The sequence below is a fragment of the Crinia signifera genome, chromosome 6, assembly GCF_055691185.1.
Source record: "Crinia signifera chromosome 6, ASM5569118v1, whole genome shotgun sequence".
NCBI lineage: Eukaryota > Metazoa > Chordata > Amphibia > Anura > Myobatrachidae > Crinia > Crinia signifera.
Genome location: NC_139222.1, coordinates 229,674,874 through 229,819,052, shown reverse-complemented (window position 1 = coordinate 229,819,052; position 144,179 = coordinate 229,674,874). Strand labels below are relative to the sequence as shown.

The 144,179-nt window shown below is 42.7% G+C and overlaps 2 protein-coding genes across 3 annotated transcripts in view; one reads left to right on the top strand and one right to left on the bottom strand.

Annotated features, from left to right (window-relative positions):
* The first annotated feature begins 50,719 nt into the window (after positions 1–50,719).
* A1CF (APOBEC1 complementation factor) lies at positions 50,720–114,842 on the top strand. Of its 2 annotated transcripts, none has more exons than XM_083149083.1 (12): positions 50,720–50,791; positions 78,734–78,877; positions 89,152–89,286; positions 90,112–90,242; positions 91,346–91,584; positions 92,048–92,212; positions 97,132–97,229; positions 100,876–101,152; positions 105,403–105,596; positions 113,300–113,436; positions 113,874–113,998; positions 114,121–114,842. In XM_083149083.1, exons 2-12 carry the CDS (start codon positions 78,779–78,781, stop codon positions 114,270–114,272), a joined length of 1,752 nt encoding a protein of 583 aa, XP_083005209.1. In that variant the 5' UTR covers positions 50,720–50,791; positions 78,734–78,778; the 3' UTR covers positions 114,273–114,842. The 2 variants fall into 2 exon arrangements, with proteins under 2 accessions (XP_083005209.1, XP_083005208.1); XM_083149082.1 differs by having other exon boundaries at positions 105,379–105,596.
* A 22,619-nt stretch (positions 114,843–137,461) lies between these two features.
* ASAH2 (N-acylsphingosine amidohydrolase 2) overlaps positions 137,462–144,179 on the bottom strand; it is a 112,285-nt gene continuing 105,567 nt past the window's right edge. The window contains exon 19 of the mRNA XM_083150177.1: positions 137,462–138,040. Within this exon, the coding sequence (XP_083006303.1) occupies positions 137,462–138,040 (579 nt within the window). The remainder of the gene's footprint in view (positions 138,041–144,179) is intronic.

Here is a 144,179-nt window from a genome sequence, read left to right as displayed (position 1 = left end):
AAAACAGTCTACGTGCCATTTATTATATGCTACATGGATTCCTAATTTTAACCCTTCAGAGCCGCGGACAGGTCCCGGGTGCGCAGAAGCGCATGACTCAGACGCTGCACCATATACCAGAGCCCCGGCGGTGAGTGACAGGAGCCACTCGGGAGGAAGGGAGAGAGGACCGGAACAGCAGCGTGACCATGACGTGAGAACGCCACACCAAGCGAGAGAAGCACCAGTGACCCCAGAACTAAGGCCTGCATCAGTGATCAGTGACTGGCAGGAGCCAGCAACAGAACCAGAGGCTCAGGTACCCTGTCACTGCCCCACTCCCGCTTGCTACAGGCCTATTAACCCCATTGACACCACCGCACTCAGGCGCCATCTTAGACCATATTACCAGCCGTTTGTGCCAGGCTGCCGTCACCTCCGCCATATTGACAGTTCTCCCCCGTGACAGCAGCCCTAGGGAGAGGGCTCTCTAGCTAAACTGCCAGCTGCCACTACCCCCCTGTCGGCCCCAGTGACTTGGAGCAGAAAACACACCAGCACAGTGTCAGAGAGAGCAGGACACCAGTACCCTGGATTACAAATCTCGCATTAGATTTATTGCAAGTACGGTGCACCTAGGCCAAAAGGTACCTAGGACTAACAATTGAACTGCAGTTCAGGGACTCATGCTTTAGTGCCTGGATACTTAATGTTATTAATATGAGGTATGACCTATTGCATATTTCTGTCATTCATTCAAATGTAATTGCAAGTCTGTTGATTTAAGGTTGGAATTATTTGCAGGGTAGCCTAACTGCATAGTGATACTGTTGATATAGTGTATCGTGCGAATTGCGGCCTGTCAGTGTCACGGGCGGCCCCATCGCGCACGATATTCCCCTTATAAGATCTATGATTACCTTTACATCTGCACGTGAATTTATTTGTTGAAACAGTGTATTGCCCTATGGCAGGGTATTGTGCGAGGTGCGGCCTATGGTGCCACAGTGACCCCATTGCGCACAATATCACACAGGTGAAACTTTCTTTAGAATCTTTGTTCATAGACTACCAACTGTACCTGTCTCTTTTGATTACAATTACGTTTCTTTGTCATTGAATTACTGCATTGTTTTTCATAGCGGTGATCCATGAACCTCTTTGTGGATAAATAAAACCTTTGATCACCGTCCTAACGTGTGGTGACCATTCTGTGGGGTTGTTTGGGGTATTGTTTCCCTGGGGTGCCTTTGTCCCTCCGCCCTCTGAATTGCAGGCGAGTGAAGCAGGCAGGGAACAGCCGAGCAGTGCCGAAAGGAGAAGAGGAACACCAGGTAACGGGCACACACCTGCACGCAGTCTGACAACATCACACTTTTATATATATATATATATATATATATGTACACATATATATATATATATATATATATATATATACACACACACACACATGCATACATATATTTATATAAGTTTGTTGTGTATCTCAGGCTTGGAGTTCCTATTTGAGAGCATCTTTAGCACAATGGAACAGACACCACACAGATTCAGTAATATTTATCCAGACTGCAAAGTCATACCCCCATACACAATAGCCGATGCCCCCAACGCCGATACTGGCAGCGTCGAGGACCCAGTAGCCATCTGCAAGTGCATACACACTTGCTGATGCCTGCTCCAAGGTGAGCGATGGCAGGGGCACGGCGGGGGAGCACTGACCGTGCTGCAGCATGGCCAATATTAACGATGACCTCCCTCATCCGGACATGCTTGGATGTGGAAGGGAGTTGTTAATGATGCACGGGAATACACATCATTAATGACAGGGAACGTACACACTCTGCGATATTGTCCAAAATATCGTTCCGAAAGCCCTTTCTGAGCAACATTGGTGGAAATTTACTAAAGGAAATTTGTAAAAAAATAGGTGTATTTGTATCCAGAAATACACTTATTTTTTACATTTACTATCCCGAAAATACGGCAATTCGTATTCGTAATGATGTGCTATCAATACGAATATGAATTGCTGTATTTTCGGGAGAGTAAATGTCAAAAATAAGTGTATTTCTGGATACAAATACACCTATTTTTTACAAATTTCCTTTAGTAAATTTTCCCCATTGTGTACAATATCGCCTAGTGTGTATGGGACTTAAGAATGATGTAATGAAGAACGAAATGATCTCTTGCCCTGCTGGCCCACCCCTTCCTTTACCTGTACACCTCTGTGATACTCGCCGAAGGCTTTCGCACACTGGGTCTGCACATGCACAGACCCCCCATCATCGAAAACGGTGCCGAATCAGCCCAATATTCAGAACACTGCCAAATGTATACAGTTTGAGTATCCCTTTATCCAAAATGCTCAGGACCAGAAGCATTTTCTGATTTCCAGTCCAGACACCTCCGACTGGCTCAAAAGCAGGTGCAGCATTTTAATTGGTTGCCGGCATCTTGCATTGAAGAAGCAGTTACATATCATGTCCCCAGTAGTGCCAGTTACATATGTCCCCAGTAGTGCCAGTTACACATCATGTCCCAGTAGTGCCAGTTACATATGTCCCCAGTAGTGCAAGTTACATATCATGTCCCCAGTAGTTCCAGTTACATATGTCCCCAGTAGTGCAAGTTACATATCATGTCCCCAGTAGTTCCAGTTACATATGTCCCCAGTAGTGCAAGTTACATATCATGTCCCCAGTAGTTCCAGTTACATATCATGTCCCCAGTAGTGCCAGTTACATATCATGTCCCCAGTAGTGCCAGTTACATATCATGTCCCCAGTAGTGCCAGTTACATATCATGTCCCCAGTAGTGCCAGTTACATATCATTTCCCCAGTAGTGACAGTTACATATCATGTCCCCAGTAGTGCCAGTTACATATCATGTCCCCAGTAGTGACAGTTACATATCAGGTCCCCAGTAGTGCCAGTTACCTATCATGTCCCCAGTAGTGACAGTTACATATCATGTCCCCAGTAGTGTCAGTTACATATCATGGCCCCAGTAGTGTCAGTTACATATCATGTCCCCAGTAGTGTCAGTTACATATCATGTCCCCAGTAGTGCCAGTTACATTCATGTCCCCACTAATGCCACATACATATCATGTCCTCCAGTAGTGCCAATTACATATGTCCCCAGTATTGCCAGTTACATACAGTATCATGTCCCCAGTAGTGCCAGTTACCGTTGTGCTTTTAGCATCAAAACAAATTTTTGAAAACTCATGTTGAAAAGTTGACTTTACGGCATTTTAAATGTCAGTATTATGAATGTCAGTATATTGACCGTGTCTGTATTTTGACTGTCGGTCAATGGGTGTAGATATAATGACCTGCGGTCAAAGGTCAGTCTGTAAATTCACTGAATCCCCTGCCTACATATAGTAAAAAAAAAATTAAATTTGACTTTTCCACCTCGTCCACGCTTTAGTATAAGGATTTTGTTATGCATGCATACAGGCATATCATGTACTGACATCACTTCTACAAGCTCAGCTTCTGCTGAGATGCAGTGACATGATGTTGTCAAACAAAAATGCAGACTCACCCATTCTGAGTAAGTGTGATAAATGAACAGATGAAGGATTAAAAAAAAAAAGTCTGCTAAAGTATATATAGCTGATTACATGGTAAATTATTTATTGATTAAGTAAATTAGGATGTGGGACAGACATTCATAAAAAATATATTGCAGCTGGCAGCAAGATATTCTGACATTTAAATAAAGGTAAGTGTATTACCAGCCATCAGTTACTGCACCAACAGATACAAGAATGCAGGTACACATTCATCAGAAAGTGAAGACACAGGGCAATAAATATTTGTACAGGCTGAGTATCCTGTATCCGAGTATCCGTTATCCGAATTATTCCGAAAACCATACATTCCAGAAAGTGACATTTTTTTATTTTTTTTGCTAAAAACTCACTGGGCACATTTGTAACAGCACTACTGGTGACATGATATGTAACTGGCACTATATATGTGCAAGAAAATGATTGCTTGGCATTCAAATTCAATATCTGAGATAGTACACAAATTTTGTTTCATGTTTTAAAACCTTGTTTTTTGAACAAATAAAATATATTTGTGTGTATTTTATGTGGTAATAAAATATATTTGTGTGTATTTTATATGTTTATACAGCATACATGCAAGATACTTCAAAATACATAATTGAAATATTAAAATATTCCGAAATACGGAATAATCCATTATCCAAAATTCTCCTGGTCCCGAGCATTTTGGATACGGGATACTCAACCTGTAACAGTTCACCATTCTTTACAAATGATAAAAATACAATTTGGAGGGGATTTTAGTTCCTCTTTTAATAGTAATCCAGAGATAAAGATTTAAGGTAAAGTTGTCCTGGATTTATTTATACCATCTCGCCCATTGAGATGTCCACACCAGTTTACAGCCACCAATCCCAGTTCAACTGTTATTCACTGGTCTCTTGTTTCATGTGAGGGGAAATATATTTTATTTTTGTTACCTGTGTGATGGACCAATTTTATGGGTTTTTTTTTATATGGGGTCAATAGGTTTGTTAGTTTTTCTTGTGGGGGTCAATGTGCTTTTCCTGTGGGGCGCATGGTGTGCCTTGACAATTTTAAAATCTTGTTTGGTACTAAGCTCCATCACATCTTTCAGATGGATTGGTTGGAGACAACCTTAGATAAGGAAAAACGAACCCCAAAATTTTTTGAAACCTGGGAGAGTTACATTGTGACTCTACCAGCAGACTTTCAAAAGAGAATTCAAAACACCTTACAATACACAGAGTGGTATGAGACGAGGAGGCTGCTGGGAGATCCCCCAATAGTAGTGGTATAGGCGAGTGGAAATCTTTGTATAAACCTTGAGCAAAGGGAAAGGGGTCATCATATTGTTACTCTCGAATGGGGGGATCAAGAGGATGGGGCCTTCAGACATACAAACATACAAAGAAATAATTAACAATAACTCACAGGAGACTTTTTTTTTGGGGTTATTTATATACTGCCTTTTAATGGAGAGGTGTGCAGAGGACATTTTGAATATTGTTAAGCAACAAAATAATAAAAATGTTTGCAGTTCATTTAAAGAATTGTATGATCACTTTGTAAATGTTGCAATGTTTTGTGATGTTTATGTTGCAATGCATTACACAATAAAAAGAATAAAAAAAATAAATAAATCTTGTTTGGTGTGCCGCAAGTTGAAAAAGTTTAAAAATCACTGCTGTAGAGGGTAAAGAAAAGCTAACAAAAAAACAGGAAGAGGGTGAACTGCGCTAAATGAAACACAGATGTGTGGCAAATATTACATTTAATAAAAATAATACATATAAAAACACATTTTATGTTAATCAATTAATAAAAAAAATCTTAAAAATGAAACTGTGGTAGTGCACTTATTCAAACTGATATAGGTAATTTGAATGATAGTCACCAATTCCGTCCGCCAGTACTGGGGAGATTAATGATGGTATTTATCCCTTTTTCTAGTGATAATTGGTGAGATGTTGTTTATCACCTTGAGGGAGGATTGTACTTTAGGAGCGATATAGTTTCTCCAACATTACCTGATGCCTCCGTATTTTTACTGTGATCCGGTCTTTCTAAAGGAGGGTCCATTACGGCTTTTAAGGGGTTGGCGTTCCTCCTAGATGTAGTTGTTGCCGCGGGCTATGGTTCAGAGTCCCAGAGGTGGTAGGTCAGTTGTAACCAAATAGGTTCCTTCTCCTATATATGGATTTGAAATGTGGCAAGTGGTGGTGGCTATCCAGTTCAAAAAATCAATGGTCAAATGGCACTCCAGCAGTGGCACCTACGCGTTTTATACTAGTATTATAGTATTATACTGGTTTTGGTAATGATACTAATGATATAGACGGGAACACTTGTACTTTACCTTTAATAGGTCTAGCAAGGGTTTTTCCGGTTGTATAAAGTAGGTTTTATGAGCTGACCCTCTGGTAGAATGAATGAATCTTTCTGTATTAGGTGAGCCACCTATTTAGGTGCAATCCTATGCTCATAGAAGATATTCAAATATACCATTTTATTGGATGTATCAATCTAAAACATATAGCTACTATCTTTTACCTGTAATCAGTCTAGGGTCAGGATAATGTTTTCCTTTACAAGTCCTTCTTAATAATGATTCCTAATAGGGAACCTGGTAGATTTATACTGTGCATTAGACATTTTATTTATACATACGTTTCCTTCAGTTATCACCTATGGCATGTAAAGTGTACGTACCCTTTTAAATGGGGTTGAGGTTGCCCCTATTCGGCTAGATAAGGTCCCTCATAAAGTTTAAAATGGGGTCCAATTATGGTTAGATATAATATAGGACAATAACTTCTGTAGATCCTACAATTGATGGATTTTCATTTGATTAAAAAGACCATAGGGGTTAAAACTAAAATCAGGGATGAGATTTAATAGGATGAGAGTTTCAGAAAGTGAGAGATGTGGTAAGAAATCTCCAGTTTTTTTAAAGCGGCAATCATTTACACTGCTAAGCCAGTTTGATTTTGCAATGTAAATGATTGCCGCTTTAAAAAAACTGTCGATTTCTCACCAAATCTCTCACTTTCTGAATCTCTCATCCTATTAAATCTCACCCCAGATGTCAATTTTAAATGACTGGGTTAACATACCTCTAATTGACAATGGGGTATAGTATTACAACATAAATGAACAAGAACCATTCTTAGAACACTTGACACATAGATAAGACCAAAAAATCCTTCTATTTTCTTTACCTGTAGAGTGAGTGCATGTGTTCTCCTCAGGGTTCAACCAGCAAGTGACTGTGTGTGTCTCTGTGCAGATATTTATAGGGAGTGGCTCATGACCTCACTTCCTGTTTTTATATATACTGTACTGTATATAAAAAATATAAAGATAGATACTATACAATTGGAATCCTCATAGCTTCTAGGTTGTATAAATGCTTTTAATACACATTACATTGTTAAAAAAAAGAAAGTACAGAAGTTCCTTTCTAAAAAAAAAAAGTAAAAAAATGAAGGTTTAAGATCTATATTTGGGTCTCCTCTTGCTTTTGATGCTTTTTACAGTAGATCAATGCAGATGTTAAGAGGTAACTAGAGCAAGACGTATTGTCAGAGCACATAGTAAGGGGAGATACCGAGTCAGAGATTGATAAGACAATATGTGCAGTAACTGCACCACTAGTACACTAGAAATGGTACCTAGAAAGGGAATTTATTTATTCTGTGTACTACAGAATGTATCAAATGGAAACGGGATAAATTACACTCACATCTTCCATATTTCTGTTAAGACTCCCACTAAGAAGCAATCACAAGTGGGAGGCAGTGAGACAATATTCATATCACATTGGTAATAATTTCGTTAGAACCTCTGCCAGTAATACCCTTAGCAGGATACTTACATAGTATGTAAATCAATACAGTGCTTTATAACAATCAATGATATTAGATCAGTTATAATCTTAAATACAATACTTTATTTTATAGACTCAAAGATACAGTAGGTCGATAGGATCCACCTACCTGCCTCACTGATGGATGAGACTTCAAAGCTGCATTGTCTGCCTGCCCAGAAACAGGAATACATTATTATTATTATTATCTTTTATTTTTTGGATTGCAACACTATGCATAGGGGATGAACTAATAACACATACAGTGGACTTAAACAATACACATGCAGCCCCCAACACAAGAAGGCTGCTATGCTGTCATGTGACCCACCTCCGGATATGCGGATCACCCACCTACCTGTCTTCTGTTGTTTGCACTGGGTGCAGTATTGGCTACAAACAGCCCTGCAAACGACCCATGAATAGGTCCTGGGCATGTTCGGATGATCCCCCATCAGAGATGTACACAGAGAAGAATTAGAGGAACACAGCTGCTTTCTTATTATGTTTCGTCCAATTAAAATACACGAGGAAGTGTTAGTCAATTTTAATTCTATTTCATTCATTTATATTCAATTGTATAGGTTATTTATGTTTGTTTATGAAATGGACATTCAAAACCAAACAGGAATTCACTAGTCAAAATCATCACATATAAAATTCAATTTTGAGATCAATTTCAAAATCGAATGTTATTAGATGAATGTTTTGGACAGCGAAAAAAAAAAGTTGATTTGATTTCAGTCGATTTAAATCAACTTTACATCTGAATATATAAATCTAACATTAGAAAAATTAACCCTTAAATTTGTAGTCCAAATTGTTAATTTGAATCAAATCATATTTTCAATTTCACTCATTTAAAAAGAAAAAGACATATTAAGAAAATATGGTGAAAGTGAGAACTACAGTAGTGATAACTTTAGTTGTGTTTTTGTTTTAATCCTACTCCTTCACTATTGCAATATGTATAGTATTATTATTATTATTATTATTTTTTGCTTTGCTTTGAACTGTTAAATTAATCCGATTAAACCAAGTTGACTCTGGACATGCCAAGCAGCCATTAAAAGCTCCATATATAAATACAGGAACCCAGATGTTTTATTATTTAACATTTATGCAGAAATGTATCGAGCTTACTTCAGAGTCTTCAAATCAATGAGACTCTTCTACAGTCTGAGCTCTCCTCTGCTGGGAAGGAGGAAAAATCTTGAATGAAGGCAGATGAGAAATAAAGGTTCATTAATTTTAATTTGTGTTTTAATTGATTTGCTAGAAATGAGCATCACTTAAGCATGCTAGTCAAGAATATTATTTTTATCTAGTCAAGTGCAATATTTTTAAAGCTACAATTCCACATTTCAAATGTAATGCATGTTGTCTGTCTAGTCCCTTACTAAGTATATAAGGCCAGATATATCAAGCTTCAAAAAGTGGAGAGTGATAAACAACCAGCCAATCAGCTCCTACCTGTCATTTTTCAAACCCAGCCTGTAACATGGCAGGAAGGAGCTGATTGGCTGGTTGTTTATCACTCTCCATCTGGCCCATAGTCTGGAATCACTATAAATTATTATCCAGATAATTATAGTATGTGAGAAAATCTGTATTAGTTATTAGTATCTATTATGTATATTGAGGAGTGGTCCACATTTCAGTAATACTTTGTTTTTACTGTATAAAAATAGCTAAACAGGGAAAAGGTATGGGTACTGATGTACTGGAGACAGCTATGACCAATAGGGACGAGGTATGAGAGATTTGCATGACTGGTAATCAGGGGCGGATTGGGATCTAAAGTTGGCCCTGGAAATATTCTTAGAAGCTCCCACTCCTGTCACTTTACCAGATATCACAATGGATATTGATGGGTGCCCGCCTTAGATGAGTATTTGCAGCATTAGGTACTCTGCTCTGTGAACTGGCAAATGTTGTGTGTGTGTGGGAGATGGGAGGGGGTGAGGCTACTACTTTGGGCAGGACCAGCTCATAAAAATAAATGACCGACTTATAAGTGGCATTGCAGGTGCGTTAGCCTACCAGGAATCTTCCCTGCAAGGTCTATGGACAATCTGCCCCTGCTGGTAGCAATGAGGCATGTGGCACTGGTGTAGTAGAGTTCTATGACTGGTAATAGAACACGAGACCAGAGAAAAGAAGTTCTGGAAGCCAAGCAGCAATGCGGTCTCAGATGAAGATTCGGGTACCAGTTTGTAGCAAACACTATGCCTGGTGCTTTACTATTACAGCGCTGCGGCCTAGGACTGAACATTCCTGGTGCTGCAGGGTGAAACATAAAATACAGTCAACTTCGTTATTGAGACTGGGAGAGATTGGATACCCGAAGTATGGTGTGCAGTATGTGAAGATGAAGAGCTGCACCCCCTATGGGAATAGAGTAGATACATGCTGCCTCTGGCACTGGCTTGTGGCTTTGCACTGGGGTTGGTGCACTTTGTTGGTGGCCATCTTTGCAATACTCTGCCTGTGGGAACCAGGTTGGCCATAACGGTGGTCAATCACTAGAATTGTGGAATATAAATCATGGTGCACTAGACAAACCTGTAGGATTAATGAGGCATGTCACAGGTGGCACTTATGTGAAGTGTTAAAGGAGAATCTGTGCTCGTGTGAACTGTTAAAGGATGGGTGTGTGTATGCACGCATCTGTGCTTGCAATATGCAATGATTAAACTTATGCTATATTTAACCCAATAGCTTTGGGATGAGGTTAATCCTTTATTTAGAAGTGCCGCAATCACTGGCTCATCTATAATGGGTGCAGGGTATGCCCACACTACACTCCTTGTACCCATATATTTATACTCACCCCTAATGAATTCCATAAAGGCCAATGTAAAAAAAAACACTGGGAAAATGTTGTGGTTGTATTTTGCGGTTATTTGTGCATGTGCAGTAGATATGTCCCTGGGAATAAGGTACAGGCACCATTTTCCTGGAGACCTGTGCATGCGCAGTAGACTTTGGCACAAAGTCAGTCTTCAGCACTGTGGCCATATACAGAGACGACGGGCCTGTGAGGAGTACATGGGCCCTGATCTCTCTAAATCCACCCCCATCTGCAATCCTCAATATATAGTTAGAGAGGAAATGTTGAGGTCATATTGTTGTTTGTGACTATTTACCTATCCCCATTTTGGGCTATGTGAGCCAAGGAACCACTTAATGTATTAATTGTGATGCTAGGTATGTTTTATATTTATATATTATATTTTCCAATACACTATACTGGATGGTAATACATTTTTTTGAAATGAGTGAATAGCTATTGTGTATGTATATAATGTTTTTCTCCAAAAGGAGTCAAAGCACTTCCCATACGCAGTCAAGTAGCACATTACATACTGTAAGCATCACTACAATAGTTACAGTTGCTGAACACAGAACATGAAAATCATATACAGGATGCAGACAAAATCAACAGTTATATGGATTGTTCATCCTACACATAAAAGTGCCAGTTGAGGCAGATACAGTATCATACTGTAGGTTGCACTACTTAGCTGCAGAGTTGGATCCCAAATAAATGACTGGGGGAAGGGGAAGTGCCTTGGTGCCCCCCAGGGCCGTCTTAACATTAGGAAGGGCCCCTGGGCAACCTAGTTCACTGGACCCCCCCCCCAAATTAGTTTGCCCAGGAGCCCACAGTCACCTCCCCAACCCTCACCTCTCTGGCTCCGTGCGGCAGCCAGTCAGCTTCCGGCGGCCGGGGATCTGATCATCTTCGCTGGGGGATCCGAGCAGCGGGATCAGGGCAGCGGCGGTAGCTAGGAGCCTGCCCTGAAGTGGCAAAGCGCTATTAACTGGCGGGGCGGGAAGCGCTGTTTCATTTGAAAAGACTGGCCAGACGCTGATTGGCTGAATTCAGCCAATCAGCGTTCGGCCAGTCTTTTCAAATGCAGCAGCGCTTCCCGCCCCACCGGCAAATAGCGCTAATGGGAAAGATGGTGGCCGGGTGGCGGGGATCCGACCATCCTCGCTGGGGAAGGGGATCAGGGCGGTGGTGGCGGTAGCTAGGAGCCCGAAGCGGCGAAGCACTATTTGTCGGCGGGGGCGGGAAGCGCTGTTGAATTTGAAAAGACTGGCCGGATGCTGATTGGCTGAATTCAGCCAATCAGCATTCAGCCAGTCATTTTAAATGCAGCAGCGCTTCTCGCCCCCCCTGCCGGCAAATAGCGCTTCGCCGCTTCGGGCTCCTAGCTACCGCCACCGATGCCCTGATCCCCCTGCCGGATCACCCAGTGAGGGTGATCAGAACCCCGGCACACGGACCCCCGAAATTAAATTCACTGCTAGCTAGGAGGTGAAGCGCTATTTGCCGGCGGGGTGGGAAGCGCTGTTGCCTTTTCAAAGACTGGCCGGATGCTGATTTTCTGAATTCAGCCAATCAGCGTCCGGCCAGTCTATTCAAATGCAACAGCGCTTCCCGCCCCGCCGGCAAATAGAGCTTTGCCGAATCAGGCTTCTAGCTACCGCCACCGCCCTGATCCCCCTGCCCGGATCCCCCAGCGAGGGTGAGCGGATTCCCGGACCCCGGCCACCATCTTTCCCAATGGGAAAGACGGCCCTGGTGCCCCCTCCTGCTCCTGCACTGTAGGGTGTGAACCCTAGTGGGCTCAGGCTCTAATGCACATGCACAGATCTTTTACTACTGCGCATGCCTTAAACATTGGGAAAATGTCAGCTGTGTATTTGTTTGTGGTTTCTAAAATGCTGCTGCCATCAGTGCAGAACTCCGGAGTTTTGAAGTAATGGGTGCAGCGATGCAGTGTGAGCCCGCCTGGACACAGGGGTATGGGTGGACCACACACACTGCACAAGGGTGGATCCAGGATAAAATGACAGGGGGGGCACCATGATAAAAGACGGTTTGGGTGGGGGAGGGGCGGTGTTAGTGGTGCCAGTGTACATGCTAAGAGAGCGGCAGAGAGAAGGTGAGAATGGGATTAAAAAATAGGCTCTGGCATTTAAAGTACGCAGGCCCACCATGGCGACAAAAGTGAAGCATGTAGTTGTGCGCGTGCCGAAGGCGCGCTCTGGAAAAGGGTGTGTGGCCACTCAACAGTGGGCGTGTCCTTGAGTGTAGTGTACCTCACCATATACAACTTCTACACATTATGCAACAAAATACTAGACACCTGATGAATGCAGATAGAGCTGTCATACCCTGCCATTGGAGGGCCCCCACACCCCCTCCTCTTTCTCATTGGTTTCGCAGAAAAGACCTTTATATGTCCATGGAGGATCTTACATCCTTTCTAAAACACTCCACCCAGACCTTTACTGCTACTTGGCTAAACTGGCTTACTTTTAAAGAATCACCTGATTACTCTATACATGTCTCATCCGATAGGGCCCTTTCCAACACGCAGTGACTCCTAAATAAATTCTCTCCCACTCCCTCCCCACCCCACCCCCTCCCACCACCCCCTCTCTTTTCTTTATCTTCTTCCCTCTCCCCCTTTTCTTCTATTAACCTTATGCAGTGCCACTCTTATGGTTTTTTTCTATGCTCCATAATTTACTAGTATGTGTGGTATGAGTATTATGTCTTAGATTTCAGGGTTACGCATAACTACAACCTGATGTTACATTCAAAGATTTGTTGCACTTTAGGTAACCATCCTAATACTGTATGTTCTTTTCTTATTGTAAGTGCATTATTTGGTTTTACATTGATGATCTTCTGTAACCCTGTTTACACTCAATAAAAATTGATTGCATAAAAAAATATATATATATTATACTTGCCCCTTGCACATGATGCCAAATGGAATGAGCCAAAATTCACATAATGCCACATGGATTGTGTCAAAATTCACATAATGCCACACGGATTGAGCCAAAATCCACATAATGCCAAACAGATTGAGCCAAAATTCACATAATGCCACACGAATTGAGCCAAAATTCACATAATGCCACACGGATTGAGCCAAAATTCACATAATGCCAAACAGATTGAGCCAAAATTCACATAATGCCACACGGATTGAGCCAAAATTCACATAATGCCACACGGATTGAGCCAAAATTCACATAATGCCAAACAGATTGAGCCAAAATTCACATAATACCACACGGATTGAGCTAAAATTCACATAATGCCACATGGATTGAGCCAAAATTCACATAATGCCACACGGATTGAGCCAGAATTCACATAATGCCACACAGATTAAGCCAAAATTCACAATACACTTCATAAACAGGGACATTGTCCGCCAAAGGTGCGCATTAAACATTTACACCATAATGTCCATTACACTTTAAGTTACACGCCATTATGTCCATTATTTATTATGCCAAACACCATAATGCCTATTAAAAATTATGCTACATAAGTGCTGCTAATCTACATGCTCATTGCCAAGGGTTCCATGCTCATTGCCATGTGGGATTACATGCTCATTGTCAAATACATGATCACGGTAAATGGGGGACAGCCGCCGCCAGGCAGAAGTGATAGCCACTGACAGTGTATTCAGAGCACTGCAGGTCCTGGCTATTTGAAATAATACCCCTTTCACACCAGAAAATGCATTCCCAGGTTGGCTTCTTTTACACCAGCCTAGTCCCTGCATTTTCTGGTGTTAGGGGGAGAGAAACCCCCCCCCCTTTAACCAGTTGTCTCATTTAACCTTCTATATCTTCGGAACAATTGACCCATTTACATGAAACAAGTATCATATTGAAGAACTTTTGAGTGGGATTTAAATGATTTTGGTCCAGTGACACTGGAACGTTTGGTTCCAGAGAAATCTGCCCTCAAAAAACATGCCATGAAATTATATTTAAAAAATAAAAAAAATTGGTTTACCCGCAATATCTCTGGAACCAATTGACCGATATGGACCAACCTTGTATCATATTGAAGGCCCAGCGATTTGGAATTGAATGAGATCAACCTCAAGCTTCTGTAATGCCAGGGGGGGAACAGGGGGTCGGAATTAATGGGTCCCATATAATCCTATGGGGAAAAACGTTACAGATTTACCAGGCGATATCTCTGGTTCCCGGGGGGCTAGAGACATGGGGCTGGGCTCATTGGAAAGCCCTGGTCCTCAGCTATAAAATGACAGGGTGCCCCCTCTGAATCCGCCCATGCAATCGAGTGCCGGGCGGCTGACTGCAGGGACGAGTTGCTGATTCTGGGGCCCCTCCGATCGCCGGGGCCCGGGTCAGCTGTCCCCTTTGACCCCCCTGTCACCGGGGCTGATCACTCCCTCCCCCCTCAGCAGCACGGTACATGCCCTCATGTGCTGTCACAGTGCTGACAAGATCAGCATGAGATCAAATATGCTGTAACACACTGACAGCGGGAGAGCTAATTCTGCTGATGCTGCCCAGGAGGCAGGGGGGTCGAACCAGGGCCCCCTTTGTCCGAGTCCGGGTGATTAGTACCCGCTCCCCCCTGCCCCCTTCCCCCTCAGCGGCCCTGGCCATACTCATAAATACTTAGAACGTACAGTATATAAAACTAAGCTACACAGTATGATGAATTGTTTATAATAAGTTTGCCTTCTCACTAGTATTACATTTATGAATGTTCTCACACCCTTTTCACATTATTTTAGTGTCACAAATGTATTAAATGCGTTTTGGAGCAGTTTTCTTGAAGAAACTGCTCCAAACCCTTTTGATTAACTTTTTTTTTAGTAAGCAGATCACATGTCCCATACTTACAAAAAACAAAAATCTCATCATGCCCTGTGATACTAACGCCCGCTTCAGCTGGCAAGTCACAGGACCCAAATGCAAATTGGGGCTTCTGCACAGAGTTCTGTGCCCCTAGGCGGAGAAATCTGTGCGGTAACCAGGCCAGGATGATCAGCTGTGTGTGTCCGATGCTTCCGTGAGGGATGCCGGTCTCCAGGTCTTCCCAGAGCAGTAAAGTGACACTGCAGAGCGGCAGATCACTTTACATCATCAGGGGTCACAGGAGAAAGAAGCCCCCGAAGACCGGCAGAGCTATAGGATCCAATCCCCAGGGGTAAGTATAAATTAGTGGAGAGAGGGTCACGGCACACTTGGGGTCATCGTGATGGAGAGGGGGTACACAACGGTGCTGTGGAGACCCATCACAGGGACATAGCTTTATCGCAAGCTCTGTTCTTGCATGCAATAATTGATGCATCAATGTGGTGTATGCAATTATCAAATTGCGAATTTGGCCGATATTATGACATCACATCTGCATCCTCAGATGCCGATTATGATAAATGGGACTCTATGTGTTTATACTTTCTGAAGCTTCTAAAAGGCAATGTTTGATTAACATTTTGTAAACCACACCAGAGGCGTCACCAGGGTTGGTGTCACCCGGTGTAATAACTCATGGTGACACCCCCCTCATTACCACTTCCATGGAGCTCCTCCCATATCCCATCACTCGGAATACTTAGTAATGTTTTTTTTCTAGTCTTATGCCACACCAAAATGTCCATTACAGATTATGACACACAACAAAATGCCACACACAGTAATGCTTATTTCACTTTATAATACCTATTACTATTACATATTATGCCACACATCATAATGCTGATCACATATTATACCACACACCATAATGCCAGTTACATGTTATACCACACGCCATAATGCTTATTACATATTATACTACACACCATAATGCCTATTACATATTATACCACACACAGTTATGTCACTGACACCATTTTATGTCCCACACACAAAAATGCTATTTACAATTAATGACCCACAGTAAGGCTTCTTATTACCTGCACATTGCCCCTGTGGTGCTGCTTATACATACAGGGGGTTATTCTAGTTCACTCTGACAAAATCCTTCTTAGATGGACAAAACCATGTGCACTGCAGGTGGGGCAGAGAGAATTAGATTTGGGTGGGGTTTTACTTCAAAGTGAGATCTATATTGCAGAGTAAAAATAAAGCAGCCAGTATTTACCCTGCACAGAAACAAAATAACTCACCCAAATCTAATTCTCTCTGCACATGGTTTTGTGCATCTAAGAAGGATTTTGTCAGAAAGAATTAACTAGAATAAGGCCCATAATGACAATGTGGTGCTGCTTATATCCATAATGCCCCGCTGTGCTGCTTATACGCATAATACTCCCAAGGTGCTGCTTATATACATAATGCCCCCATCGTGCTGCTTATACACATGAAGCTCCCTGTGGTGCTGCTTATACATATAATGCCCCTTGTGGTGCCGCTTATACATATAATGACCCCATGGTGCCGCTTATACACATAATGCCCTCTGTGGTGCTGCATATACACATAATGCACCCTGTGGTGCCGCTTGTACACATACTGCCCCCAGGGTGCTGCTTAAACACATCATGCCCCTGTGGTGCCGCATATATCCCTCGTGGTGCCACTTATACATATAATGCCGCCATGGTGCTGCTTATAACCATAATGCCCTCTGTCTTATCGCTGATACATATTGCTCCTTGATTTGCTGCTGATGCATATACTGCCCCCATGGTGCCACTTATATATACAATGCCCACGTGGTGTCGCTGATTCATATATTGCCCTCTGTGATGCAGCTGATAAATAATGGCACCAGTATGACTCACCACTCGCCCGCCTCAGCTTCAGCTTGCAGTCTCCGAAGGTTGTGAGTGTCTGATTCCTGGTGCGGGTACCACTGTGGGGGTGGGGGTGTGCATGTGCAAGAGTGGCTGGTGGCGTCTGTGGCAACCTGTGGTGAGCAGATGCTGCCAGCAGGGGTGCGGTGCTGTGGGGGGAAGGGAGGATAAAGAAAATGTGCAAGTGCGAGAGTGGCCAACAGCGTGTGCAGCCGGCTGGGGTGAGTAGACGCTGCTAGTGGGGGGGTGTAGTGCGGCGGGGATGTGCAGGTGCGGCCACAGACGTTTGGGATGAGCTGACGTCTCAGTGTAGTTTGGGCAGCCTTTTTTGAAGGGTGACACCCGGGTGTGGACCGCACCCCCCCCCCCTAGTGATGCCACTGCACCACACTTGTACCATATTGTAGCCAGGAAGCTTAAGGTGGCAATACACTACTGCAATGTATTGCAGCAGTGTATGGCCATCTGATCCCCCTTAAGCTGCAAAGGACCTTACCGGGCGGCAAGATCGCATGTGACACATCGCATTTAGTCCCTTCACATACAATGTATCGCATGTTACCCCGTTCCCTGCTGCCGGGAAGGGGTCCGAGAAGGAGGTCGAATCTACAGGCAGGTCTGACCTCCAACTCCGGTCCGATGTGCACAGGACCGTGCATCGGACCCAATGGGATGTCAAACACATTCAATTTGAGCCGATTTTGCTTCGGAATCGGCTGAAATCTGCACAAATTGGACTAGTGTATGGGTGCCTTATATAATTCTCACTGCTATCCCTGCATACATGTTTTTGTAAATGCAAAAATACAGAAAAGTCCTTGGGTGCCTGTCAAGGGCTTGATAAGTGGTTGAGCTGCTATCAAAAAAGACTTGTGCTGGAACTATATTTAGCACAGTTCCGGTTATATAAATTGACTATTGAGACAGCAGCCAAGTTCTGGATGTTTTGCATTTGTAAACACTTTTAGAGTATTCTTTAATAGGGAGAGATGTGCAAAGCCTTAGAGAAAGATAAACTGGAGAGAAATAAAGTTGCAGCCAATTAGCTCCTAACTGGAATTTTACAGGCTGTGGTTGAAAAATGACAGGGGCTAATTTGTTGGCAGTTTATTTCTCTCCACTTTATCACTCTTCAAGGCTAAGTACATCTCATTATTATTATTATTATTATTATTACTATCTGTTTTTATAAGGCATCACAAATGGTTCACAGGGCTGTATGTACAACGATACAGGGTACACAGAAGCTAATATTACAGTAACTGATAACCTAAAGGCCCCAATACACTGCGGTGCAATACACAGTGCTCTGTTGTGCTGCTGGCTCATGCCCCCAGCACCTCTGTCTCCAGGAATATACACTGTGAGCATGTGCACAATGCCTATTCACCGCTGCTCTGATCAGCAGAGCAGAGCAGGGGGGACTCCCAACTGCCCCTCACCCCCGGGACAGTTGGTAGATACAGTATGGCACATGACCACAGGGATTCAGAAGACTTCACTGCACTGGCCAGGAAAAGGTGACTTAATGCTGGACCACCATAACAAAATGTGAGCCTTCTAACATGTCAACATTTCATCATTGTCTACTGGAAGAATCTCAACATGATCATGTCATCATTTTTCTAACTAACCCAGTACCACAAATTATGTAATATGACCAGCACCAAAATCCATCTTCTATTTGAAAAATATGTTAGCAGCAGCTGCTACACATTGTAGAATTACAGATTTAACTCAGCTTGTTTCAGTTCAGAATCTAATATTATGTATTATCCTTTTTAAATCTTACAGTAGTAATTCCCCTCAATTCTGCATTTGTGCAACTCAGATTAAGATGAAATCAAACATTGGCAAGCATTTTTCTAATAGTGAAGCTACAAATCCCAGCATGTCCCGAAATAGGAAAGTCTCAGGCTGCCTAAACATATTGCAGAGGATTCCAGTGCTTTGTTGTTTCTGAAACAATGCTGCCCCCTGCTGGTTTTGGATATTCATAGAAACAGTTTTTTTGTAGCAACTATTTAAATACATTAGTTATCATTAACGGAAAATATTGTATGTTCTCAAAAGACCTGCTAAACCATCATTTAAATTAAATGGATTAGAATAAACTTGTATATTGTTTTTTTGCCATAATTTTTGACTGTTATAAGTATTCTAAAAACACTTTTAAATGCCGTCAACATGCATAATGACCCCTGTGGTGCTGCTTACATTCATAATGCCCTTTCCAGTGCCACATACACATATAATGCCCCTAGTAATACTGCTTACATGCATAATGCTCCCTGCAGTGCTGATTATATATTAGGGTGCCGGACGTAGTCCCAACATTCGGGATCCCGACAGTCATTTACCCGACGTCGGGATCCAGACTGTCAAAACGCAGACAGACAGGTGCCCGACGGCCACCCGCTATTTTCCCTCATGGTGGTCCACGACCTCCATTGAGGGAGAATAGAATAGGTGGCGAGCGTAGCGAGCCACCGTGCCCACAACGTGGCAAGCACAACGAGCCCGCAAGGGGCTTTGTTGCGCTCACCATGCTGTCTGAGTCCGGGCAGTCAGGATCCCGATGTCGGGCTAATGATTGTCGGGATCCCGACTGTCGGAACCCTATACCACACCCATATATGTCGGAACCCTATACCACACCCATATATTATGCCCCCTGTAGTGCAGACTACCTGCCCGGCCTCTTCATGCACTGCCACTGCAGCTGCTGCTGCTGAGAGGGGAGCGGTGCACAGGCATCTCCAACCTGTCTTGCGGACCTCAGCCATTTGAAATATGGCGCCAGCTCATGAGCCAATCAAAGCTCGCGGCCCAGCAGCCAATTACTGCGGCTGCTGGTAAGCATTTTTTGGGGGTAGAAATCAGTGAATATCACCAACTTCTGTTTATAGGAGGCGCAGCTACACCCAGGACAATAATCACAATTTCTGTATGTTCAAAACATAATATATTTATTTTCCATAAATATCATAAAAAAAAACAGTTTATGGAAGTGCACTTCTAACACAATAAAATAGACATACAAGACAAACTACATAAAAGTTTTTTATCTGAGGAAGCCGCTGACGTACTAGAGGCGGAGAAACACGTATGTAAGCCTCAAAAAGGTTGCCAAATACCGCTGATAACTACAATCCATCTTGCATTGGGCTAACAGAGACTGTATCTATACTGTGGACCTGAGTAACATCTGAGCCTGGGAGTGTGGAGTCCAGTTGGAAACAAGCAAAGGGGGCACTTATACCCCATACAGAAAGACTGCCTAAAGCACACCAGGAAGGAACATCCTCAAAATTACATCTACATGGCCACAGGAGATATTTACTCTCTAAATGCGGGACTGGTAACTATTATCCATTGCCTCATATAAATTGAAAAAGCCTTAATTACCAAAGCCTCATTATACCAAATATAGCCTCATAATGGTTCTACATTGATTTTATGTTATATGTAGTCTGTCTTGTATGTCTATTTTATTGTGTTAGAAGTGCACTTCGATAAACTGTTTTTTTTTATGATATTTATGGAAAATAAATATATCATGTTTTGAACATACAGAAATTGTGGTTATTGTCCTGGGTGTAGCTGCGCCTCCTATAAACAGAAGTTGGTGATATTCACTGATTTCTACCCCAAAAAAGTTTCCACCAGAGGATCACAAAAACCCCTGAATATAGGGGGCAGCAACTGGAACCCAGGTTAGAAAAGGTTCCCCCTGTTTAAAATAAAAATATCAGCGCTCCTGTGTGACACATTGTCACACCCCCCCAGTGCTGGTTAGCAAGCTCTGATTGGCTCACGAGCCGGCGCCGCATTTCAATTTGCATAGGGTCAGAGGAAGACTGCGTCTCTGCCGAAGGTTCTCACAGATGCGGTAGTTGTTCACATGAAACATCCACTCGTGGTGCGTTCGGCATCTTACCGCATTTGGACGGTGTGAGCGATCCGTACGGTAGGCGGGGCTAAGAACACTCAGCAGCCGTCCGAAATACGCAACCGTCCGAATAAAACTAGAATAAGGGCCTATGTGTGAAACCTAATAAGGTGGTGGATATATCAGCGCTCCCTATTCTTTTCCATAAATATATATATATATATATATATATATATATAGCTGGCGAAGGTGCGGCACTCGGAGCTTATTCAAAGAATTCAAACAGAGACGTATCTTTTATCAACGTTTCAATTTCTTTATCGAAATTTTCATCAGGATAAGCTCCGAGTGCCGCACCTTCGCCAGCTATCAATTCATTCCTGTGAAGGCACCAGCTGCAGTATTCTACAACGTTGGGAGTGCCGGATCCTTTGGACAATATATATATATATATATATATATATATATATACACTTGCAGCTTGGAGGTGCATGTATAAACTTGGATACTAGGAAGCGATTTTTTTCAATCCAAAAGGACTTATGGTTAAGTCCCCTCATTCTGAACTTGTTTGCTTTGGATCCCGCACTGCAGTTGAGACCAGTGACTAATACCAAGTCCATTCGTGATCAAAAAAGGACTGGACCCAATTTATGTTTCGATCTTATGATTAAGACGCATTGTAACATCGAGTCTATTTATGCCCCTGAGGAAGTCTGAGTGACGAAACGCGTCGGTTTATCTATGATGAAAATTTTATGACTCGCTATACTATTGAAAAACACTTCATGCTGCTAAATACTTGCTTTTAATAAAATGTCTGTATAATTTTTTTACCATTATTAATGATGACTACTGTGTCTGACTGAAAAATCTGAGGTTGTGGTTATATACTGGAAGGCGCACTCTATACTCTTTCTGTGTACATTTGTGTCTCTTCCCCCACTAATAGGGGGGCTTTATAGAGTTGCAGCCACACTTTTACCAGCGCAGTGAAAGGGTTTTTCTTCATATATATATATATACACACTAATTATATAGACAGTTAGATGAGTGTCAGACACATTGCTAGGTGGATGACTCAATGACTGGGACTGCCTCTTGGGAAAACCTAGGAGAATCCTCTACAAAGTTTTAGATTACTGATATTCCCTTAGTGTGCAGTCCATTGCAGAAAACAGCTTGGAGATGAGCACATTTCAGCAAAGCGCCAGATGACCTTGCAGTATCTCAATATACAGTAGCTATAAAATACCATAGTAGGCATTTTGGCAGAATAATTGATTGGATCTGTAGTGCTACATTACAGTCGTGATTCTTTTTATAAATGGAACTATTTTGCTGTCCACAGTATAAATAAAAAAGTGCCTTTATATCCAATATAAATCTGAGAAACCATTTGAACATCAATAAAAGAAGTGCACAATTTTGCCTACATAAAGAAGTCGGCATCAAATACCGCGTAGATGTGAATTTTACACAGAAAGGTTTTGACCACAATCGAGGTCATGATAAAAAGAAAAGTAGTCATAAATGTGATTTAATGGTGATGGTACTTTCACAGAATATAAATTATCAGCTTTTGGAATATCTTTCCATAATGTAGCCAGGGCAGGATTATAATGGGGGCACAAGGGGTCAGTACCCCTGGACCCACCTCTAGCTAGGGGCCCCCTGTGGTTGGCATTTATTTTATTTTTTTGTGCATGGGAGAGGGTTAGTGCTACAGCTTCACCTATCTACCAATGTGACAATGATTAATGGTGCTGAGCAACGGGAGCCAAGGCACACTGATTGCACAAGTGTGCAGTGCATTACTGGGAGTCGACTAAGTCCCATGACACTTTGCACCAGAGGGCAGAGGCTGAGATGTTTGTGCTGAGCTCTGATTGGTGGAACTCATTACATGCTTCTCAGGCCCATGGAGAACAGCAGCCGCAGCCTATTCATGAGAGGGTTTTTAATCAGAGGCAGCAATGGGACTGTGAGGTCTCCTACAGAGTAAGGTGCAGAGGGACAAACACAGGCTTTTCATGTGGTATGTATGTATGTGTATATATATATATATATATATATATATATATATATATATATATATACATACATATATATACATATATATACATATACACATACACATACACGTGGTTACTGGCAATCCAAGATACACATGACAACTGCCCGGGTGCTGCACTCAAAGAAATGGTTCTATCCTTGAAAATGGAGTAAAATCCAAATGTTGGAGCTGATTGTGTCTGCGTAGTCATTTTTGTGAAGTCCAAAGGACTGCCACTTTCCACACATCCGTCAATGCCTGTTTATATATATATAGTGTATATTCCCTGCCAAGGAATCCAGACTTTTAAACTAAAATTACTTTTTATAGATGCAAGAACAAAAGAAATGTTATAGTTGGGTAAAATAACTTAGTTCCCATAGTGAGTGCTGACTCATTTGTTTTGCATTCTTATGTAAGCTGGGCCCAAGTAGAAGTCTCTCTGTGCTAATCCTTTATTTAAATGGCTTTGTGAAAGCTCAGCACCACTTTCAGACAGAAATGTCTGAAAATCCCATCTCCAGCCTGACCCGCCTTCACACAGAAAACCAAATTACTGGGTTTAAAATATTTAACTCAGTTATCACATATATGTATACTCAAAGGGCAGCCTACCCTCCCGGAATGGTCAGGAGGCTCCTGAAAATTGGGTCCCCCTCCTGGTCTCCCGGAAAGGTGGGCAACCCTCCCGGATACCCGCAGCCCCCTCGCATGTACCCCATGACAGCGATTTCCCACGATTTGCTGCTTTTGGGGGGGGTTAGGGCTAAAGATGCAAATTGTGCCATTTAGCACCGCCCCTCCTCAAATTGCGGGATTCAGGGGCGGGGCTTGATTATGTCTAAATCAGGCCCCACACCCCAAAGTGCTGCTTACAGTCTCCTCTACGGGCTTCTCGAGGAGACATTAAAAGTAGGCAACTCTGTTATTACAGGGGAAAAGTCGGCTGATATTTGGGGTGAGATTTAATAGGATGAGAGATTCAGAAAGTGAGAGATTTTGTGAGAAATCTCCAGCTTTTTAAAGCGGCAATCATTTACACAGCAAAATCAAACTGATTAAATCTCACCAACTATTAAATCTCACCAACTGTATGGTTTACAGTTTTTTTTGGCAAACTATATAGTGCACTGTGTAAGAGTCTGGTACTGTTTTGCAGATGGGGCCAGATGCACTAAGCTTCAAAAGTGATCAAATGGAGAGTGATAAACAGCCAGCCAATCGGGATGCAGTTGATTTCCCGGCGGTCGGGATCCCGGCGGTCGGAATCCCGACACTGGAATCCCGACCGCCGAAATCCCGAAACTTTCTCCCTCCGTGGGTGTCCACGACACCCATAGAGGGAGAATAAAATAGCGTGCCGAGCGTAGCGAGGCACCGGGCCCGCTGCGTGTCGAGCGCAGCGAGCCCGCAAGGGGGGGCGATCCATGTCCCCCCCTTGTCGGGATTTCGGCGGTCGGGATTCCAGTGTCGGGATTCCGACCGCCGGGATCCCGACCGCCGGGAAATCGTATCGGATCCAGCCAATCAGCTCCTACCTGCCATGTCACAGGCTGTGTTTGAAAAATGTCAGGCAGGAGCTGATTGGCTGGCTGCTTATCACTCTCCATCTGATCACTTTTGAAGCTTAGTGTATCTGGCCCAATGCAGATACAAAATACAAAGTAGAAAATTAGAATCTGATTGAAATTGATGATATGGCTGCTAATTTGCAGAGCCCTGCTAACAGGCATATGCCGTCCAACCAGAGTGAAATACCGACCCAGGCAATCCTGTTAATTGCTTATAGCGGCTGGGCATGAAAATAGCTGGAAATCCATTTACAAGTTCTTCACCATCTAATGATTTTCCAGTGTGTGCACTTACGCAGGGGCTGCAATAGAAACAGGCTGATTAGGACCTGAGCTGTCGTCACACACCTTCCCCTCAAACGCCTGGGCACTCCTGCGTTTTCCCTGACACTCCTAGAAAAATGCCAGTTACTACCCACAAATGCCAGTTACCTGTCAAATACCTTGCGAACGGGCAGTAATGAGAAAAAGTAGCAGGCTTTTATCACAATAAAGCAGCCAATATTTACTCTGCACAGAAACAAAATAACTCCCCCAAATCTAACTCTCTCTGCACATGTTACATCAGCCCCACCTGCAGTGCACATGGTTTTGTCCATTAGAGAAGGAGTTTGCTTTTGCAAACTAACCTGCATCACCCCCACGTGTCTGGTATATTGGTGTGTATAATGCAGAGCACATGTATACACATTGGCCCTTATTCAGATCTGATCGCAGTACAAATTTGTTCTCAAAATGGGCAAAACCATGCAGGTGGGGCAGATGTAAAATGTGCAGAGAGAGAGTTAGATTTGTGTGAGTTGTTTTGTTTCTGTGCAGGGTAAGTACTGGCTGCATTATTTTTACACTGCAATTTAGATTTCAGTTTCAACACACCCCACCCAAATTTAATTCTCTCTGCACATGTTAAATCTGCCCCACATGCAGTGCACATGCTTTTGCCCATTTTGAGAACAAATTTGGGTACTTATGTATTATCTGGACTCCCATGTTAAATGCACCCTATTTGTTCATACCCCTACTATCCAACTACGCATGGAGTTGATTTTATATAGTGTGGCGAGCGCAGCGAGCCTCCGTGCCCGAAGCGTGGCGAGCCCCGCTAGGGGACACGGTCTCGTAAGAAAAACGGGAGTCCAGATATTACATAAGTACCCAAATTTGTACTGCATTCAGATCTGAATTAGGGTCTTTAGGTAATTGAGCTAGATTTGACAACAGTTTGTCAAGGATTTTAGGGCAGAACACCCCTTTACTGCTGTACATGCGGAGTGCACTACAACAGGGTTAGAGCATGGGTGGTCCCACTCCCCACTCCGCAGACAATTCAATCATATTGTTGCAAATCAAAAAGCAAAGCTAAACATTCAAAGTAAGGTATGGGATTTCATATGAGTTGCATGATCCAGGATGTTGTAGTGTATGCAACAGAGATCCCCAAGGCAGTTTCTATTGGCTGTAGAAAAGACCTACATTTACCAATCTGCTGTCTTCTCCCGTATTAAGATGCCCTTATAAGGGGCACAGAATTACGTGAATAACTTCATCACAAAAATGCAACAATTATGTATACTACGTAGTTTGCATATCTTATTAAAGAGCTTTATTGCAAAATCCAGCGGTTTGTTTGAGATACGTACTATTTACACTGTTATAGTCCAAGTACTGTTGCAATAACAGAAATGATTACCAAAACAAAAACATAAATACTTAAATTCACTAGAAATCTTGGCCAAATGGTCTGACATAATGAATACTGAAGTCTAAGTTAAATTATCTCACAAGTGCACCCAGGTCACGTATCTTGAGTGTTAGAAAATGATATTTGCACTTTCAGTTTAATATCAGTTCTGCACAGGAAGTTGAAGTTCACAAGATGCTATTTCTTGGCTGAAAAACGATCTTTCTGATTCCAGTTTTTCTGGCCATGGAAAATCAATTAAACCCAAGTTATGTCTGCCGCATATTAGTAGTTGTGTCTCCTTATAAAGTGTCCGACTTTTATAACACATTATCCTGTTTTGTCTCCTAACTTGAGTCAATTAAGTTGTAGCGATTCCCAAAAGATTATCTTGGAAACAACAATGGAAACATGATAAATCATTACAAATGTTACGAAGCATGAATAAAATACTAGATACTTCTTCAGTAGCCAGTATTACCGAACATGAATTTCACACTGGTTAGTAATATACTACTGCATGTAACAGAACTGCTGTTTTAATTGGGAAGGTCGCTGTGTAATCTGTGCGCTGGGCTGTTTATGGAGTTCTGGCCAGTCCAAGATCTCTGTAGTGTTACTAAGTAATTGTTGACATCATAAAGGCTGTATAAAGAAAAACACTGTCCAAATCTCGCAGATTGATAATGGCATCCTCCCATCCCAATGGGAGAGTGTTGTTCTTCCTGCTAAACTGTTACTGACTTACAGCTCTAAGCTTCGATGGCCAACACCATCTATAGCCAAAATCAATTCAAAACAAGTATATCTTGTTTAAACATGACATGTTATTGTTCATTTAACTATGATCCCCATCATCAACCTGGTGAAAAGATATTTCCACCAGGTTGATATAAGTCAACGGAGACTGTATTTTGGCCATAGGGCTTTGTAATTTGTTTGCAGTTAAAGATTTTCTCATCTTGCTCATATGTTATTGGGCATCCAATCCTTGGACCGAAAGTGTCTTGGTAGACAGCCACTAGCCAATATTGGTCGACAGTGATTAAGGCAACACGTATGAATGGTTGACATACATTAGGTCGATAATGACAGAAGGTTGACAAAAGTTTAAGGTCGACATTCTAAATCTGCATGTTTTTCATGTTTTTTTTTTTGTTTAGCCCGAATTGGTTCATACTTTACTATCCAAGGTGACATAGAGTGAGAATATAATAATGTGCCAACCACAGCGAGGCACCATGCATGAAGAATGGCAAACGCAGCGAGCCATGCGAGGAGACCCGGTACAGGAGACGGTGTCCATGTTGACATATGTTGACACAGACACAAAAAACTGTGGAACCTCATGTCAACCTTTTGAGTGTTAACTATGGTAATGTCGACCTTAAGCTTGTGTTGACACGGTACACTTATACGGTGTCCATGTTGACATACGTCGACACAGACACAAAAACCCGTGGAAACTCATGTCAACCTTTTGAGTGTCAACTATGGTAATGTCGACATTAAGCTTGTGTTGACACGGTACACTTATACGGTGTCAATGTTGACATATGTCGACACAGACACAAAAACCCGTGGAAACTCATGTCAACCTTTTGAGTGTCAACTATGGTAATGTCGACCTTAGGCTTGACCCTCTGTCAATGACGACCTATGGTATGTCAACCATTTTTACAGTAGGTGTTGACCTTTAGCAGTCGACCTAGTGACTGTCAATCCCCTATACCATAACCATATTATTGCAGATGGGTGGCTAATTCTTTGAATAAGTGCATTGCTCTGTCTCATTGCGGCTCAGAGATTACGGCTTTTAGGTTGTTGCCACGATAACATAACTCACGGCATTCCTATAGGAGCTGGCAGCTCCTGTGAACAAGCGCAGAATGCTGCGTTGCATTTGCATCACGGTCCCATTACAGAATGCTACTATACACAGCGAAACACCTCTGTAGCAACCTATTAACTTCTAGACAATATATCAAACACAGTATATTCGGTACTTGTGAGTTATCCGGGCGCCCGATTTTTGGTCGTATACGCATCGCGTCGCATCGCATGGCATCGTATGTTAACCAAATGGCATGCGATGCGACGCGACGAGATCACCACCCAAACCCGATTTCGCATCGCGTCGCATCGTATGTTAACCAAATGGCATGCGATGCGACGCGACGAGATCACCACCCAAACCCGATTTTACATCGGGTACCATGTAAAGTGATCACGTCGCATCGCATGTTAACCACATGGCATGCGATGCGATGCGATGCGATGCGACAGCACCTGATTTTAGCAGGGCAAAACCCCCAGAAAGTGTCACAAAAAGTGACACAATGTCAGTCCCATCCCCATTGTCAACGCCACTCCACTATCAACGTGAACCCGAAGCGTGGCGAGCGCAGCGAGCCCGCGAGGGGCGGCGGTACGCGTCCTCCGACCTTTTCATGCCCTACTATCCACTAGGGCGTGGAGTGAGAATAGAATAGTGTGGCGAGCGCAGCGAGCCACCGAGCCCGAAGCGTGGCGAGCGCAGCGAGCCCCGCGAGGGGACACGGATACCTTCACAGGGAAGCGCGTCCCTTCGCGGGCTTCCCAGGTGTCCGCGTCGCCATGGACACCTGGGAAGCCCGCGAAGGGACGCGCTTCCCTGTGAAGGTATCCGTGTCCCCTCGCGGGGCTCGCTGCGCTCGCCACGCTTCGGGCTCGGTGGCTCGCTGCGCTCGCCACACTATTCTATTCTCACTCCACGCCCTAGTGGATAGTAGGGCATGAAAAGGTCGGAGGACGCGTACCGCCGCCCCTCGCCGGCTCGCTGCGCTCGCCACGCTTCGGGTTCACGTTGATAGTGGAGTGGCTGTGAGCATCCAATATCATTCATCAATATCATTCATATCTGACACATTAAGGACAACTGAATTTAAGGGAATAACTGTGTAATTAACATATTACAGAAATAAATTATAATAACAATCAATCACAAAGCACACAATAATCAATCACCATCATTATTTATCGAGCAAAGTGAGCGCATGTAGAATGCGGGCAAATGCGTTGTCTCCCGCCAGGCACTTTCGCCACACAAACTCCTGCATGTAGGAATCAAGGTGATGGCGGGCTGTGCCCCGCTGGCGTTTGTTGCGCCATTTTGCACAACCCCACAGTCTCTCAATGTTCTGGGTGTGTGCACCAGTCTCTGGGTCTACAAAATTGTACCGATGGTTGACCCTCAAGTGGCTGTAACCAGCCCGCTCCAGTTCAGGAGTTTTGTAGGCGCGCCAGCAATCGCTGACAATCGTGCTGCCAGGTGCCACGTGCTCCACAATTGCACTGAGGAGAGTTGGTGCATCTCGCTTGGCAACTGCTAGCATGAAACAGTCCCCTGTCTCCCGGCACACTCCTCCGAACACCCACTGCTGTGGGAGAACTCTGCCAACATTGGCTTGGCGTTTCACAAAGAGTGTCTCGTCCACCTCCACTATTCGCCCTGGTCCTCCAATCTGGCGTTGAGGCTGTGACATCAAGTCGCATTGGCATGCCTCCCGCATCAATGCGTTATAAAATATGGTGCTTTTGTTACATATTTTCAAGTTCTTAGTACAGAACTCTATTGAAGTGAGTTCATCACACCAGCAGTAGATAAAGCGCAGGATTGTCATGAACGGCAGCCTGCACCCAGGGTAGAATAGCGAGGCCCGCAGACTCTGCTTTTTCCTGCAACTTTTAATGTGGCAGCGCCATTTGCGCTCCTTTATAGACAGGCGCATAGGGTGGCCATTTGGACAAGTGGCTGTAGATGGGAGCAGCCCTTTGTCCTGCAGGAATACTACTGTCTCTTCTTCAGTTTTAGGGAGGCTGAAGATACCATCTACCAAAGCCATTTTGGGAAATACGGTGTAAGGGCCAAAATGGGGCAGGTGTAAGGGGCCAAATGGGGAAATATTGGGGCAAATGTCCAAAAATTCACCTCACAAATACAGTAACATTGTAAATCACTTGCTCTCTCTGTAAATCACTTGCTCTCTCCTCTGGAAACTACCTCACACTGATTTTCTTCCAGATGTGGCAGAGGGCGGGTTTAAAGATGGGCGGGAAGTGTTAACATCGCGTCGCGTCGCATCGCATCCCATTGTATACCATACAATAAGCATACGATGCGACGAGATACGGCGCAATGGCAAATCGCGTCGCATCGCGTCGCATCGTATGCTTATTATAATGGCATGCGATGACCACATCGGGCGCCCGGATAACTCACAAGTACCGTATATTCTATAACATACACTATATATGTAGTACACTGAAATGTGGAAACCCTCTTACTTGGACTAGCACCCCGCCTCTCTGCCATTAGCAGGTCAAATTATTATGGGACAGAAGCCTCTGGCATTGTGCTCTGAGAATATGCTGGTGCGTTCAAAGGGACAGCTCTGTTGTGCATGAACAACTCATCGAAAAACGGCAGCGGTGGCCATTTTCCCAGTGATATTTGCAGATGTACTGTCAGTGCTGGGCTGAGGGAAAGGTGATTATAGTTAACTAGGTGCAGGGTGTGTGGTGTGTGGGCCCCACTAGATCCAGGAGCCCATGTGCACCATACACCTTGCACCCATTATAGATACACCAGTGGCATAAGAGGCCCAGACGAAATATGAGCAGGACCCCACACTGGCAGCTAAGCAGGCCAGCTTGCCACACGGCATTGTCCTTGCACCTTAGATGCATACATGCCGACTTTTTAATACTCCTCTCCTTGAGAAGCCTGGAGAGGAGTGAAAGAGGGGCTGGATGTGGCTTTCTTTTGGGGGTAGAGCAAGACTGTCCTCACCAAGCCCCACCCCGATGACAGACAGCCACATTCATTCGCGGGTCCACGGATGGGGGAGGGGCTTAAATGATGAAAATTTACATGATTCACGTCATTTTAGCCACGCCCCCTCCCCGCAGACCTGCGGAAATCTGAGTTTTATACCGCGGGGAAGGGGGGACCATGGGGCTGTGGCGTAATGCGGGAGACTTTCCCACCTTCCCGGGGGGCCAGGAGGGGGACCCGCCATTCCGGGAGGGTAGGCAAGTATGCTTTGATGACAGTATCACTTGCAGACCCCTAATTTTGGCATAGGGTATACGTTATTGTTGGTTACAGGGAGATATATACAAAGCAGAAAGTCCTGCGCCGCAAATAAATCGACTGATTGCAAACCAATGAACAAATATGACCAAACTGATTGGGCATATACCCCTTCCCGTCTATTGCAGCTGTCCTAATGGGGATGACTCGGAATCCCCAAAGAAGACCAGGAAAGAAAAAATATAAAAAAATAGAACTGCGCAATATCAGGGAGATAATTATTCAGTAATAAGGCATTTATTAATATTTGCCTCCAATAGGTGACATAATATCATAAAATCACATCAAACACATACATAAAATAGTAAAAAAGAAAACAATTATTATAAAAAGAGAAATAAGCACAACCGGTTGTGACTATATATGCAACACATAAAATAATATATTAATTAGAAATTAATTATGTTAATTACGCATGCATTTTCCTTTGGACTGGTGATTAGTCAATGGATTAGAATGACTTTGTTTAGCTGGAGCAACTTGTTTGTAAGCAGTCTCTACAACTTGTTTGTAAGCAGTCTCTACAACTTGTTAGTAAGCAGTCTATTGGCAGTTTAGTATTGAGACTTGGTTAAAACCATTGAGATTTTCGAGTATTGATTGATGTGAAGTTTATTGAGAACTGTCCAGTTTTATATGTCTGGCCAGACACTTATAATAAGGGTACCTTACAGATGCCACCTGTCATTGCTCAGGCCTCCCAGTCGCTGGTGCTGGATAACCTTTGTGCTACAACTTTATCCGGAGTAGCCTTGAGATGTGTGGCATAATTGCGTTATGTATGGTATCCCTCTAGTGCAGTGGTTTCCAACCTTTTTTGTCTCCCGTACCCCTTGATTAGGCTTTTCATTTATGAGTACCCCCTCGTGAAATTTTAGGGGGCGTGGCCTAAAAGGGGTGTGGCTTAACAGGGGCAAGTCATACTGGCAATGACGAGAAAAAAAAAAGTGCAGCCACTTGACCACAATATAAGCTCAGCCCATTCTGCGGACAGCATATAAAATAACAGAACCTTGTGAAATCTCTATTACTGAAGCAACAGACCTTCCAACGGATCACGTTAGCCTTCCAATAGTGCCAGATACACATATGCCCCCAAAAGTGCCAGATACACATATGCTCCAATGGTGCCAGGTATGCCCCCACAGTGCCAGAAACGGGAATGCCACCACGGTGCCAGGTATGACCCCATGGTACTGGGTATGCGCCCACAGTGCCAACAATGCCCCTACAGTGCCAGCAACAAGTATGCCTCCATAGTGCCAGCAACAAGTATGCCCCACAGTGCCAGCAATGCCCCACAGTACCAGCAATGCCTCACAGTGCCAGCAACAAGTATGCCCCACAGTGCCAGAAACAAGTATGCCCCACAGTGCCAGCAACAAGTATGCCACCACAGTGCCAGCAACAAGTATGCTTCACAGTACCAGCAACAAGTATGCCCCACAGTGCCAGCAATGCCCTACAGAGCCAGCAATGCCCCACAGTGCCAGAAACAAGTATGCACCACAGTGCCAGCAATGCCCCACAGTGCCAGCATAACCCCACAGTGCCAGTAACAAGTATGCCCCACAGTGCCAGCAATGCCCCTATAGTATTTCCCAGCAGCAGCACACTCACCATTGACGCTGCTGCTGGGGAGAGGACAGTCCAGTGTCCCCCTGCCGTGTAGCTGCCATCGCTGCTTCTCTCAGGGAAGGAGAGTACAGCACACTGCATATCTCTCCTTCCCTTCACTGTGACTGGGCCGGCTCCTGATTGGCTGCCGGCCCGCAAGCTCTGATATATTGGTGGACAGGCGGCCTGATTGGCTGCTGGCCCGCAAGCTGATTGATTGGTGGACGGGCGGCCAGTCACAGGGAAGCACACTGAGGGGTAGGAGTGATGTGCAATGCACTCTCCTCCCCTCCAGCAACCTATCTGACTGCCGCGGCCTTCATTACAGGCCGGGCCGCCGCGTACCCCCAAGCGGGTGGACACGTACCCCCAGGGGTACGCGTACCACAGGTTGGGAACCACTGCTCTACTGCATTCATAGAGTAGAGCCGCCGACGCGTTTCCCCGCCTCCCGTCACGGTATCAGCGGCTTTATCAAGGCAAGAGATTGTGGCAAAAATAAGATTTAGTATATCGTTGAGTGCATGTGTGGCGTAATTGCGTTATGTATGGTATCCCTCTAGTGCATTCATAGAGTAGAGCCGCCGACGCGTTTACCCCGCCTCCCGTCACGGTATCAGCGGCTTTATCAAGGCAAGAGATTGTGGCAAAAAGAAGATTTAGTATATCGTTGAGTGCATGTTGGTGTAATATGTGTAAACAAGTAGGGTATACTATGCAAGACATTTGGGATATAGACAAACTATAATATAACTGCCTGTTTTGTTAGCACCACAAGTTTTCCAAAATTCATGTTGCTTAACACTTGGCTTTAATCAGACTTTATCCAGATCTATTGTCCTCGTTAAAATTTTTGTTGAGTTTTTTGTATATGTGGTATGGCAATAAAATCTGTCCATGTCTAGAAAAGGTTGTAGAGGCCAGTGCCATCTAGTGCTCAAAAGGGTTCACAACTCTGCCCAATTCATCTGCTCATGTATCAGAATCTTCTCGTTTTATATTCTGACAAAATAGTGCTTAAATGGGGTGCGTGCCTTGATGGGGCTGCAAACTTAAATGTTTTGCTCAGAATATGAACTCAAACCCCATGCTTTATTATGGTGAATCCATCAATCCTAATGTATAAAACGTATGTATCCTACTATCTTTATTCTATATACCCCCTTACTAATCTTACAGAACAACAGGAGGGTTATATTTATTACCTCAGTCAGTTTGATTTACCCACCTGTGTTTTGAACTGGGCCATGATGACCGGTTTTGTGAAACACTGTATTTCTGGAGACCAACGGCCAAATGTAATAACCTCTGAGTTCAGCGGCCGTGTGGGATGCCGGTGGAACTCTGTTTTTTTTTTAAGGTGGCAATCATTTACAAGGCAAAGCCATGCATCCCGGCCAGCATCCCACACAGCCAAATTTGGAGGATACTACATTTGGCCACATGTATTTAAGTTACCTGAATCCATTCTTTAGCGACCAGTATATTATCCGAATCCTATTCCACAATTCATAATAAACCATGTTATTCATTTAAGCAAAGAACTGTCTTGCATGTTGTTTATGATTTACAACCCTGATCATTGGAATGCAGCTGTAGGTAAGGCTGGTCTTTAATGCAAGTGACAGAACAGGGGAAGGAACAATAGCATTTGTCCCATTTTACCTTATTACTGCTCTAACAGCTGTGTGAATATAGCAGAAGGCAGTAATAGGGAACCTGATACACTTTGGAGCCGTCTTAGGCAGCCTACTAACCTTTCACAGGGCCACACGTTACTCTTATTCTCTGCAGTATGTTGCCTAGAAACAAGCATGTATTAAATGAAAGAGAACATTATCAGCTGCCCATTAAAATATGGACTATTGACTATAAGCCCTGCAGTATGTAATATGAACCAAGTTTTCAATGTTGGTATTGAGCTTATGGGTTTGTGCAATTTGCATGAATATATACACAAAGCATAATAGTAAGATTAAACACTTGTTTGTAGTTTATGATTTGGAAACCTGCATGCAGCAGGAGATTCCAACATAATTTAGTGTGGGAATTTGGGAATAGGTTGCTGCACTTTTAATTTGAACGGCTCAGTTGGAAAGAGTTTACATGTAAAGACAAAGTTTATCTGAGTGCTGCAAGTGTGAGAGAAGTGTTGATAGGGGAACAGGGGGAGATGGGTGAAATGAATTATAAGAAAAATCTAAGTTTGAAAAAAAAAATTTCAAATGCACAAAACTAAGAACAATGTTTATCTCTTTTTGGGCGGGATGTACTAAAGGGAAAATGCGGTAAAATGGGGGTTTTACCGCATTTTCCTATGTACTATTACCCGTCCGCCTCGTTTTCGCCAGCCAGGGTATCGCCAGGTGGCGATACCCTATAGAATCCTATGGGCTTCTTTTTGCCGCCCACCATGTCACCACAACCCCGCCGCCTCGCCGACCTACCCTTTCCCCCTCCCTTGGGCTTACCTTCTTGCAAATCCCCCAGGACCCTGGAAGGTAAGCCCTTCCTCCCCCTATCAACGCAGCCGGACATCCTTCCAGCTGCAGGGGGAGGAGGAGGCGCCGGGGACAGCCTGCTTAGCTGTCCCCGGCATGTAGGCATCAGGAGCCGGCAGGGAGGAGACAGAGACCCCCCGCAGACCCCAGTACAGGTATCGCGGGGGGTCTCCGTTACCGCACCGCGATGGCAGCCGCATATGTTAGTACATTTGCAGCAGCATCATGGCGGACACCCAGCGAAGGGCGGCGATGTATATTAATACATCCCGCCCTAAGTCACTGTGGTGGTGCAGAAAGTCCAGGAGGACGAAAACCAACCCTGATCTTACCCTAAAGAGCTTTGAATCTGCTCCAGCAGCAGATCATCTTGAGCTACCCTCCTATCCAATGTGTTTCATCCCAAAGGGATTTATTTTCAAGGATGGGGGTGAGCTTGTTGAATGCTCTTTAAATACTGTGTTCTTTATTGATAAAACACGAACATTAAGTCCATTTTTGGGCTTCCTTGCCAATCGGTCTTTGTATCGGTGCAAATATAAAAAATTGGTGAAAGCAAATAAAGAGATAGACTGGACATGATAATACTGTACAAGTATATTTAAAGTGTATTAATAACCTTATGGTACCAGTATAGCATACTGTAGTTATACATGTGATACATTTGAACAGTAGGCGGTGCAGGAAGATACCTGTAAAGAAGACAGTAAATTAGCCTGCGGAACGTGGACAAAGCAGTCCTTGTATAATTGGGTGGTAACAAAGATCTAGTTTTGGGGGTTAAATGCAAGGTACCACATTTTTAACAGTGTTAATAACATGTTATGGCTGCTAACATTTTCTGACTAATGTGGTTTTAGTTAAAGTATTGCAGGAGGGTTCCTGAGAAATAAAACAATGTTTTTCTTTACTTTGTGCCTGATACTTATACTACTGTAATTGCAGGTACACAATATCTGCTTGATCATTTGGAGTAGTGTATTAACTGTTCTCACGGGGTTATCCCTAGTCGACCCCTGAGAAAGATAACCTTTAAGGCTTGGTGGAGGCGCTAGAGAGGCCTACACACAGGGAGATTTGCTGAGCGTTCTGAGCGATGCTAGATCACTTAGGATCGCTCAGCACATAGCGCTGAACAGTGATGTGTGCTGAGCGATTTGTCAGGGACAGTGTTCTCCAGTGAGAACACTGGCCCTGCCTTGCAATATTACTAGATTCTGGTATTGTGCATTCTGGGTATTAATCATCAGACGACAGGGCCATAGCTATTGCTATGGCCCCTGTAGGGGCATTGTCTTAGCGATCTAGTTAGATCACTTAGAAAATGTCCTGAAATCGCCCCGTGTGTAGGCTCCATAATACAACTGTACTATACTAAAGGTGCCCATACACTAGTAAGATTTATCTTTAGATCTGCTGGTTGGAACAAAAACATGGCTATGGATGAGTGACAGTTTGTCAGTTTTCCAGCATTTCCAAGCAAATGGTCAACTGTCATTTGCTCTCATCCATTACCATGTTTTTGTTCCAACCAGCCAAATCTGAAGATAAATTGCATGTGTATGGCCACCTTTAGGGTTGCTTACTCCAGGAGAGGGCAGCCAGTTCAGTCCGGTTCAGTTCAGCAAAAGCTGACAATACCCCATAGAAGCCTCTGGGCTTCTTAACGCGACCCACGCCCACCCCCCCCCCCCCCCCCACCGAACGGACCCCCGCCGCCTCGCGCCGACACCTCCCCCCCCTCACCTGCTGTGTCAAGGCAGCACAGTGTGTGCTGCCTGGACCTGTGACCTCGTCCCTGCACTGTATCCTCTTCCGTGTGCAGGGAGGAGGAGAGGCCACCTGGCAGCAGCAGCCCCGGGTAATGGAGGGAGGGGGGAGCTGTCGGGACCCGCAGCACATCGCCGGCAAGATCGCAAAGGACAGTTCTTAACGCAAGAGCTGTTCTTTGCCATAATTATCGCAAATGTTACAGCATATGCGATCATTATGGTCTGCGGTAGCCGGCGATGTGCGGCAGACAGGAGGCGCATATGTTACAGCATCCCGCCCTAGGTAACTAGAATACATTTGTAAAGCAACCCAATAATCCGTCCTCATATAATTTCACCAGTACTATGCTTTAAAATGGGGTTAAAAAAAAAACAACATAATGATAATGGTTTTGATTGTCCAAGAAATCATCAGCAAATAATGACGGGGTTTTCTGGCTGGCGATTTGAATAACCAGGAAATTACATTTCTACACAAAATTGCAGCTGTAGTAAAATATATCCGATATCTTTTGGATGCTGAGTAATACGTTTCATTTCTTTCTGTCAAAAGATCAAATAGATCCATTATCGAATAAAAATCTTTACACAAATATTAACAGAAGAAATACAGGTGGAAAATATAATCGAAATATATTTATACAGCTAAAATAATTTAAAAAAAGAACAACTAAGGTAATGTATTAACAAACTGACCGTGTCACACAATCTTTTTGAATGAACAGAAACATGTTATAAGGCAGAAACAGAGCATTGTGTTCTAGAGCTGTGCTTCTCTTTGAACTTGGAAAAGTGTCAGTGTGACATTATTCCGAGCCACCAGTAGGTGGTCCACAACAGAACATATTGCATACCTCACAAAAGTCACACAAAATATATGCTGGGGACGGATCCCACCTCTGTAAATGGAGAGTGATAAACCACCAATCAGCTCCTACCTTTAATTTTTCAAACACAGCCTCTGACATGCAGTTACCTGATTGGCTGGTAATTTATCACTCTCCAATGTATCCTTTTTAAGTTTAGTACATCTGGCCCTATCAGAGGTGGAACTACCACTGGTTCAGTAGGTGCACTGCTCTGAGGCTCCTGAGAACTAAGGGGCCCAGTGCTACCCAAATCAGCAATGAGGTATCTCCTGGCCCTCCCGCAGACTATTTTGAGCAATGTTGAATGAATGCCCCAGTGCAAGAAGCAGGGTGGTCCCCACTGCCTGAGGGACCTGGTCCTTACCTTAGAGAGGCAGGGATGACCTTGTGTTTCTGCCTTTATCAAGGTACATGTCGCGTGTTATCCGCAGTGGGCAAGACATTGTAATTGTACCCATCACCCTCTGCCTTCCCCGCATAATACTGTCACCCTCTTCCTCTCCCTGTCAACCACAACGGTAATGCATCATGTGAACTTTGGTTGGGGTAGAAGAGGGGGCATAAATTGATAGGAACTTACCATTGCATATTGGCATCACCTCACCTGCCATTTTGTAGATACTCAACCATCACTATTTGGCCATTGTTCAGGTAATTTGCATCCACAGTATACAGATTAATGCAAAACCACTGCAGGCACTAGAAAGCAGCTAGAATCTGTTAAATCACTGCAAGTAATAGTGGAGGTTATTCTGGTTGGTGCGGAACTTTCCGAATTCTTTCGGAGCGGACCGCACGCCACGCTGTGCGGACATTGTAAGAAGAAACGCCCACAGGTCCTCCGCATTCGGACATACTCACTCTTTAAGAAGAGGGTGTGTTTTCGGACTACATCCAAACCGTGCGTGTGCGGTGGCCACACACATATTCTGCACGGTCTTACAGCAGCAGAACGGACGGGAAGCTGGCCGTACGCACCGATGCGGGGTATGTCCGCAAAACATACTGCTATCATCGGAACTCATACATCACACACATGACACACTTATGCAATTAGGCTACCTCATAAAAAAGGGATTGTTTTTATTGGTCATCAATTATTTTAGAATTGATAATTAAACACATTAATACCACTTTAGATTAACCCTTACATCATGCAAAGTGCAAATCATTCTTTCTTGCCCCTTTACGCCCATGTGTTATGTATGCATATTAGATCATAAATTATTATTCAAATGCAAATACACACATACACACCAACACACTATCTACATCTTTACATTACCCTTCACTTTCTAGCACTTGTATGCAATAAACCCATCTATATACTGTATATACCTTTTGCAACTTACATAAATATACAACACTATTTATACCTATACTGTAAAATAATACAAAAACACACAGACCACTTCTAACTTTCAACAAAACATTTATTAAAGTACAAAATTATGTAAAAAAAATTATAAGAGCAGGTCACATAGGTCCTGCACATCCGCTGCCAGGATGAGCAGGTGCTGGCGCAGCCTTAGGAGGGCCCCTCGCACACCCTCGCCTTCTACCCTCTGGTCATCTGTGGGCATGTTAAAGGGGGTTCAACATTAAAGTATGCTATTCAGGTTGACATTGTACATTGTGATACCTACATTCAATCCTAACTACCTACAGCATGATAAATCATACATACACACAATTACATAGCCAATACTGTTTCAAATGCAAATAAATACTATGATGGTGACACACACACAGTGGCTTACACTATACAATATGTTACTTATAACATTGCCAATGTATGTTTCAAAAGCACAACAACACTTGAGCCTCACTCACACTTGTCCTGCCTTATCACTCACCAATGTACTAGAAAGCAACATCCACTAGAACTTGTCACATTTTGCCATACATATAAACCTGCATGTCACTGCTCAATGCTAAACTGCAGGATATATAGATAGATAGATAGATAGATAGATAGATAGATAGATAGATAGATAGATAGATAGATTACATACATACCACATGAAAAGGCTGGGTTAGTCCCTCTACCCCTTGCTCCATGAATCATTGTCACATTGCCAGATAGGTGAAGGTGCAGCACTAATCCACTCCCATGCACAAAACATTTTCTAAGTAAAATCCATCCTACATATTTGGTTTCAAAAATACATGGCAACAACACGGGGCCACTGGCTAGAGGGGGGCCCAGGGGCACTGACCACTTGTGACTCCATTATAATTCAGGCCTGGCCATGCTCCATTTATGTATTATTTTTTCTTGTATAGAAACACCCATTATAAATAATCAATAATCACCTACATGAGCCTCCAGATTCTACGTTTGCAACAGGGCCCTCTAACCCCAAAGTGTGTCTGTTGCTAACCACTTGGTTTTACTACTCTTTACTATTGTAAAGCACAATATAATCAGCTGTGCCACAGATCAAACTGTACCAAAATAAGTAAGTAATGAGCCATTATGTCTACGTACCACTGGCTGGCATCTCCACGCCCATGTCATCATCCAGGCTGATGGGTGGTGGGTAGTTGGGTGGGGGTAGAGGTGGCTCCTGATGAGCAGGGTACATGGGTGGCGAAGGAAGGGAGAATGATGAGGTTGGGGAGTGGCTAGGGGGAGGGGTGTGGGTAGGGGGAGTGGAGTGGGAGTGTTCCGCCTCCTGACGGCCCTCCTCCTCCACATCCACCTCCGCACGGCCCGCCTCCTCCACCTCCACCTGGCCCTCCACCTCCTCCTGGGCCTCCACCACCACCTCCTCCGCCACCTCCTCCTGGGCCTCCACCACCACCTCCTCCTCCGCCACCACCTCCTCCTGGGACTCCGCCACCACCTCCTCCTGGGCCTCCACCACCACCTCCTCCTCCGCCACCTCCTCCTGGGCCTCCACCACCACCTCCTCCTCCTCCACCTCCTCCTGGGCCTCCACCACCACCTCCTCCTCCGCCACCACCTCCTCCTGGGCCTCCACCACCACCTCCTCATGGGCCGCCTCCTGGTCCGCTGCATCCTCACAGGCCTGTCTGGCTCTCTCCCGTGCTGTTGGGAAAATGAACAAAATGGATGAGTGTCACTTAAAAGACATTAAAGTACGAATCACAATCCAATTTCTATTACAGTTACATATTATATCCACATTAATGCATGTGAAAGAGGAAGTATCACACATATAGTATATGCCATTTGAAAATCATCACCACCCTCATGTAATCTAATTAGTTAATAATGTGAAAAGGAAACCAATCACTGTTAATTATGTGTGATTTGCGTCAATACTTACAGCGTTCAAGACGCCGCCTCAAACGCTGGAGTAATTCCGGCTGCCGCCTACGCAGGTCGGACCATCGCCTCTCCAGCTGGGCGACGGTCCTCCGCACGTTTGTGCGGGCGAAGATTCGGCGCCGGGCAGCAACGTAGGCCCGGCGCTTGTCCCTGTTCGAAATATAGGGCCCTGCATGTCCCAGCCTCCGCTCCATAACGGAGACTAGGGCCAGCAGCTCCGCAGTGCTGAAGGGTGCTGCACGCTGGTATGAAGCCATTTTACCAATGGCACATGAAAAATATTCATGTCCTGTGATTGGTTCTTAAGTGTAGTATTTGGTATTAACTTTATTATTCATATTGACATGAACATTGTGTATGTGCCCAACAATCGCCGAAAACATTGCATCGCCAAGCAACCCTTGCCATAGGTTTGCATCGCTGACCTGGCCTTCGCCACACATACAAAGCAGACAGGGTGAAAGAAGTAGGAGATCCAAAATACTCACCAACCATGGGTGAAAACAACAGTTACACATACCTGTACAAGGTACTAAATTAGACAGCCTTATTGGTCTGAAACCAATACACCACTAACATACAAAATAGTGCTATACCTTTTCCCATTATTAGGCCATGGTGCCATTTTAACACTTACCTTATACCGGCCCACACTATAGATGTGGATTAAAATGTACCTAGCATCAAGGCAGTATTTATAGGCCTATCACATGTGATTTGGATGCAAGCAGTGATTACTATTGTATGAGTTGTGGACTGGATTAACATATGGAATGGGTTATTGTCACTTGTTGTACATACCAAACAAGTGCACAGTACAAATGAACATTCACATATATCATTTATGTCTGGCCAAAGTTGTAGGTGTTTATTGGTGTCAAAATCTGGCAATGAGTACAAAATCAGACTTGGAATGAACGCCTGGTTTTGTACATTTGATTTTCCGCTGGTATGGGCGTGGCCTAAGCGCGGCACAAACGCCACGGTGTATGTCGCCGTACAGTACGCTGCCGCACAGAACGCAGGGTGGGGCTGATGTACGCCAATTAAATTATTGTGTATATATAGGTGTGCAAGAAAAACAACATTGTGCTGCAAACATGTCTGGTTCACAATCAGAGGGAGAACAGGAGCATCAGCGCCTCCTAGCTCAGCTGGACTCCATCACCTCCAATGTGAACCTCACCAGAGACCAGCCATTGGGAGGTGAGCAGGCAGCTGGGCCATCTACAGCTGGGCCATCTACAGCAGGGCCATCTTCTGCCTCAGCAGAATCATTGGGAACACAGCAGGTGGCTTCACAAGAGAGTAGCCTGGCCAGCACTTCAAGTACAGCGACTGGTAGCCGTGGCCGTGGGCGTGGTCGGAAGAGGCCAACAGAGGAACCAAGCAGCAGGAACATGGCATTCGAAGCGCAGGAGCTTGCCATACTGGTACCCCGTGCATGGGATTGGATAGAGTTGACACAGGAGAGGTTGACACACACAAGGAGATGGAAGATTTGGGAGGACATAACTGTGGGGATTAATGCGGTAGCTCCACAAGTTCGTGAGGCCGAGCACGTCAAAAAGAGGCAAGTTCAAGTGAGTTAAATTTGAGCAGAACAAGACCAGTAATGTTTTTATTAGATGTTAGATGGATTTGGTAAATGGCCGGCCACGTTGCTAGAAGCAACATACATGATTGCCATGTCACTTATTCGATATTTATTATAGGGTGAGTGTGAATGTTTCTTCAAAGTGTTAGTTTTATAGTTTAAAATAATGTAAGTTATGTTGAATGAAGCACACGTTGAAATCTGTAGCAGATTAAAATGCATGCTAAATCAAACGTCAGGAGTAACATGTAATAATATTTAACCTTTGTTTGCAGGTGGCACGACTTCAAAACCACCCTCAAGAGGAAAATGACTGCACGTTGGAACCACAGCAACACCTCCGGGGCTGGCCCCATGCCAGGCCGACTGCAGCTCACCCCCCTGGAGGAGTTGGCTGTGCCCTGCATTGCTATTGAGGAGGTCCGGGGGGTGAGCAACATGGACAGTGAGGCCCCAGTGAAAGTTTTTGCTGCTGATTTAGAAGGTAATTTGATTGCATGGCATAAGTAGTTTGTACTAATTTTCAAGGAATGTGTTGTAATTGTACGTTTCTCTTTCAGCATCATCTCCAACGTGCGGGAGTGATACTCTTGAGGAAGCGGAGGAGACAGTGACACCTGCCACCAGTGGCAGCCATGTGCAGCAGCAGCAGCCAACGGCCACACAGGATTTGGACAGGTGGGTGCAGATGCTTGGGCAGATTTGCCAGCAGGGAGAGTTAGCATCAGAGCGGCTGCTTAGGACCGAGGAGGTCATGCAGGGTATTGTCAGTACCCAGCAGACAATCGCTGGCACCCAGCAGGCCATGGCTGCCACCCAGCAGTCCATAGGTGGCAGCCTGCAGGTGTTGGCAGAGCAAGCCCTGAGCCAAAATGACCTCCTCCGCCGCCATAATGAGCTTGTGGCAGAGCTACTTAACACCAATAGGGCCCTATTGTCAGTCGTTTCTGGTGCATTCCCAACACCAGCACTCCCTGTTGGCAGAAGGGGAAGACCATCCCCCCCTTCCACATCATCTGCTCCACCTGCCCCACCATCCTAACGTGGCCGTGGGCGAGGAGCTGCTGCACGTGGCAAGGGCCCTACCAGGGCCAAACGGTCCCGATAGTGAACTTGGCTCCACATTAATCTCCACCTTTATGTCTTCCCAAATCTTTAATTTTGCTTCATGTGTGCAACCCAATCCCGTGCACAGGGTACCCACATTTGCCCTCATTTCGAATGTTTTGTTTGGTTCCCCTGTTGCCCTCTTTCTGCTACCATTACTGTCTGCTGTACTTGAAGTGTTGGTGCTATACTTTTATTGTGAAGCCACCTAATGTTCCTAATGATTCTGCTGTGGCTATGTATGAAAAGTAAAAAATTTTGTACATTTTTTTATTATTTGTACATTCGTGTTATGGTCCCTTTATTTTTTGGCATGTGCCAAATAACATGCCAAATAACATGCTATTAAAATGTTATGCTTTCCCTAAAGGTAATACATTTTTCATTTTATCGCCAAATGTGTGTATATTTATATTAGTGATACCAATTTCTGCCCATTGCTTGCAGTGTAAATGTGTGTAAAAAATGCAGCCGTGCTTTCAGCATTTGTGTGTTTAGTAATGGTCCATTTAGGCTGCAATGGTTCCAATTGAAGCAATGAAAAGAGTGTAATTAATTAGTAATGAGTAGAGGAGTGGATTGTATTGTGTTCAGCTGACAGTGGTTCAGGTGCGGCCGTACTAATTGGGCGATCCGAATGCCTAGCGCATGACCGAGTGGTGTCCGCAAAGTGAAACTTGCTTATGAAGACCGCATATTTCCTGGCTGTTGGTTCGTTTGCAGTAGGTGTTCTGTCCGAATGCACGCCTACCAGAGTTAGTGCACTCCCTCGTGTACGCCCATATTTACGCCCAGTTTAGCCCACTTTGAAACTAAGCCCTTGTGTAGGTCCGAATGACGCCCATATTACGCCCATATTTCCCGAGTGAATGCGGTGCACATTTCTGAACGGTATTAGTGAGAACGAGTACGGCGACCGTGCGTGTCACATGCGCATTGCGTTGCCTACACATGCGCAGACGGCTAAAAAACGCCATCCGAAAGAATTCGGAAAATTACGCATCGACCAGAATAATGCCCAGTGTTCCAAAAAAATAAAAATCACTAACATAAAATGTAGAGATGAGCGGCGGGCACTTTTTCGGGTTTTGGTTTTGGATCTGGATCTCCCTTCATGTTTTGGATCTGGATTGGTTTTGGCAAAACCACCCTTGAAAAATGCTAACAATTGCTAAAATAACAGATTTTGGGCCTGTTTTTGCCCCTAAACACTGGACACTAGATATATGCCGTCACACTGGACACTAGATATATGCCGTCACACTGGACACTAGATATCTGCCATCACACTGGACACTGGATATAGGCCGTCACACTGGACACTGGACACAGCCCATTACACTGGACACTGGATATAGTACGTCACACTGGCACTAGATATATGCCGTCACACTGGACACAGCCCTTTACACTGGACACTGGATACAGCCCGTCACCCTGGACACAGTCCCTGGACAATGGACACAGCCCCTGGACAATGGACACAGCCCCTGGACAATTCACACAGCCCCTGGACACAGCCCCTGGACAGTGGACACAGCCCCTGAACAGTGGACACAGCCCCTGGACAGTGGACACAGCCCCTGGACAGTGGGCACAGCCCCTGGACAGTGGACACAGCCCCTGTACACAGCCCCTGTACACTGGACACAGCCCCTGACACACTGGACAAAGCCTCTTGTATTATGGACACTGCAGCCCCTGTACACTGAGTGTACAGTCAGCAGCACTGCAGCCCCTGCGTGTGAGCACTGCAGCACCTAGTTTACAACAAAATAAAAAATCAGTCACTAAATAAATCACAGCACAGGGCACAGGGCACGGAGCACGCAGCACGGAGCACTGAGCACGGAGCACAGAGCACAGAGCACGGAGTACAGATCCCAACCACCCTCTTCCCTCTCCTATAATGGAGTAAAGATGGCGGGGCGCGCGTGCGTCTTATATAGAATCCAGAACCCGCGATGATGACGTTTTGCCTCATTTTTGGTCCGGAATTCAGGCGGGAACTCCCGAGCCGGCTCGGATCCTGGCTCGGATCCTGACTCGGATCACCATATTCGGATCTGCCGGATCCCGGAGATCTGGACCCGCTCTTCTTTAATAAAATGGTAACTTCCTGGTTACTGGACAATTCACAGAAGGCAGATACACAGGTGACTCTTCTGAGTGGGTCCGCAAACATCGTACAGGAAAAACAATAAAATAATTTGCAAATGTGTAGTTGGTTCTACAATTCCTATAATGAAAATAGACAGTCCTCAGGTGTTCTTCTTATGGTTAAGGAGTTGTTGATTGATGGGCCTTCACCATTAGGTTTGGGAGTGGTGGGCAGAGCCGCTATTAGGGGAGTACTGTAGGTACAGCTGTCCCGGGCCCGGCCTGTTTGAGAGAAATGGAAGGGCCCGGGCATGCCTGAGTTGAAGAAGCCTGTGCTCCGGGACCTGCTTTGTTCAGCGCACTGAGCGCAGCGCAGGCAGCACAGCGGAAGAAGGTATGGGGGAACAGGAGCTGGGAGCAGTAAGTGAAGTAAGAAGGGGAGGGGAGGGGGAGTGGAGGAGGGGCCAGACTGGAAATCACTCCTGGACCCCAAAATCCCTAATGGCAGTCCTGGTAGTGGGTCAGATGTTATGAGGATATAGAGGTGATTTTTTCTTTGTAGTGTTCAATCTCTTGCGCACCCAGACTCACAATCTATCGTGTATGGACAGGAACATCAAGGTATCTTTATAATCTTTAATAAGCGTACAGTCACTCACGGGTAGAAAGGTAGTAAAAGGTGTGTAAAGGTTTCTTTGTTTTCCATCACCATAAGGAGTAGAGAAGTATATTATTTAATGCAGTGAAGGGCATACCCCTATTCATGGACAGCAGTTCTTGTTGAAAGCTTATAAAGGTATCTTTTTTCCTCTTAGGTAAAAAAAAGATGTGCAGCTTCACAGAATTGTAGTATCAAAATAGTTTTGTTCCCAAAAAACTTTAAAATATATAAAAACCAAACTCAGAACATCTGAGAAAGGTAATGACAATAATAAATAACTTGAAGGGAGCACAATAACCAAAGGTGGATGAGAGAAAAAGGGAAAAATTAAGGGGAAAAGGTATAACCTGGAGCATGCAGTGTATCACAAAGGCTCTGTTGCAATTGACAGAGAGAGAGAGAAATGTTGAGGAAATCTGACAGGGGTTCCTGGGTAGTGACTGGGAGATGGCTAGAAAATAATGCAAAATTGTGCGTTCAGCCGGTCAATGCAATTGTCGTAGGCGCGCAGCTGTATGCATAGGAGGCGATGGACAGATGGGGAAACCTCCCATGCTAAGGCTGCGGAAAATGTCAATGTTGCAATGATCTAGGATGCTATATAAGGATGTGCCAATCTGTTTTTCAGTGTGTGCAAAATAGGGCATCTCAGTTCTTGCACATTCATACGTGGTATTTGCATACATTTGAAGACAGATAAATACCAATGCATGTTACCACATGTGCAACTCAGAGTCAAGCCCTATGGGTAAAGAGTTTTTAAGGGGTCACCCTTTTTTATCCAGTGGTGCACACCCTGCGCCCATTATAGATATGCACAAACCGAAGGGGGGGGGGGAAACAAAAAAAACAGTTGATAGTGACAGGCAGTGATGCTGAGGGGGGTATTTACTATTTACCCACTCAGTACCAGGGAAAAATATAACATTTCATATTTATATTGCCACCATTAATTATGTATTATTAATTTGGCCTTCACATTGTTATAGCACCTATTACTACCTCACGTGTTTCTATTATTGTTGTAGTTGGACCAGTGGTATTTTACCTTTTTTTCCAGATGCTTTTTAATCCATTGTTTAAAAAGAAAATCCTATGAGGCTTCAAGGACCACTCACTGTGAGCACCCTCTGAGTTCATGTCCAGGTGCGCCGGCCAACTTAATAGACAGCCACTCAATCAATCAATCTGTCTATCTATCTATCTATCTATCTAGCTAGCTAGCTATTAGTATCAGCTTCTCAAGTCATCACTGTGTGTTGGATTCACGGCACTCCAGCTATAGAATGGTTAAACTCTTTATACTGCCCATGTTTTCTTTAAACCTACAGTAGCCACCCATGTGAGAGAAGATATGATTGGACGGGGAGAAGCCTGACAGCATGTCAGCAGATTTTCTGAGCATGTGAAGAAGTCTGATGAAGGCATGTGGGGAGAGCAGGTCTTATTGGATCATGACGTATTGTACAGGGCATGTGTGAAGGTCTAATAGCATATGGGGAGGTCTGATGGAATATGGTGAGGTCTTATAGAATGTGCAGAGGCTTAGGATCAAGTATGTGGGGATCAGCATGTGAAAAAGTCTGGAGACATGGCTTTATTTGGATCCTGTACACATGTTGTAGCTCTTAACTGGTTAGCTGCCCCTGGTCTCGACCATCTTACTTGGCATTCAATTATTAGTGGTTTTTCACTTACCAATAGGCCACCTTCTCTAAACTATCAGTGGGTTGGAGCGGAATTGCGGTTCATGCTTATGAGCAGGTGGATGGATCTTCTAGGTGGAAAAATGTTCTCATAGGTTGGTGTCTTCATAAGGGCTGGTAGGGTAACTGACTCCCCATGGGATAGGAGAAAGGAAGTTGGGTGGATAAGGCAGTTTGGAAACTCCCCATTGTGGTGATATATATATATATGTGTGTGTGTGTGTGTGTGTGTGTGTGTGTGTGTGTGTGTGTGTGTGTGTGTGTGTGTGTGTGTGTGTGTGTGTCTAGTCTGTCATTTATATTCAATTGGTTCACATGTGGCTGATTATTTTGATTCTGTCACTCATAATAACTATTATAATATTAAGAATAGTGGCAATGGGCAGATACTGATTCTTTAAGATTTCTTCTTATGTAACATTCTACACCACATTTTAGTTTCCTTTATACATATTGGAGACAAATAACGAGCTATAAATATATGCCCAAATAGCTCATAAATAGAAAAAAGTAATAATTGACATCAATGTAAACTAAAAATATTTTTCCATTAAGCTAAAAGCATCCCGGGTGCCACAAATTATATGATGTGCAAACAAATTTAAAAGGAGCATTATATTAAAAGAAAATAAATAAATAAAGTGTTTCATCTAATGATTGTGGTAGGCCAAAGGTGATCTTCGGCTGTGTGACTCCTGATCGCCTCCTTCAGGTGAAGAGAACCTGCTCCACTCGTACCAGCGTCTGTGCACATGTGTTTAAACAGACTCTGATAGACTTTCATTATTTCTGTTTGTTTTTTTGTAATCTTATCAGCTTATAACAAGCATAAACCCACACAGCACAAAGTGGCATCATGTACTACATATGTAAAGGCAAGAATGGACACAAAGCTCAATCCAAAACAACCTTGCTATAGGTAATTAACCTGCAAAGACTATTGTACTATGCCGCATTACTATACCCGATAGTTATTTGAAAAGCTACTGATACTACATATCTCGGCATAATCTGCTCTAGTTCCATGAAGTTCAACTGCAGGTGAAGGCTGGTGTGCTTTTTTTTATTGGGTGATGGGGGAAGGGAACTTGGCACCCCTCAAAGTAAGGAAAAACATTCTATAGTCAGGCAATATATAGGTTTGAATGTGTCAAACATAATAATATTCTATATACCTAATTAATGTTTAAAAGTCTGCTTGGAAAGTCTAGCTGTTGTTTTTCTTTATAGGGAAAAAAGAGGTGCCGGACGCGGTCTTGATAGTCGGGATGCCGACAGTCATTTACCCGACGTCGGGATCCCAACTGTCAAAATGCCGACAGACAGGTGCCTGACGGTCCATGACCCCCATAGAGGGAGAATAGAATAGGTGGCGAGGGGCTTTGCTGAGCTCACCATGCTGTCTGAGTCCGGGCAGTCAGGATACCGACGTCGGGCTAATACTGTCGGGATCCCGACTGTCGGAACTCTATACCACACCAGAAAAAAACGGGTATGGGTCATTGGGTCCAACCAATTTAGGTTTACATGTATTGGGTTGACCAAGGTCGACAGGCCTTAGGTTGACACATGAAAAAGGTTGACATGGCTACGGTCGACATGGTCAGAAGGTCAACACCTGCGTTAGGTCAACAATGGTAAGGTCGACAATGAAAAGGTCAACATGAATTTTTCATGTTCGTTTTTTTTACCCAAATGTCAACATAGTGTGTTGGCACACGCCGGCTCTAAAAAACTGTGAAAGACTCATGTCGACCTTACGAATATTGACCTATTTCAGGTGTCGACTTAAGACTTGACAACCTTCAGTGGTAGACCCAATGCATGTCAACCTAACTAGTGTAGATTTGATGACCGTACCCCGAAAAATCATGACTTGTCGGATTTTTTCCCTCTGAATACAGTATAAATACAAAAATGTTGTGTTTGTTTTTCTACTTTTTTGTTTACTTGTTAACTTATTTTAGTCTTGTCAGTAATGTAGTTGTGTGATGATGATGCTGCTGCTGCTGCCTGTGCGGCAACCTAATTATCTGGTCAAAGGGCTATACAGCTAAGAGATAGAGCAAGTTAAAATTTAACCTGCAAGGATTGTAAACCAAACCTAGGGCCAATGAACCTTTGGAGTTTGATATGGTTAAGGGATAACCAGAGGTACACGTCTCAAATTCGTCATAATCAAGCAGAACCTGCTGGTGGTGATCTCTGAAATTGCTCAGGTAAGGGCGGCACTTTCCTTAACCTGTAAAACAGATTATATCATAGTGCTAACATCATAACAAGTTAAACAGAGCAGTGAAATCATGAGAGGCGATCACGCTGTAAATTCCAGCCTCGCATTTACGAGTTAGTCTTCACTGTATAAACGGTACTGAACGTTGGTAAATATCACATATGTTTGATTGCATTCCAGTTTTGTATAAATGAAAACAAATAAGTGCGAACGGCCATTACTGGGGTGATGCAGCCAGGAAGCAGGTGTCAGACTAGGCACATATCAGAGGGAAGCAGCATGCATCATAAATGCATCATTATATTAATGTGCTTATTATGAGAAAATATACAACCTTACCTTATCAGTGCTTCACATTTTGTTTGTTTTAAATGAACAGCTGCTAGTTATTGCGCCCACTAATAAATCCAGGGACATTTAGGAGACTGTTTAGAACATTCTGTCTCCATTGTACTGTATTGCTTTCAAATGCATGCATATACTGTATGTATATATATATATATATATATATATATATATATATATATATATATATATATATATGTATATATATATGTACAATCCAGCAGACCGGCACCCTCCTTCACTTGTAAAATGCCTGTTGGTCTGAGTCTTTTTTCTTGAAGCAAGTCCGTGGGTGCAGGTTGTTGGATTCTATATATATATATGTATATATATATTATTATTATTAGTTATGTCTTCAGGAATGAGAGATCTTCCCCAAAATATCACAGTAAATGCACTCATACTTTTACCTTCATGAAACCTGAGTGCCGCCTATCTCTCTGCTGTGTGTATATATGTATTTGTATGTATATATATATATATATATATATACATATATATATCTGAAAATAAGTCAGTGGCACTCACGGCTTTTAGTGAAAAAATCTTGTGTATTCAATCACAAATACATATATAAATTACATTTAGTACTTACAGTTGCATTGTTGTAATCTACTATATGGGAGAACTTTCATTAATATCATTATTATTATTATTGTTATTATTATGTTACTAAAATGATCTCTTTTGATTGATTTGATGTCTGGGAGATTTATGCTAGCATGCAGTGCATGAATACAGCAGCCAGATACATTTACTGCAATAGACTTGCAGATGTGTCGTACTGGAACATGACAAAAATTGGCTCTGTTATTATTACTTCTTTTTGTTTACTTTTGCTACGTCCATGGCAGCTAGTCGTATGCAAGTTGTATGTGTGTGTGTCTTCCAGAAAAGTAACACATGTTATTATCTATTTAATACAGTAGATGTTGCATAGACCAGCTGTATATTTACAAACCTACACTCAGGCAGGGCCTGAAATATACTGTAATTGGCCGAGAGGGAACAAGGCCAAGGCGGAGAATTAGAACTATAAGTAGACCATGATATATTAACCACACAACCTTAAATTGCTGGACTGAATTTATGTATTTGTGGAGTCATTCTAAAGCGTGATCATTAAACAAGGAATATATGAACATCTTTTAACCTGGTGTCAGGGTTGCACTATGTAAGACCAAAGTGTTCATATCATTTCACTTAATTTTCACCATTGTGACGCAAAGAGGATATTGCATGTGACAACGGCTGATGTGTGACTTGGGGGATAGCTTATCCATTTTTTTGCGTGTAGAAATCCATGTGTCAGCGTGTAGAAATTTGGGGGATTTGACACTACCCAAAAAAATAGTTTCTAAAAAATGAATAGATTTTGTGTGTTTATATATACTGTATAATTATATTATTATTATATTTTTTGGTACTTATGTAGTATCTGGGCGTCCGATTTTGTGATTGTATGCCTTACCTTAAGGCATACAATCAGATGCGATTCAACGCGATTTTCGGCAAAATCGCATCGAATCGCATCCGATATCGCATGCGATGCGATTCGATGCGATTTTGCATAGGATTCAATGTTAACAAGGTCCTGTTCATTTCCCCACTATCCAAGTGGGCATAGAGTTGATTTTATATAGCGTGGCGAGCGCAGCGAGCCACCGTGCCCGAAGTGTGGCGAGCGCAGCGAGCCCCGCGAGGGGACGCGTAAAACATTTTAAGTAATCCGCGGCCGCTCGCCAGGCTTCGGGCTCGGTGGCTCGCTGCGCTCACCACGCTTTATAAAATCAACTCTATGCCTACTTGGATAGTGGGGAAATGAACAGGACTATGTTAACATTGAATCCTATGGAAAATCGGATCGCATGCGATATCGGATGCGATTCAATGCGATTTTTCCGACCCGATTTTAAAATCGGGCGCCCAGATACTACATAAGTACCTATTTTTTTTTTTTAAGGAACGGCAGTGCGCAGATTAGCTTTATATTGTATATACATTGCCATTTGTTCAAATATAAGACATTTATATCAAGTGTGGAAAATAATTGTATATAAAGGGAAATAACGTGTTTAGAAAAGATATTCTGAGTAGCATCTGTAGTCCAGTTAAATTACTTATTTATAGATTATAAGCTTGCAGCAGGGCCCTCTCACCTCCAAGTCTGTCTGTTGTTACCCAGTTTGTTTTATCACTGTCTACAATTGTAAAGCGCAACGGAATCTGCTGCGCTATATAAGAAACTGTAAATAAATAACTATAGATGGAAAAGTAAGAACTTCCTAAGGTACTTATTTGCTACAGTATGTTATTAAATTAACAAAGTTTTATAAGATAATTAAGGTCACAATTCCTAGTAGTAGTAGTAGTAGTAGTAGCTGTAGTAGTTGTAGTAGTAGTAGCAATAGTAGTAATAATAATAATAAAACGTAGTAATGAAAATAATAATAATATACAAACAATGATATTAATTACTAATACAGGTTGAGTATCCCGTATTCGAATATCCGTTATCCGAATTATTCCGAAAACCAGACATTCCAGAAAGTGAAAATTTTTAATTTTTTTGCTAAAAACTCACTGGGGAAATTTGTAACAGCATCACTGGGGACATGATATGTAACTGGCACTATATATGTGCAAGACAATGATTGCTTGGCATTCAAATTCAGTGCTGAGATAGTACACACATTTTGTTTCACGATTTGAAACCTTGTTTTTTGAACAAATAAAATATATTTGTGTGTATTTTATGTGGTAATAAAATATATTTGTGTGTATATTATGTGTTTATACAGCATAAATGCAAGATACTTCAAAATACATCATTGAAATATTAAAATATTCCGAAATACGGAACAATCCGTTATTCAAAATTCTCCTGGTCCCGAGCATTTTGGATAAGGGATACTCAACCTGTATGAATTATTTTTGCTACTGCTACTAACACCACTGCTATATCCTGTAAGCAGCACATAGAGAATATGCCAAGTGGTTTATGGAAGTAAAGTAGTGGTGGGCGCTGAGGTACCCTGTACATAACCTTATAATAGAGACATGAGAACTGAACAGCTATAAGGTTATTTTGCAATACTGTATATTTGACAAATGTCTCATATAATGACTTTATAAATGAGGATTGTTGAAGGATTACAACACCAATATTTATGAATCACTGTGGAGTCAGACCGAATGTCATTCTATGCATTGTATGTTGGCAGTAGGTGGGGGGTGTGTGTGTGTGGGGGGGGGGGATGCAGAACTGGAGAAACACATAGAACTTTTGAGAACTACAATAAAATGTAGGTATACACATAGAAGGATACAGTTAAAGAGCTGATACAGGGATATAGATGAGCATAGGATGAGCATAGAAGGCATATAATATGTGTGAAGCAACACATAATAGGACCTCATTCTGAGCCGTGCACAACTGTTACCAATAGCTTCTTCAGCCGTGGCAGCCCATTGGGTGCAAGAGATCTCCCAAAAATACACCCCATTTCTATTTCCTAAAATAAGAACTCAAGTTGTCCGAAACTCCCACAGCACTCCCGATATGTTCCTAAAAGATGAGTCACACCTGTCTATTGCAAACTCACTGCCCAATTGACACCCTTTCATTGAAAGATTGATACATTATCTGATGGATGGGACCATTCGCTGTTTCATTCTCACCTATGTGTGTCTGCTAATATTATCTATAGCGCATGTGCAATTGGAAGATAGCCACACAATCCATCTGTATGAAGACTTGTTACCAACTAATGGTGTGTACACACGGCAGATATGCCGTGCTATGCGAGTCCCGATACGATCAGGTGGTATCGGGACTCGCATCGCACGGCATGCTACAGAGGGACAATTTTGACTATATAGTGCAGATCTGCACTATATAGTCTTGGCTGCCCTCTCTATTTGACTGCCGATGTTCACTCACAGGGGAGCGCGAAGTACACAATCAGCATGTGATATGGCTTCCGATGTTCTCTATATCGGCAACATCGGAAGCCATATCGCACCGTGTGTACACACTATAAGACACGAAAATTTAAAAGCAGATTTTGGCAAATAGCCAGGTTGGGTGGAGGGTAGAGACAATAAGTGCAAACAATAGGCATTGCATGAGCCGGCGAGCATAGCAGGAGGCACTCAGAATAGAAGGTGAGAAATTAATATGTGAATGGAATCTCTTGGAAGTTTACACCTTATAGTGAGTGGTAAATGAAGCAAAGAGTTAACACTATTGTATCTTAGAACTTGATACAAACCAAAACGACAGCGTCGTGCAAGTACTAAAATGAAATAACACCAATGAGTCTGGAAACTCAATATCAGATATGTAATAGCAATTATAATGAATATTAAATAACAAAAATACTTAATATAACTTCTAAATATCATAATATGTATTATGGGGCTAATGTTTCCCTCCAAGAATCTTGTGAAAGTTTTATTCTAAAAACAAAACATTCCAAAAGTATCTATCTATCTATCTATCAATCAACAGTTTCTTATATAGCGCACACATATTCCGCAGCGCTTTACAGAGAATATTTGAACATTCACATCAGTCCCTGCCCCAGTGGAGCTTACAATCTATATTCCCTACCACATGTACATGCACACACAGACATTCTAGGCCTAATTTTGTTGGGAGCTAATTAACCTACCAGTATATTTTTGGATTGTGGGAGGAAACCGGAGTACCCAGAGAAAACCCACGCAAGCTATCTATCTATCTCTTTATCTGTCTATAATGTTCTTGTTATGATAAATTTCTATTGGTGTTCTATAAATGCTAAATACTGAGCTTCGTATAAATTAGATATTGTAATTGAAATGGGAATTAAATTAGATAATACCTCAATTATTATATCAGTATTTATTATATTGCTCTTGTGTTTATTTATGAACCAAATTAATAAATCCCAGCAAAAGTACCCCATAAAAATCCTAGGTGTATAGGAAGATCTGACTACTTGGAACTGTGGGCATTGACCGGGATACCAATCTACCAGAAGGTCATGCGCTGTGACAACCTTCAATTATTTACCAAAAGAATTGACCTTCAGAACATTCACTATCAATATTAGCAGGTCCAGGATGCTATTATTTTTTAAACTCACCCTTGATACTGCTTTTACAGATACCATAACATAGCACATCATTGAAATTGTAGGCTTTATCATTCCAATATATAGCAATTTGATCTAATTAGAGTTCATCAGTTTCATCTCTGGGATCTAAGGACTGTAGGTTAAGGCTGATGGACCATACACATGGGACCCTTACAGCCCCATTTCTAAAGGGTCCCACATACGCAGAGATTTGTGCCAGAGATTCATAACGGGAGATTCAGCATGGGAGATTTCACTCTCTCAGATAATGGCAAGTATTCAATGCCGGTACGAGCGGCCGGCGAGGGGGTTAAACTGCGAGGATCACAGAAAACCAGTGATCCTCGCAGTTTAACCCCCGTGCCGGCCGCTCGCACTTTGCAACGTTCCGGGGGAATCCTCGCAGTCACAGAACGGCGAGGATTCCCCTAAACTGCGAGAGCCGAGGCTAGTGCAGCAAACTCGCTGTAATTAGCCTCGATTCTCGCAGCTTTTGGAGGCACATTCGCAAATTCCCCCTCGCTCAAAAAACGGAGCGAGGGGAAATTTGCGAATGAGGGGGGTCAGTTGAATACTGACAGGGTGAGCGGTGACTGTGAGCAAAAAGTCCTGCTTGCAGTCACCGCTCGCCCACAGCATTGAATATATGCCAATGAGCCAGATACAGAGAGATTTGTGTCAGAGATTCATAACGGGAGATCAGCATGGGAGATTTCACTCTCTCAGATAATGAGCCACATACAGAGAGATTTGTGCCAGAGATTCATAATGGGAGATTCAGCATGGGAGATTTCACTCTCTCAGATAATGAGCCACATACAGAGAGATTTGTGCCAGAGATTCATAATGGGAGATTCAGCATGGGAGATTTCACTCTCTCAGATAATGAGCCACATACAGAGAGATTTCTGTCAGATTCATAACGGGAGATTCAGCATGGGAGATTTCACTCTCTCAGATAATGAGCCACATACAGAGAGATTTGTGTCAGAGATTCATAACGGGAGATTCAGCATGGGAGATTTCACTCTCTCAGATAATGAGCCACATACAGAGAGATTTCTGTCAGATTCATAACGGGAGATTCAGCATGGGAGATTACACTCTCTCAGATAATGAGCCACATAGAGAGAGATTTGTGTCAGAGATTCATAACGGGAGATTCAGCATGGGAGATTTCACTCTCTCAGATAATGAGCCACATAGAGAGAGATTTGTGTCAGAGATTCATAACGGGAGATTCAGCATGGGAGATTTCAAATCTGTCACAACTGTCACACAGAAACACCTTTAACATAAACTCTATAATATACCTTTAATTGGTGAATACATTTTATATCTGACTGCATGCCTTGACATGAGATGATGAGAGTTGAACCCAACATATTTCCTCCTGATAGCAAACTTTATAATAAATAAATACATTTCCCTTCAAGGCCTAGTACTAAATGTACTATCCCCTACATGCCATGTGTGCCAGCACTTTATCAGAGATGAGGAGAAGCGATTGATCCAACGTTGTACATATACCATAAGGAAAGCGCAGTTTGATAACTGATATGACCATGATAATGAACGTTGGTGGCACAGTGGGAGCAAAAAAATATATATACTTACCCAGTCCAGTAGACAGACAGGAGTAGACAGACAGTGCAAACTGTCACTGCAGGCACATGGGAGGAGGAGCAGGGACAGCGGCCAGAGGGAGCACAGCTACACCTCCAGCATCATCCCGGCGCCTCTATCCACAGACTCCGCTGGCGCTGGATGGTAAGCTGATGGAGCAGCGGGCCATTCCTCCACTGGCGCAGGGCAGTGCCGGGGCTTCCTAGAGGCAGGAGGCAGCCGGGACCCTGGCATGGGAGAAGCAGAGGCCGGCCATGGATGGAGCCTGCAGCTTCTCCTGCAGGCGGGATTCAGAGGACTCGCTCAGAATGCGCTGCTCACCACCTGCTATGCAGGCGATGTTTTGTGCAAGTGCTCTGAATGAGCTAGCGGGTTTGTTATTAGTCAACCAGTGTTACCCCCTACTACTAGCAGACCGTGAGAACCCCTCTTACCAAAGGCCCGCTCTCTATTCTATGGTCGGTAAGGAAACACAAACACTATAAGGGCCAACAGGCCACCTTACCAATATTAGACAATTGACCGGTACCTAGTGAACTGGCCTCTGTGAGTACATGATAACCCCCATTGGAGCATCGGATAGACTACAACTGAGGACCCGTCCTACTATTCTATCCACGGCCTAGACATAAGGATAGCACCACCGTGAGGCGACTTGCACATGCTGATTATAGTACAGTGTTCTAATAGTAAAGTAATTAGTGTCCGGGTACCTAGCCCTAGGCCATATTGTTATTGTAAGGTTGTTGTGCAACCGTGTGCGTAATTTGTCATTAAATGCCCTATCGTCTAGCAGTCCAATAAGAGAGTCGTCCGACTTCCCCTCAATTAACTTGCCTCCGAGTTGATTAAGGTTTCAGTGTTACCGGTAACATTTAGGTCTGTACTATACCCATTGTGGGAATATCTGTTGCTGTGTTAGTGTTAATATTATAGAGTATAAGTTACATTGTACATTTACTGTGTGGTTAGGGGTGGTGTGCCGGAGTTTGGTAACGGTACTGTGATGCCTCTAACGCTGACTTGAGATATTTCATTAAGGCCCAGTTGGGCCGGGAGTCGAGCTGCACCGTTATGAACCTACGGGCCTGACTGTAAAAGCATAACCTGTTACACCCTTGCATTTCATTTGTGGAGTATTTACCCTGTTTGTGGTGAAATATCACCAGTGCTATATCCTTACTGAAATTGAAACCTACATGCTACCTACCCTTGCTAAAAAAATAAAAGAAAGTATTCTACTATTTCTGTGGTCCGTCTTCCGTCCGAGTCACCTCTCTTCCCCGAGACCAAGAATCCGAATGGCCTCATTCGGAATGCTACATATATGGCCCCTGGTGACAGCAATGGGCGGTCCCGCATGTCGCTGTCATCAGACTAAATTTATACTGCATGTAGTATAAATCTAGTCATCGCCATTGTTCTCTCAATTCAGAACACATATACAGTATATATAGCGGCAAGGACAGCATCTTTACACATGAAAGTAATGTGATAGATCAAGTCCAGGTTTTAGAGCAGCAGCAAGAAAACTGATGTGATCAAGGTTGGGCTTATTAGCAGCACCTGTGGCTTCATAATAAAAGTGTTTCCAGGGCAGGAGGTCATTGGTCTTGATGGTGGAATAGCTGCCCAAGTGATAGGCCGTGGTGTGGGCTATGGTATGGTCCACTGGATTCTGAAGAGTTCAAACTACAGTATGCTGTGATTATCTGTTTGCTGCTTCCTGTACCTATACTTGCCTATGCTGTATACCTGGTATGCTGTGACATGCTCCAAAAATAAAGAGTTTATCTTGATCCAATGTATGTGATTCCTTGTCAAAATAAATATATATATATATAGAGAGAGAGATAGAGAGAGAGAAAGAGAGAGAGAGAGAGAGAGAGAGAGAGAGAGAGAGAGAGAATGGAGACCGGCACTCCACTTGGAAAAAACAGGTACTTAGCTTTTGCAGGGGACAGAGACATGTAGGCAGAACAGCGCGGCACTCCAAGCAATAATTCAATAGCCAGATGGTAAACGATTTATCAACGTTTCAATACAATAAATGCAGTATTTTCCTCAGGATTCCTGATGAAAATACCGTATTTATGGTGGCAGGATCACATGCGATACGTTGCATGTGGCCCTTCTGCACGCAATGCATCGCATGTGATCACCGCACCCTGCCGCCAGGAGGGGGTCCGACCCGGAGATCTTACGTGCAGCACGTTTAATCTCCAGGTCGAATCTGATGCACACGGGACCGAGCATCAGATTGGATGTCAGACACACATGCTATGCACATGTCCCGTGCGATTTCACCTGATTTCTCAGCCTGGTCTGCCGGAATCAGATGAAATCGGGCCCAAAACACACAGGCCCTTATTCAGATCTGATCGCAGTACAAATTTGTTCTCAAAATGGGCAAAACCATGTGCACTGCAGGTGGGGCAGATGTAACATGTGCATTTTGAAAAAAAAAGTTCTTTATTTTTTTTTTTTAAACTGCAGCCTGCACAGATCTAACTAATCCGTGCTAACTAATCTGATCTAACTAATCCGTGCTAACTAATCCGATCTAACTAATCCGTGCTAATCCCTCAGGCTGCTGACTTGTATTGGTATTTAGCGGCCGTACATACGGCCGCTATTTACCAATACGCCAGAATACGACTGCCTATGCCATCGGCAGATATGAATCTGTAAATACGTCAGATTAGTAAATCTGCCCTATTTACGATTTGTATTTCAGGCAAAATATGACTGATGCCAGTCGTATTCCTATTTTTAATAAATTTACCCCACTGTCTAATAAATGAGTGTCTTGCCTTTGTTTTTTAGAGGGGAGGTCATTGTTACAGAATATAAATACTTTCAGTTACACATCAATAATTTCACCATGCAAAGTTTGAATGACACATGCGTAAGAACAATCTAATGTAGCTTAATGTTACTTAGCTTTACACTGTTTACAATGAACATTAAAAACCATTTATGCTCTTTATGGTACATACTGTACCATAACTCATAATAAGGCTGGTCCTCCAAGAATTTATTTTGAGGCCCACTCCTTTCCTAACAAACTTCAGGGAATTTATTGCATAACATCCTTTTTTATTTGGCATGATTTTTTTTGTATGATTTTTATCAATACTGATTTAAATTGCTGTACTGTGTTAATATTCCATCCAAAAAATATCCTAGTATAATAGACCAAACTCCAGCAAACTCTCATTTAAAATGAGCTTTAAACTCATGTGAGAAATTCAATTAATGCCAATCATTAATTATTTTTGTCTAATATCCTCTAAGAAGTTATTTATTTTCTAAATGAAAACACATAAAGGGGAAATGTACTAATACCGTGTTCACACTGCGAGTGTGAACTACACGCCATTTACCCAACATTTAAATGCCGGGAGCTGCGGCGAGGGAACCCTGTACTCACTGCTAGGCAAATTCCCGGGTGAAGCAGTTCTACCCGGTAATTTGCCTTTTAACACAGGTTTTTTGGCAGTCTGAATGGGTCAACCCGTGTCTGCATACCCGGATCTCAAACACGGGTACAAAGAAGGGATTTACCCGTGTATGAGATCCGGGAATGCAGACACTATTGACCCATTCACACTGACCGCTAAAAAACCCATGCTAAAAGGCAAATTACCGGGTTGATATGCTAGACCCGGGAATTTGACTGCAGTCAGAACGGGGTATTAGATGTGAATTAGACTTCGGGGGCCAAATGTAATAGGGTGAGAGTTTCAGAAAGTGAGAGATTTTGGGAGAGTTCTCCCCTTTTTTTTAAAGCAGCAATCAATTACATGGCAAAATCAACCTGGTTTTGCAGTGTAATTGATCGCTGCTTTAAAAAAAGGGGAGAACTCTCCCAAAATCTCTCACTTTCTGAAACTCTCACCCTATTACATTTGACCCCACATGTGATTTTGCTATGGGCAACCGATCAGATCTTGTCTACTACTTCTAGAGGGTGCTAAATAAATAAGAAGTAGATTTATTTATTTATTAACAGTTTCTTATATAGCGCATACATATTCCGCTGCGCTTTACAGAGAATATTTGAACATTCACATCAGTCCCTGCCCCAGTGGAGCTTACAATCTATATTCCCTACCACATGTACACACACACACAGACATTCTAGGGTTAATTTTGTTAGGATCCAAATAACATACCAGTATATTTTTGGATTGTGGGAGGAAACCGGAGTACCCGGAGGAAACCCATGCAAGTATCGGGAGAATATACAAACTCTGCACTGTTATGGTGGGAATTGAACACATGACCTCAGCGCGGTGAGGCAGTAATGCTAATCATTACACCATCCGTACTGCCCACAATTCTGATTGGTTGCCCATAACAACATCCCATGTGACGTCTAATTCACATCTTAGTAAATCTCCCCCATAGAATCTGTGGTAAATTTGTGGACCCATTTGTGTTTGTATCCATGCTTGCAAAAAATGGGCTGATTATCAGGGTTTTTTTTCCATCTGCTTTCAACAATGAATTCCGCCATCATCATCATATCATATCATAGTCTAATATTAAAATATTTTCTAATATGGAAAAAAAAGCAGTGCACCTTAGCATTGCCTGCCAATGAATCCCCTTTTTCCACTAGCAAAAATAACCCAGGTCGATGTGCGGGGACGTGCACCGACCTGGGTTTTTTGGTAGTGGAAACGACACCAATCCAAGTAGTTAACTGGGTTGGATTGGGATGCTCCCAGGTCCAGCGGCACCTTTTCACTGCAATGTAAAGGCACCACTGGGAGATGCTCTCCCAACCCGGCATAAAGCCGGGAGGGCGCCACCCTGGCCCACCTCCTGCTGGTGCCACCCGCCTGGCTTTATGCCGTTGGTATCCGGGTACAAAATCCCGGATGACACCCAGGTTATTTATTGTAAAAGGGGTATAAGTATTCAAAGCAGGATCTCCCTGGGACTCCTCATAGCCATCATCCAATCACAAGAGCACCCCCCCTCTGGCCACTTGTCTGACAGTGCAGGAAGCCCAGGCACTAAAAAGCTTTTAGAAAAGATTAATTCTGTTCATGTTAATCAGAAAAAAAGATTAAAACAACTATGTGATGATCCTTCTATGTCAGCAGGGTTTAAACAAGTAATTTTAATTAAATATCCTTTTCTTACGTATAGGACCTCATTCTGGTCCATTCGCAGCCAGCGTTCGTTCGCACGGGAACTGATGTTTGGCGCATGTGCAGCCGCATTTCTGCGCATATGCATACATCGGGTGTGCGCGGCCACTGCGATCAGAATGTTCGCAGTGGCCCTCGGGGCATGGGGCGGCAGCGGATAGTCACACCCATGGGAACGCCCAGCGTGTCATGGGCATTCCCATGTAAACGCTGGGTGCTCCCATGATAATCGGGGCGTGACGTCGGTGCTGGAGGTGGACAGCTGACGTCACTGGATGCCCGCCCACTTCCTCCCGAGGGTGCTCGCAGAGATACACTTAGAAACGCGTGCACGTTCCACATCATTCGATGGTCGGTAACCATCGAATGATGTGGATGTTCTCCCACAGGCTGCAAATGGATGTTTATGTTAAACATCCATTTGCAGGCCCTGCATGCGAACACGCGCTGCGAGGGGCGGGGGCGTACCACCATTCGCAGGGCGGGTTGTGGTTGACTCACAAGGGTTAAAGATTGCATCCAAGCAAATCAACCAGAATAACGCCCATACTATATACATATATATTTTTTTTAAGTATTTTTTATCAGAATTATGCTAATTTATTAAAGAAAATATATTGTGTGTTATTTTCGAGCCTTACAAATATAATCATCCTATAGTTCTTCTACATTAGTCATAAATGATCACCTCATATCCATGTTTTATTTACTTCTATCTTATCTCCCATCAGAGAGCTATTGTCTCACTGCACCCTGCATTCCATATGGAGATGTCTCCAGGCTGTCCCATCTGATTACCTCATCATCTCCCTGTGGAAATTGTTTGCCCTGCTAATATCCATGACTCGTGCACCATCTGAGTCTATCCAGATAAGCTGTAAATAGTTGAATTGCCCCTTAAATGCATCAATGTTGATGTTTCCCAAACAAACTACAATCATCCCTCTGCTGAGAAATTAGGTCACATTCAGACAATCGGAAACTTTTTGTGTAGTTTAAAAGTTTTTTTTTTTTTTTCCCAAACTCAAATGCAACTTGAGACTGGGGCTAGTGGTACGAGAACAGGGCTGGATTGGGCGTGCACTGCTAGGAAGTTGAAGATTCGCTGAATTGCAGTGGGCGTGTACTGTAGTTCCAGCCAAAGTACAGTAAGGAGCATATAATGCAACTAAAATTGAGGGGTCCATGTTACATGTTCTCTGACCCTGTGTAACGTACATAATGCTGACAGTGCGCGATTGGTCACAAGTGGCATAAATGCCCATTTATGCAGAAGTTTAGAAAAAGTGTTTTTACAACGCAAGCCGCACTTCTTTTACAAATATAAATAATACTTCATACTGGGGATGGCTGCATATACTCTCAAAAGTACTGTTGATAAAAAGAAAAACTTCATATTAGCGTATGCTACTATTTGCATGATGTATTTTATTTGGCCATAAACTCTAATGCAATGACCAGGGCTGCCATCAGGAATTTTGGGGCCCGGTACTCATTTCCAGTCTGGGCCCCCCTTCCTCACTTGACTTACCGTAACCCGGCTCCTGCCCGGATCTTCTCTTCCGCTAAACTGCAGCCCGGAGATCCCAGAGCGCAGGCTTCTTCAACTCAGTATGCCGTCGGACAATTAAAATGTGTGAGCCAATCAGAGCTTGGGTACTGGCAGTCGAACTGGTTTTGCAGTGTAAATGATTGCCACTTTAAAAAAACTGGAGATTTCTTACCAAATCTCTCACTTTCTGAATCTCTCATCCTATTAAATCTCACCCTGTATTTTGACTATATAGTCAAAATCGCATGCAGATCACCTGCGGATGGCATGCAGATCGCACAGGTTTTTTACCTTGCGCTCCTGATGCGCGTTCCCGGGACAGCGCAAATCGAAACCCAGATAGTCAGGGCAGCAATGACTATATAGTGCAAATCTAATGTAGATTGCATGGATTAAATGTAACTAGTACAGAGTTAGCAAAGATTGCATAGCACTCGAATCTGAAGTCGAATAGCAAGGGAATCTCACCGTGTGTACACAGCATAAGCCTGATGTTTAGTGATGACTTCAGCTACAATTCTGTTCTGCTATATTGAATCAGTAGTTTATGTACCATTAAATAAGCAACAATTGTTGCAACATATAGGAGCTCTGCTGATGGAGTTATATCTGCAATCCCACTGAATATGAAGGGGAAAAAAGGGTCTTATCTTTATTGCTAAATCCTACTAAAGAGTGAAATATACACCAATAATATATAAATTAATTATCTCACACCAATTAAGCTTAATAAGTGAGCTATGGATAATAATAAAACTGTCAGAAACAATAAGTGCTGACAGTTATATATATATATATATATATATATATATATATATATATATATATATGATATATATGTATATTTTTCAGCCTCCGAGTGTGTATATAGCAGTACAGGTTTCTATTAATAATCTGACAGGAAACAGTGTATCCAATCTGTGGCAGGTGTGTCCCGGGAAGGAGACAGGACGCTGAACTGTCAGTGTGGGACCGTATATAGCAGTGTTGGTAAGGCTGTCTGCATGGATCACAAGGGTTAATGGATGCTTCACCAACTAATCATGCTGCAGTACCCACATGGATTGCTTGACAGGGATAGTTGTACAAGTCTGTGACAGCGCATGGCTCGGTGGGGAGAGAGGGTGTGTAAGCTGTCAGTGTAAATCCATATATGGCAGCATTTAATAATGCTGTCTGCACGGATGATATAAATGAATTCAGAGCTGTTAGTGCAGCAGTACAGAAGATTATTGATCTTATTGATCAGACAGGAGTCATTCATATATATATCTATAGTAGAACGTATCCCTATAAGGGGATAATGCGCCGTGCTGTCCGTATGGATCCACATGCAGCAGCGTTAGGCAATGCTGTCTGCCCGGATCGTGACTAATTCACAGGCTGATAGTCTTGGAAGTGACAATCTTGCTCTTACTAGAGCAGTTATTAGAGAGACGCTAACATATCAGTCATACATAATTATCCCTCACATGGAGGGCGTGCATAGGAAGCAACCGCACATAGGCCGGTGCACGCTTCGTATATAAAGCGCTTAGTCAGGGCCTTTCATTGGTGCGCCACACAGTGAAGACATTCCTGAGAGTCTTTGCACATTGATATAGGCCTCGTTTTACACAGTGTGTTTATTATTTATTTTTATTAAAGGTTATTTATATGGCTCCACAAGGGTTCCACAGCTTCTAGCAATACATAAGTAAGCAAAACAAGAAAATAGCACAAGACAATTTAGGAGAAGTATGTGGTAAATAAAGACAGGGTATCAGGGGATAGGGCACTGAAGTAATTATTAGAGTGGCAGAGGTGGATATATTCCAAGAAAAGCACATGAGGAGAGAGGGCCCTGCTTGTTAGAACTTACATTGCAGGGGTAGAAGTGAGTATAAATGGGTGTGGATCAGTTGGTCACCAGCAAGATGTTAGACAGTCATTAGGTCGACATGCATTTATTTATTTATTTATTTATTTACAGTTTCTTATGTAGTGCAGCAGATTCCGTTGCGCTTTACAATTGTAGACAGTGATAAAACAAACTGGGTAGCAACAGACAGACTTGGAGGTAGGAGGGCCCTGCTGCAAGCTTACAATCTATATGTATTTAGGTCGACATGTGTCTAGGTCGACATGAGTCTAGGTTGACATGGGTTAGGTCGACAGGGTCATAAGGTCATCAGGGTCATTATGTCGACAGGAGTGAGGTCGACATGGTCATTAGGTCGACATGAGTAAGGTCGACAGTGAAAAAGTCGCCATTTTTTTCGTATTATTTTTTTTCTTACCCTTATGTCCTAGTGGATGATAGGGCATGAAATACCGCCTGTCGGCACATGTTGTGTCGACATGGACACCGAAACGTACCACCACGTCCCCTCGCATGGCTCGCTACGCTCGGCACACTATTTTATTCTCCCACCACGCCCTAGTGGACAGTAGGGCATGAAATACCGTCTGTCGGCACATGTCGGCTCAAAAAAAACAGTGAAATAAACCCATGTCGACTTAATGACCCATGTCGACCTAATGACCCTGTCGACCTAACCCATGTCAACCTAATGACCCTGTTGACCTAACACATGTCGACCTAAAGTCTTGTTGACCGTACTGCATGTCGACCTAAACTCATGTCGACCTATCTGCATGTTGACCTAGTGGTGTCGACCTAATGCTTGTCGACCTACTTGGTGGTGACCCAATGACCGTATCCAGTATAAACAGAAGGTTAGTATGAGAGATGGCTGGGTATAATGAAGTAGTGGGCCTTGAGAGCCCATTTAAAGATTTGTAGGAAGGCGGAGAGTCTGATAGGGAGAAGTAGAGTTTTAATGACAATGAGCACACTGATCAAATGGGCCCATTTAAGTAGGATCACATATACAATGCAATCTGGTTGAATTTTACTGCCCAGAATCACAATTTATTATGCAATCCTAATGTCCTGATGTATGTCTCCAAAAGGAGCCTGTCCCTGGGATTTGCTTCGCAGTGTGCTAAGGGTTGAGTCTGTGGCAGTTGTCCCGGAATTGATAGATCAAGCAGCATCGCATCACCCATAGAAACATGGAAGCGGTACATCTGTCAGAATGAACTTAGGTCTACAGTCATTAGGTCGACCCCACTAGGTCGACTGGCAGGAAGGTCGACCTGACTTAAGGTCGACATGGGCCAAGGTCGACATGACTTAAGGTCGAATTTGCATAAAGGTCGACATGAGGAAGGTCGACTGGTCATAAGGTCGACATGGGTTTTTCACCTTTTTTATCCGAATGTCGACACAGTCGACATGGACACAGTTGGCAATGAGAATCGGACCCTCGCAACGCTCGCTTCGCTCGCAATGCTTCGGGCACGGTGCCTCGCTGCGCTCGGCACACTATTTTATTCTCCCACCACGCCCTAGTGGATGGAAGGGCATGAAATACCGCCTGTCGGCACATGTCGGCTCATAAAAAAGTGAAAAACCCATGTCGACCTTATGACCAGTCGACCTTCCTCATGTCGACCTTTATGCAAATTCGACCTTAAATCATGTCGACCTTGGCCCATGTCGACCTTAAGTCAGGTCGACCTTCCTGCCAGTCGACCTAGTGGGGTCGACCTAATGACTGTAGACCTAAGTTCATTCTAATAGATGACCGCTTCCCTAGAAACCTATAGGGGAAGCTGCTGTGAACAGGGCAGGAGGGATCGTAGCAGGGATTAAAGATTCTCCTACATACATTTAGGGAATAGTTACTATTTGACGCTTACCCCCCAAAATTGGTGTTTTCAGAGAATTAGCCACAAATATTATATGACTAGGTGATTCATCGCGCCCCCTCTTCACACCGTCGCAAGGGGCTGCGCCCCCTTAATTTGTGAACATTTGTATATGAGAAAGATGGTTAGAATTGTATGAAATATGGCCTGTATTGCAACTTGAGTTATAGGTGAAATGTGTTAAATAGGGAGCACGACACAGGAAAACAGGAGGCTGGGTAGTGATAGAGGTGTGTGGACATAAGGGGGACTAAAGAGGAGGGTGGGAGATACTGTGCAGCTTCTGCCAGTGGGTGAGGGTCCAGTGTGGCAGTACAGGAGTACAGGATGGTGGCCCTGAGTCAGTGTCTCCTCCTACTGGGTGGGAGTTAGGGTACATGAGAGCAGGAGGCTGGGCTATGAGGCATGATAGGGGCATGTGGGCAAAACAGCGTCAGCGACTCCCCAGTGGTGGAAGTTACGGTTCAAGAGAGCAGGAAGCTGGGTAGTGATAGGGGTGTGTGAGTATACGGGGAACTAAAGAGGGGCTTAGGGGTGCCGTGAATTGTGGGAGGGTTGTGGGGGGTGCCGTGAATCAAGGGAGGGAGGGGGCGCAGGTGTCCGTGGATCGCGGGAGAGGGCGGGGGTCCGCAAAGCGTGGGAGGGGGCGTGAATTGCGGGAGGGGGGGTTTGCGAATTGCGGGAGGGGGGTATGTGCGGGGGGTGACGTGAATCGTGGGAGGGGGCGTGAATCATGGGGGGGGTGCGCGGGGGGTCCGTGAATTGCGGGAGGGGGGGCACGGGGCGCGATAAATCACCTAGTTGGTTATATATTCTTGTAGAAGGATGGTAGGATGTTGCTGTCATTCAGAATGCATTTACATAAACAGTAATAGTAGCAGTAATGCATTTACATAAACAGTAATAGTATCAGTAAAAGATCTGACTTAAAACACCTATAGTAAAACAGAACAGGTGTTATATATTATACAAAGAATTGGTTGATGATGTGTAGGTTGATGTGCACATAGTTGTCACTGTAAAAAAATTGCTACAAGAAAAAATCAACACAGAAAGGTCAACACATGTAAATGTTGACATAAGTGTGGCACTTCATTGGTGTCCATGTCGACACATGAGAATGAATATGAAAACATTCAAAAAAGAAAAATAAATCTTCAAAAACTCATGTCAACCTTTTTCATTGTCGACTATAGCCGTGTCAGTGTTTTGCATGTGCCATTTAATCCTGGGGTTGCCGGGTGGGGGGGGAGGTGAGGTGAGGTGTGTCCGCGAATCACGGGAGGAGGGGTCGTGGGTGGATGCCGTGAATTGCGGGAGGGGGGGGTCGCGGGGGGGGTGTGGGTGCCGCGAATCGTGGGAGGGGGGACGCGGGGGGTTGCAGTGAATCGTGGGAGGGTGGGTCGCAGGGGTGGGGGGTTGCCGCAATGACAGGGGGGGAATCGCGGTAGGGGGGGTTGCGGGGGGTGGGGGGTACCGCGAGGAAGGGGGGCCTGGGGGGTTGGCACAAATCGTGGGAGGGGGGGTCACGGGGTGCCACAAATCGCAGGAGGGGGTGTGTCACAGGGTGGGGCCGCAAATCGCGGGAGTCGCCGCAAATTGGGGGGGTGTGCTGTGAATCGCAGGAGGGGGGTCGCCGGGGGGTGCCGCGAATCGCCACAAGAAAAAATCAACACAGAAAGGTCAACACATGTAAATGTTGACATAAGTGTGGCACTTCATTGGTGTCCATGTCGACACATGAGAATGAATATGAAAACATTGAAAAAGTGAAAAATAAATCTTCAAAAACTCATGTCAACCTTTTTCATTGTCGACCATAGCCATGTCAGTGTTTTGCATGTGCCATTTAATCGTGGGGTTGCCGTGAATGGGGGGGGGGGGGGGGAGGGACACATTGCTCTGTTTCTGGACTTTCTTCTTAATTTATGGATTACCATCACCTGTGCTTAAACACCTTTCTTATCAATTACCCTGTTTAAAACAGGTGATGACAATCATAAATTAAGATGGAAGCCAACAAACAGAGCATTCTGTCCCTCCTGGAGAGGGTCATGTTGGGAGGTATGGAGTTGTGGGGCGCTCACCTGGTGTGTCTGGTGAGTAGCTGTGTCTTTGCTGTGTTACATGGAGAGGCAGAGGGTGTCTGGCACTGTGGGCTCACTGGGCTGGTTCTCTGTCGTGTGAGTCAGTCATGTGAGTCAGAGGCTCCACCCTGCGTTACAGCTTCAGGCACACTTTGAGTGACAGATGTAGCCAAATATATAAGAGATAAATGGGCCCCATGAAAGTGAATTTTGTTACATGAAAATGAATTGTATAACATGAAGTAAGTACTAGAGCTAATCCGGCAGGGTAAACTAATTGTACAGATGTGTCCTTTTTTCCTGTTGCTCATATTCCAAATAACGCTTCTTGGCTCAGCGGGTAATTTTCACTGAAAATGTGTTTTATTTGCAAAATTAGAATACATAGAAGCGATAAAACGACAATGCTAGCACATACTGGGGCAGATGTATTAAACTTGGTGAAGAGATAAACTGGAGATAAAGTGGAAGGAGATAATGCACCAGCCAATCAGATCCCAACTGTCATATTTCAAACACAGCTGATTGGCTGGTGCGTTATCTCTTCCATGTTATCTCCACTTTATCTCCATTTTATCTCTTCTCCAGGCTTAATACATCTGCCCCTCTGATCATTATAATGTGCATCATTTGTACATCTGTGTGTCACTGAGTCTGAATCTGTAAAAGAAAGGCCCCAATGCAGGAGATTTTCATAATGCCATAATTTATTGTGCTCCATGTTTCATTGTGCTTCATCTGAAACTTTGTACATGTACAATTAAGGTACAGTTAATATCGCAGCCTAGCATGTCTAGTACACTGGGAATGGAGCATTACAGTTGTGCCTTGTATCTCAAGCCATATGGCGTAAAAAAGTCCAGTCAGGACACATCTGTACTGGTTAATAAAGTTGTTGTCGTTGGTGGCCACACCCTTTCTTCCCGGAAACTAACTGGTGGCCATTTTGATAGGAATGTGTAAGTTTACTGAAGATACAGATGTGAACTTTGAACCTATCTATTCCTATACTTACTGAGCAAGTTTATAATGATGCGGGACTAATAAAAAATAAGGTTTGTAAGTATTTCAGTAAAAGATGAGTGGAGTTGAGGGCAACTAATGCTTCAAATATTATCCATAAAACATGTGAATGTAAAAATATTAAAAAGATCAGTTATTCCTACAGAATAAATATTAATTGCACAAATTAATTACTAGCTTTCATTTTTAAAATGGTCTATTAATTTAACAGCGTATTGCAATTTGCTGGCAAACTGTCAAAAATTTTTTTTCTAAGAATGTGATATATAAATATATAGAAAATTGATCAGTTGTATGTGCACAATATATATTTTTTTATTAATACAGGCCATTGTTTTCAAATATCTGCGTGAGAAATTAGATTATGTTGTAATTAATATTTAGTGCTCTTTGTACTGTATGTGGGCTAGACAAAAAGTCTAATCACCATATGGACTTGTGCTTGAGTCAATACACTCAAACAACACTTTATTGATATGTGCAGGATAAACATAACTTGGTTATCTTTGAAACCGTAGCTAGGCTTCTTGAAAGGATAATGTTACCAAATACACAGTCCAAATCTATATGATGTAGTTGACAAAATTCACATGGAAATATATGAATACTATGTATTTTAAAGTAATTACAAAATTGGTACAGATTTAATAAAATGTTATTATAAAAATATATCAGTAATAGAATCCTTGCTGTTGTTGTATCAGCAATATTATTATTATTATTATTATTATTATTATTATCATTGTTTATTTATATGGTACCACAATGGGTCCAAGGCACCTTACAAAGTGCATACGAATGTTATAGAATTTGTAACGTTTACAGTTTTAGTTTATTGATTTTCTATATAAGTTATCCCTTCATGACCCCCTCATGATTGCACAGTATTGATCAGTTATTACAATTTTATAGTGGTATCCAATTGAGGGACTGATTTTGATTACATTATACTGGTTGAGTATCACTCATCCAAAATGCTCAGGACCAGAAGAATTTTGGATAACGGATTATTCCATAGTTATATTTTTTTTGTGCATAAAACAAGGTTTCAAAACATGAAACAAAGTTTGTATATTATCTCAGGCACTGACCTTGAATGCCAAACAATCATTTTCTTGCAAATATTTAGTGGCAGTTACATATCATGTCCTCAGTAGGGCTGTTATAGATGTCCCCAGTAGTGCCAGTTACATGTAATGCCCCAAGTAGTGCAAGTCACAGATGTCACCAGTAGTGCCAGTTACAGATGTCCCCAGTAATGCCAGTTACAGATGTCACCAGTAGTGCCAGTTACAGATGTCACCAGTAGTGCTTTTAGCAAGAATTTTTTTTTTTTTTTCACTTTTTAGAATTTATGGTTTTCGGAATAATTTGGATAACGGAGATACTCAACCTGTATAATAATTATCAGTTATCTACATAATTACAATCTGTATCAATGACCACATACATTACAGTTCTAGTTTTATGGACTGAAGACCTTTAGATGAATACTAAAGATTAAATAACTTTCAGCTCCAGCTGGAAATAGAACCACAAATTGTCGGTTGCAGATTAAGTCCATTTCTGAGAATTTTCAGTTGTGATTTGGATAAAAACCATAGAAATTGAATGTATTTTTCCCAATCTCTTTTAATTAAGCATCAACATTTAATACTTAAAGAGATACATAATAGTTATCACTAAAACCAACCAATAAAACAAGATATATTTAAGTTAAAAATATAATTCATAATCCGTTCTTGTTGGATTAATGACCAGATCATTTTCAGTTACATGTGGGTGAATGATCAGAACTTGTTCAGCTCTAGCTATACTAATGACGAGAGTATTTTCAGTTCCAAGTGAATAAAAGATGAGATACTGTATTTTGAAATTCCAGCTTGATAAAGCTGGAATTTAAAGTTCTAGTTAACGATGATAGAATCGTCAGTTTTAGCTGGATAAAATAAACATAGAATTTTAATTTCTAGTTATATAAATGAATGAACGTATAATTCTCAGTTCTAGCTTAATAAATCAACAAATAATTTTCAGTTCTAGGTGAATAAATGACTAGAGACATTTAAGTTCAAACTGGATAAAAGATGAAGGAAATGAATATTCCAGCTGTGTAAAAAAAAATTGAACAATTTTCAATTATAACTGTACAAATTACCAGAAAACATTACGTTTTAGTTGATAATGATCTTAGAATTTTCAGCTCCAACTGGGTACTGTAAATAAACAGCACATTTTCAGTTTTATCTGGATAAAAGAGTTCAATCCTAAAATTAAAAATAAGTGAGAATTTTTAATTTGTATTCAATAAATGACCAGAAAGTTTTCAGTACTAGCTGTATAATTCAGTAATATTAAGTATTCTTAACTCTATAAACTACTCTCCACTGCTATAATTGTATTGTTGGAAATTAATTTCACTACATTAATACAGAACAGTATACTATCCCTATATATTACTTGGTCAAAAACAAATGATTTTACATTCCTAATTTTTATCCATGCCCCATAAGAAACAACGTAAGAGATAATATTTGCATCCTGACATTCATAAACCCCACAGATTCTACCAGTTTGTATTAGGATTTGGGTTATGCTGCTGGGGGTTAGCATTAGGCTGCGGAAGATGAGGGTTAGGCTGTGAAAGAGGTGAGTTGGGGGGGGGGGTTAAGGGTAAGGGTTACAATACTTACCAAAATGTGTCAGGTGTCCAGTATTTTGACTACTGGCTTCATGACCATCAGGATCTTCTACCCAACCCCAAGGTGAAACCCATATAGTCTATAGGCAATTTGATATTGTTATCAGCATTGTACTAATATAGCTATTATTTTGTTACTAAATGTGTAAAACCATTTTAAATATATTTTATAAATTACATTTAAGTATAATTAGAATTGTCTTTCCAGCTTTCAAAACAAAATATGTATCAAATATGTAGCAATGGCTTTCATATTTTACAAACTTATTCACTCTATTACTATTGTTATTATTATTATTATTATTAGTAGTAGTAGTATAATTATTTAGTGTAGTACATTTTAATAATGTGGGAATAGCAGTCTTGTAATTGCTTTCTATAGTGAGAATATTTTCTGATATGGTGGTCAAATATGGTGCCAGGCTTTGACATCATAGAGTACAGGCCAGCAACTGTCTATGCCCTTGGTGGCTGCCTATGTCCTAGGGATAATAACAGGGCTGGCACTACTATGGTGAACAAAGGCAGCCATCTTGGGTATGTGAAGCTTTCAGATGCTTTATGATGTCCCAGACTTGCACCACATACTGTTTTGCGTATTCTCAGCAAAACAAAATAAGTGGGGTGGCATCCAGCTGAAAGTGGCGAGTTGACATAAAATATGAAGTGTCTATCTTAGTTCTGCCTTGGTAACTAAGAGAACACTCCAGCCCTGGATAGTGTAAATTCCAAAAACAGCTAGATAGATGCAGTGCTCAATTGGGAAAAATGTCTACATTGAATGTATGTTGCTGCTAAAGGTAATTTTGTAAATGCAAATAAATGTCTGCTACACAATAAAAAGCCATCTTTAGATCAGGCATGACCTTTGAGTCATTAGTGGGATAACTAAGCAAGGTGGCCCATTTTGCAGAAGGATGGAGGATTTGGACGGAGCATAGGGTTCCGTGCAAACTATGGATTGGGTGGAGCTGTATGGATTAGCTAATTTTATCTATCAGTGAAGGAGCAACATTTATATTTTCATCAACAAGATCATTACAATGGGGGTGAATTGCTTTCTATGTGGTTATTTGTATACTGCAAAGGGACTTGATTTGTTTTCTTTTCTCAGAGCTGAATGTGTTAACATGACTAACTATATACCGTTAGACTGTGTGTATTGTACAGGATAAGCAATGTGCACAAATAGCAGCCAGAATAGTCCGTAACCTCAGAAAGAAGGCTCTCCTTATAAACCTCCACCAAAGTCACGAAACAGACACAAATTGAGTCACAGACTTATCCGGCGCTCAGTAGCGTAATTCTTCTGCTGAAATTCTTTCAGCACATACTCCACATGTAGGGAATACAAACAGAATCTCTCATGGTGTAGTACCACATGTAACAAATTTATTACACAAGAGACATCACGTTTAAAACAGTTGAAACAATTAAAACAAATAGACATAAAATGTATCCTCCGCTGTCAGCATATAAAGGGGGTAATTACCAGATCCAAGGGAACTGTAGACGTACAGTTCAAATGAGTATGTTATTCAAATTCTCTGGAGTCAGGATACCGGTTTTCCTTTCCTCCTATGTAACGCTGTCCTGTTCCCCAAGTATCTGGATGCCTCCTTCTGTTTAGCTGCACAAAACGGGGGTTAGGTGCGGGCTTACACCACCGACACCTTTCCTCCCCGCCTGGGGACTTTATCAAGGTGTATATTTCGCCCGCTGCACCTGACTTTTAAATGCCTGTTAGCCAATCCTAATGAAGCACCGGCAGCGCTCGGATTCCTAGACATATGAATCCTACAAGTCCCACAATCCTCTCCGCGGCTGCCAGCTTCCTGTCACTGGCGTTGTTACGTATTCTCCAGCGTCCAGGGTTACCATGGCACCACAGACGTCTGAATACAATCTAGACGCTGCGTGCTTCTATTACCGGCAATGTCCGTCATTTAGTCCAATTTGTGTGTTGAATACTTTTAATGAAAAAAAATAAATAAATAAAGACAGCATGTCAGTTTTTTGATTGTGAACCAATATAAAAACAATATAAAAACAATATAAAAACCATCGGGCAACTGCAGTGCTTCTACTGAAAAAAGTGCTGGGAGAGATAAAGTGCTAGAGTGACAGAGTGACAATAGTATATATCCCAAAGATTTCTTTTCAAAAAGGAATATTCTCACTTTTTAGCCACAATATATATTTAGCAGCAGCAACTGGAGTTTTTTGGCAATAAATAAATAAATAAATAAATATTTTATAACAGCCAAGAAGGTTATTTGTAAAGTAGTTCTTATTTTTCCTTATAAAACTGCTTTTACTATAGGAACCACTTTATTTCGAAATCTGAGTTGAGACCCCCAGGCATGAGGGTCCCCAACTCATAGATTGTTTTCATTTCGGCCCTTGCCAATGCTGATTTTAGGTCCCTTTGTCTAATATTTTTCTTTACATGTTTTATTCCACAGAAAGATTTAATTCCAGAAGTACAGCTATTATGATAAACCCTGAAATGCTCAGAAAGAGCGTGTGTTTTTACGCCTTTCTTTATATTTCGCAGGTGTTAAACCAGTCTTGTTTTAAATGGCCTGGATGTTCTTCCAATGTACCATAAATTACAGGTACATTTGATAGCGTACACAATACTGCTGCTATTACAGGTCATAAAATCATGGATTTTTAATTGGGTGGTATTTATTTTTACTTCATTTATTTTGTTGATACTACCTTTTACATGTCTGCAGGCTATACATAGCCCACAGCGAAAAAAACCTTTTGATTTAACTGTTGTCATTTGTTTTTTAGTTGTAGTCAAAGTACTCTTTACCAATGTATTTTTAATTGTAGGTGCTCTGCGGTAAATGCATTTTGGAACCTCTGGTAGTAAACCACCAATTATTGGGTCTTTCCTCAGGATTCCCCAATGTTTTTTTAGGCTTTGCTCAAGGTTTTTATACTGGCTATTAAAGGTGGTCACAAAAGCCCATTTAAATGCATCTGAGTCCTCCTTTTGGTTTTTGTCTTTTCTCCTGGGTTTTAATAGTACTTCTCTGTTTAACTCTGCAACTTTATTGTTGGTAGAGGATAGTACATCTTTTTTATATCCTGAGGCTTCAAATTTGTGTTCCATCTCCTTTGATTGAGAATCATACGTTTCCTTTTTTGTACAATTCCTTGGGTTTTGGTTTACATTTACATGGGTCCACAACAACACAAGCATTTCATCACACCCTCTGACTCACCCACTTTCCTACTACACCCTCTATGCCGGCGAGACAACTTTGTTGCCCTATACTGGAGGGGGAAGCCAGGAAGTCAGCAAGTATGTGGAACGCAATGGCACCGAGTACTGGCACCCCTTTTATTTCTGGAAACAGGAAGTATGTCTACCATCATTGCTTGTGTGTTCTTCTAACACTCCATCTTGGAATTTGTATCATTAGACATTGCAGCTACTTATTACACTAGGGAGACATTTGGTAATAAAACCTTAAACAGTTATGCTACTAGCAGAACTTTTTGTTTATATTACCAGAAACCTTTTATAGGGGTCACAAATAACACTGGGTGTACACCTTGATGTATACTTGGTGATCCATCCAGATGCACTTACAGTATATGCAATGAGGTAGATCTATTCTGAGCTGTGAGTGCTCTTCATTAATGACCTCCGCTGTGTGTAAGCCATAAATACAATTTATAGATTAAGAGTAACATATAGAGCTACTGTAAGAACAAGCCAACCTATGGAAGCAAATGTGCTTCTGGACAAATCATGTTATAGTACCTAGACAAACAAATGCTGTATATTCAATTAGAATTTTGCCTGCAGGGATAATATCACCTGCTTTTCCATACATCACTTAAATACTATGCAGTTTTGTTTTACAAACTGAATTGTAAACTTGGACAGGTGCACATCTAAACCTGACTGCACATTTTGAAATTGGTGCCCTTGCAGAATAACATGGTTTTTAAGAAGTTTAACTCTAAATAAGACCCTAACGGCCAGATGTATCAAGCTTCAAAAAGTGATAAAATGGAGAGTGATAAACAACCAGCCAATCAGCTCCTACCGCTCATGTTACAGGCTGGGTTTGAAAAATGATAGGTAGGAGCTGATTGGCTGGTTGTTTATCACTCTCCATTTTATCACTTTTGAAGGTTGACACATCTGGCCCTAAATCAATAAACTGTGAAACATCTACAACATTCCTCTGCTCCATGTACAAATTTGTTTAGCCATTTCATGCATTGTAATAGTCTACTGTACAATCTGTTTGTTCAATGATTCACAATAAAATCATCTATCATCAGCTAAATCTTCCTAAGTCATACCATTGCTATATCAGGAGTATAGCAACTGATGTGTTATACAACATATAATGTATAGCTGTAGCTGTAATATAACTAATACGGGGCTATTATTTTATGCGCCGAAAAATTAATTTCTGTACTCTTTGTAACAAAAAATAATTGAAATTCAAATGATATATATACTTTTTACTTCTAGCAATATTAATTCATTTAATTTATCTTAAATTTGATTGCAGTGAGCACACCTAATTAACCTGATTTTTTGCTGATAATCATTCACAATGGAATCAAATCAAAAATCCGGGGATGGAATGGCCTCCACTCAGAAAGAAGCCGCAATGCGTGCACTGATTCAGCGCACAGGATATAGTTTGACACAGGTAGGCAACCAAGTTGTAGCTACGGACGATTTGTTCTGTCATTTTATAATATCATGTAGCATATTGCAAAGCATTAATATAGTGATTTACAGTTCCTGTTATGCATAGCCACAAATACACTCTTTAAAGAAAATAATATACTTAGATTTTTTTTAAATTAAGTTAGGATGACCCTACCATATCTAAACCTCTCTGTACATTTTGAATCTGTCCCACCTGCAGTGCAGCATGGTTTTGACAAATTGCAAGTTACTATTTTTATTTATTTATTTGCTCTGAATCAGGCCAGGTCAAATGGAAAGATGCCGCTGATTGGAGGTGGGCGCGGTGCTCAGCACTGTGCATCATTAGGCCCTACCTCCTCATGGGGAATGCAGCCATAGCTGGGTCCCTCAGGGTCCTTCATGATGGGGTGGGACCAATATAATGCAATTTACATAGAAATGTATCTTATGGGCCCAGTAACGAGTGAACCACAAATTGCAACATTATCCTCCAATTAGTGCCCGCTTTGTTGGTAAGTGAGCAGGTTGCGGGAGGACTGGCAGCAAATTCTGGTGTCTGCACCTTTCTAAAGAGTAAGGGCCTTATTCTAGTTCACTCTTAGAGGCAAATTCCTTCTTAAATGGACAAAACCATGTGCATTGTAGATGGGGCAGATGTTACTTGTGCAGAGAGAATTACATTTGGGTGGGGTTTTCTTCAAAGTGAGATCTATATTGCAGTGTAAAAATAAATCAGTCAGTATTTTCCCTGCACAGAAACAAAATAACTCACCCAAATCTAATTCTATCTGCACCTGTTACATCTGCCCCCCTGCAGTGCTCATGGTTTTGTCCATCTGAGAAGGCATTTGCCTCTAAGAGTGAACTAGAATAAGGCCCTAAGTTAGTAAGCCTATTGTCAGCAGAAGATAGAAGAGGTAGATATTAAGTGGGAGGTGCTATTGCAAAATGATTATAGTTATAATTGAAATAAGTGGCGTTATTTGCAGGATAATATAAATACACATATACAGTACATGTTCTAATGTAAAAGTATCTGGTGTTGCTGTCATTATAAATGTGCTCAAAAGAGAAATTGAATCAAACCATTTGAGAGGGTTAAATAGGAAAAGTTGTCCATAGAAACCAAGAAACTTTGTCTAAACCATATGCCTTTTGGCATACTTAAGGCCCATACACACTTGACGATTTTCAGCTGAAAATCGGTCAAAACAGCCGTTTTGAGCGATTTTCGGCCGAAAATCGCCCAGTGTGTATGCCCCGGAGATTGCCGACTAGCGATGATGCGCGCTCCCGCATCATCGCTAGGAAAGTGGTTCATCTGCTGGTTTTACCAGCAGATGTGGCGATGATGGATGGTTTTTCATCCATCATCGCCATGTGTGTACGCCTGCCGGGCTGAAAGATTAACCACTTTCAGCCCGGCGGACCGCCCCCTCGCCCGTCATACTCACCCCTGTGCTCCGTCTGTAGGCCGGCTGGATGCTGCTGCTGCTGCTGCTGCTGCAGAGACCTGCTCCCCGGCCAGGCTAGCCCCGCCCCCAGCCTAAACACACGGAGCAGACAGCACTGCTCCCTGCTAACACCTGCTGGGCACCAATAGTTATATTATTCTGCCCACTGCCACCAATGTATTCATTAAATGCACCAATATATATATAATATATATATTATATATATATAATATATAATATATATAATATATATATTATATATATATATATATGTGTTATATAATATATATATATAATATATATATAATATATATATATATATAATATATATATATTTTATATATATATATATATATGTTATATAATATATATATATAATATATATTTATATTATATATATATATATATATATATATATATATATATATATATAGACAGAATAGCAGGCAGGCGGCGGCACTCCAAGGGTTTTTATTTGTGCAAAAGAATCTCCAACGTTTCGGGGACTAGCCCCTTTGTCAAGGTGATATACAAACGTGCGATAAAACAGAACAGTATATATAGGAAGGTGATAAAACATTAATTAACTTGTGTCGCCCATCAGCACGCCGGGGACCGCTGCCGGAAGTGATAAACCCGGAAGTCAGACGTCAGAAGTGCGTCACTGTGTAGGTGCGTGTAACGCGCCTGGAACGCAAGCGTCCAGGCGTAGTTATGGGAACCACACGCCGGGAGCGGTAATCCAGCCGCTGGGGGACGACCTGGTTGAAACAAACAAAATACACTGTGAAACAATACAGTAAAATGTGTAAGAAAAGCCATTTGTTTAAGATCGCGGGACTGACATGCCGCGAATGTACGTGTAAAATCGTTTTAATAAAACGTATTGCTAAATGAAGTGTATGGGAAAATGGAAAACACTGTATGTGAGAAGAAACAAAATATGAAAAATAAATAAAAGGAACTGGCTGCAGACTTGTGCTGGATGGGCTTATCTATAAGGACTCAAATGTCCCCTATAGGGGTTTTGGATTATTATACTGATGTAATTATTGTAATGTGGGCAGCGCCGGTGCAGAGACACTCCCCATAACTGGTCTGTATCAGACCAAGTTAAGGAATTCACGATTAGGGGCTATGGGCTTTACACATATTTAATCACGCTGTTTAGAACAAAAGGGCATTCCTTATCGGCTTTACCCAATATGTGCTGTGGTGTTAAGTCACTAAGGTACCAAATCAAATGTCGGACCTGGGCATAAAGTAAACAGCGGGGTATTTGTACTTACTGATGTTTAAGGTATTTATACTTAGATATGAGGCATGTCGGGGATGGAGACAAAGTTACCTGTATTTAACATCGAAGGGAGGTATTAAACCTCTAAACATGTGTAAAAGACACTCAAGTCAAGAAAAAGTTAGGATAGCGAGAAAGTACACTGCAATCGGCCTCAGAGGGCCGCTAATGAAGAACGTCTACCCGGTACATGCACATAATAATAACACTCAAATATGGAAAAGATAGAATAGGAAGCAAGACGGAGATGAAAAATAATTTTATTTCATCTCCGTCTTGCTTCCTATTCTATCTTTTCCATATTTGAGTGTTATTATTATGTGCATGTACCGGGTAGACGTTCTTCATTAGCGGCCCTCTGAGGCCGATTGCAGTGTACTTTCTCGCTATCCTAACTTTTTCTTGACTTGAGTGTCTTTTACACATGTTTAGAGGTTTAATACCTCCCTTCGATGTTAAATACAGGTAACTTTGTCTCCATCCCCGACATGCCTCATATCTAAGTATAAATACCTTAAACATCAGTAAGTACAAATACCCCGCTGTTTACTTTATGCCCAGGTCCGACATTTGATTTGGTACCTTAGTGACTTAACACCACAGCACATATTGGGTAAAGCCGATAAGGAATGCCCTTTTGTTCTAAACAGCTTGATCAAATATGTGTAAAGCCCATAGCCCCTAATCGTGAATTCCTTAACTTGGTCTGATACAGACCAGTTATGGGGAGTGTCTCTGCACCGGCGCTGCCCACATTACAATAATTACATCAGTATAATAATCCAAAACCCCTATAGGGGACATTTGAGTCCTTATAGATAAGCCCATCCAGCACAAGTCTGCAGCCAGTTCCTTTTATTTATTTTTCATATTTTGTTTCTTCTCACATACAGTGTTTTCCATTTTCTCATACACTTCATTTAGCAATACGTTTTATTAAAACGATTTTACACGTACATTCGCGGCATGTCAGTCCCGCGATCTTAAACAAATGGCTTTTCTTACACATTTTACTGTATTGTTTCACAGTGTATTTTGTTTGTTTCAACCAGGTCGTCCCGCAGCGGCTGGATTACCGCTCCCGGCGTGTGGTTCCCATAACTACGCCTGGACGCTTGCGTTCCAGGCGCGTTACACGCACCTACACAGTGACGCACTTCTGACGTCTGACTTCCGGGTTTATCACTTCCGGCAGCGGTCCCCGGCGTGCTGATGGGCGACACAAGGTAATTAATGTTTTATCACCTTCCTATATATACTGTTCTGTTTTATCGCACGTTTGTATATCACCTTGACAAAGGGGCTAGTCCCCGAAATGTTGGAGATTCTTTTGCACAAATAAAAACCCTTGGAGTGCCGCCGCCTGCCTGCTATTCTGTCTACAACACTGATCCGGAGGGCACCCAGGTATTTCCCCATTTGAGTTGGAGTGCCGATCCGCCCCACCTCTCTATATATATATATATATATATATATATATATATATATATTAATTTATATTATAATATATTATAATATATTGTTGGTGCATTTAAATGAATACATTGGTGGCAGTGGGCATATAAAATATAAACATTGGTGGGCAGCTGTGTGCGTCGCTATCTGCTGGGGACGGCTATGGATAGTGTAGGGCACGGGGCGCCCCAGGCGGGGAGGGAGGGCGCTTTGGCGCTTACCAGCTTTGCTCCACAGGGGAACTATGCGGCCACATCTCACCGAGGGAGGGAAGGGGCTGGAGGGGGATGTGGTGACGGCCGCCGAGTCGCTCCAGGGGCACATGGGGGGGGGGTTGCATTTAAATAAATATACATTTGTGGCAGTGGGCATATAAATATATAAACATTGATGGGCAGTGTTGGCAGTAACGTATACATTGCTGGTCTGTGCCAGCAATGCATAAATCATAAATTAGCATCAACACTGCCCACCAATGTTTATATATTTATATGCCCACTGCCACCAATGTACTGTGTATATATGGAACCCTTGGAATTCAAACCCAGCCCATTTATAATGAAAGATTTTCAGCAAAGTCTTTCGCCTCCTGAAAATCTCTTGCTCTTTGGGGAAAATAGCTCAGTGTGTACGCACTACTTTGGTGAAAGATATAGCTATCAAAGATTTTGGCAAAGTCTTTTGAAATGAAAATCTTCAAGTGTGTATGGGCCTTTAAAAAAAAAAGAAAATTTAAAAGAATAAAGCAAAAAAGGTTTTAGTCTCTCGGCCAAGTTAGGATGTATAACCTAATATGTATAACCTAATAATGATTTTTTTTTTTTTTAAAGTAATGGTTGGAATTTGGCTTACCAATTCACACAGACCTAGTCACAACACCCAGGAGAAGGCAGATAACCAATCATAAACATGCTATCAGTAAGGCTGGGTACACAAAATGAATTGCTTCATGAACGGTATTGTTAAAGATTTCCCTTGAACTCCCCGAAGCTCCAGGACAAACAATATCTTTTGTGAAAACTGAAAGAGTTCACAAAAGATATCTTCAAAGATATCATTCAGTGGCCACATCAAGAAGTATAGCTGTCATTGCCGATATAGGAGTTTATTCAATGTGTGCCGTGTTTCCGCCAGCCGGAAATATCGCCACTTTTCAACAAGAGTAGGTAGAATTTACATTCTGCCGATTCAATCTTTCCAGCTGTCTGAAAGTTTCCAAAGGTTGAAAAACCATTGGATCAGCAAATAACGCCACAGATTCGACGATTTAGTAGCCGATTTTTGACAATGCAGATTTGAATCTGCATGGACGACAAAGCGGCCAAAAATGGCCCCATTGTATGTATGTGCTGATATTTCCGACTGTAAATATAGGCACACATTGAATAACCCCCATAGTCAGGATCGAGCTGCATTTACAAAAAACAGAGGGGTCGCTAAAGACCCATGGAAATGTTCATTGATAATGATATATTACATACACACTGGACAATTATACATGGAAATGTCATTAACGATGGTAATTATTGTGCAGATCATTTAAAATATGGTCTAATGTGTACGCACCTCGCACCTCAGATCTCAACAACAATAATAATGATAAAAAATCTAGTTAAAACATACTCATTTATAAAATAAACTGAAAAATATTAAAAATGGGAGTACAAAGGTAGCTATGGTAACTTTATATTTATATAAAGAGGAAAGGAATACATATTTCATGCTATTTAATAACGTAATAACAAGCTGATAAGGTACATGGACTAAGACGTTGGTATACACCATAAAATTGTGTGTACTTTTACTTTGCTATAGTGCAATAATCCAGCATTACAGTAAATGCATTCTCTCTGCAGAAATATACTGATTGTAACTCGTACTATCACAAAACATGCTCAACCCAGCAACCAGGAACCTCATCTCTCACCATCTGACAACAAATCTGATGGGAATTGAAGAACCAGGTTGAATGGAAAAGGAAACTACAGTACTGTACAATAGCGGCCAACAGATTAGGTGCCCGTTGTACAAAATCAATGACTTTATGTTACAAAGATAGCAATGTACCGTGTAGTACATGTCGTACACAGATGCACATGTACCCCGTCTACAACTATATACAAATGGCTCTGCAAACTCCTTCCCTTAAGTACATCTGAGCACCTGAATGTACATAGACTGAGACGGCCACATTACATATTACGTGCGTTCTGTAATACTGGCTGGAACAGCCTAGGATGCCACTATTGATTGCCCAGGGACGCCAGCGATGGCTCTGGCCTCAGTCTGGGCTGAGGGTACCCTGGAGGGGGATCCCTTTTTGGGGGGTTCTCCCACTACCCCAGGGACCAAGCCCAGGCTGACCAGCCAGGCTGTCATGTTTTGGCTGGGGAAACATATACAAAGTTTCCTCCGGCGGTGGCATGGCTCCACGGGCTCAAAGAACCCGGGGCTAGTTATTCTCATGTGGGGGAAGGGGGGGGGGATTACATTGGCATCAGAAAATATGAATCCTGAGAATACGGCAGTTTACTAAATTAGCCATATTCTCAGTTAGTTTTTTCTGACTGATTATGGTGGATCCTGATTGTACCCGGGATTGCCCGTAATCTAATCGGGATTCTTAGTAAATTTCCCGCTTTGAGTGCCAACTTTGCTGCGAGAGATCCTCAAAATATCCGCTAAAAATGCCAGCGACGCTCACGGCGACTGTTCTTTTAGTAAAAATAAATACAAAATACAGCCAAGTCAATTCATTGAAGTTTAGTTAAATATTGTACCCCAAAAAAAGAACAGTCGCTGTGAGCAACGCTGGCATTTTTTGCGGATATTTTTGCACATTTCTCACAGCGACGTTGGCACTCAAAGGGTTAACAAAATCGGGCCATTACAGAATAAAAAGCAAAATGATCCAAATCAATCAAGCTTGCTGTTTAACATTCCACAGAATGCCCGATTCAATTTTAAAATACTCAGTTATATTAAATTAAATTGAAGCTATAAATAGATGGTAAAGAAGCAGTTTCATTGATAAGTATCTAGGGTATAAAACTGTGTTGTGGATTACATTTAATGCTTAATGAGTTCTCACACATTGAGCCTGTTACATAGATGTGCGCAGATCTCTGAAAATCGCTACTCGGTGACCCCAGTTTAAGTATCGACGTAGGACAGCAGCGACAGGGCAATGATGGACCATTGCAGGGGTGGCAATGCAGCATTTTGTGGGTTACAGTCCCATTACAGCAGGCGGGTCCAGACCGCGGGTTAGGCCGCAGTGGCTGTGTGACATCACTTGCAACCGCTGCAACCAAACCATGGAGGTAGGAGGGGCAGCCGGTGATGTGCGAGTGCTTCACAGAAATACAGTATAAATTCATTCGTTTTTAGGGATCATTTGTCACATGCTCACTGCTTTACAGAAGAATATTAGCACAGTTTCCATATGTAACTGATTTACTAATGACTAATTCACCATTCAGTAACCTGTCTGGGGATGTGGTGCCTGGATCTATTCACCCCAATTGTTTATAATGTGTAACCTAATTCATTCTATATTTGCCTAGCATTTTCCCTGTACTTTTGTACTCCTTGTGAATCAATTTTCTTGTTATTTCCCTGAGTAATAGAGTGAGTGACGTAATGTACACTAAGAATATGCTTTGACTATGCAGTACTTTGCTTTTCCATAGCTACATGTATACAATTGATCAATATGTTATCAAGAACTGGCATATTAAAAAGATATCTAATCAAACACAATACGGGATACTGCAAGTGCGATCACCAATTGCTCTGGAAACAAATAAAATGCTACACATTTGAAGACTTTGACTACTGTGTTTATTACAGAGTCATTTCAGAGTTTTAGAAAGATTTGTTGGTACTTATGTAGTATCTGGGCTGCCGATTTTTTGATTGTATGCCTTAACTTAAGGCATACAATCAGATGCGATGCGATATCGCATTGCATCGCATCGCATACGACCATATCGCATGCGATGCGATGCGATGACCCGATTTTTCCATAGGATTCAATGTTAAAATGGACTGAGTCCATTTTAACATGGAATTCAATGGGAAAAAGGGGTCCTTTTAATACCCCTACTATCCAAGTGGGCATGGAGTTGGATATAAACCTGTGTCGAGCGTAGCGAGCCACCGAGCCCAAAGCGTGGCGAGCGAAGCGAGCCCCGCGAGTGGACGGTATTCTGTGTCCGCTCGCCACGCTTCGGGCTCGGTGGCTCGCTACGCTCGCCACAGGTTTATATCCAACTCCATGCCCACTTGTATAGTAGGGGTATGAAAAGGACCCCTTTTCCTATTGAATTCCATGTTAAAATGGACTCAGTCCATTTTAACATTGAATCCTATGGAAAAATCGGGTCCATCGCATCGCATCGCATGCGATACGGTCGTATGCGATGTGATGGACCCGATTTCAAAATCGGCAGCCCAGTTAGTACATAAGTACCGATTTGTTTTTTAAATATTGCCATAATAGGTTACTAGAGTGATCTCTTTTCTTTGATGTCTAGCAGTTTATGGGGGATATACATTGTTTGAATCATGGCCAATAAGACGTCAAATTGATCAGCAGTATTAAATGTTCCGACTTTTGGGAGTGTTCCAACAGTCAGAATACATGTGGATTGTCAAAAACGTCCATGAGACTGACAATCTAGCATCTTTTTTCAACCATGCAGAATATACTTTTCTTAAGTCGAATCTGACAGGCTATAATGCGGTGTGAAACGGGCGCATTAAATAGATGTGTGATGACATACATTGTTCGGTTGATTCGCTAGGAAGTGACTTCACATCCTTGCGAGTCAACTAGAAACCCCCCCCCCCCCCCTCGCAGCGTGTTTTCGCACGCAGGGCCTGCAAATAGATGTTTAACTTGAACATCCATTCGCAGCCTGTGGGTGATCATCATTCGATGGTTGCCGACCATCGAATGATGTGGAATGTGCATGCATATCTAAGTGATATGCAGAAAGTGGGAAGGCAGCTGACATCTGTTGATGTCAGCTACCCGCACCCGGCAGCGATGTCACGGCACGATTACCTTGGGAACGTCCAGCATTTACATGGGAACACCCATGACATGCTGAGTGTTCCCATGGGTGCGACTATCCGTAGCCGCCCCACGCCCCAGCCTTAGGTGTGTGCACCCAGAGAATAGTCTGTTCACCTTGGCCACAGAAATGTGGCTGCGCATGCGCCAAACTTCGGTCCCCGTGTAAATGAACACTGGCTGCAAACGGACCAGATAAGGTCCCGTATGTATTGGAAGTTTTACATTTTGTGTATCAAGTGTCATCAAACACTATTTTGCAGTCAAATCCATGATAATGCTACTTTTTGCAGTTTCGGCTGCGTTTCGCATATGCACCAAGCCCTGGAATGCAATACATGGAGGTGCTTAGAACCTATGGGTAATGTCATCTTTAGATGGTGTTACCCACTAGAAACATATGGGGATTTGTTCTCATTGCCCTTTCAGAGGGACTCAATTGGATCCTTACCAGCACCCTCATTACCATGTGCATCAACTGATAGACAAACTCCCAGGTCATGAACCTGGAAGTCTCCACACTGTGAAAGTACAGTAAAACAGTATTTTGGCCACACTATCTAGTGTTACAAATGCCTCAAGTGGTAAAGTGCGGGGGATGTTTTATAACATCAAACGCTGAATTTAACAGGAGAAAACAACACTTTACCTATTTCATGTCTTCCACAAAATAAAACAAAGAACTCAGGGGCAGATTTATTAAGCTTGCAGAAGAGATAAACTGGAGATAAAGCGGAGAAAAGGTAAAAGGAGATAAAGCACCAGCCAATCAACTCCCAACTGTCTTTTTCAAACACAGCTGATTGGCTGGTGCTTTATCTCCTTTTACCTTTTCTCCGCTTTATCTGGTGCTTTATCTCCTTTTACCTTTTTTCCGCTTTATCTCCAGTTTATCTCTTCTCCAAGCTTAATAAATCTGTCCCTCAGTTACAACTGTTTTATGGATAATGCATTAATGGCTCCTGCCGTTCTTTCTGCAACAGGAAAATGGACAGAGAAGATACGGAGGTCCACCTCCTGGGTGGGATGGGCCGCCACCTGAACGAGGATGTGAGATCTTTGTTGGCAAGCTACCCCGAGATCTTTTTGAGGATGAACTCATACCAATATGTGAAAAGGTACATTTAAAGGTCTATAATATAATATATGACGGTATAAATAATGAAATTGTGTTAAGAAAATTGTTGTCATATTGTCAATATGAACCGATTAGATAACAATAACATAACTGCATGAGGGTTACAGCACTGATCTGTGAGGGTCCAAGGTACACTAATTGAGGGCGCACGTGCTCAGATGTTGACATCAGAAAAACATGAAAACTCATGAGTACCTTTTAATGTGTTGACCTTTTCTATGGTGACCTTTTGCTTGATGTCAACCTTTTGCCAATGTTGGCAGTGGGTGTGATGTGGCAAAATGATGGGCGTTCCTGAGCAGGGACTGGAAGGTGGCCTAATGTTAATGTCAAAACATCTGTCTTGTGTGCATGTCATGGGAGCTCACAGACGCATAGTCCCTTCCATAGATGTCATATTCAGCGTCATATGTACTAAGCTTCAAAGTGATAAAATGGAGAGTGATAAGGTACCAGCCAATCAGCTCCTAACTGTCATGTTACAGGCTGTGTTTGGAAAATTACAGGAGTTGATTGGTTGGATGTTTTATCATTTCCCATTTTATCACTTTTGGATGCTTAGTACATATCACCTACAGACATTACAGTGTTGGAGGTGTAAATTATATTGTAAGAGTTAATATTTTCCATATTACTATTGTGTATATGTTATATGTTTTATGTTAATTACATTTACTTTAGCATATATCATCTATACAGTGTGTTACAATGCATACTGCCTGTTATTTCAAGTAAAGGATTCCTTTGAACTTGCTTCTGGTTAGTTTCTGTATCACATTCCTCTTATGGAATTTTGTCTTCACAGATAGGAAAAATCTACGAAATGAGAATGATGATGGACTTCAATGGAAATAATAGGGGATATGCATTTGTAACGTTCATTAACAGACAGGATGCCAGGACCGCAATCAAACAGCTAAATAATTATGAAATTCGGTAAGGATAATGGCTTGTAACCCAGCATGTACGTGCTCTTTCGCATTTATCAATGAGGGTTTGGCAAACACACTGAAGTATCTTGACATTGTTGTTTTTACTGCTTACAAAGATAAATGACTAGTTCCGCACAGACAGCAAGAAACTAAGCAACGTGAGCCAACCAACATGCTTGTATTACCGCATAGCTCATTTACATAGAAGCACTTTTGGTAATAAGCTAGCTATGAACCTCATATAGGCCCTTTTTCTAGTTGAATCGGACGGAAGCGTATTTCGGACAGGAACCGAGTGTTCTTAGCCCCGCCTACCGTACAGATCGCTCACACCGTCCAAATGCGGTAAGACATTGACCAAACGGACCACGAGTGGATGTTTCATTTGAACACCTCCTCCATCTGTGGGAACCTGCCCCATCCTTCGATGGTCGCAGACCATCGAATGATGGGCCGAGTGGTCAGGCAGCACCGAGTGCTCTAGACCACTCGGACATTTTTCCGTATAAAAGCAGGGATATGGGTGGGCAGCTGCCATCCGACTATGTCAGCTGTCCGCCCCCCACACGTGCATCACGGCCGCATCATCATACATACGACCAGCGTTATCATGGGAACGCCCATGAAATGCGCAGCGTACGCATATGGTAATGAGCCCAAACAGCCCTTCACGCCCCTCTCCACCCCCTGCTTGGATGGGTCCGTACGAACCTTTTTTGCACGGAATTCACGCCAAGTTCGGATGTGCGAGGCATTCACACATGCGTAGAAACGCATCTGCACATGCGCAAACACCAACCATCGGCTGTCTGTCCGCACTCGGATCCATCCAACTCATTAAGAATAAGTGAGACTTTGGGACAGATTCTCTAAGCTTCAAAAGTGATAAAATGGAGAGTGATAAAAAGCCAGCCAATCGGCTCCTACCTTCCATGTCACAGACTGTGTTTGAAAAATGTCAGACAGGAGCTGATTGGCTGGCTGTTTATCACTCTCCATTTTATCACTTTTAAAGCTTAGAGAATCTGGCCCTATATATTCATACATTGTTATGAGATGAAATTAGTTACCATTAATAAAACAAAGGAACAAACTTGTTCACTGCAGGAACGGGAGACTGTTGGGTGTCTGTGCCAGCGTAGACAATTGCCGATTATTTGTTGGAGGTATCCCAAAGATGAAGAAGAGAGAAGAAATCTTAGTGGAGATGAAGAAAGTGACGGAAGGTGTTCTTGATGTAATCGTCTATCCCAGCGCCGCAGACAAAGCTAAGAATCGTGGCTTTGCCTTTGTAGAATATGAAAGTCACCGAGCTGCAGCTATGGCCAGACGGAAACTATTACCAGGTGGGGTATACAGTCTTTGCTATGTAATAAAATCGAATTCATATAAACTCTTGTATGGTTAAACTGGGTGAAGGATAACAAAAATTCTTAAATAAAAAAAAAATTGTAGATGGTGTGTCATAGACAGACAAATAAATAAATGAAGGTGGGATTTGATGAAAGGTCACAAAAGCCTGAGCCCCTAGAACAAGGGAATGGGCAGAGTTGTGCCAAGCTGATGTTGGTAAGGAGATAAATACCAGATGTTCCTGGTGATGGCATCACTAAACTCTTTATATTGAAGTTTATGGGGCAGATGTGCTAAGGCTTGGAGAATGATAGGGGAGAGAGAAAGTCTACCAACAAACCAGCTCCCAACTGTCATTTCCCTCTATTTATTTACAGTATACATTTCACTTTTATGTGTGTTTTAATGTCCTAGTATATGTTCTTTCTTGGCTTGCTCATCTTGTTGTGTGTACAGGACGCATTCAGTTATGGGGTCATCCAATCGCTGTGGACTGGGCAGAACCTGAGGTTGAAGTAGATGAAGATACAATGTCATCAGTCAAAATTCTATACGTAAGAAATCTTATGCTCACAACAACAGAGGAGACAATAGAGAAGGAGTTTAACAACATCAAACCAGGTACACAACGCAATTGTGAGAATAACTGCTTAACTGCATCCAACATCATCATTGTGTGTGATTCAAAATCAGGCCCATGGGCTAGTGACTATAATTAATAGAAGCCTAACTGTAATTTATTATCTTAAAATTCTATGAATTAACTATCTCAATCCCACATTATTGTAATACTCTCACATGTAGTAAGAGACATTTTATTAAATAAAAGCCTTCACCTGCTTTTATATATATATATATATATATATATATATATATATATATATATATACATATACACTACATGGAACAAAGTCATTGGACACCACATGTCAACGGAAACCATGCGTTTATTTACAATCAATAGGGGGTAGGTCCACCTTTTGCAGAAATAACAGCAGCTACTCGTCGTGGTAAACTTTCCACAAGTTCGTGTAGCACACATAGTGGGATATTGTGCCATTCCTCCTGCAGTACACTCACCAACTGTGGTAGTGTAGAATGGCGAGGCGATCGCGACCGCAACCTGCGCTCAAGTTCGTCCCACAGATGTTCTATGGGGTTCAAATCAAGTCTTGACAGGCCACGCTAGTCGGTGATGCGATTTTCATCATACCACTCCATTGTAGCCCTCGAAACATGACACGTCGCATTGTCGTCCTGTAACACACAATCGTCGTTCCCATAGAAACGCCACAACGTAGGTAACATGGAGTTATCCAGAATATCTTGGTAGGTCGCCGATGTCATGTTCCTATGCACCTGTACGAGTGGGCCCATGCCATGCCAGCAGAAACAACCCCAGAACATGATGCCTCCACCTCCAAATTTTACTGTTGGCACTACACATTCGGGTAACAGGCGTTCTCCAGGCAATCGCCATACCCACACTCTCCCATCTGATCGAAACAATGGGAAACGTGATTCATTGCTCCATAGGACTTGTTTCCATTGCTCCACCGTCCAGTTTTTCCGCTCCTTACACCACAAAGTCTCTGTCGTGTATTGTTTTTTGTGAGCCGCAGCTCCACCATGATAACCGAGTGCGTTTCCTGTCCGTCATTTTATCAGCAAATGATCTGCTATGACGCTTGCTTCCATATTTATACATGTAGGAAGAGTCCATATTCACCATGTCAGGAAGATTCCATTATTTCAGAGTTAAACCAGGGTGTCCAATGACTTTCTTCCACATAGCATATATATATATATATATATATATATATATATATATATATATATATATATATATATATATACATATTAATACAGTAACTCTTATATTAACATTAAAGAAATTCCAAATCCCACACTACATTATAAACTCCTCTACATACTTCATACCACCACCTAACAAGATTCTAAAGATGCCCATATACTAGTAGGATTCACATGGGATTTTGGTACCCAGTTGACAAATCCAAGCCCATACTCATTCCATATCACGCAGACCCTAGCCTAAACGCATGAGTTAGTAGGATTTATTTTACCACCTGTACTTTATGTTCCAAACTAAACTTCCAAAGAGTCACATCTAGTCACAAAGAGTCACATATAGCTTTTAAAGTGCTCCATCACCTAAGAAACAGTTCTCCGCTACATGCTTATGTTAGTCATACTTGTTAATTTATTAAAAGCCATATTCCACTATCCGGATGGTGTGAATTTGTTGCGACAGCGTGAATCTAAGAAAATTTATTATCGATTTCAAATTCTTGGTCAACTATGCACTGCATACACAATAACTTTTACAGAGATATAAGGGCACATGTGCTAAGAGGAGAGAGAGAGAGAGAGAGAGAGAGAGAGAGAGAGAGAGAGAGAGAGAGAGAGAAAGCGAAGAGGGATAAACCACCAATCAGCTCCTAACTGCAATATTTAAGCATAGCCTGTAATAGGAGCTAATTAGAACTGTCCTTATAATTGCACTTAAATTTGTACCTCTAACTATCCTTACAATTGTAAATACCTATAAATTTGAACAAATATTTTTCAAACAAAGGTATAGATCCATAGAAACATAGAAACATAGATTTTGACGGCAGATTATAGCCACTTAGCCCATCTAGTCTGCCCCTTTTCTAAGCATGTTACCTCAAACCATATTTTAACCTTATTTTTTGTATCAATATGCCTATCCCAAGCATGTTTAAATTGTACTACTGTATTTGCCTCTACCACCTCTGATGGGAGGCTATTCCACTTATCTACTACTCTTTCTGTGAAGTAATTCTTCCTCATATTTCCCCTGAATCTCCCTCTCTCTAGTTTCAGTGCATGTCCTCGTGTTCTGTTGCTCCTCTTCCTGTGAAGAATGTCTCCCACCTGTACCTTGTTAAAACCCTTGATATATTTGAAAGTTTCTATCATGTCCCCCCTTTCCCTTCTCTGCTCTAAAGTATACATATTAAGATCTTTTAGTCTTTCCTGGTACGTTTTGTGATGTAGGCCATGCACCATTTTAGTTGCCCTTCTTTGTACAGACTCTAATGTATTTATATCCTTCTGGAGATATGGCCACCAGAACTGAACACAGTACTCTAGATGAGGCCGTACCAATGACCTATACAGTGGCATTATTACTTCTTTCTTTCTACTGCTCATACCTCTCCCTATGCAACCAAGCATCTGACTTGCCTTCTTCATTGCTTTGTTACACTGCCTAACTGCCTTTAAGTCCCCTGAAATAGTGACACCTAGATCCCTCTCTTCCTCAGTAGTTTCCATTATAGTGCCATTTATACTATATTTAGTCTTTGGATTTTTGCAACCCAAGTGCATGATTTTGCATTTTTTGGCATTAAACTGTAGTTGCCATGCTCTTGACCATTCCTCTAATCTACCTAGATCATCAATCTTTTGTTTTACCCCTCCTGGTGTGTCTACCCTGTTGCATACCTTTGTGTCATCTGTAAAAAGGCACATTTTACCCTCAATTCCATTTGCAATATCACCAATAAAGATATTAAAAAGCACTGGTCCAAGTACAGATCCCTGGTCATGTTTTCATGCATATAGCTAAGTCATTGTGTATTTAAATGTATTTGTCAATGCTACAACATGGTATTTCACATACTGTAGCAGCATTTAATCTACAGTAGTCTTGCTAAACCAAGGTTGAAACCTGAACTGTGAACTGTACAATGTGATAAACTACTAGGTAATAAAAAAATTGGTTATTTATGTGCTTCTCAAATCAGTTAGAGATAGCACGCAGTGAAGTTAGGATATGTAGAAATTCTTTCTGACTTCAAAGTTCTGTCCTTGTAATCATCTTAATAGTTATTTTTTACAGCTCTGTTGAGATAAATGCAATAATAATTGAAAAGAGTCTAGTCTCGTCCCATCTAGAAATCTCCTATGGCAGGGCTGGGCAACACCGGCCCTCCAGATGTTGATGAACTACACATCCCAGCATGCCTTGCATCAGTTTCAGCATGGCCACATAGCAAAACTAATGCAAAGCATCCTGGGATGTGTAGTTCATTAACATCTGGAGGGCCGGTGTTGCCCAGCCCTGTCCTATGGCAATGAACAGTGAACAGCGGATGTTTAATTTTTATTGATTTTCCCTTTATAAATACAGTACAGGTTGAGTATTGGGACCAGAAGCATTTTGGATAATGGATTATTCTGTATTTCGGAATATTTTTATATTTCAATGATGTTTCTTGAGGTATCTTGCATTTATGCACATGAAATGCACACAAAAATTTTTATTTGTGCATGAAACAAGGTTTTAAAACATGAAGCAAAGTTTGTGTCCTATCCCAGGCACTGAATTTGATTGCTAAGCAATAATTTTCATGCACAAATTTAGTGCCATATCATGTCCCCAGTAGTGCCAGTTACATATCATGTCCTCAGTAGTGCCAGTTACATGTCATGTCCCCAGTAGTGCCAGTTACAGATGTCCCCAGTATGTTTTTTTGGTACTTGTTTCCTAGAACGGCACCCACGATTTTGATCTTAGGCATCGCAAGGAAAAAAACTGCGTCGGTCGCATCGCATGCGGCCAAAAAATCGCATGCGATGCGACCGACGCGATTACCGCAATTTTACATAGGGAACAATGTTAAATGGCCCACAGACCCCAAATAGCCACCCTGAAGTGTGAAATGGCCCCCCCAATAGTTAACGCCACCCCGCGATCAACGCCAACCCGAAGCGTGGCGAGCGCAGCGTCCTTTTCCGTCCTTTTCATACCCCCACTATCCACGTTGGTGTGGAGTTGAGAATAGAAAGTGTGGCGAGCGCAGCGAGCCACCGAGCCCGAAGCGTGGCGAGGGGACGCGGAACACACTCCCGAAGCGTGGCGAGCGCAGCGAGCCCCGCGAGGGGACACGGATTACTTAACATGTATTACGCGTCCCCTCGCGCGGCTCGCTGCACTCGCCACGCTTCGGGCTCGTATTCTGCGTCCCCTCGCCACGCTTCGGGCTCGGTGGCTCGCTGCGCTCGACACACTTTCTATTCTCAACTCCATGCCGACGTGGATAGTGGGGGTATGAAAAGGTCGGAGGACGCGTACCGCCGCCCCTCGCAGGCTCGCTGCGCTCGCCACACTTTGGGTTGACGTTGATCGTGGGGTGGCGTTAACAATTGGGGGGGGGGCATTTCACACTTCAGGGTGGCTATTTGGGGTCTGTGGGCCATTTAACATTGTTCCCTATGTAAAATCGGGTCAATTGGGCCATTTAACATTGTTCCCTATGTAAAATCGCAGCCATCGCATCGGTCGCATCGCATGCCATTATAATGGCATGCGATGTACATGCGATGCCCGCGATGGGCGCCCTTCTAGGAAACAAGTACCGGGTTTTTTTTAGCAAAAAAAAAAGTACATTCTGGAAACTATGGTTTTCGGGATATTTGGATAAGGAATATCCCTTCTTTTTCTTGTCTCTAATGACTATTCTTAATTTTTTTTCCCGTTTTTCTAGGGGCTGTTGAGCGTATAAAAAAAATCAGAGATTACGCCTTTGTGCACTTTAACAATCGCGGTGATGCAGTTGAAGCAATGAATGTCTTAAATGGCAAGGTGGGGTACGCACTAAAATTACACATTGTTGTTGTTTACTTCTAAACATATAGGGCAGTATTCAATGAGAAAAATTCTCCGTGCATGGCGAGAGATTTTTTCTCTCGCCATGCACTCGCCCTGTTCCGGAGGGCTCGCTGCCACTCCTGCTCCCACTATTCAATGTGGTTAAGACTCGCCGCCACTCGCGGCGAGTCTTACCCCTGCAGCGGACAAGCTTCCGCAGCAGGGAGCTGGCAGTGAGCCGGGGGACGGTGTCAGCCAGGGAGATTAAAGTCTCCCTGGCTGCCCCAGAACATATGTGGAGGGGAGGAGGGCTCCCCGGGACCCAGGCAGCACAAGCTGCCCCCCCCCTGTAGCCAGCGGGGGACCCAGTATTCACTGCACCCGATCGTGCATATGTAATGATCGGGTGCAGTGAATATATGAATATCTAATGAGCGGCTCGAGAGCTCCGGCACATGAATAAAAATAACATGCCCCTTCACAGAAAAAAATCCTGATTTTTTGACCACAAAAAAAAAAAAACCTTTTAGTTTAAAAGTTCACATTCCAGTTCTCCATGAAAAGATGGAGAATTGCTACACGGCGAAAATCACTTAAAAAGACGGCGAAAATATCACATTGAATAGGGTGGTTCACTTTTGGAGAGCAAAATACTCCTTCCAACGCGAAAATAGCACAAACTCGCCATGAAACACGGCAAATTTTTCTCATTGAATACTGCCCATAGTCATAGAATGACAGTAGACTTGTAGGGCTTGTAGGGCAATGCTTAGGTTCAACCAAAGTATACAGCCAGATTACTGATTTGCTTAAAGCCATAACCGTTTTAAAGTGCAAACATTGCTGCTGTTACGGTTAATTACAAAATTATTACTCAGATTTACTTTATTGCCCGTACTATATCCATTTAAATAAATATTACAATGATACTTTAAAAAAAAGTTTACATTCTATTTTATGTGACATTTATTTTAGATACTGTAGTGTTCACAGAACAAAGCCAAGCTAATATTTTGCTCTTTTTGATACCATACTGTTTCAACATCTTGGGGAGCTTTATCAAAGCGTATAGAGAGATAAAGGCCCTTATTCTGATCGGTGCGGATATATCCGCGTGCGTTCGGGCCGCCGATGTTTTGTGTCTGCGCATGTGCAGAGGCGTCTCTGCGCAGGTGCGAGCGGGGCGTACGGCCAAATCCCTCATGATATGTGAACACTCCGAACAGGGGGTGGAGAGGGGCGTGAAGGGCTATGTGGGCACATTACCATATGCATATGCCCCGCGTTTCATGGGAGTGCCCATGAAAACGCTGGGCGTACGTATGGTAATGCGGCCGTGACGCACGTGTAGGGGGCGGACATATGACATCACCGGATGTCAGCTGCCCGCCCAGATCCCTGCTTTTGCACGGGAAAATGTCCGTGTGGTCTGAGGTTGCGGGTGCTGGTGGAGCATTCGGTCCTGCATTCGATGGTCTGCGACCATCGAATGATGGGGGAGGTTCCCTTAGATGGAGGAGGCGTATTCCGTGAAAATGACATGTGCGGTCCGTTCGGCTAGCTTCTTACCGCATACGGACGGAGTTGGCGATCCGTATGGAAGGCGGGGTTTCGCACGCACGGTCCTGGCCGCATAATCGGCTCTGGCCGCACCGATCAGAATAAGGGCCAAAGTGTAGAGAGATAAAGTACAACCAATCAGTTTTAAAACACAGCCTGTTACATAGAAGTTAGGAGCTGATTGGTTGTTTCTTTATTTCTTTACAAGCTTTGATAAATCTGCACCATGATGTAGTTCTGTTCTGTATGTTATTACATAGATCACACTAGTTATTGTTAGAAGCATAGTCACAGCCCGATGAGACTGTGAGAAATAGGCAATACTAAATATAGCTGCAGCCTCAATAACAAAGCAGCACAAACAAAGCAGAACATGTAATTCATGTGTAAATACTGTTTTGGTGTCAGACATGAACATCTATATTAACTTAAATACATGGTAATCCTTCTTTACACATTGATACATTTGCTTGCATTGGGATACATTTGTTGGTTCTGGAGTAAATACTATATTTGACTAAAGCACTTCATTGTGCTGGAAAATCTGTACATCTTTTCCTGTGTGCAAATACTTTATACGCTTTTAAATACAGTACTTTAAATTATTACTGTGATAGCACATGATGTAGAAAGAGAGAGGAGAGAGAGGGGGAGAGAGAGAGAGAAAGAGAGAGAGAGAGAGAAAGAGAGAGAGAGAAAGAGAAAGAGAGAGAGAGAGTCAGAATGGTGGGTGTGGATAATAGGACTAACAGCAAACCTCCCAACTGCCCCGCATCCCGCGGGCTGGCAGTGTCCCATAGCAGGGGGGGGGGGCAGTTGGTAGTCGTCCCCCCCCCCCTCCCCAGTAATCCAGTAATCCATAGAATAGACAATGTGCGCATGTGCACAGTGTCCATTCCCTCAGCAGTGAGGCTGGGGGCTGGCCAGCAGCTTACAGAGCAGCTGGTCAGGCCCCCAGCGCGGCTAAAATGGGGCGTGACCTCGCGTGAATGACACACTTTTAGACCACGCCCTCTTGTGGGCCACGTAACCTGCTTTCCCTCCTTACTGGTTGCAAAGTTGAGAGGTATGCTGACAGTCCTTGTGTCATCAGTGTCTAGGTTGACCTCAAAGGTCGACATGCACGTGATCGACATGGAAAAAGGTTGACACGTGCAGACAACATGTAAATGGTCAACACATGAAAAGCTCAACATCATCCGGATCACCTATATGGCTTTCAGTGATTATGCATTGATGACCGGATCTGGAGAGCGGGGACCCCTTTATTTGGGGGAGTCCCCACCTCCCCCAAATCTCCCCGTCTGGGCTGACTAGTTAGGGTGGGTAATGCTTTGGCCACATGAACCAGTCAAGCATGTCCCCTGGCTATGGCATTACACCCCCTGTTCATTTTGTCCCCCATATTTTGGGAACCAGGGCTGACTCAAGAGCCCGGTGCTGGTCCCTACAATACGGGGGACCCCCACTCACTTTGTTCACCATATATTGGGAACCAGGACCGGCCCAAGAGCCCAGTGTTGGTTTCTTGAATACAGGGAGACCTTATTTAATATTTCCCCCCTGGTATCCGAGAAACCAGGACTGGTTCAGAGAGGGCAGGACGCCATTTTTTACATTATTTATTTATTTTTCTATTGAAGATAACACTCCCCCAGGATTTATTCCAACCCATTTTTTAAATTTGAATAATTAAAGTCACCTAAACGCTGTGAGAGATTTTAAATCTCTCATGCTGAATCTCCCTTCTGAATGGTTTTAAATCTCTCTGTGTGTAGGGACCTTAATGCCAGTTACAGAAATGTAATCTGAGGACTGACTGAGGGGATATTATTGGGTCCCATTTTCTACGTAGGATGATATCACAGTTACTAGATGCACAGAAGAAATAACAAATGCACAGATAAAACTCATGATTCTGTTATCATCTGACATTAAAAATCCATTGCTGCAATAATGTGGGTTATGGCCATGCTCTTTAGGACAACAGAATTAGAGCAGTCATTTATTTATATATAACAGCATGACTGCGGAGTAAAATGCTATGGTTAATGCCATGTATGTATGTCTTTGCTTACAGATCATAGATGGCTCTCCTATAGAAGTGACTTTGGCTAAGCCAGTAGACAAGGATAGTTATGTAAGGTACACAAGAGGAACAGGAGGAAGAGGAGGAGCCGTACAACCAGAATACACATACACCATTGGCCATGTCTATGACCCAACCACAGCCTACCTCGGGGCACCTGTCTTCTACGCACCACCAGCCTACGCTGCCGCCATCCCCAGCATCCACTTCCCTCCTACCAAAGGCTACGTCAGCAATCGCGGCCTCGTCCGTCCTCCATCTGTTAGAGGTAACAGCACTGTAAATGAATTCAATGAATCTGCGTTTCGTGTATTAAATGTTTGAAAACATTATAAATTGAGAAGGCAGACCATGCATGACATGACAGTTTGGGAATTCAATTAGTTGTTTAGATCCCGACAGCAAGTTAGCTCTATGTAATTTATTTAATTAGACCCCCTAATCAGTCACCCTTGTAATGTACAAGGAACAGTTACCGACCTGAACTGTTGGCTAATGTGAGTCCTATAACTCTCACTGTGTAAGTAGATTGCAGTGAGAATGAAAAATGAATCATCACCTCTAATGTAGTACATAATAAATTGCAGTAGTGAATGGTACTGTTTTAGAATAACAAAGCAGACTGAATAATATTCTTTGTAATTCATTTTATTTTATTGATTCAACGACAGCCTTCAGTATGCAGCCACCTACAGCTCTGAAGAGTGGTAGAAGAGTAGACATATTTTGTCCGGATTCAAAATCGAACCGCTCTTTTTCTTCTGAGTACGTGTATGAGTTGCACCGTGCATGATGTATATGAGTCCCACGGTCACCAAGCTCGTGTATTAGTCACACAGCACATGTTTCTGAGTCACACCTTACATTTCACTCCACGCATGTGTATGAATCGCGCGCGGACATGTATATGAGTCACACTTACCATGTGTATCAGTCACACCGTGCATGTGTAGGAGTCACACCACACATGTGTAGGAGTCACACTGTGCATGTGTAGGAGTCACACTGTGCATGTGTGTGAGTCACACTGCACATATGTATACATCACAATATGCATGTGTATGATTTGCATTGCGAGTGTTGGAGCTCCATTGCAGATGTGTATTAGTTGCACTGTGCATAAATACAGTTTGTTCAGAGTTGCAGAAGTACAGTATGGTAGCAGCAATGTATGGGTGATCCTGGTTGGTAACAGTGGTGGCTAAAAAAATGTGCAGAGATGTTGCGTCTTCTGGGAGTGTGGCAGGTGTGTCACAGGTATGTCACTGATAGCAGTTGTGTACAGCAAAGAAGGACTGCTCGCATAGGAGGCCCATACGAACAGAGACATAATGGTCCTGTCATATGGCTAATCGGGGACGGATTGGGGCTGTATTAATGCCCTGGCATTTTAGTGACCGTGGGCACCAACAGCTTGTGAAAAGGGGGCGTGGTCACAGCTAAGAGGGACATTGCCACCCCCATATTTCTGTATGCTGGATGGCCGTACAGGGTTTGCCAGCCCGTCCCACTCTGTGTGGCTGGCCCATCAGATAATCGGCTCTTCAGGCATTTACCGGAAGTGCCAAATGGGCAATCTCCCATAAGGTTGGTGCAAGGTCCAATAGTGCGACCTATGCCTGACAAAGGCTATAAAGGCCCATGATCTTGGTATCAGTATCCAGATCTGACATATACAAGTATATTGCAATAAACAAGTGCCTGCTTAAAGGTTTAATAACAAATGGCTGCAATTCTTAGAGTAAATTAAATATCAGCATCTTTATGTGTTTGATGCACCTACTGGAGTATTGTGATCAGTGGCCGCCCGTACCTTTTCGGGGGAGGAGAACTGCCACAGTGAGTTCCTGCCCTGGCGCCTGTCATCATTGCACAGGCTCCGGGAACTCTGCAAGGACCGGGAGCAGCGGTGGCGATGAGGATGGACGGAGGTTTCCTGCATCGCTGCTCCCGATCCCTGCTGAGTTCCCGGGTAGGAAGTCACTGCCAGTCACAGTGAAGCCAGTGCAGTCTCACAGTGGCGGATTTTACCTAGGGGGCTGCAGCCCTGCAGCCCCCTAGGTAAAAACCACCACTGATTGTGATGTAACTATTTTTAAATGGAATTAATACACAGGTCATTCTTATTTGCAATGTGACACAGCCTTGCTTGCATAAATGTATTACTAAAGGCAAAATATTAGATTAAAGTAGGTTCCGCACAGTGCTACTTATGTCTAGAACAAGCTTTTATTGTCATTGCTGAATAACAAAGCCATTTTCATAAGCGGTCCCTCTGTATAGAAAGGGTGGCCAACCAATCAGAGGCAATGAGCCAAAAAGCATGTTGGGTTGACAAGGAGCTGATACAATGCACAAAATCGGCGTGGCCTAGCACCTACAAGGCCACGGTCTAGCTGCAAGCAGCACATTTATGCTATATAAAACCACCTTGTGACACCTCAGCTTCAAAGTAGCAGCATATTTATGCTTTTTATCATCTTTACTTTTAAGTAAACCAACAGCCCAGTTAATGTATTTATAACACCTTGTGACACACTACAAAAGGCATATGAGATATTACTATATTATTCTTGCAGCACTCAATTGCAGGCTAAGCTGAATCAATCCCCACTATTAGTGACTAAAATAACTTACAAGCCTAGGAAGGAAGCTGGTCCAATAGGATGAAGCCCTGGAGAGAGCAGCATAAGCACACCACTCTGGCATCTCCTTTTATAATGGAAGAGTTGATAGCCAGTCTTAACAGAGACCACAGTTATTGTGCCCAACTCCGCTGTGAGCCAGCTCCCGCACCCACAACACTGCCACTTACCCCCTCTTACTGTGCCACTGTCAGAGGGGGCAAACGGCACTGTCATGGGTGTGGGAGCAGAATCTCCTTAAGAAAAATCCACATGCGGCTCAAGAGCCACGGTTTTGCAACCCCTGCAGTATAGTGATATAACTAACATGCAGGGCCGCCAAGAAAAGTGCAGACATGGAGATGCGGGACCAAATATCATATTCCTATTTTGAAAAAACTTCTTAAAATTTAGCCAGTTTCAATATATGCAATTATTTATAAGCAAGAAAGCAGAAAAATTGTCATAAATTCGGGATACATTATATTTTGGCCGCTAATATTTCACCTCAAAGCAGTGTTTAAGGGGCGTGCGTGCACAAAAGGGATGTGGTTGGCCCATTTACTTTTTACTCCTTCCTTTTTCTTTGATGCTGCTAACATGCCATACATACTGTAGACTAATATTTAGAATGATATTACTTTATGACCTACTTTATGATCAATCTTGCGGCATGTGATTATTTACGGTTCTGTGCTGATTTACTAGAAGAATTTATCTGTTTATATAATATTGGATGATGTTGCATATTATTAATTAGTTTAAAGAAATTAAAAGGCAAAGTTTTATAATTTTTGCTTTAATTTATTAATTTGTTCATTAATTTCATAGAATTTTAAAGCCTATGTACACTGAACTGGTATTAAACAATGGAGGAAAATAATTTCATTGCTAACATATTTACGGTTAGCAAAGCACATGGATAACATTGATAGGTGCTAGTTTATCTGTGTATTACCATTTGCATATAATGAAATACTATATTAGGATAGGACAGTTGTCCTTTTCTTCACTTTTGAAGTCCTGTCTTTTGCTTGGTGACTGCCATTAGTTTTTTTAAAATGTATAAATAATAACTGTTTTGATGGGCACCTACTGTAGTCCATGCATGGCCCTATACTTCAGCCTTATGGATAATACAGGCCTGTATGCATGCGCAGTAGCATCTGAAACCCAGAAGTCCAGATTGTATAAGCGATTTTGCTTCTTACTGATCCACGGGGTCAGATGGGCCCATGTCCAGGAGATTCAAATTGGAACATTTTCTCAATACAAAAATACTTATTGCCACTTATTAGATCTGCTTGCTTTTCAGAAAATACCTACATTTGATACATTTGTGCTGCACATATCCACATAATAGACAAGCTATATAGAGATCAGACTGTTGTGTCTTCTTCCACTTGGAGGGGCATGGAAGCGTCCAATCACAGACCAAGTACTAAAGAAACTGCACTAAGCTTCCCATACTACCCATACTTACTATTATAAGCAGAAGAAGTTCATCTGGCAGATCCAACTCTTATACTGTTATTATATGCCAATACACAGACAAACACTCGTTATGTGTTGATGAAAGTGTACAGACACGAAATCAAACATTTGCTCAATATAAACACCATAAAAGGAAACATTTTTAATTTTATATATATTATAATATTATTATATATATATTATAATATATTTTTTAAAGCAATATAATCAAAAACAAAAAGGCTTCTAGTATACAACTAACTACAATGAAATAAAGACACAAATTCCATTGTTTGAAGGACGTTCTATGTACATGGGGCAAAATTCTTCATTATATCATGGATCTGGGTGATTTTCTGCTGATTTGATACAGTTCGATGCCTTCTTGCATTCCTAGAAATTTACATGAGTGTACCTGTAGGGGCTGCGGGAGTTAGAGGACTGGGAGGACGAGGATACCTGGCTTATACTGGTCTGGGTCGTGGATGTTTGGGATACCAAATGAAAGGCGACAAGAGGGGAGACGAGAAACTTTATGACATTTTACCAGGAATGGAGCTCACTCCATTGAGCACGGTTGCCTTAAAGCCACAAGGCATCAAACTTGCACCACAGGTAGGACTGTTACATATACAAAATGCATTCATGTTTTGCATAGTGGGAGGTGGGTGTGGTTGTAAAACAAGTGCTATAGTCCATGAAAATTGAGAGTTTATTGGCAAAAGGAATAGAATACTGTTTTCTCTTTAAAAATAAAAACAGATTATGTATAGTATATAGTTTCATTGTATATGTAAACACGGGTGTGGTGTATTTTTTGTCGACAGTCATCATGTTGACATCGATCACGTTGATAATCAATATGTCAACACTGATGAAGTGTCAACATGATTAGAATGTGGACATACAGTAACCTTCCTGATGGTCTAGTGGTGACTTAAGCTGGGTACTCACTATACAATCTATCATCCAATATACAGTGTCAGTCCAAAAATAATCTGAATGGTATATCATACACCCCCAATCTATCATTCCCATCACTGTTCATTAAATCATTCCATTGATTGAACTGCATGTCACAAGGGATGGTTCCACAGCCGACATGGTATAGTTACATGCAACATGTAAAGATACATTGTGCTGTTGGACACAGATCTTCTGGAGAATGTGATGAACATTGAGTTGCCGCACCATTTGGTTGCACTGTCAGAAGGTGTGTACCTAGGTACGGTAGGTCTGGTGGTTTTAGTGGTGTCTTCTGGGTCCAACGGTGTCCTGTACAAATTCTGCCAGTTAATATTACTAATCCTAACCCCTACCCTCTCCTCCTGTAACCTAACCATATCCCTTTCCCTAGTGCCAAGACCTTACCTCCCCATCTGTTATATAATGCTCCTAGTGACTGACCATGACCTGCCCTTCTCTAGACAAACCCTAACCCACCGCCTAGTGCCTAAACCACCCTCCCGTTGCCTAGCCTTAAACCTCTGCCTAGTGCCTAAACCTAACCTCCCCATCCCTAGCATAACCCTAACCCTCTACCCTCCCCTGTAGCCAAGCCCTAACCCTTAGCTCCCCTTCCATAGGCTAACCCATACCTTTCCCATAGTTCTTAACCCCATACTCCCCTCCTATAGCCAGTTACATCAGTCCCTGCCCCAGTGGAGCTTACAATCTATCACATGTACACAAACACAGACAGTCTAGGGTTAATTTTGCTGGGAGCTGATTAACCTACCAGTATATTTTTCTATTGTGGAGAAACCGGAGTACCTAGAGGAAACCCATGCAAGCTTGGAGAGAGTATACAAATTCCGCACAGTTAGGGCCATGATGGGAATCAAACCCATGACCTCAGTTCTGTGAGGTAGTAATGCCAATTATGACATAATTTGTACTGCCTTACAGCACTGCCTCACTGTCCCTCCTGTGCTCCTTATCCACCACTCACCTCTCCCTCCCCTCCTGATTCTGCCCGGCTGCCGTACTGGACAGTGGAAAACCAGAGGTGCCGAAATGGGGACGGGGCAACCCCATCTCTTCCCGCTGTTGACCCATGGCCCACCCTATTAACTGCTTCCTTTGTCCCTAAAAGGGGGAGAGGCCGACTATATGGTGCCCCAGTCTTCCCGCACTTACCAAAATAATCAGTCGACACCTCCAATGGGCCAAATCAGTCACAGCTTTTATTTCACTTAACATCACACAATATGTCACAGGGCCAGGAAAGGATTGGGGAACAAGGCTTTCAAAAAATAGATAGGAGGCATGTCCGGCCCAACCAAGTGAGCATGACACATTCCTCCCCCCCTTGCATACCTATGGGTGGAGATGCTCTCGGCCTGACCATGTGGGCACGCAGCATCCTGCCTCCCCTCCTTCATATCTATGGGTGGAGACGTGCTGGTTCCAGCTTGCAGACGCGTAGCCTCCTGCCTCTTACAGCCCTTCGCATAGTCTAAGCCTAACCCTCCCATTAGAGCCTATCCCTTACCTCTTCCATCCTGTAGCTAAGGTTAACTCTAACCCTAGCCCTATGATGCAGGACTATACAGATTGTCAACATTTGAAATGTCCACAATGTGAACATGCCCACATTCTACAAATGCCGACACAGTAAAAGCAGGTATAATGTGATCTGCTTCTATTTTTGAGAAATGCATTTCTAAGCAACAAGAGGCTGTACTGAGGTTCATGTTACAGAGAACGTTACATATACAGTTAATTGAAGTTTGCTCTCAGTTAAAATTGCTGATTGCTTTATATTCAGTAAAGTCCTCAGCAGGTTAGAAAACATCTTTTCAGTGGCTTTTACTTTAACATTTTTAAATCTTTACATAAAAACATACATGATTTCAAATGCATTTATGACCAGTCGCATGTTTGCTTGATTTGGGAATTGTTACATATTTAATTCTGTGAAATTATTTAAGAAGTTGCAATAACATAAATCCATGTTTCTATTCCTTTACTGCTCTGTAGTATTTTCATATGACTACTCCAATGGCGACTTATGCTGGCCACACATCAGACCAACTTTCCTCCAACCATCCAACTAGTTGCTAGGATGGAACAAATACCTGGTACTTGATAGGAGCAAATGTAATTTGTAATTAAGGGGGTTATTCTAGTCCATTCTTTCTGACAAAATCCTTCTTAGATGGACAAAACCATGTGCACTGTGGGTGGGGCAGATGTAACTTGTGCAGAGAGAATTAGATTTGGGTGGGGTTTTTCTTCAAAGTGAGATCTATATTGAAGTGTAAAATCATGCAGTCAGTATTTTTCCTGCACAGAAACAAAATAACTCACCCAAATCTAATTCTCTCTGCACATGTTACATCTGCCCCCCTGCAGTGCACATGGTTTTGTCCATCTAAGAAGGATTTTGTCAGAAAGAATGAACTAGAATAAACCCCTTGTCATTTGTTTCCCAAATCTGAAAATGGACAGCACCTGTCACTCAGACAATGCACTGTAGTTGGACCTATTTGATTTAAACAATTTTACTGAATGTTTTTGTCCATTCTCCTGTGTTTGTGAGCAAATTGCTTATTGGCATTTGACCCCACACAGTACCAGATTTTCAGTCCAACCAACCAACTAGTTGGATGGTTGGAGGAAAGTTGGTCTGATGTGTGGCCAGCATTACTCTATGATGTGTCTGTGTTATATAAAAAGAAAACAAATGAATGCATGAGAAAAAACACACATTTCAAATGCTAAAAATACAATAGAAAAACAAAATAGCAATTCTGTTCATATAATAAGTTTTAAGTTATAAGGTGTCTTATACCAGGCAGGAGCGTAATGCAACTTAGAGTGTTTTAATTGTGTGGGTGTTAAACTTACACTGACTGGCATGTTTAAAGTTATAAAGCCCAAATTTTTTAAAATGCTCTAAACTGCATTACACCCGCCTTGGGATCCTGGCACCGGCATACTCCCTGTTGACCTGCCATACCGAACTGCTTGGTACTGTATGATAGCTGCCATCATTAATGTGTGCCTTATCCCTGGTAAAGGAGATCTACCTGAACACAAGCTTATGAGCACCTATGCAGGGCTGCCAATAGGGGAGTGCTGTGGGTACAGGTGTCCCAGGCCCCAGCCTCTGGAAGGGCCCGGGCACCTTATTTCTCCCACCACAACCCCCAACTGCCTCCGCTGCGCTGTGCTCAGTGCGCTGAACAAAGCAGGTCCCGTAGCGCAGGCTTATTCAACCCAGGATGTCGGCAGCCAATTAAAATGCAGCACCGGCTGGTGAGCCATTCAGAGCTCGCATACGGGCAGCCGCTCTGATTGGCTCACCAGCCGGTGCTGCATTTTAATTGGCCACCGGCATCCTGAGTTGAAGAAGCCTGCGCTCCGGGACCTCCGGGCTGCAGCTCAGCGGCAGAGGAGATGGGGTGGTACTCTTTACCTAGAAGGGCGCCCACGATTTTGATCGTGGGCATCGTTAGTAAAAAATCGCGGGCATCGCATGCACTAAAAAATCGCATGCGATGCGACCGACGCGATGCCCGCGATTTCCCATAGGGAACAATGTTAAATGTCCAAATTGACCCGATTTTCCTGTTCAATGTCTCAATTGACCCGATTTTTCCATAGGGAACCATGTTAAATGGCCCACAGAGGCCAAATAGGCACCCTGAAGTGTGAAATGGCCCCCACAATTGTTAACGCCACCCCACGATCAACGTCAACCCGAAGCGTGGCGAGCGCAGCGAGCCCGCGAGGGGCGGCGGTACGCGTCCTACGACCTTTTCATACCCCCACTATCCACGTCGGCGTGGAGTTGAGAATAGAAAGTGTGGCGAGCGCAGCGAGCCACCGAGCCTGAAGCGTGGCGAGCGCACGCGGACAGCTGTGAAGCCCGCAAGGGGACGCGTATACCTGTGAAGGTGTCCGCGTCCGCTCGCCATGCTTTGGGCTCGGTAGCTCGCTGCGCTCGCCACACTTTCTACACATTGTTCCCTATGGGAAATTGCGGCGTCGGTCGCATCGCACCCGATTTTTTAGTGCATGGGATGCCCGCGATGGGCACCCTTCTAGGTAAAGAGTACCGATGGGGTAGAAGGAGTTGGGTTATGGTATGTCAAGTGAGGAGGGGGGGGGCCCGGAGCCTGGACTGGAAATGAGTCCCGGGCCCCGAAATTTCTGATGGCAGCCCTGCACCTATGTACAGCTTTGCCTAACTCGCACCTTCAGCAACACACCCTAACCAGACTTTAGCTGTATGCAAACATCAATTTACGTGCCTTTGGCTACAAGTACAGATGTGACTAAGTTCAGGGTGACCTTGTATTCACTGTAGCTGCATGTTCCCAAATATGGAGCATACACTGAATTAAAGAGCAGGATCTTTCTGCAAAATGTATCTACGTACAACTCTACACCAGCCTCCATGTCACATGGAGACTTTGGCAAAGGGAGAATGTCACAGGACAGTTAAGTACAGAGAGCAAAGATCATATGGATGAGCACAATGCCAACCCAATCACAGAGCTACCTTCACCTCAGCTAAACTGATGCAGATTACAGTACACTGTGGGACAAAATAGGGATACTACATATATGGGCAGTGTGCAAATATACATTCTTTGCATTGTGTCTAGACAAAGGGTTATCAAAACAGCATTGTAGGCCCTAGGCAAAACATTGCACTTGGGCCCCTAACCCCCATTCACGGGAACCAATTAAAATAAATGAAAACATGCCCCTTCTGCGGTTCTCTCTACACGCTTCCATACAATGAATAGCTGTCAGCACTCTAATTGGAGGATAGCTCCACCCACTAATCAGCATGCTGTCAACCATTCACTGTGTGGCTACAGGCTAGGAGGGCAGTGGATCATGCTGCCTGCCCCTCTGTGTAACCATTGCCCTACCATATGTAAGATGGCCCTACCAATACAACTCTTTGATTCCTGAAAACCGCTCAGGAAAACATTATCTGGGTTATGCTGCTTTCACACCGCAAAACCTGCTCAGACCAGTTATTTAAAACGTTTTTTGAAACGGGTCAGAACAAGTTTAACCCCTTTCACACCGCATGTAAATACCTGGTCTAAAGCAGGTTTGCGGTGTGAAAGCAACAGTGTGAAAAGCGGTAAAGCCCCCCCTTCAAATGCTCGTAGAGACAGTCCGACACAGGCAGCAGCGCAGGGTGTGCTGATGTTGAATGGGACTGCAGCGGTCCAGCTGATGGAGAGCGGGCAGGGGGGTGCATGGTGAAGTGATTGGGGGCATCACCTCACCATTTGCCCCCCCCTGCCCGCTCTCCATCAGCTGCACCGCTGGCTGCTCTCCATCCCTCTCATCATCAGAACACCCTGCGCTGCTGCTGCCTGTGTCAGACTGCCTCAGCGCCGTCTCTCCCACCCCCACAGAGGGCGATGAGGCAGCGGGACATCCACGTCATGCTCCCGCTGCCCGCACTCCGCTGCTGAACCGCTGCTGCTCCGGAACTGGTGAGTCCAGGCAGACAGCCGCCTGCACCCCAGCCCGAGCTGCCCATCCCCGCTTACCTCCTCGGCGCAGGACTGCGCCGTCAGCAGTAGCAGCAGCCCCCGCTCTCGCCGGGGCAGGACACACTGTGCTCCGGCGGACACTTGCAGGGACCCCCTGCCCCCAGCACAACCATTCCCTTCCCTGCGCTGAGGGGGGGGATGGCGGGTAGAATACCGTTTCAGATCCGTTTTGACACCTAAAAAAACGGGTCTGAAACGGGTAGGACCCTGCTTTTTTACCGTTTCCCAAAAAAGTTTTTTTTGTAAACGCTAAAATCACTTTGCACCTTTCAGACCGCACAGAATACCGTTTCAAAACGGTTACAAATCGGCAATAGACCGGTTTTTTAGTGCGGTCTGAAAGGGGCATTAGTGTTACCAAATATAATGTTTCCATTGCATCAGTTATTTGACCACATCAGCTGTGTATCTGCTGAGAAGTTTTTTCAAATTCATTTGTAGATTAGGCAATGAACCATCAGCTAAAGATCAGAACCTTACTCTCCATATCCTGCAATAAGATTGATTTTTTTCAGGCAGCTGTAGTATCATCATCATCATCATCAATAGAGACAGATTGTGAGCTTCTAGGAGAATGGCTCCTGTAAATAGTCTCTGCGCAGCATTGCATAACATGAGGGAAACTATAAAAAGAAATGATAAAAGCCTTTGTTTAAGAAATTAGATTTTTTTAACTGATATCTTCAGTTGCTCTCAATATAGTTTAATCTATTATCATGGTACAAAAAATGCAATGGTAGCCATAGGCCTATAACTAGATAGATCAATATTCCTTGATAAAGGGTTGCTATGGGTTACAACATATCTGAAATCTGTAATTACATTAGCAAATACTATCTAATGGAATTATAACTTGGATTTAACAAAATATGCACTTAAAAGTATTACTGAATGTAAATGCATATAGTATATTCACAAAAGATAGAGGCATCTTTTGCAAACTATCATGCCATAAAAAAGTGTTATCTATGCCTTCCTCAAAATAATATAACACATGAAATAAAGATATATTACAACAATTCAAAATTAATTTGAAAGTAAAAAAAAAAAACATTTTGGTATTATTATTTTATTGCAGATACAAGAAATGCTGTATGTACAAATAACAGCGCTACCCTCAATAGTCCTCACACAGACAAAAACACACACCTTAGAGTAGGCATGTCCAACGTTGGCCCTCCAGATGTTGTGAAACTACACATCCCAGCATGCTTTGCAATAGTTTTAGCATTCTCTAATAGCAAAACTGTGGCAAAGCATGCTGGGATGGGCCAATGTTGGACATGCCTGCCTTAGAGTGTACAGTACTCTAAGGCAGGTATATATATAGAAGTATACAATTATCAGGAGCTTGAAAACGTGTATCTCATTCTAAACCTGAAGAAGAAATCAACCCTATTTCCTTTTTGGCTTGGGAATTGATTGAGGGTACAACTATTATTTTACTGCGACAAAAGTTTAAACCACAATCATTTATGCCGTATATAAAATAAGTCTGCAACAAAATAATAATTTCAATTCGCCAAAATATGGCTCATATGTAAATGTTGCATAATTATTATTAATGATTATTTTACTTTCCAAATCCTTCTTTTATACTGTATGATGGAGATTATTACTCATTATAAATGTAATGTATGCCAGAATTGTATGCTGATCAACAAATATCCTGCTTCTATGTGCAGTATGTCTCTTGTGCGCCTTTGGTTACAAGGTGGAAATATTACTGCAGATAAACAGACGATATCTAAGTATTTTGATTTAAAGAAATTGTTTTATTTGTAGATACTGGAAGAAATTTGTCAAAAAAACAACTGGGGACAACCAGTTTACCAGCTACATTCTGCAATCGGACAGGACCAGAGACAGCTGTTTCTGTATAAGATCACCATACCGGTTCTTGCTAGCCAAAATCCTGCAATGTGAGTATAATCATTGCAATATCTTCCACCCACCGATATTGGGGGCATTAATGTTCTCCCAATCCTAAATTCCTATATACTGCTGGATGTACAGTACCTGTAGATACTGGGTGCCGGATGACTGCCCGAAAGGGGGAATCCCGATGGTCAGTATCCCGACGTCGGAATCAAGACTGCTGGTGCTCCGACAGGGGGGATCCACACTCATGGGGCTATTCTCCCTTGTGGAGGTCCACGACCACCATAGAGGGAAATAGAACCTGTGGCAAGTGAAGCGTGCCACCGAGCTCGCAGCTTGCTTGAAAACACATATGGTTGTGGACCCACACAAATCATGATATGTCCCTGCTCCCATTATAGCATGCTTATGCACCATTTAATAGTATTATGATTTTTCTTTTGAACTACAATTGTTGTGTCCTATCTTGTTTTTATAGTCAACCATTTACACCTCAAAAACTTTGCATATCAGTGGATGAAGCCAAGAACTACGCAGCAGAGTTTACGCTTCAGAGTTTAGGAATCTCAACAGAGACAGCAGAGCCCCCAGCAGCCTTTGCAGGTACAGTCATAGTATATAAATCTCTCTCACCCATTCAAAGTTTGTTTATTCAAAGTTTGTTCAATCAAAGTTTGCATCTGTCTATGTACAGTATTATACATTTATTCCTGTCCATCCTCCAGGATATGCCATTGCCACATCGCCAGTTGCAGTGGCCGCCACACAGATGAAACAAGCAGTAGCATTGGGCCAAGACCTTACAGCATACACAACTTATGAAACCTATCCTGCATTTGCGTTGGCAGCTCGAGGAGACGCCTACGGAACATTTTAAGGGACTATACTTCATTTGGGAACCTTCTGTGCAGGTGGTGGATGTCCCTGAGAACTGAGTTCTAGTCAGGAGGATCTTTTACAGACTGTAGGGTCACATGGGGATTTCAGACTAGTCTCATTAAATGGGCAACTCATGATGTGAAGTCAGTAGCTTTATAGGAATAAGTCAGCATTTATATTAGTAATATTTAGTTCATATTTTTGGCTCCTCATTGTAAAGAATATTGTTTTTGTTTACACTTTTACGCACTATTCAGTAGACAAGGCCTTGTGCGATTATTTTAGAACACTTTAACAAGGAAATGTGTTATTTTTTATTTTGTCCTGTCTTTGTTTCTCTCTGTAGGTGGGTCTATTTTAGACAGCTCATGGTTGTTTGGATAAATTATACTTCAGCGGTCAATAAGTAGGTCTAAAATGGCCCAGTTGCATTATATGTGCTTTACATAAAATGAAATATTATATTTACTCAACTACTGAAGGTCTGCATTCACCAGGAATATGCATTCCACCATATGGACCATAAAGAAAGGATTTTATTTAAAAATAATAAACATTTTACAATATGCCCTACTCTTCTTTATCCAATCCAAAAGTGAGAACGTTCGCTCCCTATCAAAAAACCATATATCCACATTATTGCTGCCACTTTGTACTGTATGTAGTAATTTTAAGGTTAAGTTAAACCATAAAACTGAATAAACATAGACATTCAGTAGAACAGTCTAAAACATAGGGGTCTATTTACTAACTCTTGGAGAGAGATAAAGTAAATGGAGATAAAGTACTGGCCAATCAGCTCCTAACTGTAGTGTTGCAGGCTATGTTTGAAAAAATGACAGAAGCTAGTTGGGGGTACATTATCTCCCTCCACTTTAGCTCTCTCCAAGACTATTTTAGACTATTCCTCTAGAATACCCAACATCCTATATGAAATAGAACTCCCATCTTAGTAAATTGTGGCCATGTTATGTTTATTTCCCAAACCATGCAAAGGTTCACTGATACCCCTTTCACATCACACGAATAACCCGTGTCCAATCCGGGTTGTTGCTGGGTTGAACCAGGTCACTGTCCGGTGTGTAAGGGCCTTTTTGAAAAATCCCAGGTTCAGCAGCCCAGCAATCCAACCCAGGTTAAAAGAAGGGTTAAAACCAGGTCAAACCCGGGTTGCTGTGCAGTGTAAACGGGTAACCTGGGTGGAGCTACCCGGGTCCTTTTCACACTATAGGAAGGAGGCAGCTTCAGCTCCGAGCGCTGCCTCCTCCCCCACCACCCTGATGATGCACCGCCACTCAGCCCCGTCGCTCGATCAGATCAGCGACTTGGCTTACTGCCTGTACTTTACTGATACTTTATTATCCAAATATTGTTCTATTTTAAAATGTATATGAGGTTGTGTTTTTCTGTATGCAATATCTTTATTATGGTGTGAGCATTTGTTGAAGGAGGATAAACAGTGATTAGCATACACTGTACAAACAAAACCAAAAAATAACATAAAGACATATAGGCATGATTCAGATTGACATACAATGACGTTTGCATGTGGATCTTGCAATTTTTTTAGCCAACAGCTGGTGCCTGCATACACAAATTAGAGTGATGAAGGTCCCAACTCTGAATACAGGCAGAAATCCGAAAGCACTTCCGCTTTACATGCAACTAAATGGTTGAGTATCCCTTATCCAAATATCCGTTATCCGAACACCATAGTCTCCATAATGTATTTATATTTTTTATTTTTTGCTAAAAACCTACATCTGTAACTGGCACTACTGGGGAAATTATATGTAACTGGCACTAAATATGTGCAAGGACATGATTGCTTGGCATTCAAATTTGTTTCATGTTTCAAAACCTTGTTTCATGCACAAATAAAATCTATTTGTGTATATTTCATGTGTTTGATGTATTTATATAATATAAATGCAAGATACCTCAACATAAATGCAAGATACCTCAAGATACCTCATTCAAATATAAAAGTATATAAAATATATAAAATACGGAATAAACTATTATCCAAAATTCTTCTGGTCCCCAGCATTTTGGATAAGGGATACTCAACCTGTTTTTTTAAATCTACATTACATGCACAAACTACATTTCTAGGTTTCTATGAACTATTAAAACAGTTAAGTAAATAAGTTATATTTAGTTTAAATATATAACAATATTTTTCATTTATTTTTCCTGTTTCAAAGTTTAGAACATTTAATGGGTAATTAATTAATGAGAACATAATCAACCAGAAAAGAGACTGCCAAAGTCTAAATTGAAAAAAAAAAAAATATTGATTTAACATGTCGTAATGTAATGTTAACTTAAAACATTTTTTATTGGCTGGACTTTCGTCTTCCAATCGCAAAGCTTGCGTGACCTTTGTAAGGTAGTCCACACGTGTTTAGCTAATGTTTATGCCGGTGAAAGAGCAAAGGCAGCAGTATTAAAAAATAAATGGGCTTGAAACACTTATTTGTGTACAGATAGTACTTCTGTTTGTAAAGAACTGTCACAATGTGAATAAAAAGGTAATTTTCTCATTACCTGGCAATCATCTAATTTAGCTATAATCAAGATACATCCTGGCAAAGGAAATATATCATCATAAAAGTCAATTTTTTATATGTTTTAATAAGTGCTTATCTGTTTATATAATCTAGTGGTTATGTGACCGCAGTTACTGATGTCATTTTTGACACTAGAGCAAATTTAAATAATCTCATTGGACTCTACAACTGTTGGTGCATTTTGGGGCATGTAGTTCCTAAATAACTGGATAACTGCAATCCAACCAACATGCAAAGGTACTGATTCTAAAGTGGCTGCAAAACAACAACAAAAAAAGTACTCAAGTAAAAAAATGTAAAATACAGGTTTTATTTATTTATTATTATTATTTTGCATGCAGGGTAAATACTGGCCGCTTTAGCATGTAGGACCTGATTCATCCACAAACATGCCGATTTGGGTCCGGAGAGGGTGTGCCACCATTTAAAGCAGGGATGGGGAACTTCGGCCCTCCAGCTGTTGTAGAAGTACAAATCCCAACATGCCCTGCAACAGTTGTAGCACGACCACATAGCAAAACTGTAACAAAGCATGCTGGGATGTGTAGTTACACAACAGCTGGTGGGCCAAAGGTTCCCCATCCATGATTTAAGGGGAGGGATGAGGCCAGGGATCTCTGCCATATGATGAAGATTTCCTGACGGCTTGCACTGCACGATGGTGACTGAATGGTCTGATGCTGCATCCTAGGACGCAGGTTGGATCATTACTGCATCTGCTTGCAATAGATGCTTCCTGCTGCATTACCATTCAGCTCTATCACTGCTGCGTCTAAGGAAATAGCAGTGACATCTATTAAAACCATTTCTGAATGACCCCCATAGTCCACAAATGCAGGGCAACTTAGTTTTAAGCTGAAATTTAGATTTGAGTTTTGATACGCCCCTCCGAAATCTAACTTTCTGTCCCAACCATGAGTGCTACATGCATTTGCCAAGGTGCAAAGTTTTGTATTTTTTCGCTTTACTCCAATCTCAGAATCAGCCTCAGAGTAAGTTTTACAGAAAAACGCTAAGGGCAGGATGTACTAACAGGAAAATGCAGTACAAACTCTGTTTTGGGGGTTTCCAGGTTATAAACTTAGATGTTTAGTGACCAACAGTGATCTCAAAGTGCAGCTCTTATCAGGAGTGCTACCATTTGTGATACTAATCGCATAATAACCATTTGCGGTAAGTGCTTTGTGTACCGCAAATGGTTGGTACAATCCTTCCTTCGTACAATAATTATTGTTATTTCAATAGCGACAAAATAAATCCAAATTAAATTACGGTACATTATTAAATTATTTTATAAAATACTTAAATATTTTGAAGACCTTACAATATAGTTACACTTTTCAGTATACAGTGAAGTTAAAATATACCGTCCAGGGTGATATCTAGATTTAGAAGACTAGACTAAAGTTTTGCAAGTGGAAATGTGGTGTATTTTATATTTATTACCCACCTCATTCCTCTGTCTATAGTTGAATATTGTTGAATTGAATTGATAAAAATATTTATCTTCAATCTGCATCTTACCTCTGGGCAGTGGTGGTCTAGGCGTGTGCCTAGTTTGACTGCACAGTGAATGCAGCTTTCATATCAATAAATATTTTATATTTGTTGTAATCATGATTATTTTTAGTATGTTGTATAGTGAGTTTTTTGCCATTGATATGAGCTGTTCACAAACATCCGCTGTTGCAATGACACATCCAAGCTATAATAATACTCTATTCAAAATACAATAAATGAGGAACCTCCTATAAAATAAAATTATGTAAATTTTTGCATAACAGATTTACAAAAATGAATTATGTGTGTGCTTTTTTTCCATAATGATAACAATAATACTAATAATGTTTAATTATTATTATTATTATTATTATTATTATTACAGGGCCATGACTAGGTGTGTGTGACTGGTGCCACCACTACTGTTCTTGCTTTAGTATAGAAGGGTGCCTGAAACAACACCATGTGGCCAGGATCTCTGCCTCAAGGGTGCCAGCGTGCCGTTTAGGTGCTCAAGACATGTACCCTACATGATTCTGGTGCATCCTCAGGACTTGCTGCTAATCGCTGCACTTACAGGTGCTGCCAGAGAATGACCTCATGCACATGTCATCATGACATCAAGCGCTCAGGTCTTTAATAGTGCTGATTAATAATAATGAGGACTGCATATTTTATAACAATGTACATAGCATCATTGCGTCATACTCTTTGGTAATAATTAGATAGTAGCTTTGTACAATGTAGGCTAATATTTCCAACAATTTTACTATGATTAAAATAAAGTAATCTTGATGATAGCTTAAATATCAATTCTTCCCTGCATGCCAAAGTCATAATACTGTATTTGTCAGAGATGAGTTGCTGACACCTCTTGCGGGGATGTGGTTTAAGAAATTAAGTTTCTTTGGGGTTTAAAATGTATCACTCACTGATAGAGATAAACAATATTGGGATATATTTAGTAAAGATTGACTTTGGTCAATGTTGGAAAAATCGATCTTAATCGGTGTTCCTCTTCCATGGCTACATTATACATTTACTTATAGATTCATTTTAAATGTTAGAAAATTTGTGTTCTAGCTTTGGAAGTCAAGCATAAGTTAAGATTGTTATCAAAGAGATCAACATCCCCAAAAAAAACCAAAAAAATCCTCAAACATCAGCCACAATTGACCTTTAGTAAATATACCAATGTAATATGCATAATGCGTGTGTAAATACTGTTAAACAGTTTAAATGATTGTTGCAATTGGAGAGCTATTAATTGTTAAACGTGTAATAAACTTGTATATACCTAAAAAAACAAACATATGTTGTGTCTTTTTGTTTAAGGAGGTGCCCCAAAAAAGAGTCTTCTTTTTCTTCTTGTAAATACATGTGTTTTCTGACTCTGGGAGCACCGCCAACCACGGAATCTTTCAAGGTGATGAACCCATTTACATACATAAATATGATACAACAGCAACCCACGAGGAGAATAACCAGCGGTCACCTGTCATTCAGGACTGTGTTTTCGGAGAAGGAATGGTTCCTCTTAAAGAAACTATAACTGACAATTCAGATCAACTCGGGACAGAAGTGCAGGACAGTACCCCCTCCTTTATATATATATATATATATATATATATATATATATATCCATGCAGGTAGGACAGCACACTCCTTACATAAAGCCAGCTGCCAGGGTGCCACAAAACCAGAAAGTCCCAAATTATTCAGGCGCTTCCACAGAATATCCACAAAGAAAAATGGGTGCACTCACCTGTCTTTTTCCAAATGCAGGTGTTTATTTACATACCACAGCCAATAATTTCAGGTGACAGTGGGCATGGTCAACGTTTCGGTCTAAGCATAGACCTTTGTCAAGACCCCCTTACTCCTGCCTCCACCAGTGCACTTCTACGGCCCGGCACTCTCCCTTGATGTGCAAATGCCCCCGGTGCCCCTCATGTATATGAACACATGTGTAGAGTGAAGATGGCACTCCGGAGGGACTTAGTGCAAAAACTGGTACTTGTTTCCTAGCACGGCCACACCGATTTGTATCGGGGTGATCGTGTCGGAAAAATTGCGTCGGTCGCATCGCATGCGACCAAATTGCATGCGATGCGACCGACGCGATCGACCCGATTTTTACATTGAATCAAATGTGAATAGGGCCCCTGGGACCCTATTTTACATTGGATTCAATGTAAAGTAGTCCCCAGACCCCCAATTTTACCCCATCAACGGCACCCCACGATTGACGCCAACCCGAAGTGTGGCGAGCACAGCGAGCGCAGCGAGCCCACGAGGGGCGGCAGTACGCGTCGTCCGACCTTTTCATACCCCTACTATCCACGTCAGCGTGGAGTTGAGAATATAAAGTGTGGCGAGCGCAGCGAGCCCGAAGCGTGGTGAGCGCAGCGAGCCCCGTGAAGGGATGCGTATAACTTCACAGGTATACGCGTCCCCTCGACACGCTTCGGCTCAGTGGCTCGCTGCGCTCGCCACACTTTATATTCTCAACTCCACGCCGACGTGGATAGTAGGGGTATGAAAAGGTCAGAGGATGCGCACCCCGCCCCTCATGGGCTCGCTGCGCTCGCCACGCTTCGGGTTGGCGTCAATCATGGGGTGACGCTCACAATGGGGTTGGTTAACTTTTTAACCATGACGGGGCCATATACAATGTGAAATGGGTCATATTGGCCCATTTCACATTGTTTGCTATGTAAAATGGACTTAATCAGATCCATCTCATCTTGTGCCATTATAATGCACAGCATATTAGTCAGCTTATTGCTGGTTCATTCTGTCAGATTTACGATACACATGTGTAGTTAATTGTTAATTAGAGGATTTGTTGGATGATGAAAGTGGAAAGCACTTCACATAAAATCTCCCTGATCCCTACACACTAGGCAATCTTCAGGGAGATTTGATGTGAAGTGCTTTCCGCTTTCATCATCCAACAAATCCTCTAATTAACAATTAACTACACATGTGTATCGTAAATCTGACAGAATGAACCAGCAATAAGCTGACTATTATGACCAGCGCTGTAGCAGATACCCAGTTGAGGTTATCTTTGGTGTAATATTTTTTTTTGCAACTAATTCTTCCTGGTGTTATAAGGAAGTGGACTTACAATTAGTTTCAACTCAGGCGTACCCGTACCAGTTTCTTTAGATAGCCTTCACACTTGCAGAAATATCGACATGCAGAAATACCGACATGAAATCAACTTACATGGGAATTCAATCTCGCATGCACATCAAGGGTTTCTTTGTTAGTCAGACCACCAAGGACGTCCAGGAACAGGTAACAGGGTTTTATTCTTACACTTGATCCACAGATCCAACAAAGACAGACAACGGTGTACAATAATAAAAGGTCCAAAATTTAGCGGTGCAGGTGGGCGGGTTACCGGCAGCTCCTTCCTCACTATAAGGTGTGCTGCAGACAACACCAAGTATCGGAGGTCCGTGTGGCGCTGCTCAGATCCGTCCCGCTGCTCCTGCTGTATGGGGTGGGCGGCTCAATCAACGCATTTCGGATATTTCAATATATCCTTTTTCAAATCTTGAAAAAGGATATATTGAAATATCCGAAACGCGTTGCAAAGTTATCAACACACAATTCGGGTCAGAGTCCCCTTGCGGGGCTCGCTTCGCTCGCCCACGCTGCGGGCTCGGTGGCTCGCTACGCTCGCCACGCTAATTAAAATCAACTCCATGCCAACATGGATAGTGGAGGTATGAACTATCCATGTTGGCATGACGTTAACTTAGTTTATTTTACTTAGTTAGTGGCGAGCGTAACCCGGAAGTACGCGCGGCGCCATGCTGGCGCTGTGAAAGTAAAGAAGTACCCAAAATTCCATTACACCCGTTTAACCTTTGAGGGTAACATTAATCCAGACCTCTATAATAAAGCCTTTAAAATATCTATTTACCCCTAATGAAGTCTTTAGGTATGCTACGTCTGTGATTGCAAACAACTGTTAACATCGGGAAAAAAACACTCCAGCTACACGGAGCCGTGATATTTTTTTTGTATATTTTTAAATAAATGTTTTATATTCAATATTGAATCTCATTTGTCTATGAGTATGGAATGATTCCTTATTGATTAATTGGGCGCTAATAACACTATTGTATTTGTGTTTTGGGCATTGTAAATTCCCACTAGTTTTGTGTTAATAGCAACCTATACAGAAATACTTAGCACAATTTTAGAGATATTGTTGTGTGTGTGTGTGTGTGTGTGTGTGTGTGTGTGTGTGTGTGTGTGTGTGTGTGTGTGTAGGAAAAAATAGGTGCCAGTATTGTGCTTGTACACATGAAAGTGTAGAATGCAGCACCTCTAAATAATCCCTGCAGTTAGTGAGGGACGGTGAAGGACAAATAAGTTTATGAAAGTATTAGAGTGCGCAATGATGATCCAATTAGCCACCAAAAATATTCAATGAATCAAATATACCTCAGTTTTGACAATATTCAACAACATGTGTATTTTAATTCATACGATTAAAACAAGTAAAAAATGAAGATCCTCCAACATATTCTCAAAATTGTAGATAAAATACTAATTCCATAACAAATACAGTTGTTGTAGATAGTGTACCCAATGCGTTTCGTCTTACGACTTCATCAGGGGTATATCACATGGAAAATTTGTATAAATAATAACAACTTTGCTGTTGGACATCTGTTGTATCTCTTGACAAAATATATAATACAAGATCCTTAGGATCACATAAGTATAACAGGAGAGGACCAGGCTTGTATGGGTATAAATGTTTTCCAACAATATTAACCCATTTTGCTCTAACAGGGAGATCTCCTATCCAGCTCTCCTATCACTTAATCTCCCTGTTAGGGCAAAATGGGCTATATTGTTATACCTGTTCCGGGTGCTGTCGCAGTTGGAAGATCGGGGCGTCGGGAGGTCAGGGCACTGGTGGATACTGGCAGTGAGCTTACCATAGTCAAAGGGTTGATCCAGATCTTAAACTCCGGGTCTCCAACCCTGTAAAAGACCAGGAGACCCGGAGTTTACGTTTTGCTCTCCTTTGTGAAGGGGGTCTGACAGCGGCGTAGTCAAAATATTTAAAAATAAGAAGCATTGTCTTTGGGGTGTGAGAAGAGATTGGAGCTTGTGGTAAAAATCCACACAAACACGGAACAAAGATCATCTAAAAAAAAAAAAATCCACACAAACACGAGGAGAACATGCAAACTGCCCACAAGTTGAGCATTGTTCGCAATCAAGTCTCTGACCCCATAGTTGTAAAATGGCAATGCTAACCACTGTGCCACAATCTAATACAAATATTTCAATAAATGCTTTCATACAATTTGATAGATAATCTTTTACATAGACATTCAATATGTGTTGTATATTTAAATGGCATCACCAGAAAGTAACTATTTGGGGATTTCCCAAATGGTTTCTATCTTGGTAAAAATTTCCATTTCTGCAGCGTGTTGGCAGCTGACAGCATGTAGCAAATAAGAGTCAGCCTGCAGCCATAGCATTCCGTCCACTGCCATGCAGTCAGGTTCAGTTAAGGGCATCAGATAAAAGTGTTCGTTCAAACACTGATTAGCCATGAACTTTTAGGAAAACAGGACATTTCCAACCCCTTCATCTATTTACAAGAATTTATCTCTTTTATGCTTAAATAAGTGCTCTGGCTGAATCCATTTCAAATGTATAGTATGAATATACAAGAAATAATTACTTTATTTGAAAGAAATTACAAGATAGTCAGCCTCATTAGTTAAAGCAGCATGATTAGTGAGATTAACCAGGCTGGTAGTTTTAAAAGGGATTGCTATGCAATGTTGATTTTTTTTTTCCATAGAACATAATACCTATGGTAGTTTGCCTGAAACAAAAGTTTATCTATTGGAGCAAGCACTAGTAGTTCCTCTCGGGCTACTTATTATAGCTAGGGTTACCACCTCATGCCCTTAATTCTGGACACATATTAATTACACTGGTTCTGTGGGTGATTAAAACCAGGTGAAATGGAGTCTTGAAGTCAGCCAGCCACAGAACCTGTGTAATTAATATGTGTCCAGAATTAAAGGGATGAGGTAGTAACCCTAATTATAGCTGCTACTGTGGTGACCACACCACACCTCGCTATGGGCGAGATGTACTAAGCCTTCAAAAGTGGTAAAATGGAGAGTGATCAACCACCAACCAATCAGCTCAAACCTGTCATTTTTCAAACACAGCCTGTAAAATGACAGGTAGGAGCTGATTGGCTGGTCATTTATAACTCTCCATTTTATTACTTTTCAAGCTGACCCCATGCCTCTAATGATGTAACAGGTTTGTTATGTTAGTACGGTGATTTCAATTACGTTTTCAGGTTGTGTGGTGCACAGGAACTGAAAATGGAACAGCAGATGAAGGGTTAAATCGAGACGGTTTAATGAAGGATTTCACATAGGGGTGACAAAGATGACTCAAATACTTCTTTGAGAAAACAGTCACTGATTAACAAAAGAAGCAGTCTTTATAAGGTACTTTGGGACAAACTGAGGAACTGGAGATAACGATACCGGGAGATGTATGTTTAGAAGAATATGATGAAGACCAAATTTGTATCCAGAGAAGAAGATGAATATGATGAATGAGACAATAGGATCCAATGGAAAAGAACTGAAAGACTCTGGATACTGAATCCGGCCAAGCTGGACCTGGAGACGAAGAACCGAAGAAACCAGCAGCGTGGATTGGCAACCAGACTGGACTGAGACAGCAACAACGGGATCAGGGCCAGCACGCTGGGACTGAGAGCAGGACAGGAGTAGCAAGAGCACTATAGGTAGTCAGGAGTCTTCCCATGAACTGCACAGCTCAAGAGACTTTTTGTACTGACACTGTTTAGCCTCGGCAGATCCCCTATATCCCTAGAGGGCGGCTGCCATTGGCTGTCAGGACAGAATGGGCGGAAAGACCCTAACCTGGCCCAATCACTCCTTTGCCCACATTCAAGATGGCGGCGCTGGCCTCACAGTGCCGTGTCTGACCGCCGGAGCCTGCAGCCGCCCACCGCCCTGGATGCCGGGAGACCACACACGCTAGTCGACGGTGGGCACGGACGGGTGAGTACTGTACCCGCCGAGCTCCGCTGTGGCGGCGTGTGACAACTACGGCCACATCTACAGTAGGTCCTCAAAACCAAGAATACTGACAGTAACAACAGGACCAATAATACTGTGTTCTCACTGCGAGTGAGAAATACACAGCTTTTATCCGGCATTAAAATGCCGGGGACTGCAGAGACGAACCCCAGTTCTCACTGCAAGGCAAATTCCCGGGTGAAGAAGTTCTACCTGGTAACTTGCCTTTTAACACAGGTTTTTATGCAGTGAGAACGGGTCAACCCGTGTCTGCATACCCAGATCTCAAACATGGGTAAAAAGAAGGGTTTTACCCGTGTATGAGATCCGGGCATGTGACCCGTTCACACTGCAAAAAAACCTGTGTTGAAAGGCAAATTTCCGGGTCGACATGCTAGAACCGGGAATTTGCCTGCAGTGAGAACAGGGTATAACATTAAGTTACATTTTATATGAAACATACCATTTCTTTTTTTACCATTAAAATGCACATTAGTACAATATATTTATGTGCTGTATAGCTTTTATAGTGATACCTTGCCCTGGCAGGGCAAGGTATCACTATGGCGGAATTCATTGTTATTACATCGTTATACCCTGGTGTGACAGTACAGTATATATTTCTTACATGTAAACCTATTAACCTATGGTAGTGGTCCAAGTAGGTTCTATTCCTTGCTGGTAATCTCTGGTTATGGCCAAGTGTAATGGGGGGCACCTATTGCAGATGGATTTCTTGCACTTAGCATGGATTTGGTTGTAAATGCCAATACTAAATAATAGCATAAAAGTGTTACATTACATTACAATAAGTGTATTAGCATTCCATGTGCAAGTCATCTGCTTCCAAATGCAGCCCGTTTGGGCAATCATGTGACTCGGTTTAGCTGTTTCTGGCGTCCAACAGCACATGCTACTGTAAGAAAAAAGACTCTGATAATATACAAATATTCGGCTTTCCTCCTTTAATAAACAGAGGGGGATCAAATGCTATAAATACGCCCACAGCAAAATAAATTATACTTAAGTTTGTTATGATCTAACATGTAGATCTAATCGCTAACAACTTCACAGTTTTTAAGAAACAAAATAACTTCCTAAGAATTATGCAGTTGCTATCCAGTCTATAATTAATGTGTCACTGACACCCTAAATCCAATTAAATATAAACTACTACAGGTACAACTATTATATGGTATATTATACAGTACCCTGTTTAAGAGGTCTCCTCATTAGAGGAGTGCAGTGATGGACTGGCCCACAAGCAAAGTCAGCGTTTCAGATGCTTTAAACTTCAGGGCTGTTTCTAGACAATTTGGCTACCAGTGCAAACAGCTAAAAATATCACACACACACTCACTTCAGTATTGAAGAAGCAGCGCGCCTTTGGCTCCTGCGCAAAAAGGGTGTGTGGCCGAATTGCAAAGGGTGTGTCCTAGCAGGGAAAAAGGTGGAGGCGCGGTGGTGGTCTGAGCTGCAGGGCCATAGCTACCATAAGGCAGCCGCCTTAGTGCTCCAACCACTGGAGGGCACTGCTGAGTCATAAAATTTTTTTTCAAGGATGTCTTTTAGAGCTTTCAAAACTCTTCCCCCTTCCCCAACACTGCTCCCTAACCTCTCAGGGAGATTATATACTGTTTAGTCAGCCATCCACCTACTATACCCTAGTATCGGTGGGTGGAGTTACTCTAAATGACACTGCTGGATCAGCAGTCATTTCAATTAACTTTGTCCCCCCGAGCAGAGTACTAGGGGTGGGAGGGACAAATTGAGTGACTTTGAAAGGGCCCCCTGCAATATTGCAATAGAGATACAAACAAATAGAAAGATCTAGGAGCTGCACCAATCTCTTCCACCGCGCCCCATCCACCCCCACACCCCACCCTCCTAAGGATCTCAAAGTGTAGGTTCCGGGTCTTTAGTGGTGCACTGGTAACACTGAGGCTTGCCATGTCACAGCTTCCCAGTGCCAGGTGGTGGTTCCATTGTGAAAAGAGGTCTCACCCAAAGATGATGGAGACGGCACCCTGGGAACCTCTGTAAGCCAAGTTTACCTAAGCGCCAAAGAGAGACACAGGGTCACTCACAGTGCACCACTTTTGAGGAGCCTGCTGACATGCGGGAACTAGAAGGAGGGGGCAGGAGTCCCGTCACCACAGTGCCAAAACAAGCGGCCAGGCTGTGCATTATAAAAAAGGCAAGTTGACAGTGTTTTATATGTTATATGTTAGCTCATTTGTGGAATACTAACTACCACTGCAACATAGTGCTGTATAATGGACATAATGTATACAATGTAAAATAAATGCAAGAGACTGAAAATTACTATCCATATTTATTGTGCACAAAAACTGACCAGTAGATGGTCATAGCTAATTAACAAATGTATTGAACATATGCTTGTTTATATGTATTCAATTATTAATGAATTTACAGGTTACCACAGAAGCAGTAGCTTTTATCGTTTAGTAAATACACAACAATTACATATACATTTTTAACTAATTTATTACCCACAATTTAAAATTTAGGTACTCAGTTATTGTGACTAAAGCAGTCTTATTTGTGTGTTTGTTTGTGTGTGTGTGTTTGTGTGTGTGTTTGTGTGTGTGTGTGTGTGTGTGGTGTGTCTCCCCCCCCCCCCCCCCCCTACCCAAAAAAAAAGTTATATATAACGGACTTGGATAAAGAAAAAAATCTAAAAGTTCTCCTCTGTTAAACTGAATCAGAGCTGAATAGTGGCCTCTATTAGCTCCATCCCCCGGGGCTGAAAGTTTATAGGATTAGCAAACAAATATATGTCATGAACACTGAAATGAGAACGTCTGGATTTCTTTTTGTTATCCAACACTGACATCTAATGGTGAATATAGCAGTGGCAAGAAACATTATTTTTGTATTTATACAGTGGGATACGACATTTACTGTTTATAGTCTAATTTTAAATTGATGTTTTGCTGCCATCTAAGTTTTGTTATCCTTGTGAAGTTCACCTTATTGCAATTAGGGTCCATACACACTGGGCCCAGCGATGGGGAAAATCGCTGGGATAAAAAACAACCGTGTGGCGATTTTCCTGGGGAAGGAGGGGGGGCTGGAGCTGTCAAGAGCAGGCGGGCCAATCCGCCACTCAAGAGCAGGCGGGCCAGCTGTCCTGTACGCACTGGGCGGCTATCGAGCTGAAGGTAAACTGAGCTGCTTTCAGTTTAAAGTCGCCCAGTGTGTATGGGCTTTTACATCTGCAAGTGTCAGGGTTTTAGAAGACCATTGTGCTCGGTACAGGAAATATTTCAGTTAAAAGGAATTTTATTGCATCTGTGTAACAAGGGTGATCACATTTTATTGTTGTTGAAGCTTTTTTATACAGCATATTTACCAAAATGCTTTTAGCGTTCTTAGAGGCTTCACTTTGTTTTTCTTTACACAGCATTTTTATATGCTTTCTTAAAAAATGGTGTTTTATTGTCTGCACCGATATTGTATTTAAACGTAATAATAAAATTGAGACATGGCAGAATCAAACAATCGTGACACTTATAAACTTAACCCATCTTGGCCCAGTACCTTTTGCCCTATCTCTCTGAGGAAGCTGCTGACAGCGAAAAGCAGGCGGGGAAACGCGTAAAGAACCGATACCTCTCAGCACAGTACTGAATAGACCAGCACTTTATTCCTACAGTGATCACGGCATGGCTATTTGATCAACTCCGGATAAAGTTGCACCTCAGGTTAATAAGCACCAGCAACTGGGAGATTCACCGAACTGTGTTAACCTGTAAGGTATTTGCCTATGTACTGTCTGGCCAGACATATTGGGCCTTATTCTGGTCGGTGCGGCCGGATCCGAATATGCGGCCAGGACCGTGCGTGCGAAACCCCGCCTTCCATACGGATCGCCAACTCCGTCCGTATGCGGTAAGAAGCTGGCTGAACGGACCGCACGTGTATTTTTCACGGAATACGCCTCCTCCATCTCAGGGAACCTCCCCCATCATTCGATGGTCGCAGACCATCGAATGCAGGACCGAGTGCTCCACCAGCTCCCGCAACCTCAGACAACACGGACAGGTTTCCGTGCAAAAGCAGGGATCTGGGCGGGCAGCTGACATCCGGCGATGTCATATGTCCACCCCCTGCACGTGCGTCACGACTGCATTACCATACGTACGCCCAGCGTTTGCATGGGAACGCCCATGAAACGCGGGGCGTATGCATATGGTAATGAGGCCAAATAGCCCTTCACACCCCTCTCCACCCCCTGTTCGGAGTGTTCACATATCATGCGGGATTTGGCCGTACGCCCCGCTCACACATGCGCATAGACGCCTCTGCACATGCGCAGATACAAAACATCGGCGGCCCGAACACACGCGGATATATCCGCACCGACCAGAATAAGGGCCTTTGATTGGACATACTGAAGCAATTTGTTTTACATATATTTTTTGCTTTCTGGACTAACAACTATACCAAGCTTGTTTTTATATGGTTCAAAAAGCGGACACTAACTACTAACATATTAGAGCATAGACACATGAGGAAGCGGGACTTTATCTGCTATACTACTATGGACCATTTTTTTTTTTAGTTTTTTGACCACTCTCTGATTGGTAAGCTGCTCCAATATTAAAGGTACTTCTAGGGTTTGGTGCTCGGAGCGCTAAAAATTAATGAAGGGGGTATGTAATATGACTGGTCCGGGCGGGGGAGGAGGGTGAAAAATAAATGATGAAAAAGAACATATAAATAAAATAAATATAAATGAAAATAAAAATAAATAAAAATAAAAATAAATATAAAATAAATATAAATAAATAAACTGAACTTAAACGAGAGAGCTACTGGATAGTAACCTTGAATATGCCAGCTCCTATGGGGTTAAACGAAGGAATAGAGGTAACCCCTTTTCTAACATAGGAAGATATATATGGTGAAATGTAATAGGATGAAAGATTCAGATAGTAAGAGATTTGGTAAGAAATCTCCATTTTTTTATTTTATTTATTTTTTTTATATTTTTTTATTGTTGAAGCATCACTTCATATCAAATACCGTATTTGTCGTTATATAGTCGCCATATAAGACTACCCCCTCTTCCGCACACCTTCCACACTCCATGTCACTAGCAGCTGTCTGGTCCGCTCTTGAATCCATATTATGGATACCTGTAGTACCCGTATTAACCCCTTGAGTGGTGGGTTTTGCTGGGCCAGGACAAACGTATCAGGGCAGGTTTGTCCTGCCCCAGCAAAACCCACCACATAAAGTTGTAAGCCCCCCTCGCCTGCAGCTTCCCTGCAGTGCTGCCGCTGTCCCCCCTGCCTAAGCCGCCTGACCCCCCCCCCCTTCTTATGCATACCTCAATACTCCAAATCTCTTATAAGAGACATGTCAGTGCTGCCGCTGTCCTCTCTGCCTAACCGCCTGTCACATTCAGCAATGACGTCGGCGGCAGGCTCGGGTATTTTCAGCGCGGCTCAGGGGGAGTCGGGAGCGCTCAGGCACCTGAGTCCTCCCAAGCCACGGCTAACATCCCCCAGCCTGCCGCCGAGGTCACTGCTGAATGTGACAGGCGGTTAGGCAGGGAGGACAGCGGCAGCACTGACATGTCTCTCATAAGAGATTTGGAGTATCAAGGTATGCATAAGAAGGGGGGGGGGGGCGAGGAGAGTGTATGAAATGTATAAAAGTGTAACCCTTGGGGCAGCTATATGTATGCCTACGAAGTGCACCCGGCATATAAGATGACCCCCCACTTAGAGGCATGTTTTTCAGGGGGAAAAAGTAATCTTATACGCCGGCAAATACGGTAGTTAACATACAGTAATTGTGACATATAAAAAGAAACACGGTGAGTAATTGCCACAATTACATAGAAAATCATATATGCATTAAGTTGGGTCTCGGTGGTTCTTGTATCATCAGATATGGTAAACTTAATAGTATCTCCAGTTTTTTTAAAGTGGCAATCATTGTAAATGATTGCCGCTTTAGAAAAACTGGAGATTTCTTACCAAATCTCTCACTTTCTGAATCTCTCATCCTATTACATTTCACCCATAATGTGTTAAGAGTGTTATTGGCTGGTTTAGATAATTATAAATATGTATATGTCTGTTTATTTGTCCTTTTCTTAACATTAAGAAAAAATAATGTTTTTTATATATATATTTGGTACTTGTTTCCTAGCACGGCCACAACGATCTTAATCGCGGTCATTGGGGGTAAAATCGGGGCCATCACGGGCATCGCGGCCGCTAAAAAATCGGGTGCGATGGGCCAGACGCGATGCCCGCGATTTCCCCATAGAGAACAATGTTAAATGCCTCAATTTACCCGCGATGACGACGATTTCCAATAGGAAACAATGTGAAATGGCTCAATTTAGCCAAATTATCATAGGAACAATAGTAAATGGGCCAAAAACACCCCTGAACATAGAAATGTCCCCCCAAAAGTAGTTGACGCCACCCCGCCATCAACGTGAACCCGAAGCGTGGCGAGCGCAGCGAGCCCTCGAGGGGCGGCGGTACGCGTCCTCCGACCTTTTCATGCCCTACTATCCACTAGGGCGTGGAGTGAGAATAGAATAGTGTGGCGAGCGCAGCGAGCCACCGAGCCCGAAGCGTGGCGAGCGTAGCGAGCCCCGCGAGGGGACGCGGATACCTTCACAGTTATACGCGTCCCCTCGCGGGCTTCCCAGGTTTCCATGGCGACGCGGACACCTGGGAAGCCCGCGAAGGGACGCGTTTACCTGTGAAGGTATCCGCGTCCCCTCGCGGGGCTCGCTGCGCTCGCCTCGCTGCGCTCGCCACACTATTCTATTCTCACTCCACGCCCTAGTGGATAGTAGGGCATGAAAAGGTCGGAGGACGCGTACCGCCGCCCCTCGCGGGCTTGCTGCGCTCGCCACGCTTCGGGTTCACGTTGATGGCGGGGTGGCGTCAACTACTTTTGGGGGGACATTCCACTGCTCTGTGGGTTTTTTTGGGGTTTCTGGCCCATTTACCATTCTTCCCTATGCTGATTTGGGTAAATTGATCCATTTAACATTGTTTCCTATGGGAAATCGTGGTCATCGTGGGTAAATTGAGGCATTTAACATTGTTCCCTATGGGGAAATCGGGGGCATCGCGTCTGGATAAGCATTTTTATGTGCACACGACGCGACCGACCCGATTTTTCACTATTTTCAATGCATTTCAATGGAAAAATCGGGGGCATCGCGTCGGTCGCGTCGCAGGCCACTAAAAATTACCCCCGATGGCCGCGATTGTGGCCGTGCTAGAAAAACAAGTACCATATATTTATATATTATAATGCATACATTGAGGCATAAATCATTTTTATATGTATTATTCTTATATGTACCAATTTTAAATAGATGTCAGGTAGAGACACCGTAATCACTAGTTTTGTGGACTGAGTGAGTCAGTGTATAACGAGTTCATTATTACCTGTATGGTAATGAATAAGGAGGATTGCTTTAAATGGGAGACTGTGCTGACATTAGGCCAGCCCTCTGATGAAGTCTTAGTGACAAAATGCGTAGGGGCGTGGCCTATCATTGTGAATATCCAGCAAGTAAGCAGAAGTCCTGTTACTGAGTCCGAGCAGTGAATATTTAAACTACCCGCTTTAAACTGTTGTACTGCAGTGAAGTCATACCGCCCACATTGATACGTATTTTTAAGCCTATTTGAGAAGATTTGATGTTATTTGGAATTTTATACATGTTATCGGTACTGCGGTTTGGTACATGATTTTAACTGATGTTGGATGAGAATAAAAATCTTTATACAAAAGATTCTGCACTATGGAAGCACCCCTTCTGTCTTTATATCTTTATATATATAGTCTCGGTGATGAAACATTTAGGGGCGTGGCCTAGCGTCAATCTTGGATGTGAGTGTAACCGCTCCAACAAAGCTGCAGTGTGCAGACCTTGAGATTATGCTGTAATCGCTGCGGTTGTGTTTACCGCTGATCTTGGTACGTGATTGTATACCACATATGAGTGTATTTTAAAAGAAATAAAAAAATTTATATTTCTGATACACGCACTATGGAGCGCTCCTGTTTGTTTTTTTCAGACAAATCCTACCCACGAATCCAGGTGCCTGTAAGACATATTTTTGGAGCTGCCGGTCAATTGCAATTGAATTAAGACACATGGGGACTTTTCTTGTTCCACATATATCAGCTAAGAACTTGCGCACTATTTATTTTTATTCCCAGTAACGTAGATGATCTTGCGGCCGGTGCCTTCACAAAAGTAGTGATAGGCAGCGTGTAGGTGTGGCACTCAGTCGACTTGTATAGCTCACAAAAACCACTCAACAAGTAGGTTGCTTATCGCTTATTGGTTGAGAAGCAACCTGCTTGTTGAGTGTTTTTTGTGAGCTATAAAAGTCGACAGAGTGCCGCACCTACACGCTGCCTATATATTATATATATATATATATATATATAATTTATAGACACATTTCAATTTGTAGCATTCATTCTTCCAGGTAAAAAAGTATTATCTATCTATGTACACTGACTGGCTGCTGCAGAGATGACTTAAAGCAGAAAATACAGTAGGTAAAATGTCAATCAATAGCATATAGCAGCTATCAGTATTGTGAGGATACTAATTGGCAGTGAATGCCAGCATTGCTCAGGTGCTCCTCTTCTATTCCTTGGATGTGCAGTCAGGTTTGTCCCTCCCTTGGAATCCAGGTTGTAGTGCAGTTCACTGACCAGAGAGTAGATGGCAGATACTGTGCTTATGCGGCTGCTGAAATATCCACATGTTTCCACAATTGCCTAGTCCTGCATTATTATTGAATTGACCTGATGATACCAGCATAAACACAGAGATGGCAGGAGCTCAGTCTTTGTCTGGATGTTCTTCTATATGGATGCTTTATCATTATGGTCAATACAGGAAATATTTATTTTAAAATCAATTTTATTGTATCTCTGTCACATGTTTGATTACATTTTATTATTTCATTCATGTTTTTTTATGAAAAATGCTTTTAGCATTCTTGTAGCCTTCACTTTGCTTATCTGTAAAAACCCAAGTTCCTGTGAAACGAGCCAATGAGTCTGGGGCAGTTTAGAAGGGTGAAAACTAACATCAAGTCTGCACAGCGGCTATAGTAGACACAGGTAGTGTTGGGAAAGACGATTCATTGAAATGAGTTGAGACACACGGCTCAGCTCAGTGAAGTGTGTTGAGTCAGTGACTCGACACTCGAGTCACGACTCATATGGAATTGCAGGCACAGGGAGACCGTGCAGGGCTCACAGAACACTCAGGGAGTTGCAGAGGCTCAGCCACTCAGTGTGCTCTGGAAGACAGGAAGTAAGAGTGGCTGGGCTCACAACTCATTTATTATTACAGGCACAGAAAGAGACAGTGCACGGCTCACAACACATTTAGGGAGTTGCAGAGGCTCAGTCCCTTGCTGCTGGTTAGTATCCAGCTTTAATAGTGATTGTGCAGTTCATCTGGCAGAGGCAGGCAGCTGCTTATGCAATGAATGTTAATAATATACCAACATAGATTCAGTGTTATGTAATTACTATGCAATTTACAATTTTTATTTTAATATTCTGGTGGGCTTGGATTTACAAATATATATCTATATATATCTAAATATATATATAGATATATCTATATATATATATAGAGATATATATCTATAGATATATAATCTATAGATATATAATCTATAAATATATATATATATATATATATATATATATCATCCCCTATTAGCCTGCAGGGTGTGTGCCACAGTCACACTGGCTGAGCTGAGCACAGTGCACTGCGGAGGCTGCTGCTGATTCTGATCCATCAGCGAGTCATCATGATCACTACTGAATAACTGAGCCTGCACACAGTGAGAACTGTCTCAACTCTCACTGCAGGCTCAGGGATTCGTCCAGGGCACAGCAGCCCTGCACGACTCACTATGAGTCGTGTGAGCTAAGCTTAGAGCTCATGTCCCTGCCTCCCTCCCCACTAGAAGTTACCCAGGTTTGCTGACCAATAATAGCTGAGCTCACTGCTCAGCCCCGCCCCCGTGTCATTGACTGATATGTTTCATCACCAATAAAATTATCTCCACTCTTCCAGGCCCCCCTCTGAGGCAAAGGGAGTTGGGACTCGGGACTGCTGTCTCTGTCTGCACTAATGCTGCTGCTGCTGCTGTCTCGACTCATCCAAAAGTGAGTGGCTCGAATCATGTATTCAGCTTAATGAGTCGAGTCACTGGGTCGAGACAGCGATTCACTAGCCATCTCTAGACACAGGGCTGATGTAAGGCTTCTCAGTACTAGGCAACACTGTCAGAATGGTGCGCTCGGCACCTGTCCCCAGTAAGCAGAAGAAGCATTAGCCCAAATAGTGTGAGAGTGACACGAGTGGACAGGACCACGCTATTATAGCTTATCAGTGCGTCCTGAGTCCCTGGCTGTATAATACCCTCGCCAGAGAGAGTCGCTGTCATCACTGCTCAGCGTTCCAGTGTATACAGCGCCTGCAGTGTATACAGCACCCGCAGTTGCCATTACAGACCAGCTCTAAAGCAGCCCATACACACTGCTATGAGGGCGTGCTTTCCGTGCTGTACTAGCACGGATCACATTGCATTGCATTGCCTGTGCATGCGTTGTGCATGCAATGCAATGCAATGTGATGAAACCTAAGTACAAAAAGTATGTGCAAGCACATACTTTTTGTACTTAGGTTTCATCACATTGCATTGCATTGCATGCACATGCAATGCAATGCAATGTGATCCGTGCTAGTACAGCATGCCCACAAAGCAGCGTGTATGGGCTGCATAAGTCTGCACAGCTGTGCAGACTTCTTCTACTTACCATAGAGAGACCTCCATCCATTATTCCATCTGCTGCCACAGGATACGATAAGTACACACACCATACACCTGTGTACACCTGCCTGTTCTATATCTGCTATATACTGCATATACTAAAGTTAAGCCTTGATGACTATTAACTCTGTGCTCACTACAAATAAACCTGCATTCCTGGTTAAGCTAACAAGTGTGACGTCTAACAACACCACCAAGCACCGCTATATACTCTGCCAACAAAAGCTTCAACCTACTACCACCAACCCCACACTACCACAAATACTCAATTTCCAGCCCATCAAGTGAAAGTGTGAAGGTGGTGTCTTAGTAGTTCCACAGTCGCCAAATGCATCAAGTATCACAAAGATGTCCTCCTCAGAATCATCCTTAATTTTGTGATAGGTAGACTCGGTGTTGACTTCATGTTGACCTTTTGACTGTTGACCTAATGCATGTGTCGACCTAATGACCCTGTCGACCTAACTCCATGTATAACTTCAGATGTGTCAACCTTGATGCATGTTGACCTTCAGCGGTCGACCTTCCTCTTGTCGACCCTTGTCCCATACCCCCACAAAGTCCTGCGGAGTTTAGTCGAAGGTCCATTGATTTGTACATATGTGTTCTACTTTGATTTTCATTAGCATTTGAGCAAACTTTGTTATGTTTTGTGTTTAGTATATTACCAAGATGCAATCTTTGGAAAAAAAATTGCATTCTCGAATAAACACCAATGATAGTAAATTTTATTTACTCCCAATTATTTATTATTAGCAATTAGAAATCTGAGCAGATAAAACCATTTTATATTCCCAGGTCACAGCACAGAAATATGAGTCTCATTTAAGTTCAATGTTGATCAAGTTTTTTTGCAAATGTGTCATAAAAGCAATTTTTGAAAAAATGTGATTATGAATATTAGATAGATCTTAACTACTCTTGCCTACTCTTCACGTCTCCTTTCAGAAGCCCGGAGAGGAGACTCTGCTTGGTATTTCGGAGGTGGAGCAGGATTGTCAAATCACTAGGCCCTGCCACCAACAGAAAATGATCTGCAGGTCCATAAGAGGGATAAGATTATGCAATTTGCACCATTAGCCCCATTCCCTCCATTCAATGCCCCAATTCTCCTGTGTAATCTTCATATCCTGCTTGCTTCACTATGAAGCCGACAGGGTGCGAGAGAGCTGGCTTCACTTTGAAGCTGGTGGGAGCTGGCTTCACTAGGAAGATAGCAGGACACAAGAGACCTTGCTTCATTAGGAAGATGGTGAGACACTGGAGAGTTAGCTTCACAGGGAAGATAGCAGAAAGTCGGAGAACTGGCTTCACTATGAAGCCTGTGGGAGCTGATTTCACTAGGAAGATGGGGGGACACAAGAGACTTGGCTTTATTAGGTAGCTGGCAAGACGCAGGAGAGCTGGCTCCACTAGGAAGTTGGTGGGATGCAGGAGAGCTAGCTTCACTAGGAAGCTGTCGGGAAGCTGGAGAACTGGGATCACTATGAAGCCGGTGGGATGCGGGAGAGCTGGCTTCACTAGGAAGCTGGTGGAATGCGGGAGAGCATTGGCTTTATTAGGAAGCTGGTGAAACGTGAGAGAGCTGGCTTTACTAGGAAGCTGGTGGGACACTGGAGAGCTGGCTTCACTAGGAAGTTGGCAGGACACGGGAGAGCTGGCTTCACTAGGAAGCTGGTGGGACACAGGAGAGAGCTGGCTTCATATAGAAACTAGCGGAACACAGGAGAGCTGGCTTCATATTGATATTGGCGGAACTCAGGAGACCTGTCTTCACTAGGAAGCTTTTGGGACACGGAAGAGCTGGCTTCACCAGGAAGCTGGCGGGACACAGGAGAGCTGGCTTCACAAGGAAGCTGGTGGGATACAGGGGAGCTGTAGTGTGGACGGATCTTGCAATCTTTGTTTTGTTAGAAGTAAGCACACCATGCATGCACACTAAAAAATGGTACTCTTGCCACAGAGTTTTCTTTTCTAGCTTCAATGGAATGGTATTTCTGGCATGACACTAATGCATTAAAGATGAGCTCTGCCTATTGGCCTCTAGGTATCAGATGCAATCTTGCATAAGTAGTGTAGAAAACATACTGCTTTAACCCCTTCCTGACGCAGCATGTTTTTGCCTTCCTGACAGAGCCCTTTTTTTCAAATCTGACATGTATCACTTAAGTGGGGATAACTTTTTTTTGCTTTTACTTATCCCAGTGATTTTGAGATTGTTTTCTCGTGACACATTGTACTTCAAGTTAGTGGTAAATTTGGGTCGATACAGTCTGTGTTTTTTTGTGAAAAATACCAAAATGTCGTAAAAAAATGGAAAATTTAGCAATTTTCAAAATGTTAAATTTTCTGCTTGTGAGACAAATAATCATACCACTCAAAATAGTTAATAACTAACATAGACCATATGTCTACTTTATGTTTCCATCATTATTTCAGCCTCCTTTTAATTTTTTTGGACACTAGGAGGCTTAAAATATGAATAGCAAATTCTCAAATTTTCAAGAAAATTTCAAACACTGATTTTTTTAGGGACCAGTTCAGTTCTGATGTGACTTTGAGGGACTTGTATGTGAGACACCCCCATAAATTATGCCATTTCAAAAACTGCACCCCTCACAGTATTCAAAACAGCATTTTGGAAGTTTGTTAACCCTTTAGGTGTTTCACAGGAATTAAAACAAAGTTTAGGTGAAATTTCAAAATTTCATTTTTTTTGCAGATTTGCAATTTTAATAAATTTTTCTAAGGAACACAGTAGATTTTACTAGAGAAATGTGACTAAAATTGATTCCCCCAATTCTTTTATTTTCATAAATATCCTATATGTGGCCCTAGTGTGCACGTTGACCAAACCACAGGCTTCATAATAGAAGGAGCACCTACTTGATTTTGGAGCCTCCTTTCTAGGCACCATAAGATGCTAAAAGTTAGGAACCCCCCCACAAGTGACCCCATTTTGCAAACTACACCCCTCAGGGAATTCATCTTTGGGTATAGTGTACATTTCAAACCCCCAGGGGTTTCACCAATTGTGGTACAACTGGGCAGTGAAAATGAAAAAATATTTTTTTTACACAAAAATGCAGTTCTGGCTCCAAATTTTTCATTTTCACAAGGAAAGAAGGAGACAAAGCACCCCAAAATCTGTGCCCCAATTTCTCCCAAGTACGGCAATGCCTCACATGTGACCAAAAAATACCATTTGGGTGCATGGCAGGACTCAGAAGGGAAGGAGTGATTTTTGGATTTTGCAGCTCAGATTCTGGTGGAATGTTGGTGGGTGCTATGTCGCATTAGCAAGACCCCCGAAGCACCAATACAGTGGTACCCCCCCACAAGTGACCCCATTTTGCAAACTACACCCCTCAGGGAATTCATCTAGGGGTATAGTGTACATTTCAAACCCCCAGGGGTTTCACCAATTTTGATACAACTGGGCTGTGCAAATGAAAAATTACATTTTTTACACAAAAATGCAGTTCTGGCTCAAAATTTTTCATTTTCACAAGGAATGAAGGAGACAAAGCACCCCAAAATCTGTGCCCCAATTTCTCCTGAGTACGGCAATGCCTCACATGTGACCAAAAAATACCATTTGGGTGCATGGCAGGACTCAGAAGGGAAGGAGTGATTTTTGGATTTTGCAGCTCAGATTCTGGTGGAATGTTGGTGGGTGCTATGTCGCATTAGCAAGACCCCCGAAGCACCAATACAGTGGAACCCCCCCACAAGTGACCCCATTTTGCAAACTACACCCCTCAGGGAATTCATCTAGGGGTATAGTGTACATTTCAAACCCCCAGGGGTTTCACCAATTGTGGTACAACTGGGCAGTGAAAATGAAAAATTATTTTTTTTTACACAAAAATGCAGTTCTGGCTCCAAATTTTTCATTTTCACAAGGAATGAAGGAGACAAAGCACCCCAAAATCTGTGCCCCAATTTCTCCCGAGTACGGCAATGCCTCACATGTGACCAAAAAATACCATTTGGGTGCATGGCAGGACTCAGAAGGGAAGGAGTGATTTTTGGATTTTGCAGCTCAGATTCTGGTGGAATGTTGGTGGGTGCTATGTCGCATTAGCAAGACCCCCGAAGCACCAATACAGTGGAACCCCCCCACAAGTGACCCCATTTTGCAAACTACACCCCTCAGGGAATTCATCTAGGGGTATAGTGTACATTTCAAACCCCCAGGGGTTTCACCAATTGTGGTACAACTGGGCAGTGAAAATGAAAAATTATTTTTTTTACACAAAAATGCAGTTCTGGCTCCAAATTTTTCATTTTCACAAGGAATGAAGGAGACAAAGCACCCCAAAATCTGTGCCCCAATTTCTCCCGAGTACGGCAATGCCTCACATGTGACCAAAAAATACCATTTGGGTGCATGGCAGGACTCAGAAGGGAAGGAGTGATTTTTGGATTTTGCAGCTCAGATTCTGGTGGAATGTTGGTGGGTGCTATGTCGCATTAGCAAGACCCCCGAAGCACCAATACAGTGGAACCCCCCCACAAGTGACCCCATTTTGCAAACTACACCCCTCAGGGAATTCATCTAGGGGTATAGTGTACATTTCAAACCCCCAGGGGTTTCACCAATTTTGATACAACTGGGCTGTGCAAATGAAAAATTACATTTTTTACACAAAAATGCAGTTCTGGCTCAAAATTTTTCATTTTCACAAGGAATGAAGGAGACAAAGCACCCCAAAATCTGTGCCGCAATTTCTCCCGAGTACGGCAATGCCTCACATGTGACCAAAAAATACCATTTGGGTGCATGGCAGGACTCAGAAGGGAAGGAGTGATTTTTGGATTTTGCAGCTCAGATTCTGGTGGAATGTTGGTGGGTGCTATGTCGCATTAGCAAGACCCCCGAAGCACCAATACAGTGGAACCCCCCCACAAGTGACCCCATTTTGCAAACTACACCCCTCAGGGAATTCATCTAGGGGTATAGTGTACATTTCAAACCCCCAGGGGTTTCACCAATTTTGATACAACTGGGCAGTGAAAATGAAAAATTACATTTTTTACACAAAAATGCAGTTCTGGCTCAAAATTTTTCATTTTCACGAGGAATGAAGGAGACAAAGCACCTTAAAATCTGTGCCCCAATTTCTCCTGAGTACGGCAATGCCTCACATGTGACCAAAAAATACCATTTGGGTGCATGGCAGGACTCAGAAGGGAAGGAGTGATTTTTGGATTTTGCAGCTCAGATTCTGGTGGAATGTTGGTGGGTGCTATGTTGCATTAGCAAGACCCCCGAAGCACCAATACAGTGGAACCCCCCCACAAGTGACCCCATTTTGCAAACTACACCCCTCAGGGAATTCATCTAGGGGTATAGTGTACATTTCAAACCCCCAGGGGTTTCACCAATTTTGATACAACTGGGCTGTGCAAATGAAAAATTACATTTTTTACACAAAAATGCAGTTCTGGCTCAAAATTTTTCATTTTCACAAGGAATGAAGGAGACAAAGCACCCCAAAATCTGTGCCCCAATTTCTCCTGAGTACGGCAATGCCTCACATGTGACCAAAAAATACCATTTGGGTGCATGGCAGGACTCAGAAGGGAAGGAGTGATTTTTGGATTTTGCAGCTCAGATTCTGGTGGAATGTTGGTGGGTGCTATGTCGCATTAGCAAGACCCCCGAAGCACCAATACAGTGGAACCCCCCCACAAGTGACCCCATTTTGCAAACTACACCCCTCAGGGAATTCATCTAGGGGTATAGTGTACATTTCAAACCCCCAGGGGTTTCACCAATTGTGGTACAACTGGGCAGTGAAAATGAAAAATTATTTTTTTTTACACAAAAATGCAGTTCTGGCTCCAAATTTTTCATTTTCACAAGGAATGAAGGAGACAAAGCACCCCAAAATCTGTGCCCCAATTTCTCCCGAGTACGGCAATGCCTCACATGTGACCAAAAAATACCATTTGGGTGCATGGCAGGACTCAGAAGGGAAGGAGTGATTTTTGGATTTTGCAGCTCAGATTCTGGTGGAATGTTGGTGGGTGCTATGTCGCATTAGCAAGACCCCCGAAGCACCAATACAGTGGAACCCCCCCACAAGTGACCCCATTTTGCAAACTACACCCCTCAGGGAATTCATCTAGGGGTATAGTGTACATTTCAAACCCCCAGGGGTTTCACCAATTGTGGTACAACTGGGCAGTGAAAATGAAAAATTATTTTTTTTACACAAAAATGCAGTTCTGGCTCCAAATTTTTCATTTTCACAAGGAATGAAGGAGACAAAGCACCCCAAAATCTGTGCCCCAATTTCTCCCGAGTACGGCAATGCCTCACATGTGACCAAAAAATACCATTTGGGTGCATGGCAGGACTCAGAAGGGAAGGAGTGATTTTTGGATTTTGCAGCTCAGATTCTGGTGGAATGTTGGTGGGTGCTATGTCGCATTAGCAAGACCCCCGAAGCACCAATACAGTGGAACCCCCCCACAAGTGACCCCATTTTGCAAACTACACCCCTCAGGGAATTCATCTAGGGGTATAGTGTACATTTCAAACCCCCAGGGGTTTCACCAATTTTGATACAACTGGGCTGTGCAAATGAAAAATTACATTTTTTACACAAAAATGCAGTTCTGGCTCAAAATTTTTCATTTTCACAAGGAATGAAGGAGACAAAGCACCCCAAAATCTGTGCCGCAATTTCTCCCGAGTACGGCAATGCCTCACATGTGACCAAAAAATACCATTTGGGTGCATGGCAGGACTCAGAAGGGAAGGAGTGATTTTTGGATTTTGCAGCTCAGATTCTGGTGGAATGTTGGTGGGTGCTATGTCGCATTAGCAAGACCCCCGAAGCACCAATACAGTGGAACCCCCCCACAAGTGACCCCATTTTGCAAACTACACCCCTCAGGGAATTCATCTAGGGGTATAGTGTACATTTCAAACCCCCAGGGGTTTCACCAATTTTGATACAACTGGGCAGTGAAAATGAAAAATTACATTTTTTACACAAAAATGCAGTTCTGGCTCAAAATTTTTCATTTTCACGAGGAATGAAGGAGACAAAGCACCTTAAAATCTGTGCCCCAATTTCTCCTGAGTACGGCAATGCCTCACATGTGACCAAAAAATACCATTTGGGTGCATGGCAGGACTCAGAAGGGAAGGAGTGATTTTTGGATTTTGCAGCTCAGATTCTGGTGGAATGTTGGTGGGTGCTATGTTGCATTAGCAAGACCCCCGAAGCACCAATACAGTGGAACCCCCCCACAAGTGACCCCATTTTGCAAACTACACCCCTCAGGGAATTCATCTAGGGGTATAGTGTACATTTCAAACCCCCAGGGGTTTCACCAATTTTGATACAACTGGGCTGTGCAAATGAAAAATTACATTTTTTACACAAAAATGCAGTTCTGGCTCAAAATTTTTCATTTTCACAAGGAATGAAGGAGACAAAGCACCCCAAAATCTGTGCCCCAATTTCTCCTGAGTACGGCAATGCCTCACATGTGACCAAAAAATACCATTTGGGTGCATGGCAGGACTCAGAAGGGAAGGAGTGATTTTTGGATTTTGCAGCTCAGATTCTGGTGGAATGTTGGTGGGTGCTATGTCGCATTAGCAAGACCCCCGAAGCACCAATACAGTGGAACCCCCCCACAAGTGACCCCATTTTGCAAACTACACCCCTCAGGGAATTCATCTAGGGGTATAGTGTACATTTCAAACCCCCAGGGGTTTCACCAATTTTGATACAACTGGGCTGTGCAAATGAAAAATTACATTTTTTACACAAAAATGCAGTTCTGG

What these genes read in the sequence shown, in the direction of transcription:
- A1CF (XM_083149082.1), top strand. Translation starts at nt 78,779, where the DNA reads ATGGAATCAAATCAAAAATCCGGGGATGGAATGGCCTCCACTCAGAAA. An exon ending in TGAATGTCTTAAATGGCAAG is followed by an intron (nt 97,230 to 100,875) that starts GTGGGGTACGCA and finishes CTTTGCTTACAG; the next exon opens with ATCATAGATGGCTCTCCTAT. An exon ending in GCCCCCAGCAGCCTTTGCAG is followed by an intron (nt 113,999 to 114,120) that starts GTACAGTCATAG and finishes TCCATCCTCCAG; the next exon opens with GATATGCCATTGCCACATCG.